The 144,179-nt window shown below is 37.7% G+C and overlaps 1 protein-coding gene across 3 annotated transcripts; it reads left to right on the top strand.

Moving 5' to 3' along the window:
• The first annotated feature begins 29,587 nt into the window (after positions 1-29,587).
• Positions 29,588-97,051, top strand: Pot1 (protection of telomeres 1). 3 transcript variants are annotated; one of them, XM_006988403.4, is made up of 17 exons: positions 29,588-29,699; positions 34,289-34,358; positions 38,870-38,914; positions 42,527-42,641; positions 64,811-64,941; positions 67,292-67,582; positions 71,807-71,962; positions 78,251-78,420; positions 80,703-80,788; positions 81,950-82,012; positions 85,874-86,030; positions 88,009-88,214; positions 88,754-88,889; positions 90,716-90,804; positions 93,123-93,214; positions 94,874-94,979; positions 96,341-97,051. In XM_006988403.4, the coding sequence occupies exons 3-17, from the start codon at positions 38,906-38,908 to the stop codon at positions 96,451-96,453; spliced, it is 1,920 nt and encodes a 639-aa protein (XP_006988465.1). In that variant the 5' UTR covers positions 29,588-29,699; positions 34,289-34,358; positions 38,870-38,905; the 3' UTR covers positions 96,454-97,051. The 3 variants fall into 3 exon arrangements, with proteins under 3 accessions (XP_006988465.1, XP_076422247.1, XP_015862365.1); XM_016006879.2 differs by having other exon boundaries at positions 29,691-29,907; XM_076566132.1 differs by lacking the exon at positions 64,811-64,941.
• The last annotated feature ends 47,128 nt before the right edge of the window (positions 97,052-144,179 follow it).

A 144,179-nucleotide genomic window follows, 5' to 3' on the forward strand; every position in this document is an offset into this window, starting at 1 on the left:
AAAAAAAGTGAACATCTTGTTTGTAAATAGGTATCTAGTAACTAGTGGTAAACTTGAAATGGTAGAATTCTTTAAAACCTAATTCTAGGTAGCCTTAAGAAAATGTATCTTAATTATTTTTGAACCTGTATTCACCTTGTTTTTTTCAAATATCTTAAGTTATATTTTCTTTTTCAGAGCTGCTTCTTATTTGGGGCTACTTTTTTTTTAATTGAGGCGTAATTCATAAAAGGGTATATTGTTTTGATGAGATTTTTTACAACTGTGGCTGGATGTCTTTCTTTAGTCTTCCAAGAAGGGCCATTTTACTTTTTTAGAGTTGCTTTTTAAAGTCATGAGGTCAACAACTTGGACTACTATGCATGTAAGTGCTAATGCAAATTAAAACCCAAGTTGACCTCCAGCAGCAGTTCATTCTATGTTGACAGTGAGAGAACACTTTGCCTGTTAGGATACTGTTACTCGTGGACTGAAATGCTGAAGAAACCCCTCCCCCTATTTTGTTTTTTGCAAAAATCAAAGTATATTCTAGGGTTTCCTGGTTGACCTCAACAGATAAACTGAGATGATAGTCTTAGTTCAGAAATGATCTGAATGTAGATTTACAGTCTACGTGTACAGCTGGCTAAGTGAGATCGCTTTCACAGTTCTTCATGTATCCCATCGGCTCCCCATTAGTCACTGAACTCTTAAAACTGGTATTGTAACATTATCACAATGTTTTGCGCCAATTTTATAAACTTTACAGTGCAATATGTGTTCCTTTTCTGAGGCAAACCAAAGGTATATTTCTCAAGGTTCTGCTGCTAACAGCAGAGTTGATGGAGGATTTTTTATACATTTGTAATAGATAGAAATAAACCAGAAAAAAAGAAGAAAAAAAAAGTGGTGGAGGAAAAGGTGAACACTGCAAGAATACTCAAAAGGGCTGAGAGTTGCAAACGCCAAGAATGGCTTTGCATAGTAAATGGAATAGAACAGCTCTGAACTATAGCTTACTTTTCCTGGTTTGGTCTGACAGAATGATTGAATGCTTTTGTACAAAAATCAGAGCCTTAAAAACAAGGATTTGGTGAGATTGTAAAATGGTGTGCCACTTTGGCAAAACAGTTTGGTGGTTGGTCAAAATGCAAAACATTGTTACTCTGTTACTCAACAATTCTACCCTTAGGAATATATCCTCAAACTACTGAAAATGTGCACCTATGAAACATGTACATGAAGGTTTACAGCAGTGTGTTGCTAATAGTAAAAAAGTTAAAACAACTCAAATAGCTATCAAATACTGGAGAGAAATAAAATGTGGCTTATTCATACAATAGAATATTATTAAGACATAAAAATGAATGAGAAACTGACAGATTAAATGACTTTGGTGAACCTTCATAATTTCATTTGTAGATCTTTCCATTTCTAATTTGTAAATACATTTGGGGTTATAAATTATAAATGTACTGCCTCCTGTCAACATTGTATACTTCTATTTGATGATTTCTGTGTCAAACATTATATGGAAATGTTTCCAAGTATTTTCTGTATTAACTGTGAATGAATAGAACAAAATAAATTGCCTGTAAAAAAAAAAAAAAAAAAAAAAAAAAAAAAAAAAAAGAATATTAATTATTTTTATGACTTTTCTTATTAATTGAGTTCATTTTTTCTTTTTTTGCAAAAAATCATTCTTTTGCCTCTCGATATTCCATTTTTTCAAGGCCCACAGGGGGGAAAGATGCTTAAGTTTATATGTTAACTCATCTCTGTCACAATTCTCATTTAATCCACTATTATGCTCTATGCTGCTGTCACAGTGCTTTTTGGATGAGACTAATGCTTAAAGGTTTGGACTTTGAAAAGGCAGAACATGCTCTCCAGTGTGGGTAAACCTCATCTGACCAGCCAAATAGAACAAAGATTGACTTTAAAACCACAACCCTTCCCTGGGTCTATAGCCTGCCAACCTATCTTCTCCCTGGGTCTATAGCCTGCCAACCTATCTTCTCCCTGGGTCTATAGCCTGCCACCCTATCTCCTCCCTGGGTCTATAGCCTGCCAACCTATCTTCTCCCTGGGTCTATAGCCTGCCACCCTATCTCCACCCTGGGTCTACAGCCTGCCAATCTATCTCCGCTCTAGGTCTACAGCCTGCCACCCTATCTCCTCCCTGGGTCTACAGCCTGCCAACCTATCTCCTCCCTGGGTCTATAGCCTGCCACCCTATCTCCTCCCTGGGTCTATAGCCTGCCACCCTATCTCCTCCCTGGGTCTATAGCCTGCCACCCTATCTCCTCCCTGGGTCTACAGCCTGCTGACCTATCCTGCAGGATCTGGACTTAGTAAACCTCCACAGTTATGAGTGACTCCCTTAAAATGAACTTCTCCTCTCCTCACTTACTATATCCTCTCCTGTTTTAGCCCTTCCCCTCTTCTTCTCTCTGTGTTGTCCCCCTAATCCTCTCTCCTCCCTCTTCCATCTCCCTTCCTCCTTCCCTTCCTCTCATCTCCTGTCCCATCCTACTCTCTTTTTTCCTACCTCTTCCTCTTCTTCTATTCCTCTCCTCATCACCTATAGTATGCAGTGTACAGCACATTGCATATAGTCAGGTCCATCTCATGAGGATTTCTGAGTGATAAATTGTCACAATTAAACTGGAAGAGTTTATTCCTGGACTTCCATTTCTTTTCTGCGTATTTGTATGCCTATACATACAACTACGGGAATCATTTCAATGTTTACATTTTTTTCTTAATGCTCTCATGTAAACAACTCACACATACAAATAGTTTAAGATTGGACCTAAAACTCATACATGACAAACATAGTTTTAAACTCTCTTGAGAATTTCTGTTTCTGATCAGAGATGTGATTAGGCCCTGTGTTATGTCACTGCAAGCCTTTTGCAATCCCTTTATCATCAAAGGTGAGAATAACTGTCTTTATTATAAGTCTATGTTTCAACTACTCCAGGATGTGAAAAGCTTTTGTCTCTACCTAGAATTAAAACTCAGCATTGTAGATAAACAGCACCAACCTGTGTTCTTAGTTGCCATTTCTCTACTTGAAATACTAAAATATTATTGATTTGTCATAATGTTTGTGTGTGTGTGTGTGTGTGTGTGTGTGTGTGTGTGTGTGTGAGAGAGAGAGAGAGAGAGAGAGAGAGAGAGAGAGAGAGAGAGAGAGAGAGAGAGAGAGATTTTAGTTACAATTTATTCATTGTATCTAAGTATTTAGAAGAATAGATATTTGGGCCTGATTTTACTTTTATCATGTCTGTTTTAGTAGTTTATTTGCTTTCTAAATCATCCATTTTTTAAGAACTCTCTTTGAATTGTTTGATACCAAATAACATACCAAATAACAACACTATAAAATAAGCATAAGAATTTTTATTAAAGTTACAAAAGATCCAGTCTTTCAGTTAGATATTGGTAAATAAAAAATACCATTTTCTCCGAAATAACAGGATACAGGGGACCCCACTGCATTTATGTTAAAACTCTTCTGTTGAGGAAGCTAACCTGTGTTTCCATAGTTAAGAGTTGAAAAATTGCAGTGAAAAGTTCTTTTTTTGTGTGCCATTTTATATAGATTTTGAGAATGATGATTTAGTTTTCTCAGTATCAAGAATTAAAAGTTAGTTCCCAAGTAATTATTAAGTATTGTTAAGGAAAATAGTAACTACAATCACAACATCAAATCTAAGTAGGATGTATTGTGGTGGTAATCTAATTATACTGAAATGTGATTTTGATTGTATGTTAATAAATAAAGTTGCCCGGGGGTCAGAGCTATTAGAGCCATAGCAAAAGTGTGGCGGTGGTGGCACACGCCTTTAATCCCAGAAAGCCAGCCTTTAATCCCAGGGAGTGGTGGTAGAAAGCAAAAAGATATATAAGGCGTGAGGACCAGAAACTAGAAGCATTTGGCTGGTTAAGCTTTCAGGCTTTGGAGCAACACAGTTCAGCTGAGAGCTATTGGGATGAGGACACAGAAGCTTCCAGTCTGAGGAAACAGGACCAGCTGAGGAACTGGTGAGGTGAGATAGCTGTGGCTTGTTCTGTCTCTTTAAATAGACTAACAGACAGGAAATAGGCCCGCATTCGGGAAGCTGGGACACCGCAGGCGGAAGGGTGAGATTTTGGCTCTGAGCTCTGACCTCTCGGCTTTCTCTTTTGCATTATTTCTGTGTTTCTTATTTAATAAAATGGTTGGTTACATCTATAATGTATGGTCCTTGTTGTATTTTTACAGGGATTCATTGGTGCTGTAATTTACCTGGCAGATATTTTCATATGTGCAGGTCTGTTTACAAAAACACTTTGGAGATCAGACTGAGGTAGTAGATGCAAATAGAAAATGAGAATTCTTGAGATTCCATTTTCATTTAAATATAACTTCATTTTTTAAGACTATTAATTTTTACATTCACTGAGATTTTGCTCTTCTTACCATTGATTTTTCTGTCTTCCCAATTTGAGACCCTGGTTTCCAATAGCAAAGAGGCAGCCTCTCTGCTTTCAGTGATGGCCCTCTTGCTATCTACATCACACTTTAGCTTCTTGTGAATGTCTCTGAAGGCAGAAAGCTTGAAGCAGCATGATATACAGAGCAGAGTGTGCTTCCTCTATTTATTTCATAAAGTGTTGACTTCAATGTATTGAAGTGCTTTCAACTTTATTCCAGAGGAAAAAAATATGCTAATCCATTACAGACATTTAATTAAATCACTTTTCATTTCTTGGTGATTCTATGCCCTATTTAACAACTAGTACAAAGACATCAAATTATCCAACAAATTAAAATGAATAAAAAACCAAATTTCTGAACATAAGCACCAAAAGTGTTAGATGACACTGTGAAAGAGTTTATCAAAACTAATAATATTGGATTTTTCCATTAGCTAAGAAAACTATTGTAATTTTAATCAAAGTGTATTCTTGTACAGTTATACACTGAAAGACAATGACTACACTTGGTTGTAAAGAGCTCTCCAGACTTACATTTTGTGAATTCAGATCTCAGCTCTGCTATTTGTCATCTGAGTCTAATTTGTTGCAAAACTCATGAATACACTGCATCTCAGTTTAGTCTTCTACAAATGAGAATAGGAAAAGTACCATCTTTAGTGGTTGTGATGAATGTTAACTGGATTAGTATTTCTATTTATAGCAATGCCTGGAATATACAAGATGTCTTTGATGTAATATTATACCATGTCTAGATTAATACAAATTTTTAATTTTGTGATTTCTGACACATTTTCAGATGTTGGATTTCTCTAAACAACAACAAATGGAAGTTGATATCTCACCCACAGAACAAATAAAAGACATACATATCAAATTTATTAAGAACTCAGAATTAACTGGTTGTTGGTGGCACACACCTTTGATTCCAGTACTCAGGAAGCAGAGACAGGTAGATCTCTGTGAGTTTGAGGCCAGCCTGGTCTGCAGAATGAGTTCTAGGACAGCCAGGGCTGTTACACAGAGAAAGCCTGTCTCAAAAAATAAAACAACAATAAATTTAAAAAAAAAAAAAACCCTTAGCTGTAGCTGAAGTTTTCCTGGTCCTGACTGGCCCACTGTCAGGACAAATCTCTCCCACTCACGTCCCCCAAGTAAACACACAGAGATTTATATTACTTATTAACTGTATGGCCGTGGCAGGCTGCTTGCTATTTGTTCTTATATCTTAAATTAATCCATTTCTGTAAATCTATACCTTGCCTCGTGGCTTACCCATATCTTACATCATGCTTCTCTTCATGGTGGCTGGCAGTGTCTCCCTGCCTCAGCCTTCCACTTCCCAGAATTCTCCTCCTCCTTGTCCCACCTGCACTATCCTTCCTTCCTGGCTACTGGCCAATCAGCGTTTTATTTATCAATCAATCATAGCAACATATATTTACAGCATACAGGACATCCCACAGTACTCAGCATTAAAAGCATAGCTAATCATTCATATAACACATTAACATTCAAAATGGCCTTAAAAATGCACTAAAATTAACTAGATAAAACCAAAGAAGGGAAAATAAAGCTACATATTTATATTCACTAAACTGTCAAATCTATAATAAACACAAATAATTATTTAATTTTAAGGTCAGGATATTTACATGAAATGTCTTATTATAAACAAGCCTGTGTCAAATTAACTTTGCATATCATTTCCAGTAAAACAAAAGAATTATATTTATTTCAAAAATTTTCTTCTTGATTTATGTCTGTAAATGTAATTTTTTGTTTCATCTCTTCCATTCTTTACATGGCCCCCAGATAAGTGTATCATGAACATACTTTGACAAATTTCCACATCTACCACTTACACTCTTAGGTTAGACAGCTTTGCTTTTTGTAGTGTGGATGCCTAAGTTACTGCACCTTCCAAGTAGTTTCAACTTCATCCAGACTCTTCTTATAATATTTCTCCCAGAAATCCCTGGGTATCTCTGTCATGAGCACTAATATGTAGAGGCTATACTTGACCCTAGAAAAGTCTTCCAAGTGAACATGTAGAAAAAGCTCAACCACCAGGTTGTCGTTAATAGGAGGCAGTAGAAATCTGAAATGTGTGGCCCAATGGGATATCCTAAGTCCATTAGAAATGCATTCCCCAGGGAATAGCAGCACTACAGTTTCTTTCTCATTCTTTTTTTTAATCCTTAGTCATAAATTTAGAGATGATTTTGCCATACTCTACCTACTATACCATATCAACAGAGTCAACAGTTATGAACTGACCTCCAAAAGCAGGAACCAAAATAGAACTTTTCTTATTATAAGTCAGTTGTCTCAGCGATGTGTTATAGTAACAGAGAGATGACTCACATAAAAAGAATATTTTTATTTCAAGCACACTACTTTGATACCATAGGAAAATCCATAACCAAAATGTTCATGTACTCCACAATCCAATAATTTGATGGTCATCTTTATTTTAAGCATTTCATAAATTGTGTTACTTTTTTGCATCATGTTTTTTCCCCCACCATCCATGCTTTTCAATGGGAGAAGTTCCCTCCTGCCCCAGTTTTGTTTGTTCCTTTTATTTTGTGTTTTTTTGGTTTGCTTACTCTGTTGAATTTTTTTTAGAGTTTGGTGTGGAAAAGATGAATAACGTGCTTTTGGTTGACATAAAGAAGACAATGATTAGCTGCCTTGCTGCAAAAATAGAATACATACAATTTTGTTGTCTTCATTCCCCATGCCTTTGCAACCCCATATAGACAAAGAAAAACCAGGAAGGCTGCCTGCACAGCTTACACTCTTGGTAATGAATGAGGTCAAACACACCAGTTATTACAACTTCTATGCATGGCATCAACCCTATGCAGGTAGATAGTAGATCTACCCCTCTAGCAAATCTCAAGGTTTTCAGTGACTGAACCATCTTAGTCTTTAGTCTCAAAGTGGTTCAGTGTTTATAGTCATTAGCATTTTTCTTTTTTGTATCAAGTGAATCAACTGGTTTATTGAGGTTACTTACAGACACATGGATGATCAAAGGCAGACACTTCACTGCCAAGTCCACCCTTGAATGCAAAAAGCTTAGCAGAGGCTGTATCCAAAGAAAGGATCCCTTCTGATCCTCTGCAAAATCTTACTGCTTTTTCATGTCTTTCATAAATGTTGTTTAAAGTCTAGGATCATTAATCTTAATTAAGATAGCATAAACTTCCTTTTCTTTTCAATTTAAAAACTGATCTTTCTATGAAAGAATGGAAATATGAAGAATTTTGTTGTTGTTGTTGTTTTTGAGACAGGGTTTCTCTGTGTAGCTTTGGAGCCTGTCCTGGAACTCACTCTGTAGACCAGGCTGGCCTCAAACTCACAGAGATCCACCTGCCACTGCCTCCCAAGTGCTGGGATTAAAGGCATGGACCACCACCACCTGGGGTTCTATGAAGAATTTTTAAAGAATCTTTTGATGTAACTGGAAGTTTTCCTGTGTCCTGTAGCTGCTCAGTCCCAAATAAATACACAAAGGCTTATATTAATTACAAACTGTTTGGTCTATGACTCAAGCTTATTGATAACTAGCTCTTTTATTTTAAATTAACCCATTTCTATTGATCTATGTATGGCCACGTGTCTCGTGGGTTTCCCCGTGTTCCATTACATCTTGCTACCCTACCCCCAAGTGACTGCAGAGTCTTTCTTGACTCTGCCTTTCTTCTCCCTGTATCTTTGCTTGGATTTCCCACCTGGCTATAATCTGTCTTGCCATAGGCCAAAGCAGCTTCTTTATTAACCAATGGTCCAACATATATTCACAGCATACAGAAAGACCATCCCACAGCATAATGTCCTCCACATTATCTACAGTTACTCATATTTTATGCTGAATTCTATTTATCAATTTATAATCAAACTATTACATTTCCATAAAAATTTCCATTTAATTTACACTTTAGATTTATTGGTGTGAATTTTTGTTATTTTTTTTTTATTTTACAATATTATTCAGTTCTACATAAGAGCCACAGATTCCCTTGTTCTCCCCCTTCCTGCCCCTCTCGCCTTCCCCCCAGCCCACCTCCTATTCCCACCTCCTCCAGAGCAAGGCCTCCCCTGAGGACTGAGATCGACTTGATAGACTTAGTCCAGGCAGGTCCAGTCCCCTCCACCCAGATTGAGCCAAGCGTCCCTGCATAAGTCCCAGGTTTCAAACAGCCAACTTATGCAATGAGCCCAGGACCTGGTACCACTGCCTAGATGCCTCCCAAACAGATCAAGCCAATCAACTGTCTCAACTATTCAAAGGGCCTGATCCATTTGGGGGCCCCTTAGCCTTTGGTTCATAGTTCATGTGTTTCCATTCGTTTGGCTATTTGTCCCTGTGCTTTATCCAACCTTGGTTTCAACAATTCTCGCTCATATAAACCCACCTCTTTCTCACTAATTAGACTCCTGGAGCTCCACCCGGGGCCTAGCCATGGATCTCTGCATCCAGATTCCTCAGTCCTTGGATGGAGTTTCTGGCACAACTACTAGGGTGTTTGGCCATCCCATCACCAGAGTAGGTCAGTCCCGGCTGTCTCTCGACCATTGCCAGCAGTCTTTTGTGGGGGTATCTTTGTGGATTTCTGTGGGCCTCTTTAGCACTTTGTTTCTTCCTTTTCTCATGTGGTCTTCAATTACCATGGTCTCCTATTCCTTGTTCTCCCTCTCTGTTCTTAATCCAGCTGGAATCTCCCGCTCTCTTTCCCTTGACCCTCGCCCTTCATTGCTTCCACTCATGTCCAGGTTGTTCATGTAGATCTCAGCCATTTCTCCATCATTGGGCGATCTTCGTGTCTTTCTTGGGGTCCTGTTTTCCAGGTAGCCTCACTGGTAATGTGAGTAGCACTCCAGTCATCCTTGTTCCACATCTAGTATCCTATGAGTGAGTACATACCATATTTGTCTTTCTGAGGCTGGGTTACCTCACTCAGGATGATTTTTTCTAGATCCATCCATTTGCCTGCAAACCTCATGATGTCATTGTTTTTCTCTGCTGTGTATATGTGGCACAATTTATTTATCCATTCTTCAGTTGAAGGGCATCTAGGTTGTTTCCAGGTTTTGTCTATTGCAAACATTGCTGATATGAACATAGCTGAGCAAGTGCTCTTGTGGTATGATTGAGCATTTTTTGGGTATATGTCCAAGAGTGGTATAGCTGGATCTTGGGGGAGATTGATTCCCAATTTTCTAAGAGAGTGCCATATTAATTTCCAAAGTGGTTGTACAAGCTTGCATTCCCACCAGCAGTGGAGGAGAGTTCCCCTAGTTCCACATCCTCTCCAGCATAAAGTGTCTTCAGGGTTTTTGATCTTAGCCATTCTGACAGGCATACGTGGTATCTTACAGTTGTTTTGATTTGCATTTCCCTGATGATTAGGGATGTTGAGCAATTCCTTAAATGTCTTTCTGCCATTTGAGTTTCCTCTGTTGAGAATTCTCTGTTTAGTTCTATAGCCCATTTCTTAATTGGACTGTTGGTTGTTTTGATGTCTAATTTCTTGAGTTCCTTATATATTCTGGATATCAGTCCTCTGTCAGATGTGGGGTTGGTGAAGATCTTTTCCCATTCTGTAGGCTGTCGCTTTGCCTTGTTGACCGTATCCTTTGCTCTACAAAAGCTTCTCAGTTTCAAGAGGTCCCATTGATTGATTGTTTCTCTTAGTGTCTGTGCTACTGGTGTTATATTTAGGAAGTGATCTCCTATGCCAATGCGTTCAAGACTACTTCCTACTTTCTCTTCTAGCAGGTTCAGAGTAGCTGGATTCATGTTGAGGTCCTTGATCCACTTGGACTTAAGTTTTGTGCACGGTGACAGATATGGATCTATTTGCAGCCTTCTACACATTGATATCCAGTTATGCCAGCACGATTTGTTGAAGATGCTTTCTTTTTTCCATGGTACACTTTTGGCTTCTTTGTCAAAAATTATATGTTCATAGGTGTGTGGGTTAATGTCAGGGTCTTCAATTCGATTCCATTGGTCCACATGTCGGTTTTTATGCCAATACCAAGCTGTTTTTATTACTGTAGCTCTATAGTAGAGCTTGAAGTCAGGGATTGGGATGCCTCCAGAGGTTGTTTTCTTGTACAGGATTCTTTTGGCTATCCTGGGTTTTTTGTTTTTCCATATGAAGTTGAATATTATTCTTTCTAGGTCTGTGAAGAATTGTTTTGGTATTTTGATGGGGATTTCATTGAATCTGTAGATTGCTTTTGGTAAAATTGCCATATTTACTATGTTGGTCCTGCCTATCCATGAGCATGGGAGATCTTCCCATTTTCTGACATCTTCTTCAATTTCTTTTTTCAGGGCCTTAAAGTTCTTGTCATATAGGTCCTTCACTTACTTGGTTAGTGTTACCCCAAGGTATTTTATGTCATCTGTGGCTATTGTAAAGGGTGATGTATCTCTGATTTCCTTCTCAGCTTCTTTGTCCATTGTATATAGGAGGGCTACTGATTTTTTTGAGTTGATCTTGTATCCTGCTATGTTGCTGAAGGTATTTATAAACTTTATCAGTTCCTGGATGGAATCTTTGGGGTCACTCAAGTATACTATCATGTCATCTGCAAATAGGGAAAGCTTGACTTCTTCCTTTCCAATTTGTATCCCCTTAATCTCCTTATGTTGTCTTATTGCTCTGGCTAGAACTTCAAGTACTATATTGAATAAATATGGGGAGAGTGGACAGCCTTGCCTCGTTCCTGATTTTAGTGGAATTGCTTTGAGTTTCTATCCATTTAATTTGATGTTGGCTGTTGGCTTGCTGTAAATTGCCTTTATTATGTTTAGGTATGTTCCCTGTATTCCTGATCGCTCCAAGACTTTTATCACGAAGGGGTGTTGGATTTTGTCAAATGCCTTTTCTGCATCTAGTGAGATGATCATGTGTTTTTTTTCTTTGAGTTTGTTTATATGGTGTATTGCATTGATGGACTTTTATTTGTTGAAACACCCTTTCATCCCTGGGATGAAGCCTACGTGATTATGGTGGATAATTGTTCTGATGTGTTCTTGGAGTCTGTTTGCCAGTATTTTATTGAGTATTTTTGCATCAATGTTCATGAAGGAGATTGGTCTGTAGTTCCCTTTCTTTGTTGTATTCTTGTTTGGTTTAGGAATCAGGGTAATTGTAGCCTCATAGAAGGAGTTTGGTAATGTCCCTTCTGTTTCTATTATGTGGAACAATTTAGAGAGTATTGGTATTAACTCTTCTTTGAAGATCTGGTAGAATTCTGCGCTGAAACCATCTGGTCCTGGGCTTTTTTTGGTTGGGAGACTTTTAATGACTGTTTCTATTTCCTTGGGAGTTATCGGACTATTTAAATAGTTTATCTGGTCTTGATTTAACTTAGGTATGTGGTACCTATCCAGAAAATTGTTCACTTCCTTTAGGTTTTCCAGTTTTGTGGAGTAGAGGTTTTTGAAATATGACCTGATAATTCTCTGGATTTCCTCAATGTCTGTTGTTATGTCCCCCTTTTCATTTCTGATTTTGTTCATTTGGATTCTCTCTCTCTGTCTTTTGTTTAGTTTGGATAAGGGCTTGTCTATCTTGTTGATTTTTCTCAAAGAACCAACTCTTTGTTTCATTAATTTTTTTGTATTATTCTCTTAGTTTCTATTTTATTAATTTCACTTCTCATGTTGATAATATCCTGGCATCTATTCTTCCTGGGAGACATTGCTTCTTCTTGTTCTAGAGCTTTTAGGTGTGCTTTAAAGTCACTAGTGTGAGATTTCTCCAACTTCTTTATGTGTACATTTAGTGCTACGAATTTCCCTCTTAGCACTGCTTTCATAGTGTCCCATAAGTTTGTGTATGTGGTGTCTTCATTTTCGTTGATTTCTAGGAAGTCTTATACTTAATACTCTAATTCTCTAATAGGGCATTGCTTTCTTCTTCCTCCTCATCTTCCTCCTCTTCCTTCCTCTTGGTGTGGTGTTTGTGATTCATTCCTAAGATGTTTATTATATTCCTTTGAAATCTATTTCTCTCTAAAATATCAAAATTGGTTTCTTTTCAAATTGATGACTTCTGTTAGTAAAGCAAAGTCAAAATTTTGTGAGGTTGCTCTTCTAGTATTTTTGTTTGATGATTTTTACTTACTGGGATGTGGATACAGGTTTTGACATCAGAGTTGGCCTCAGGAGAATGTGGAAGAAAAATGATGGACAACTTTGCCAATTGTTTTTGCTTGATTATTCCTGGCTTCAATGATCTAAGCACATGCCCTTACTACTTTGCTCTGAGGGAAATGCTGCTGATGCTCAGGGAAGGAAACGACTCTGCCCAACTCTTCTCTATGTATTCACACAAGTAATCTTTCTCTGAGAGCTCTCCAACAGTTTGTATGTGTTGGCTCCAAGTTGAAAGCATCCATTGGTACGAATCTACATCTGTCACACAATCCTCTTCAGTGTGTCTTTTGCACTGTAGTTCATATATTAATAGTTACTATATTTTTTAAGTGAATTTCTCAAATTATACAATTAATTGATAGAAATTTAATAGCTTCCTAGTTCCCCTTTTGATTTATTATTTGTAAATGTGTATGTCCATTTCATAGGTAATTTGTGTAGGAGAGGGTTCAGGATAGTCTATAACTTTGATTTAAAACTTGTCTTTATTCTATGACATGTATTAACCATTTTCTAATTAAGTAACATAGTGTCTACATGGATTTATCTATTTCAATAATTGAAAGGCTTATTTGTCTTAGTGATTTATTTGTGAGGGATTTTTTTACTGGAAGAATGTCTTATCTAGTTTGTTTGTTTGTTTTTTTTAAATGAATAAAGCAGATCTCAAGGCCATGATGGGAGAGATGTTTTGCTTATAACATTTGTGGGAGCCCATTCTCAGGTCCGCATAGAGGATGATTAGGACCATGGGCCTGAGTGCAGGTGTCTGAGATGGTCTGCACTTGGCTGTGCTGGGGGAGGAGGTCTTTTGCTCCACCCCTTGGCGTCTCTATAAAAACCCTGGGGCAGAGACAGTTGGAGCCCATTGGAATAGGTTCCAGGCCCTCTTGAGGCTATCCTTTATTTTCTATCTGTTTATCTCCACAATATTCTCCGCAATAAATCCTTCTATCTAATATTTCCTGCTGCTCACACTCAAGAAAACTCATGGAAACTGGGGGGGTGGGGTGGTAAATGCCCCACAAACATTAAAATGCAATATCTGTGGTTAAAAATAAAAGACAAAGTACAACCTTACATGTTTTGTTATATTATGAACTTAGATAAAATCCTTTTTTTAACTGCTGACTTGATCCAACTTTCAATGCATACCTAATGCCAATACTTCTCATTTTTATTCCATAATATAGAAAGTGATGGAATACTACCAAATTCATTATATAAAGCTGGAATTAGCCTGCTACCTAAAATGGATAAAGATACAACAAAAAAGAAAACTATAGAACAACTTTCCTGACTAACACAGATGCAGAATTTTGCAACAGTGTACTTGCAAATCAAATTCAGGAACAGAGTCAAAGGATCAAAATCATGATCAAGTGGGCTTCATTCCAGAGATGCAAAGTTTGAGATGTACAAGTCAGTAAGTGTAATACATTATATAAATAAATGTAGGACAAACTCTCATGATCACCTAGCTAGATGCAGCAAAACAATTTAATAATGTTCAACAAGCCTTCATGATTAAAGCCCTAGAGTCGTTAGAGTTTATGAATCAATGAGCGAGCATACCTCACAATAATAAAGGCTATAGCTAACATTATACTAAACTGAGACAAACTGAGAACATTTACTTTAAAATCAGAAATGAGATAAGGATGCCCAGTTTTACCTCTCTTATTCAACATTACTAACTCTTTCTTCTTGCTACTTTTTATCTTGATCATTACTTGGGTAGAAATTTATTTTAACCAAGGACCACAGATAGACAGAACTGAACTTCTATTTGAGCTTACAATATCTTTGTGTCCATCAAGTCCAAGGTCACAAGATCTTCCATCTGTTCATTTTTTACATACATGTCTATTTACATTAACTGGAAAAGCTTGGATCATGTGATTGGTTTTCAACATCAGAGTTACTGAGTGTTAATCATCCAGGCTAGTGGCAAACAAGTTCCTGCAACCTTAACCCTGGGTAGTGGGATTGTGTAGATGAATTTCTAAACAGTCTTATTAAATAAGAAACACTGAGCCAAATACAGGGGTGAAAGCCATAAAGATCAGAGAAATAAAAATAGCCACCAGCTAACCTTAGCTCAACACACTGCTGTAGCTTCCCAAGAGAACCAGCTTCTTCCTGTCTAACCTGTACCTTTATTGCCTTGCTGTTCTGCCTTCTCATTGGCTCTTAGCCCAACCACCTCACTTTCTTGTCACTGCCTGTCTGTACCGACCTCCGGGACTCTATGGTTGGTACTGGGATTAAAGGTGTATGTCACCATGCTTGACTGGGTCCTTGAACTCACAGAGACTTTGCCTGCCATGTGATCAGAATATGGGCTTATGCTATCACTGCCTGACTTTTGTTTATGGCTGGCTATCTATGTCTTCTGATCTCCAGGCAAACTTTATTTAATAACATACAAATAAAATATCAACACAGGATTGCCCACCAAAATATTTATTAAATAACTAATATTTACTAAGTACCAATATGGTAGAAATCTTTCTAGGTGATAAGTATAAATAAAATCTCTGCCATAATAGAGCTTATTTCTAGTACAAATAAATAGAACATCAGCAATATTCTCTAGTTAATACTATGCAGAGATTACATAATTTTTGTCTATACACAGCCTTTGGTGTTGTATGCAAATGAAAATGAAAAAAATTACTTTTTTTTACCAAGGAGATTTTATTTTGCAATATTATGTAGTTACCTACTTGCTCTGAAACAAATTCAAAATACTAAGTGGAAAAGAGTAATTTATATGCAAATACACTCTGATCAGGTGACTGTAGCAATGACTTTAAGTAGTAGGAAGTGAGCTAAGGCAGAGGAGAGAATTTCATGTGAGGAGAGAATTTCAGGTAATGTGTCTATAATATTTCAAAAATAAAATTATAGTGAGTACTATTTAGCAAAGAAATTGAAAAATTTTAGGTAATGTGTCTATAATATTTCAAAAATAAAAGCATAGTGGGTATTAATTATCAAGGAATTGAGACTTCAATATAAGTATGAGAACTAGTAAGATGCCATGTTATTTTTTTCTTAGTGTAACTGAAAAATATTTTTAAACATTGCAAGGGAAAGTGACATCTGATGATTATATTTTAAAGAATCACTCTACTCCTAAGTGGAGAATTAAATGAAAATGGTTAAGTATGGCCGCAGGGAAGGCATTGTAGGATACTGTTGCTTTAGTCCCCATGAAGGACAAATGGGTTAGTGATTGTGGTAATTTCTCATTCCAAGATAGGAAGATGGATTCTAGAGATCAATATAACATTACTTATGGATATGTTAAATGAGGAAAAAAGAGTTAAAAGACTCTAAGGTACTTCAGCCTCCATTCCCATATATACAAATAGCAAAGATAGAACCACTTATAATTCTTCATAATTCTGGGAGCTAGGGAGTCTGAGACCCAGGCATTGGCATATCTGGTGTTTGATGAGGGTTTCTTTTCTGATACACAGATAACTGTCTTTTTCTTGTATTCTCATATGACACAGAGAGGAATCATTCTTTTGTTTGTAACCAGAACTCCATCATCACTATGAAGGCCGCACCTCATGGCCAGTTGCTTCCCGCCTCCCCCAAGCTTCCCTTTCAATTCCACCACACCAGGGCTTCATCATGTGACTAGGGGATACCATTCAGTCCATGGTAGCCTAAGTCATGGCCTGGGCCTGGAGATGGTGCCACTGATTGAGATAGTGAACATTTAAATAGAGAAATATTAGAGTTTATTAAATCATTATTTGTATTTTGGATCATTATGGTTGGAGAGATGGAACACTATTCTAGACATGCAATTAGAAATATCTAATTTGCAGCTGAAATTGGAGGGCTGACTTTATGAAAAATACAAGTTGAGAATGCATACATCTACATCTGGAGATACAACCATAGGAAGGAAACTAGAGAAGGTAGGATTCACCAAAGGAACAGCAAGGCATTGCTAGAGGGTAGAGGCAGGTGTGCAGGATGGCTTCACTAGCCACATTGTATTTTATTGTGTTCTCCTACATTCTATCAACTAAATGTGCAGATTAATGTGGTTAAATATCGTGTATTTTTTTAGTTCCTTGGCATTTGCTCCAAATAAGACTGTATTTTGCTCCTATCAATAGAGAATAAAAAAACTAAAAATAAGAAAATATGGTAGTGCGCATCAGTAGAAATTTTGAGGTAAATATGGTTTGGTGAAAGTTGACTTAAGGGCTGACCACTGTCTTCAAATTGCAAGGGGTTGGATTTCACTTTTAATTTTTATCTTGTTTATCATCCAGTCAGACATGGAACTGACTTCTTCTTAAATGTTGTTCCCTTTGATGACATGATAGCAGCCAGAGTAAATGGTGCGTACATTTTCTTATTTGGTGCCAGTAAGAGAGGATACTGACTTCACATTATATCTGTATATAGATGGAAAATTTTGACATATTTTCCATAACAATGACAGAAAATAATGCTTTGCATCAGTGAACGATTTGGATCACAGGCTCATGCTTAAATCTAAGTGAAGCAAAGAGGAAGAACAGATGGTTTGATATGAAGGCTAGCTGGCAGAAATGAAAAGGAAAGGATCACTTCTAATATAAGAAAACTTCCTATTATTAGATGACTGTTGCTAGTATTAGGAAGTATAATATGGGTGGCAACAGTGTAGATGGCCAGACACAAGTGACAAGCCAAAGAAATACATTTTGCTTTTAAAATCTCCCCTTACTATAAAATACCCACCTCTAAACTTGTCATATTGACATCATTTTAATGGAAATAAACAGTAATATAAAATTATCAATTATTTGGTTTTTCTCCACATACTGTATTCTATTCCTTTGTGTCAAATTCTGACATATTTTATGTGGAATGAAGTTTCTTTAATGTGATTACATTGCAGTCACCTCTATTGTTCTCTAATGATGGAGGAAGACATTTTGAACTGATTTTTTTTCAGTTGATATAAACATAGAGGATCAATAAAGTTTCATTATCTAATTAATACAATGCACACAATTCCATTATTTTTGTCAGTGCACAGCCTTTAATGAACAGGTTGAGAGAGAGAAAGATTAACATTTGCTGTTTGACATTGTTATTGTTGCATGCAAGTGAAAAAAATGAACAAGATTCTTTCATTTTCATCAAGGGAATTTCAGTATTTTCCCAACTTCCTATGAAAATGTATGAGCATAATGAAAAGATGTATATTCAAATTAAACTAATAGGGAAAAGTTTTGACAATGGTACAAAATGCTATTCTGTGTTAAAAATGCATTTTGAACCTGACACAAGTGGTTCCCAATTATTCAAAACAATCATGACAAACTTTTAAAGCATACAAACTCTTAATCAGCTTTCCATTATTCAAAATTATTCATTACAAAGTTTCTAAAATTATGCAAATTTTTGATCACTCAAAAATGCAGGGAAGAAAGTGAAAATTTTTAGGCTAGCAAATTGCTGCCTGCTACTATGTGCTTTGACTTTTAGAACAGGATCATTATTTCAACACTACTTTTTTAGTCTAAAATTAAATAGCAAAGTGACTATCTATGCAGCATTTTCAAGGCACCTTTTAGTGACAAAAGATTTAAGACATACCATTGAAAGAGATTCATAGATCATGGCATAAATTTTAGCCCCACAATATTAAGAAGTTGAAAGAGTCCTCTGAATACCCTGCCATCTATGTCTGTTCTTTGCTCTCCGGGGGCCGCCACCTAGCTCCCAAATAATCACACGGAGACTTATTCATACTTATAAATGCCCAGCCTTAGCTTGGTTTATTTCTAGCCAGCTCTTCTTAGATTATGCTTTTTACCTTTTGCTTCTGGGCTTTTATTTTTCTCTATTTCTGTACATCTTATCTTTCTTTCTTATTCTGTGTCTGGCTGTGTGGCTGGGCGATTGGCCCCCTACATCTTTTGTCCTTCTCCTTTTCTCACTCTTCCCTCTTCTCTATTTATCCTCGGTGCCTTGTACCTCACCTATTTCTCTCTCCTGCCCAGCTATTGGACATTCAGCTCTTTATTAGACCAACTGGGTGTTTTAGGCAGGCAAAGTAACACAGGTTTACAGAGCTAAACAAATGCAAAATAAAAGAATGCAATACATCTTCGCATCATTAAACAAATCTTCCACGGCATAAACAAATGTAACATATCTTTAATATTCCACAACATCTCAGTATACAATTTTCCTGTAATTTAACCAAAGTTACCCTCATTGATATGGATTTCCCCAGTTCTGTGCCCTTTGAAGACATAGTCAGGTAAGTGCCAAGTAGCATGTTCTAAGAACAGAAAAATTCCTATTCCTCCATTAGACAATGAACAATTTGGTCCTTTTTGCTAAATTCATGCCCTGATCCACTCATTTTGATCCTCTAGAGTGCTCACGTGGAATTTTTTATTTTCTAGTTCTAGTTCTACATGTTCCCCTTACTGAATGTCAATTTCTTAGCATTCCTCTAGGAAAGGCTTTTTACTCAATTTGTTTTCATCTTTCTATTCACAGTCACAACCCTATCATAGGCAGTGAGGTGGCTGCTGGGTAGTGAGGCACATTGCCTGAAGAAAAGGAAGTCCCAGACCAGCTAATGGCTTATCAGTTAAAGATAGCTGCTACACAAGACTGGCATGGTAACCTGAATCAGATGCCCAGAACACAAGGAAAGGTGGATGGAGATGACTAATTCCTGAGAGCCCCACACCCATGCTCAGACTTCATGGACACAAACACAAAAATAAGTAATTAAGTAATTCATTTAGGCTAGGAGAAATGATGGAGTAAGGGAAAACCCTCAACTCCAAAGATTCTTGAACTTACTTGATTAAGGAGGGGACCAGTACACACATGTAGTTTGGCTACTGGGGAGTCAGGAGCACTGCTTGAGTTCAGCAGTCCAAGGTTAATTTACCCTGGATAAGACAGTAATATCATGTGAAAAGAAATGACATAAATACAGGAATAGAAAAGAGACATACTAATTTAAAATTTAACAAGTCTCATTCATATTAACTTAAGTTTTAAACTCTTAAATCATTGCTAATATATAACCCTAACAATTTAATCAAAGGACTTTCTCATTTTTCCACACTTTACAAAATATGACCTTCACACATTTATGGGTCATATTAGTTTTTCATGTAATTCATGAGAAATACATGTAAACACACACACACACACACACACACACACACACACACACACACACACACGCACGCACACACCATAAAATGTAATGTTAGTATTTATAAAGTTAGGTTTTCTATTTCTTTTTTTCTTTGGATATGTAGGCAATTTGTCTGTTTCTTGAAGACATATATAAATACTCCTCCGTTTATGCAAAGTCAGTGTCTTCTCATCAATTCTACTGATGGTTTAAAAGATTGGTAAATAGGAAGTGATAAGATGCATGGTCTGCCAGACTTGTGCTAATTGTAAATAAAATGATTGCTATATTAGGTATAGTTAACCATCAAGTATTTGTTGCCTACCAAACGAACAAAGCACCCTGCCATATCTGCCCCATTGGAACTTACATTGTATTGTAAAATAGAATGAATTTGGTCAATTTTACTCTATGCTGAAGCTTATTAGAGTGTTGGAGATAAAGAATACAGTAGCAAAAATATGTGTGTTTAATTTTAAATAGTCAGTTTGACTCCTAAAATTATATTTTTGGAAATACTTAAACTAAATTAGGCAGGAAAATGTATGCATGTACTTTTAAGCACCACATAATCAAAACTGCAAATTTATCTGAAGTGAGTGAATGTGACGTCAAACCAGAAGTGTTATAAGATGTATACCTTTTAAACTATTCAAGGCTTGGGCTTTTACTCTGAGTCTTTGTAATATATAGAACAGACATGAATGATGTAACTCACCTTGTGTTCAGAAGGAAACTGGTTGTGTGCAAGCAGGATGTGGCAAATAAGGAGCAAGGGTAATCTTCTAGAATGTTTTTGTAGAAAAATCCAACCCAGAAAGCATGCTAGCTTGGATCAAAGAGGTTGTGGTGGAGATTTGCAGCCATCTGATTTTGTACACTTTGTAGGGGCATGGCAGGAAAATAGGAATAGGATTCCAAAACATTAAGATCGACATAGAAGAGAAGCCCATTGGCTGGAAAGATGAAATGGAACTCTTATCACATAGGTTTCCTCTAAGGAAAAGGGCAGGAAGGAGAAAAGCCTACTGTTATGTAAACTTGGAAAAACCATGATATCTTCAAGTGACCCATGAAAGGTCAGGCAGCTCCCTACCCCTCTTGGATTTTTCTTTCTCTATTAGAGCCAGGCCAAAGGCCAGGTCTGGTGCACTTCCAAGAGCACCTATGTTTTCTTTAAATAACCTATCTCTTTGTATGTAACTATTCACACATTTCTGCATAATTTCTTGTAAAGAGGCACAAGACCCTGGAAACTTAAGAATTTTCCCTCCAAGCAAAATTTGTGTTTAAACATGGTGGGAGGTCAATAGAAGTTTGATTATTCATCACATCCCTTTTGTGTTCTTAATATTAAGCCACACAGATAAGTGTGGCTCTCATCCCTATTCAAAGGAGCTTCATTTTACATCACATGGTTACTATTACAGAGATGCACATTTGGTCTAAATAGAGAAAAAATTTACCTGGTAGTACAACCCCAAGTAGTACATCTGCAAGTAACACCCTAATTTAAGGCTTAGGAAACATCATGGGTAGGGGGTAGGAGAGATCATAAGAGGCAGAAGCCCAGCAGGCCTGCTGTGAGACAGGGTCTTGTAATCTTCTAGACATGACAGAGAAGCCACACCCATGAAATCTCAACAAAATTGTTGCCTCAATCACTGAACAGTGATAATACCAGTTGACATGCCAACTTGGATGAGGAAAATTTCCCTACATTAATAGTAATTAAAACATAATAGATGTTCAAGAAGGGTCATACATTTGAGTGGTGGTTCGTAGGGAAATGGGAAAAGTCAGACTTGCAGAGGAAAGGATAGGATGATGTAAATAGAGTACTCATGCATGAAGTTTATATATATATATATTTATATATATATGTATATATATACACATATATACATATATATAATTAAATTTAATGAAAAAAGAACAGTGAGTATTCATCACATTCTTTCTATAAGAAAATGAATAAAGATGGACCAGAATAACAACAAAAACAAATAAACAAACAAAAGACCAATGGGTTCTTATGAATTTCATATACTTCTAATGTGACCAAATAGAATAGTTACCTCTTTATGAAGAACAAAATCAAAGACCATAAAAGCTCAGTAAACATTTTTTGTGTGTGTACATATGATTCATGTTTTCATTGTAGTTTAATTTTCTTTGATGTGTAAAAGCTCCTTTAGATGATGAGATGATGACAATAGTATCCTCCTACATGTCATTGAGATTTATATGTAAATGGTACTCATATTTCATTAAAAAAAAAAACCTAATCAACAGGGCTTCACATGTTCATGTTTAGCTCAGGAAATAGAATGGCTGCCTTGTCAGACAAGGTGTTAGGAATCAGTCAGCTTGGGGTCACACACCGTACTCAAAAAACTCAAGTAGATGGTGATAGTTCTGGGCCTTAATGCTTCAGTGGTCTCTGGATCAGCCTGATAGACTCAGAGACTCCTATCTCTGGGTGTCGAAAAATAGAGCCTTTTTGTTTTTTGGGAAAAAAAATTCATTGTTGAAAATAGATTATTTTCTCATATAATATATCTTGATTACAGTTTCTCCTTCCCAAGTACCCCCCAGTTCCTGCCCACCTCACTTCTGCTCTGGATCCACTCCTTTTCTGTCTCTCATTAGAAAAGAACAGGCTTCTAGGGAATAAGAACCAAACATGACAAAATAAAATAAGATTTTAAAAAACCCATGACATTGAGGCTGGACAAGGCAACCCAGCTCAAGAAAAAGAGCCCCAAGAGCAGGCACAAGAAACAGAGATCCATTCACACTCTCAAGAGTCCCATAAAAACACTAAATGAAAGCTATAGTATATATGTAGAAGACCTAGTGCAGCCCTGTGTAGACTGTTCTTGGTGCTCCAGTGTCTGTGAGTCTAAATGAATTTTGCTCTCTTGATTTATAGGGCTTTGTTCTCCTGGTATCTGCTACCCCCTCTGGCTTTTACACTCTTTCTGCAACCTCCTCCACTGTTGAATATTTATCTGGCCCTGAGCTTTGAGGGGAGGGATTTGATGGAGACATTCCATTTAGAGCTGTGTGTTCCAAGGTCTTTTTGTCTCTGAATAATGTCTGGATGTGGGTCTCTTAAGTTCTCAGGTTGAAAGCCTTTTGCCTTGAGCTTTGATTACCAAGGCCAGGGATTGGCCAGATTGTGTGTCAGCTCTTAGAAGCAGATAGCAGGGTAGCAGTACCAGCTGGTGTTACCATTTCAATATTAACCTTATTTTCCACTTGACTGAATTTGGAAACACCTCTGGGTATGTCTGTGTGATAGTTAATAATGATTTTTAACTTGACATGATGTAGAATCATATAGGAGACAAATTCCTGGTCATGTCTGTTTGGGAATTTCTAGAATGAGTTGAAGAGGGAAGATCCACCATGAATGTGGGGGGCACCATTCCATGGACTGGGGGTTGAATAAATACAAAGGATGAAATCAACTGATCACTGGCATTCATCACTCACTGCTTCCTAACTACAGATGCAATTGTGACCAGCTTGCTGCATACTCCTGCCAGGATGCCTAGCCCACTATCCTATGATGAATATATCTTCACACTATGAGTTGCTTTTGTAAGGTGTTCTGTCATAGCAACAAGAAAAGTAACTAATGTAATCTGTAAGGATATTTCTAGAGATGTTAGCTTAGGAAGAAGTCCCACCCTCAATGTGTGCGGTACCATGTCCTATGCTGGAGAATAAAAAGAAAATGTGTTGTGGTGGAATACTAGCATTTGCTTCTCTTTGCTTCTGTGGACTTTGGAGGACATGAGACCAGCAGTCTCATGTTCCTACATGGCACCTCAACTACTATGGGTTTTAGTGATTAAACTATGAGTCAAAACAGGCTTTCTGAAGTTGCTTTTGCCATGTGTTCTGTTACAGCAATGAGGAAAACAACCATAACCTATCTTTAACAGTAGCAGTTGCTAGGCCTTTGGGTGTCGGGACTCTTGACCCTTAGGGAAATCTTCCAGTGACTACAGTCTCTTTCTCTCTTAGCTCTTTATATTCTCATCCCTTCTCTATGCTTCCACTTTCCTTCATCTATGCTACCTCTCTTTCTCATATTTCTGCTCCTGGCTGATCTATGGAGCTCTTCAGCCATGTTCTTGTCACTATTACTAATACCACTGCTGTTGTTGTCTCCATATCCTATTTGTTCCACTGGTAACACTAACCATGACACACATGACAAATAGAGAAGACGATTTGGAAGGAACCTTTTGTTTCAGCAGAGGATGTCTCTTAGCTGACTTGAAAACCAAGCCTGCAAATGCAGCATTGTATTCCCAGGAAACACAGTCCAGCTTCCAGTTCCACTAATCAAGGTCTTACACATGGACCAATCTAGGCCTTGAGTGAACACTACCAAGTTTTCTGCTGAGCTACATAGTGAAGTGCTCTCTCCTTGGCCTGAATTATCGGGATCATTTGGGATTCTCTGAGGCTTGTCTTAGAGTGATGGCTTCCAAATCCAGTTCAATTGGCACAGAGAAGTCATGACTGGAGCAGGTATTCCTGTGGGCGCAACTGCATGGTTTTGGTGGTCTCCTGGAGCTGCTGTCAATTGCCAGAGTAATTTTAGTGTCCAAAAATGCCAGGCAGCCATGTGGGCAGCACAATTTTTGGCAAAGGAACTGATTCTCCATTTGAGGTCATCAGGTATAACATGGTAGATCTGATTACTGCTGCTCATTGGTTGAGTGAATTGGCCCAACATTTGAATTAATTATTAAAAGTCAAGGAGTATGTACAGCAGAGAAATAAAATGAAATTAGCATTCTTAATAATGTTCAACATAATTTTCTTTGTTCAAGACATCAATCTGGCCCACCTTATAGCCAGTATGGAATATAATAAAGCTGTGACATTAGCATGACTGTATGATTAGAGCTCTATATTATGGTGATAATTGTACTGAAATGTGATTTTATTTGTATGCTAATAAATAAAGTTGCCTGGGGGTCAGAGCTAATAGCAAGCCATAGCAGAGCTGGGCGTTCGTGGTGCACGCCTTTAATCCCAGCACTTGGTAGGCAGAGCTAGGTAGATCTCTCTCTGGTCAAGGATACAGCCAGCATTGGAGACAAACACCTTTAATCTCAATACCATAGAAGACCTGGAGGGCTGTACATACAGGCAGTGACGAGGCAGTCATGTGGTTGGGTTTACAACCACTGAGAAGGCAGAACAGAACGTCTATATAAAGACAAACAGACAGAAGTAGGTCTCTTTCGGAGAGGTCTCTTGGCTGAAGAGGCTAGCTGCAGCAGGCGGGTAAGGTTCTTAGCTCTGATCTCTTGGCTGTCTTCTTTGCATTGGTTCTGTGTTTCTTATTTAATATGACAGTTGGTTACATCTACACTATATATGGGGTGAATGACTGTTATAAATGTAGAATATGAGCTTTATAAATATATAAAATGTATATATGGCTATCAGATAATCTTAACCCAAAAGTGAGCTTAAATAAGATGTGAAAGCTTCAAAAATATTTTGGCTCAATTAGCATTAGTTGTGGCTAGATAATAAAAATAGTAATTTTAATTAACTAAAACAAATACTCAACAAATTGCCCACTCAACAATAACAAGTTACTATTATTATTTCATGAACATAATTTTGGAATTCCTGGACAAATAAATAGAATAAAGCAATCTGATGTGATAGAACTAATTTAAAACTAATTTTTGATACAAAAGTTATTTTTAATTAAAAAGTATTAACTAAAATTTTATTTGAATTAATAAAAAGAAAAACAATTGAAGTAAAAGCAGAAAACTGAGGGGGACAGTTAAACTTCAGATTAGTGATTTTTATCACAAAAAATATGCAGGTAAATGATGATAAAAATGAACTGAGCCAAGGGAGGTGTAACTAGAAGAGAATGCATCCGTGTTTGCTCTACTGTTAAGATAAGGCTTGGCCTTCCTCACATCTCAGGGAAAGAGTCAGCTCCAAGTCTTGAGAGAACTATACAGTTTTTAGCAGCAGGCCGTTAAATTCCCTGACAGGCCTTGACAACATTCTCACACTCTGAAAGAGGTAGGCAAATACCTAGAATAATTAGATTACATGTTCCAGTGAGATGATTTTGAAAAAAAAAAGAAAAAGAACATTTCTGCAGTTTTAGAACTAGGCATAATGATTAAACAATTGTGATTTTACAAATTCTCAGCAAAGCGAAGATGACATGTCACAACCAAACACTTCTAAGTATTAAAGAGATCATAACTGTATTTCTATTCACATCAGGTCACAAAAAAATGAGAAGGAAAATTGGCAGAATTCACAGAAACCTGATTAAGTACCTAAAATATAACATCTGTGAAGCAAAAATTCAGGAGAGATGATGTCCTGAATCAGACATAGACAGTTATGTATGTGCACATGGGGAATTATAACAAGTTCATGTGTCTCAGCATGGCATAGCCTTACAGACCAGAATTCTCAGCATTCTGGAAGCTGAAGCAGGAGGATCACAAGTTTTAGTATAGCCTCATTTAAAGAGTAAATTCCAGGTTTAGGCAACATTTCAATACTCAGTCTCAAAAACTATTGCTAGAAAAATACCAGTTTAAGTACAAGATGATATATATATACATCATATGATATATAAATACAGTTTAAATACAAGATGATGATATATATATGTATATATATGGGATATACATGATGAGGGTAGATTGCAGAATAAGTATGATGCAAATAGAGCACATAAAAATATCAAAATGTAAGAAAATGGATGTATTCATTATTCAATATTCAAATTCAATATTGAGATATTCAAAAGTATTGATACTCAAAAGTATTGAAAATCAATTTGAAAATACTAAGACGTAAGAAATGTCAATTTCAAATTAATATATTTATTTTTAATTTATTATTCATAACAACTCTATTGATTCCTTATAATCATGTCTTATCTAATAAAATTCCCATTCCACTTCTGATGCCCATTACTTATTAGTGGGAATATTGTTTTAAATATTTCTGGAAAAAAGGAACATCTGTACACTACAGATTTTATATTAAAACATTTTAATACATTCAATAATTATAGCATGTAACAATTAATACATTAATTATTAAAATCAGAATATTTGTTTTAAGTTATTTCAATTGGCCCAGGAAACCAGAAACTGATTGTTTTGTTATTAATATATAATTAAAGCATTTTTCAGTTAATTCAATCTGTCCTTTTATCTTATTATTTTAAAATGTTCCATACATTCATGTTCAATTTTCTGCACTTATGCAAACTAATTGTTGATGTGAGAGTATACAGTATAGCTTTTGGAAACAGATGCACTCCAAACATAGCTATAAAATGGGAGTTTGTGAAATAAACAGGACTACAAGTTATCTGGTTTGTAGAAAATATTGGCATTCTAGAGACGTTGGGAATAGATATTATAACTAGTATACACTGTTATAATACTTCTGGTTGACATCTTCATTAGATCCTGTAGTATGTGGATATACATGTGCAAAAGAGAGGAACAGGAAAAATGATTGATGTGATAAGGAGTGAAAAGAAAACTAGGGCTATGCAGTAGCAAACTGAAATTGCTTCTAAGCCACCTATGGTCAAAATTCAGAAAGCAGATCATGGGCTGCCCATCCCCAGTGGATACTCCACAGTACAAGTCCCACATCTAAGGCTCAGATAATATCTGAGAAGAGGGTGGGATGATTGTAAGGGCCAATGGACCAGGAAGTCTGCTGTGAGACTGTGTCTCCTAGAAATTGGAAGCTACATCCATAATACATCAACAACATGGCTTCCTAAATAGGACAGGAAGAATGGCAACACCAGTAGAGAGGTGGGAATTGAAAGGTCCCCGAATAGAGACAAATAATACAAGTAACTAATGACTGCTGAGAAGGGAGAAATTATCTTCCCCAGGAAGACCCTCCTAATCAGTTTTCTCATAGCAGTTGTTCAATCCTGAAACCATATCCATACAATACTAAACATTCTTTCATCTTTGTTACTTACAATAACTACATTGACTCCTTATATTCATGTATTAGCTGATAAATAAAATTCCCATTCCAATTCTGATGTTCATTATTAATCAGTGGGAATCTCATTTTAACTATTTCTTGAAGAAAAAAATGAATTTAAAAAAGATTCTAAGTTCACACAACTTAAGCTAATCCTTGGCAAACAGGATGAGTTTAGTAACTTTGAAAACAAAACCATGGTGTTCTCAGACTCATTAACAAACTTCTTGGGCAAAACATATCCATTTGTCTTAGCAACAAGGAATCTTCGGTGCTTTTGTCAAAGGAAGTTTCCATGTAGTCTTCTGAGGGCTGGGAAGCATGGAAGAGCTGATGTTAAAGGTAAGGAAAGAAATAAAAAAAAAAAGTCTCTAAATCAAAACAGTTCTCCCTGCTCTTAGTAAATAAACTTTAACCAAAGAAGAATGTATTTAAATATTGAGGGAAAGTGATTAATGAGGAAAACATGGATATATGCTGGAAGAATAGATGCCATTTTACTATGGCGGAAGTGAGTGTCACTACCTGGGTAGAGGATTTGTCCGATATCCGATACAAATCAGATGGGGAATTAATTCTGAAACAAACTCAAGGCTTCATAAGGAAAAGAAGTACAGCAGTTGATTTCAAAGACTAGGAATTGGTGAACAAAAATGGCATTTCACTTATGGAGAAGGGTTTGTTTTTTTTTTTTTTTGGGAAAGGGGGACTTTGAATGCACCCAAGCCACTTAACACAAGCTTTGAAGTATGCTTGTGTCACAATTCCCCCATTGCTGCAGAATGTTAACCTGTTATAGTGAAGTGATAGCAAGAACTGTAGTCTGGGCCAGTATGTCACCACTGTGGTTGCTGGTGTTTGCTGGTTGTTAACTCCCGGCTTGGCTTGCTTATTGCTCAAGAGGCTACCTCCTGCCCCTCACGTGGAGTTGGGAGCATTTCTTCTGGTTTCCCTCATTAGAATCCAAAAGCCATATAGTGAGCTAAACTTAGAGGACAAATGAGGATAAATAGTATTTTGCAAGTGGGTAAGGAGAATGACAGTATGGACCTGTGCCTTATTTATTATGTTCCTCTAATGGATAGTCCTTGAACTTGAGTTGTTGTTTTTAGTTCATCTATGTTTTATGAACAAGGAGGAGGGAAGGCAAAAGGTAGCTTTATAAAATAATGTCGAGGTTCCTCAATTTACTTGAAAAAATATGTCCCCAATCTGCTGTAAAACAAATAACATTGTTATTCTCGTGTACTTCCATCCTTATAAAAGCTGCATTTGAATGCTTAACATAGAAGGGTGAATAAATACATCCTTCCAAGAGTTGCATTTGAACGCTAAACATAGAAGGATGAATAACATAGAAGCCTGAAGGGCTTCTAGTGAACAGAATGGAATCTGGAACCAATGCCTGGTTTGGAATAGGGTTCCCATTGGCTACAGGATTTAGGAATTTTATTTAGGCTTGTGAGCCTAGCCTTTAACAGCTGAGCCATCTCTGCAGTCCCGGATTTAGGAATCTTAAAAGCAGGTCCCGCTCCCCGTGAGAGCTGCAGTTTGCACCTTAGAGTGCTCCGGAAATCCGCGAGAGGAGTGGAAAGGGGAGCGGCGAGAAGCCTGGGTGGTTGCGACGGACGGGGCGCGGCCACCGCGCTCCGCCTTCTCGCCGTGTTTACCCGGGGAGACCTCGCTAAGCAGCAGGGCCGTCCTAGTGGAGTACGCATGCGTGGACCCAGCTGCGGGCGCGGGCATGACGTCACGTGCGCGGCGGTCCTGAGACCTTGCAGTTTCCCGCGCGCCTTGCTGGTGAGTGAGCTTGGGAAGCTTTGGAGTTGGTGGTGGGTGCGAGGCGGGTCCAGCCCTGGATGAATATAACGAGGACTGTGTAGTTCAACATTTGGTGCAGTTTTGCAGAAACTCCATTCCGTATCGCTAGTGTGCACCGAACACGACCGGGAGGAGACGTGGATAGATCTGAGAAGCAGCCCTCATGCATCTCAGTGGTTAGGGGACGGTGAGTCCATACACATCCAAGTTAACTAGTGATGCAAGTGAGTGGCCCAGCCAAGGAGCCTGAGGAGAAAGAGTCAAGCCAGACTGCACAGATTAACATCAGTTCTTTCTCATTAGGATATTTATGAGTTCGAGGGAGGAGGCAACCAGTACCTCTTGAAATTAAGCTTTCCGTGCAGTGTGCATACACAATATTTTAATTGCCAAAGGAATTAAAAAACAAAACCCATACTTAATTCCCCCCCCCCCCCCCCGTGTCTGGAAATTTTAAAGTATGGTGATGAAGTAGTGCAACTAAAATCTTAAAACTGGGTCTTAGAAATACTTTAAATACAAAAGCTAAGTGGAAAATAATTACAGTTCAGCTCCTTAGAAGCATGCTCTGTGTTGGTAATTGCAATAATGTTATAAAGTATGTTCTCTTAATGCCTGCATCCCAACACTGAAAACTAGCTTATTAAAAAAAAAAATAAAGAGAAACTCAAAGCACATTATCAGCTATACTTTTGATAAAACCGTGTTTTGCATCCTCAGCAAGTTGTCAGCTTCCCTAGTTGAATTTTCATTGGACGTCATTGTGAAACACAATGTGAATGTCACTTGAATTAAAGTCAAAGGGGTACCAGGAGGAAGTTTAGCCACTGAATAAGTTACAAAAAGTAGAGCTCTATAGTCAGATTGTGATCATAGCAATGTGTATATCCAACTAAGAAGGTTGTTAACTCAGAACATATTTCCCTCCTAAAAGGAATGCTCATATTTTATATTCAGCATCTTTGTGAGAGATTGGCTTTTATTTTTACAATTATATTTGAGATGAGATATTTCACTGTTATTCATAATTTTCCAGCATTCACTTAACAAACATTTATTGTTTTGTGAGACACTAGATAGGGTTCTGAGGTACAAAGATAAATATATCTAGTCACCATACTAAAGGTGATCTCTAATTCTAATTAATAATAAATGTAGCATATGGTATGTAAACATGAGATAACTTTTTGGTTTGCTATATTAGATTGGGAAAGTTGAACTGGAACTTTCCAAGTGACAGTGTATTTTACTTAACCTTCCTTTTGAGTAAGAGTAGTCATGTGTATGCTGAGGAATTTGGATGCTAACAGTAAAAATGTGTTAGTTTCATACTTAGTTGTTAACAGGAGAAAGACATGGCCACTCTGCTTCCTGCACAAAGAATATATTGTATATAGAAAGCTTGGAGGGAGAAAATCCAACTAGGCAATGACAGGAATGTAGTAAGAATTGCTAATGAGGCTGGGCAGTGGTGGCGTACGCCTTTAATCCCAGCACATGGGAGGCAGAGGCAGGTGGATCTCTGTGAGTTCAAGGCCAGCCTGGACCACAGAGGGAGGTCCAGGAAACGTGCAAAGCTACACAGAAACTCTGTCTGAGAAACCAACCAACCAACCAACCAAACAAACAAACAAAAAAGAGTTGCTAATGATTTGAATGGATGGTAGAAAGGATAGGAAAAAAACAGTAACCTAAAGCTAATAAACCGAAAAACTTAGTGTTTTTTTTCCTGTTGTGTGGCATTTTATGTGTTAATTCATTTAATCATGACGAAGACTTGTGGCACTGACACTTTTATACCTACCTTACCTGTATAGATGAAGACACTGCATTTCAGAAAGGTTAAGTAATTTTCCTGAGATCAGATAGCTAATAAATGGTAGACATGACATTTAAACCTAGATAGTTTGTGTCAGGCTTGGTGAGATAAATTTCAGAGCAATTAGGCTAGAGGGACAATGAGTTCAGGAAGCTTAACTGTCCCATTCATGCTGGACAAGAGGAGAGGAGACACACATTTAAGCCCTGAATTTAAGTTTGGATATTGGAGAAGTGTCTGGTGCTAGGCCATCTTGGCCTTCCTTGAACTGTAGGGTTAGATCTTACTCCTGTGTTCTTTTTCCAAATAGGAGTGGAAGGTGTTTTTGATTTGTTTTTTGTTTTCCAGCCACAGTGGGTTTTCCCCAAATTCAGAGGCTTGTTATTCAAGCCCTTAAATTGCTAGGCCTTTTTTTTTTTTTTTTTTTTTTTTTTTATCTGAATTAAAGGTAAGGGGGAAAGAGTCACAAGGTTTCTGCCTTTCCTCCAGTAACTGCTGCTGCTCTTGGTCTTACCTTTCAAGAATGTGAAGAAAAGCTTGTAAGTGACTAAATCACCTTGGTTAGCAGCTCCTAAGTGCACTGTACATTTGTAAAGCCCATTCCTGACTTTAACCGTCCATTAAAAATGTCTGGTAAATTTTCTCACAGGTGTTAGACAATATCTGACTTTTGCTTTGGATAAGCAAGTGCATGCCTCTCTTCTGTCACTGAAGATTCTCTTTCCTTAGCTCTCTGGTGGGTTATTGCCCTATACCTCCTCTTTGGTGGGTCATAAATGGGTTTGAAATTTGCAGGTTGTCCAGTTATTTGTTGTTAATTATTCTTTCTAGCATTTTACCTCTGAGTAAAGCTTTGCATCTTTACTTCTGAATCATTACACATTATCTATACTCTTAGTTTATGCCTGTAGTATTACAATGATATTTACGAGTAAAGTTGGTGTGGTTTCTGTCTCATCAATCAAGTTGGAATTTTGCTAGTTACATGTAAACCTAAAATATTAATTTGAGAGGTAGGTATTATAGGATCTACTTCAGACATTTTTCAACAAATAAAATAGATATTCATGTTGATGTTTAAAAGAGTCCATGGTATGTATGTCATTAAAAATAAGAGCCAAGGGGGCTGGAGAGATGGCTCAGAGGTTAAGAGCACCGACTGCTCTTCCAGAGGTCCTGAGTTCAATTCCCAGCACCACATGGTGGCTCACAACCATCTATAAAGAGATCTGGCACCCTCTTCTGTATACATAATAAATAAATTAGTCTTAAAAAAAAAATGAGAGCCAAAAGAAATTTTGAAAACTCTGGTGAGTAAACACTTGCTTTTATCTGTATTTTTGAGTAAATAACTTTTTCAAAGTTGGCAGAATGGTTAGTTACTGAACTGGAACAAAAACTAAATTACACTTGTGTCTCAGTGTATTGATTTGACCAGACTGTCCTAGTTTATGAGTTTATCATTCATATTTGGAATTTTTTCATTAAATTGTTACTGCCTTCTAAAAACAAGCTTTTTTTTTTTTTTTGTTAAGAGATAATATTAGAGGATAAAACAAAGCTTGGAAAAATTGATTTACTTCATCATTCTTTGTATCTAAGCAAAAAGGACTGTTTAACAACTTGATTATGAATGATATTTATTTTAGGTCCTTTGATTTTTCTCAGGTAACTATAATAGTCATGTGACCACAATACATTGACTTCCTGAAAGGATGGTCTAAATGAGCATCAGAGAAAGACTTTCTAAGGAGTAATTAAGCTTATTTAGGAATGGAATCGCATTACAACTTGAAAAGCATATCATAGTGAACTGAGTATATAGTGAGGACTGTGCCAGTTCGAAGTTTTCAAGGCAAATGAATGTGTTGCTGAAGATATTTTGGGACATATCCCTGGCGGTAGACATTAGGAGCAAAGGTTATATCAGTCTAGGCTTGCACATTGTGTGTGTGTGTGTGTGTGTGTGTGTGTGTCTGTCTGTCTAAGTGCGTGTGTGCGTGTGCGTGTGTGTGTGTGTGTGTGTGTGTGTGTGTGTGTGTGTGTGTGTAGATGTTATTCTAAACGGTCTTATTAAATAAGAAACACAGAGCCAAATACAGAGTTAAAAGCCCAAGAGGTCAGAGCACTAGCGAATAGCCTTTAGTTTACCAGTTGCTGCCATGAGAGACCTTCTCCTGTGTGACTGTCTTTTTATTGCCTTTCTGTTCTGCCTTCTCATTGGTTCTAAACCCAACCACATGACTTCCTCATCACTGCCTGTCTATACAGACCTCCAGGTCTCTATGGTTGATACTTGGATTAAAGGTATGTGTCACCATGCTTGCTGGCTATGTCCTTGAACACACAGACTGTGCCTGCCATGTGATCAGATTAAGGGCCTGTGCTACCACTGCCAGACTTCTGCTAAATGGCTTGCTATTAGATCTGACCCCTGGCAATTTTATTTATTAACATACAAATAAAATCACATTTCAGCACAAATAAAATATCTCTGTGTGTGTGTGTGTGTGTGTGTGTGTGTGTGTGTGTGTGTGTATGTGTGTGTGTGTGTGTGTGTGTGTGTTAGCAGAGACCTTTGTGATTAGTAGCTCTAAGGTAGTCATAAGAGGGAACCTTCTTCAAAATCTACAAGTGTCTTTGTGTGTTTGCTAATGTTACAACTCCTTAAATTTAAACGGTTTAAATCTATTCTGATTGCTTATATATTGTTAAAAACTGTCTTTTTTGCTAACTGCTTTTCTTTCAGGGAAAGTTCAGTCGTTTTTTCTTAATGTCTTGTGGAAGTAAAGCAGCTGTTTTGAAGATTAGACTTTAAGGTATGTAGTGCTTCGTTTCTCCTTACCATTTGACTTACACTCTAGAAATAGGTAACTTTATGTATTTACGGTTCACACGGACACACACACAAACACACACACACACATATACACACACGAGTGATTTTTAGTAGGTAATACACTTACAGTAATGTACACAGGCAGTATCTATATAAGGAAATCCTACTTTTCCCTTTGCAAAGGGTTGTTGTAGTATCCTCCTCCTACCTCTTGTTTCTTTACTTTTACATGAGGTCTGTTTTCTCTCACAACCAGACTATCACAATAGCCAACTGTTCTGTCTGGACTTTTTAGGATGACCTAATTTAATAACTTTCTTTAAGTTTGCCTTCAACATACTACTTTACAAAGAATACACACACTTGTAATTAGTGTCTAATCCAGAAAAGATATTTGGGTGACTTCCACACCATTATCTGTTTATTATATTTTTCATATTTTAAATATGTCGTTTAAAGGTATATAGTTTCACAGCTTATGACAGACAACTAGGATTATGAGGAACCTCTTGATGGGATCATGACTGCCTTCAAAAGGCCCAGCAAATGTCATAATTAATGATGTGATACTTTAACCTTCCCCTGAGATCAGGAATATAATCTGGGTACTCATCCTACTCCTTGTCCAGGTAGCCTGTGTTGTCTGCTAAAGACAGAAAGAAAAAGTGTGTAGACCTGAAAAAGAAGCACTCTAACTGCTATTAGGGACAGATAACACTCCGTATGTAAAAGCGGTCTATAGAAAAGTAGAAATTTGAGTAAGATTTTCCCAGAGTGTCAGTAGTAAGTCATCTATCATTTCAAGTGACAGTTTATCAGTAATTATATCTGCTTTTTGTCAGACTGAGCAAATGTCTTCACAACTTGGTTTACTGATAGTTCCTTCTCAATTGGAATTAGAGTTTTTGTTCACCTTGAGTGCCGATCACTAGTTCTCTTATTTTAGTCTGTTAATATGATTTTGGTTTTTTACTGTTAAAACTATCTGCATTTTTAGAAACAACTGTTTGTTTTTGATACTCTGCTGGGTTTGGTTCTCTAACGGTTGCTACAGGTTTTTGCTTCTATGTTACCAAGGCTATCAGTGTGAAGGTTTGTTATGACAACACATAACAAAGGCTTATTCTTAATTATGAGTGCCCAGCCTTAGCTTGGCTTGTTTCTTTCCAGCTTTTCTTAACCTAAATTATCCCATCTACCTTTTGCCTCTGGGCTTTTACCTTTCTCTATTTTTTATGCCTTATTTCTTACTCTGTTGCTGGTTGTGTAGCTGAGTGGCTGGCCCCTGATGTCCTCCTTTTCCTCTTGCTCTTATATCTCTCCTCGCCCAGATTTCTCCTATTTATTCTCTCTGGCTGCCAGCTCTGCCTATCCTTTCTCCTGCCTCGCTATTGGCCTCCTGCCTCAGCTCTTTATTAGACCATCAGGTATTTTAGACAAGCACAGTATCACAGTTTCACAAAGTTAAACAAATGCAACATAAACAAAAGTAACACACCTTAAAATAATATTTCCCAACATTGTAATATACTACCTCAATTGAATGAAGAGAAAACATATTAAATGATTATGTCAGTTGATGCAAAAAATGTATTTGACAAATCTCATGATAGTAGAATCCAGAAAGTTAGAAGAGTACTTTCTTGTTATGATGAAGAACATTTTTATATATATATATATATATATGGCCAACTACATGTTCAGGAATATAGAGGTCAAAGGACCACATGTCGAGTTGGTCCTCTCCTTCCTCCATGTGAGTTTTGCAATCAAACTTAGCTTGTAGGCTTGTCATCAGCTTCTTTAACTGATTGAGCCACTTCGCCAGCCTTTATTATGATAAATTTTAGACATAGACCCAGTGAGTTATTTAACGAATATTCATACATTGGTCACCTAACTTGAGCAGTATAGAGTTTCTAGAGGAAGAGAAGTGATAGAAAGACTGTATATTATTTGTGTAGACTTTAGAGGCTGGATAGCCTTAAAAATGGCCATCTGAATTCTGGAAAGGCTGAGAACCCAGTTCAGCCAATCAGTCTGTTGCCTCATCAGTCTCCGTCTGGTGCTGAAAAGCTGCAGTATTTCTGGAAAGCCTTTGGAACATTCAAGAATCTGGGGTCTGATGTCAGTAAAGGACAGCAGCAGCAGTGGGATTGTTACACTCACCAACAGGAAGGAAAGGAGGCAGAAAAGCTGCTTGCTTTTCCCTTAGACCTCTGGGGATTCATTATATGACTCTTAGCTGGAATGTACCACCCATCTGATGGAAGGACTTCTCCCTACTTCTTCCTGGAAATGCCCTCAAAGACTTCCCCAGGGGCATGTTACTTAGCAGATTCCAGATCTATCAAGGTCAACAATCACATTTATTGGCTACTTTATTTTGTCTTTTGATATTCAACTCATTTGACTGTTGTATATTTATTTTGAGACACAATTATGAACTATGTAACTTAAGCCATATTTCAGGATGTAGAAGAACAGTCTCCAAAAATTATACATGTATGTGTACATGTTTATGCCAAAAGATAATTAGGCTATCGAAATATTCACTCAATTTTTAAAAGATATACTTATTTTTATCTGTGACTGCATTAGCATCACATGCCTGATGATACCAAGTGAAGAGGCCAGTAGAGGACATTGGGTTCCATGAGAATTGGAGTTTTAGGTGGTTGTGATGTCTGATGTGGGTGCTGAGAACTGAACTGAACTGGTGTCCTTATAGGCCAGTAGAGGACATTGAGTCCCATGAGAACTGGAGTTTTAGGTGGTTGTGATGTCTGATGTGGGTACTGAGAACTGAACTGAACTGGTGTCCTTATAAGAGCAGCAAGCTGCACTCTCTGTCCTGCTCTTTCTCATCTATATTTTAACAGTAATAGCGAAACTAATGTCTGCATTGGTATATGGCTCTTCCTAATTTTTGGGGTATATATACAGACACAATTCCATTATTACAATATAAATAATTTAACAGTAGCTTTTGTGTATGATCACATTTCAAGTGAGACCTTCCCTGTGGTTATTTAGTGAATTCTTTTTCAATTTGTTTTCTTCTACCAGAGTGGCATCTCAAATAGGAAACTCACTGTGAAGGTTTGTAGTAATTGAAGGACTATCTATCCTGCATGATAGAAACTAAAGCTAGCGTTAGTGGCACTGGCAGAGGATGGATGGTTAACCTGCCGTTTGTGTGTCTCCTAGGTTCTGAACTTTCTAAAATGCTGAATATCTTCTTTCCCTGCCTTTTTCTAGGTTAAGAAAATATTTGAGTCAAAATCAGCTGTACTTTGGTATTATGTATTCCCTATAAATTTTGTTATTTTTGTTTCTTTGTGTATAATATTTATATTTGAAAATGTTTTTAGTGAAATAGTAAATGTGAATTACTGGGGATTTGTATGTATATGTGTGAGAAAGGGTGCTGTGTGTGTGTGTGTACATTAGAATTTAGAACTGACATTTGTTAGATTAGACAATAATCTAGTTAATCTTTGACTAAAATCTTACTTCCATTTACTTTAGACTAAAATCCTATTTTCATTTAAATTATCATGTATTGCTCCAAGGTCAGTTGAAAACAAAGTATTTTTCACTTTTTGTGAAAATTGCTTATTTGAGATTGTTTATTTTGTTCCTTAAGTGCCCAGCATGTGCTAGAAAGGTAATAGCTTTGGTGAGAAGGAAACTTTTTTATGGATTTAACTGTAAAGAACTGTGGCTCCTTGGCCTTGTCTAGTCATGCTGTGGTTTTAATGGAACAAAGTCAGCGAATAAAATAATGTTTCTGTAAGTCTGGGGGTGAAATGCTTAGTCTGAACTGCTTTAGTTGTTTGCTGTGGAGGCTGAAACATTCTCATTGAATTGAATTTGCCAAAACAAAATGACAATGGATGGATTAAGGGAAATAAAAGTGATAATAGTGCTCATGAGCCATAAAAATGCCACACGTAAAAACCTGAGTTTGAGGCTTGGATTCCCTCTTCACACTTTTCCCCCTCTTCACAATCACTAAGTTACTGATCCTACCCCACTAAAACTGTCCGTAGTACAGTGGTGTCTGTTCTGAGATAGAGAACATGAAGCTGCCCTTGAGTGCTGTGTTGGATTGTCAGTCTCTACCTTTGTGGTGAGTTAATATTGGCTGATGAAGTTGCTTTTGGGAGATTGTAGAGGGTTGATTCCCTCTTTTAGTACATTTTCATTTGATCTTGCATCTTTAACATTTTTTTAAGATTTTTAATTATGGGAATTTATGTGTGAGTAGGGTTGTGTACACTTGAGTGCAGGTGCCTGTGGAGGCCAGAGCAGTGTGCTGGGTCCCCTGGAACTGGAGGTATAGGTGGTTGTGAGTGCTTGACATGGGTCATGGGAACCAAATAGAGAGAATTGGAGTATTGTTAAGTGCATAGTTAACTGTATTTAAAAACCTGTGGTCACATTGGAAGTCACATACGTACAAATAAGTCTCTGTTTTGTTTTCAGGTTTTTGGTAAATCTCTAAGATTTTCCACAGAAGCAATGTCTTTGGTAAGCTGATGTTTAATATACAGTGATACATACACATTTACACAGCTGCTTCATATTTTGAACTACTTTATAATTTGATTTTAAATTAGCCTATTTTGTAGTCAGATTTTACATTAGTGCCAATACAATGGAAAACCAGTATCTTCACTTTTTTTATATGATGATGTTATATTATAGTTTTGTATTTATCTAACAATATTTGATTGTTTTTGCCTATATTATCTACTAATATCTCTGCATAAGCTGTGCACATGTAAGAAAACTGGAAGGAAATCAGCTCTTACTTAATGAACACATGCAATTTTTATTAGTTTAAACCACATGCAAATTAATTTCTTTTGTCAGCTTGTATTAAAACAGTTTCTTGTGTGCTGAATTGTGATTTAACAAATTGTATAAATAAAAATTTTTTATATTTACATTTTTTAACCATTTTTTATTTTATAAAATTTTGGTGTCTAAAGGAAGGTTCCATTTTTATAGATTGGATACTTAAAGCTGAATGAAACTGGAAGGAAGGCGATACATTGATAAAGTTTAATATAATATGTATATTCTACCTATATTTATTTATTATTTATTTCTGTTTCTGTGTATGGAGTTTATGTACACCACTTGTAAGCAGGTACCCACAGATGCCAGAAGGCATTTGGTCTCCTGGAACTGGAGTTACAGATGTTTGAGAGCCACTCATTGTGGGTGCTAGAAACCAAACCTCAGTCCTCTGCAAGAGCAGTAAGCAGTCTTTAACTACTGTGTGTGCACCCAGAAAGTACTTGTATATGCCAGCAGGTGATGGTCAGATGTCTTCTATCATTATTTACCATATATTCTGAAGCAGAATATCTCACTGAAACGCAGGTTTGCTAACTCTAGTCTAGCTAGCCAGCTTGTTCCTGGGTCCTCTGTCTCTGCCTTCAGAGTGTTGTGATGACAGGTGGACTGCCAAACCCACCCAGTGTTTACCTGCGTGTTCCAGTCTTCACATACGTATGGCCAGTGTAGTATCATCTACTGAACCATCTCCCCAGCCCTACTAGATACATTTTCATCTTTCTGGCATAATTGTCTTGATTTTTATCCACAGCTGTAAATTATATTTCATTTAACCCATTTTTAGGGATGGGTTTCTTTTGTTTGAGGAGAGGTTGTTGTGTTGCTGTTTGTTGCTTTGGAGTTTTTGATTGGTTCTAGGGATTAAAACCAAACAGTTGTCAATGACAGTCAACACTGTCTCTGAGGTACATCCTCAGTCCCTAGTACTCACATTCTCTTGCCAAACTGTGTGATAAGCTTTGTCTTAAACTATCAAGACATAGTAGAGGCCTTTTATGTCTTTATGAAACCTAGAGAGGTGACCTGTGTGCTGAAGGGTTTTTGTAGATGTCATCAAATTATCTTTAGTGTATTGTATTCAGTAGCTTTTTAGTGAATATGTTTTAGTATCTTAGGGTAAGTGACTTTCTAGATCTATGTTTAATGTCGCAGCAGCTGGACATGAGAGGCTATCAAATGGAAAATAAAAAATGTGTGGCTAGGTGTTGGCACATGCTGTAGTCCCAGCATGACAGAACTCCATGAAGCAGGATCTCACAAGGATACTGTCTCAGGTCAAAAAAGGAAAACTCAGTTCATAGCCACAGTGGTTACATTTCAGTCTTCTATTTGCCATTGTGTTGACTACAGCAGTCCCCTTATCACACAAGGTCCTATTGCACAGAAATATTCTAGTCCTTTTAGGAATATTCATGGAACAATAAAGTGCCCCAGTAACCACTATCATAAAAAGAAATACCAGATTGTGTTACTAGCTTAGGGCATGGTGGGATGCTTTAAGTACTATATTCTTATTGGTGTAGATATTAGACACTTTTGCACCACCTTTCAGACTATTTTTGGATCCCTGAGATAATGTTATATCCAAGTGCTTGTAATGCTGTTAACTTTGTAGATTTAGTGTTTCCATGTTACCACTTATCAGTGATACACATTTATTTATCACTCCTCTTATCTAGCCCTATTAGCGTCCCCTAACAACATTTGTCTCAAGTTAAAAATGATTGTATGCCCACTGTCCCTGTAGTCTTGATTTAGGGCATTATCCTTTACTGTCAGCAAGGGAAACAAATTGCTACTCAGGTTAGGTTTATTTGTAGTATTACATAAATTTATTTATGATGTTCACAGATAATTCTCGCTCAATAGTACATTAATCTGACTTATAAGAGAATGGGTATAGAGAAAAATCAGTTAACTTATTTATATTGAAAAGAATAGCTATATTAATTTATAGTAACTACTTTTCATGGGAAGGCAAATTAATAATTAAAAGGTTTTTTTGTTTTGTTTTTTTCTCATTTTCTGTTTTGAATCAGTAGGCAGTTACTGTTTAGTCTTCCCAAGCTGTGCTGGTTTTCCCATTCTTCTCAGTATGGAGCATACTTGTTAAGATAGGATGCTGAGCCCAGTTATATTGATGGCTTGATTTGACAGCCCAAATCTCCCTTTTATTCCTTTTGCTGAGCATTATTCTATCATAATTAATGAGCTACACTCTTCTTGTATTTTAAAGACTGATTAAATTGCAAAGCCCCTTCTCTGTCTGTGCCGAAGAATCAGCCTTCTTAAAAAGAAAAAGGAATTTATTTCTGTTTGACATTTTAAATAGTTATTTTCAGAGTGGCATGTTAATTTTATTTTTCAATGGGGCAGGAGTAAATGGGCTACTGAAATTTTACATGTTAATTTAGTGATGCTGTTAGCATGAGATACAGCTTTACACAAGATTTTCTCTTTTCCCTTATTATTGTTCTGAATTGCATTATTCAATTGATTTCTGAATCAAAGCCCATTTTTTTAGCTTAAGTAATAAAGTCTTTAAATTCTATAGATGTGTGTGGAGGGGAGGTGATTTTGATTGTCTGAGGAATTTTGAAGTGATAATTTTAAAACGAGTTCTAAAATTTCGGTTTTTGGAATTTCCTCTGCCAAGCTGTAGTATAAATTTCATTTTCCAGTTTTATTTCTTTGTCATATAGGGAAGAAGTAACTGGATGGTTTAATGCTAAAGAACCCTTAGAGCTAGATGCACTTGGGAATATTCGAGACAGAAACATTGTCCCCATCTCCCAAGGTCAGAGTCCTTTATTGACAGCACAGTACTCTAGTGGCTGGATGCCTCAGTGCACTTATTCATCTCCCTCAGTAAGAGTGTCTTAGAGCTCTGACACTGGTGGTGCACACACCTCACATTTTCTCTATTACTTCAGTTGTACAGCAGCTTTTGATATTCTAATGGAGTTTTGCACTTTTCTTGTTGAAGTAGTATAATTAAAATTTAAGCTGGTTATACTTTCATAGGTTTATGCATTAATTTATCTACTTATGAATAAAATTATTTCAAGAACACTAGTTGGTTTCTATAGTAACATTTGGAAGTAGTGCTTTTCTTTCTTTCTTTTTTTTTTTTAACTTTCCCCTTTGCATTTTGAAGTCCTTCTCTTTAGGATAAATCTTTTAAAATGAAATAATATATACTTGGCAGTTTACAGATATCACCATAATAGTCTAAAATGTAGATAGTGATATAATTGCTGTCTTTTCTTTCTTTAGGTTCCGGTAGCTCCCTATATATATACACCCTTGAATCTACTTAAAGAAGGTACAATTGTCCATGTCTATGGTGTTGTGAAATTCTTTAAGCCTCCATATCTCAGCAAAGGAACAGGTAGGTATCAATGTATATGGTGTTTTATGGACAAGAACTGCATTATTGCTCTCAGGGACACAACTCAGAACATGCACAATCCTGATTTTTAATTGTCAAACAATAATGAATAATATTCTTTGACTATTTAATTTTTGAAGTGAATTAATTCAGTGTGGTCTTTAGATTCCAGGGTTTTATTTACTACAACATAAATACAGTTTTAAAGGATGCTAAATGATATGAAAATATGAATTTGTTTGTAGCTGGAGTTTTCTCTGGTCCTGCCCCAGCCTGCAGCCACTTAGACACAAAGAGGCTTATGTGATTTTCAAACTATATGGGCTAATGGCTCAGACTTCTTGCTAACTAGTTCTTACATCTTAAATTAACCCATTTCTATAAATCTATACTTTGCCGTGTGTCTTGTGGCAAGTACTTTACATCTTGCTTCTCCTAGTGGGGGCTAGCAGCATCTCCTCTGCTCTGTCTTTCTCCTTCCTCTCTCTAGTTAGAATGTTCCACCAAACCTTTTTCTGCCTTACCATTGGCCAAACAGCTTTATTTATCAACGAATCAGAGCAACACATATTCATAGGGTACAGAACGACATCCCTATCATTTGTTGATGAAGGTGAACATGTTAGCAGATACTGAACATCACAGTCCTGTAACAGCAGATCAGTTACCCTCAAGTCTGGCATGGAAATGAAAGACAAACAGAAGAGAAAAACTAGCCATAGTTATGTTAATGGATACACACTATAGATTATGCCAAGTGTGATCTGGTAAAAGTATGCTGGGAGAATTAAAAGAATTTTTAAATAATTGAAGTTAAATACTTGTAAGCATAGAGTGTATTGCTGTATTTTAAAGTATATTACATGAGCCCCATCTTAACCACAAAGAAAATACCTGTGAGAAAGATACTAACAATGTAGTAGTAGTAGTAGTAGTAGTAGTAGTAGTAGTAGTAGTAGTAGTAGTAATAATAATAATAATAACTTATCATTATAAAAGCTCAGTGTAGAATGTATAGAAGAAATTATCACAACTTTAAAAAGAACATATTCGTGACTCTCACTGATAACTTTATACTAGTCAGTGAAAAGGATAAAAATTTGCCCTCAGAAATTAGAAAATTGCAGTGTGGCCCGTTAACACACTGCTGTGTTGGAGGTCGTAGCCAAAACAGTTGCAGGAAGGAAGTAAAAGAAATGGCCAATTGGGAAAGATGAAATAAAGCTATGTTTGTAGAGAACATCCTGTAAGTAATAAATACTACACAAAATTTTCCTTTGAGAAATAATAAATGAGTTTAGTAAAATTACAAGATCAAACTTAACATTATATAAGCATATCAGTGATGAGCAATTCCAAAGGTTAACAAAAAGAGAACTTGATTTAGAATAGCATTAATTGTGTAAAGTACTAAGGAATAAGCTTAAGCAGGGAAGGTACTTCTTGTATACTAAGCAGTACAGAATATTGCTGGAATCAAAGATGACACAGAGAGATATGATGATATTCTATGTCCATGGATAGCAAGGCATAATAGTCTCCAAAAGTTTACAATCTTCAAAGCAATGAAAAATTATTGCAATAATAAAAAATTTGTTTTGTTTTGTTTTTTTAAATAGGAAAAGAAAAATCAATGTTAAAAAAAAAATATGTAGAGGGCCCTGAATGGTGAGAAACAGTCCTCAGGAAGGAAAATCTGAAAGTTTATGATGCTCTCATTTCCTAAGCATATTACAAATCTACAGTCATTAAAACAGTATAGTCCTAGCAGGAATACATCTATATTTCAGTGGGATTAAATTGAAATATTAGAAGTAAAAATTCATATGTATGTTCACCTAGCCATTGGCAGACATGCCAAGAATTCACAGTGCAAAAAGGTTGGTCTCTTCCAGTAGTGCTGGGAAAACTGGATGTCCATGTTCAAGGAAAATAAAAAGCAAAGTATTTAAATACATGACATGATGACATGAAATTGAAACTGTCAGAGTAAATTCATTAAAAGCTTCTTTACCTGTTTTTAGACAGGATATCTTTTATGTGACATCAAAGAAATCCACCACCAAAAAAAAAAAAAAAGAAGTCACATGGCAAAGGACCAAGTTGTAGACTTCTCAGCCAACGAACTGGCCAGTACAGCGAAAGACAGCCTATAGAATGGGAGAGACTACTTGTCTAAAGACAACCTATAGAATTGGAGAGACTACTTATCTGTCTCTTAAGGTACTTATCTCAGATATTTAGGGAACTCTTACATCTCAACAGGAAGAAATAAAATAAAAATAAGCTTACTTAGAAATTAGATCAATGAGTTGGATAGACAGTTCTTCAAAGAAGAGAGAGAGAGCAATTAGAACATGAAAAAACATGGTGATAGGCATGAGGCAAAGAAGTCTACCATCCATAGCCACCACTCTATACCTGTTAAGGAGACCATTATTACCAAAAAGCCAAAACAAATGTTGATGTGGCTATGAAGAAAGTGGACTGTTATACCCTGTTGTACTATTGTGCTGCACTCAAGGAATAAATTTTCTCAAAAGTGGAAATTACTTTTTGTAGCTGGAGGGCTTCTCTCCAGGTCCCGAAAGCCCCGCAGTCCCACAATCCACGTATAAAATAATCACTCAGATGCTTATATCACTTATAAACTGTATGGCCGTGGCAGGCTTCTTGCTAACTGTTCTTTTATCTTAAATTAACCCATTTTTATAAATCTATACCTTGCCACGTGGCTGGTGGCTTCCCAGCGTCTTCACATGTTGCTTGTCCTGGCCGTGGCTGCAGTGTCTCTCCTCCTCCTTCCTGTTTCCCCAATTCTCCTCTATCTTTGTCCCGCCTATACTTCCTGCCTGGTCACTGGCCATCAGTGTTTTATTTACATAGAGTAATATCCACAGCACTTCCCCTTTTCTTCTTTTTTTAAAAAGGAAGGTTTTAACTTTAACATGGTAAAATTACATATAACAAAACAATTACCGAGCAGGAATTATAGTTACAATATTAAAGAAGATGTCTTATCTATCTTATATTTGTGAGTTTAAGGTTTTATAGCTAACTTATCTTTTATCATAACTGAGGAAATTACGACTATCTATTCTTCAACCACATCAAAGACCTGAGAAGGAACATAATGGTACCTGAGAAATGGTAGACGGATGCAAGCAACTTTCAGGAATCTTGTAAGAGTAGACCAAGACAGCTGGCAGCCTGGACAGTCACCTAATAATGTTTCTCAGCATTGTTGGTGCATTCAAATTGGCTACAGGCTAGAGTATCTGACAGACCATTTTCAGAAGCAGGATTTTTGAAAGACCATCTTACCCTGTCTTGGCAGAGTACAGTGGTCGCTTTCCTTGTGTCCCGCTTGTCCAGAAAGGACAGCATTGCATTTGTACTGTCAGCCATCAAGGCAAGGGCAGTTCTTTGCCCCGTAGGCCATTTTGTGCCAAAAAGACAAACTTCCAAATGGAAATGTCTTAGAAGCCCAACATTCTCTCGGGATCAATTGGTGCAGCCAGGAGCAATTGTGCCTCACGTCAACAGAATTTTAAGTTATTTAAATGCCATATTCTCTAGGTCTATGAAGTATTTGAAGATTACCTGTCCATCTGACCTATGTATCTGTAAATCTGGATAACCTAACTAACGTAACTATAGAGATGACAGGCATAGGCGACTATAAATCTATAAATCTTATCTACCGAAATAACCTAAGGACTAAGGCTTCACGTAATTAAGGTGAACAGTCTATAAGCAAATGTATGGTGAAGAACGATGACTTCAAAATTGTGACAATACACAAGATATTCATAACAGAGGTAGGAATATATAGTGCGATATGCAATATGACAATAATCTTAAATATATATCAATATACCAAATATCCTAACAGAAGTAGAACATATATAAAGTATGACAGATATAAATTTACATTTGTATCAATATAAAAATGTTTCAAATAAGAGTAGAAATATATGTACATTATAACAAATATAGTTCTGTATTTGTATCAATATACAAATTATCTTAACTTTTGATCCAACAGTCACTTGTAGATACTTAGCTAAATAAATTGAAGTCAGGATCACAAAGAAATACTCTTATTTTCATGGTTCACTGCAGTATTACTCACAAGTTGTAGAATCAGTCAAAATGCCCATCAAGGGGTGAATAGATGAAGAAAACCACATATCCTTCCAGTAGAGTATTGTTGAATTTATGAAGAAGGAAATCCTATTATCCACAGCAATGTGAGAAACCCTTAAACCCAGTATATCAACTGAAGTATGTCAGTAAGAGGCCAGATGCCATGTACCACTTTGGGTAGCTGTGTGTATATCTAGTCATGCACAGGAATGAAAAGCAAAGTGGCTGTTTTTGGCTGGGGGATAAAGTGAGTAGGAAATGGATATTTGCTGTTTAGTGACTGTAAATTTTCAGGTATGCAAGGTTAAAGAAAAGAAAAGGTTGTAGGGATCTATTTTGCTGAATTGTGCTTGTATATTACATTGTGCAGTACACTAAAATTTTGTTCAATTGGTAGACCTTATGTTATATCCTTTTATCCCATTACCCAAAAAAGAATATTTGGTGAAATTAAAAGATTGAAATTTAAAACTACATCAGTTTTCATAGTTTTCTATGTTTATAGTTTTCAAAGAAAATTAAGAAAGTATGATCCATAAATTGTATAATAATGTAATTCTTTAAACAAATTTGTAAAAATGTGTATCAAAAACCATTAATTTGCCGGGCGGTGGTGGTGCACACATTTAATCCCAGCACTTGGGAGGCAGAGGCAGGCGGATCTTTGTGAGTTTGAGGCCATTCTGGTCTACAGAGCGAGATCCAGGAAAGGCTCAAAGCTTCACAGAGAAACCCTGTCTCAAAAAACCAAAAAAAAAAAAAAAAAAAAAAAAAAATTAATTTAGTTTTTTTTACAAGACAATAAAAACAGAGACTACACTTTACCTTAGATTAATTCAACTCAAGTAAATTGAACACTTGTTAGTTTATTTTATTAAGATTACTGTATTAAGTATTATTAAGTACAAAGAATACTACAAAAGTATCCTTTTTATTTTTAATGGGAACTCATACTTTAGACATGTTAAAAATATGAAACAGTGTATAGATAAATAAAAAATATTGTTTGCATTCTGCATCCTAGAAATTGGTCATGTTGGGAACACAGAAATGTCCTCATTGGGTTGATGATGCAAAATGCATTAAAAAACATAAATATTTGCATTTTTACAAGTTTTACATTTGTATTATAGAGCAATTAGTTGAGAGTAAGCTCATGAGTGAGCTGAATCTCATTTTCATTTTTTTTTTTTGTTTTGTTTTTTGTTTTTTGAGACAGGTTTTCCCTGTGTAGCTTTGCGCCTTTCCTGGAGCTCACTTGGTAGCCCAGGCTGGCCTTGAACTCACAGAGATCCGCCTGGCTCTGCCTCCCGAGTGCTGGGATTAAAGGCGTGTGCCACCACCGCCTGGCCTTCATTTTCATATTTTACTAATGTACAATATGATAGTTTACTCTGTAAACCACAATGAAGCCTGTTGGATCTGGAGATAATTCTGAAGTTGACCAGGCTAAAAGTGTATCATAAAGGAATAATTTTTTAAAAGAGTCCTTATGACATTGTTTGTTTTAAAGATCAATGAAACATTAGGCTGATGAACAGATGAAGTTTGATCTAGATATAAATTTCCTAAGCATTTTCATTTCAACTTGGCCTTCCCTGAGCCCGTATCTTTCCTCCGTCATCATGCCCTTCGGTGCTTCACATTTGTGGTAATGACCTCTCTCCATCCTTTGCCCAAATATCGTGTCATAGTGAACCTCTTGCTCGCTTCTTTTCCTTAAGTCTGGCCTGCCATGCCTATCCATCTAACCTGTTAGAAGATCAGATTAAAAACTTTACATTTGATGTGTTAATTTTTGTCATGGAAAGTTTTTAAATAAAGTGATCAGAAATACATAATTTTCAGAAGCAATTAAAAATGGCAATGTAAAATTAAAATGTTACTTAAAAACACTGATGACATTATATAATTAGTTGCTAGGTAGTATAATCATGCTTTCTTCTGATCATAGTATTAAATCATGAATAAAAAGGAATGCCATGGGGAAATACAATTATTTAGTATGTATGCATATGCCTCATATTTTTATCAGATATGTGTAGCTGAATCCAGAGCCTTAGTAAAAAATTCATAGCTAGTAATGAACCATCTGTTATTATGGAGATAATATGTTTCTGTGTTTCTTCTGAGATAACCAAATTAAAATGAATGCCATCAATTTTATCTGAACAGTCATTGAAACTTTAAAATCTATCTTTCAGACATAGCATGATGTCTTCAGTAAGACAGGCAGTGAAGTTTTAAAACTATCCATCCTGTAGGTTTAGTTACAGTTACATTTATATTCCTGTTGACAGAAGTCATACTTCAGTAGAATTAAGTGCAGCAATGGAAGTCAGGCAAATCTCACTGATGTTTATGTTCAAAAGAGGGTCAATTTAGGAACTATTACTGCAGAAAAGTACTAGAATAAGTGTGTATGTACAGTCCATGGCTGTGTCTGTCACACACAGCAGTGATGGCACAGGACAGAGCTATAATGTCACTAACATTTAGATCAGTGGTTCTCAGCCTCTGAGTCACCACCCTTTAGGGGTCAGAAAACCCTTTCACAGGGGTCGAATATCAGATATCCTGCATATCAGATATTAAATTATGATTCATAACAGTACCAAAATTAGCTATGAAGTAGCAAGGAAATCACTTAATGGTTGGGGTTCACTACAACATGAGAATTGTATTAAAAGGTTGCCGCATTAGGGAGGTTTAGAACCACTGATCTAGATGCATATATAATGAGGTAGGGGGAAATTACTTTATGTGGCTCAGATTTTAAATTTATATAATGTTATATATCACTAACCAAACATCGTGTTAGATTTACTTTTAAAATGTTAAATTTGCCGGGTGGTGGTGGCGCACGCCTTTAATCCCGGCACTTGGGAGGCAGAGGCAGGAGGATCTCTGTGAGTTCGAGGCCAGCCTGGGCTACCAAGTGAGTTCCAGGAAAGGCACAAAGCTACACAGAGAAACCCTGTCTCGAAAAAACAAAAAAAAAAAAAAAATGTTAAATTTGTTATAGAGGTGACGGGTGTGATTTGGCATCTTCACTACTTGATTAAAAAATAATTTTCTTACATCCTTAATATTGAAAATTACATATGACCTATAGTATGGTATTATTTCTGATCACAGTCTTTATCTGGTTGCAGATGCATTGTTTCTCAAGCTTTATATTAAGACATGGAAGAGGTATAGTTTTTATTCCTTCAGAAGCCCATCAGTTCTGTTAGTAAAAGGACATACAGTATTCATAATTGTAATCTGATTCCTTTAGAACCCTTGTACATGCGAATGTGCGTTGTTCAAATGTGTCCCTTCATCTGTGTGTGAGCTCATGAATGTGGAGACCAGTGCACAACTTGTGGTGGCGGTCTTCAGGAGCTGTCCGCCCAGGCTGTTTCGCTTTGTTTTCATTTGAGACACTGTCTCTCATGGACCCGGAACTTATTAAATGAGGGCATCTGACCCCTGCGCCCCAGGCATCTTTGTGTCTCAGTCCCCTCAGCACAGGGATTATAAATGCCACCACACCTGGTTTTTGCTTGTTTTTGTTCTGAATGTGCATTCTGGAAATCAAACTTGAATTCTCATGCTTACTTACCAGACACTTTGCTGACTGAGCTTTCTTTTTTGTTTTGTTTTGTTGGATTTTTATTTGTTTTTGTCAGAGTCTTATTGTGTTACCCTGGCTGACCTGGAACTAGCTAAATAGACCACTGGTATAAAAATCACAAACGTTCACCCGCTTCTACCTCCTTAGCCCTCACCTCCACTACATCTCCCTCAGCAATGCTGGCATTAAAGGTGGGTGGTACCAAGCCCAGCCTTTAAATTCTTTCTAAAAGCCTGTGCCACATTCTTTTGCTCATTCATATTCAAGGAAAGATGTATGTGTGCGTGTGTGTGCGTGCGTGCTCGCATGCGTGCGTGTTCCATAATCATAGTCTCTCAGTTTTCAAGATAGACCTAGCTGTCATGAAGTAGCTGATCAGGGCATAGCTGTGTGCTGTAACTAAAGAAACAAACTCAGGGCTCTGGAGGCAGGAAGAAAAGATGAATATTAATGGAGAAAAGGTTTTTAAAATCTATTTGGATTGAACTTTCAGGAATAAGTAAGAACTTGATACATGAGGAAGAACAGGCCAACATTTTAGATTTGGAAATAGCAAAAATTATCAGACTTCTGTAATAAAAAGTGAAATTTTTAATTTCAGAAGTCAACCACTGAAGAAATTGACCTGAATATAATTTTAAACCATGAAATATCAACAATATATCAAAACAGTGTTGTAACAGTATAGTAATTTTTCTTTGAGGATCATTATAAAGACCTAAGGTACTTTTGTGGAATATGTATTTTGAACATGGTAAACTGACCTTTTAGATTGTTTGGGTTGCCTATGTTATGAGCTGCTATACATGATTGAGGCATCATAGTTGACAGTCTTTCTTTAATGACAGTTTGGTAGTTTTCTATGATACCAGTGAATGCTTTCCTATTACTTCTGAGATTGAAGTGCTTTCACAAGAACTATTGTCAGGTAACAGTTGCCTTGTGTCCATCTTTATTCTGCTACCTCAGCACAATCCTCCTTTGCCGACCCTGTCACTACTTAAAAAGATAAGGCAGTTTTTCCTCCTTATTTTTTTGTTTAGCACATCATTATTTCTGGTGGGATCTTATATATTAGTGGATTATCTCTTCAATTACATATGTTAAAGATGCTTTTCTTAGCTATTGTGTACATTATAGTTTTTTTCTGCTGATAGTGCCCGAGATGATATAGTTAATAGATCTGATCAGCAGTTTTTTGTTGTTTTATTGATGTTGTTTGGTTTTGAAAATTTAATCATTCAAGTTTAAAAAAAATATAGACTTTCCATTAGATACACACACACACACACACACACACACACACACACACACACACACACTGCTTTTATTGTAGTGAATTATATGAGATAAATTAACATTTTGTTGATAATTGACTTGTTTCAAAATCATTTGTTAGATAATACAATGTTTAGAAGATTTATAAATGGAGATTTGATTAAGAAGAATGATTTATTTTTAGTAGGTGAAGGAATACAGTACAGTCTCATTCCTGTGCCTGGCCCTAGCAATCCAGTGAGGCATATTGTCTTTCTGCAGGTTCTGGACTCTGCATATAGATTCAGTGATAATCTGTGTGACCTTTAGCTCCTATCTTTGACTTAGGAGAATAACAATTCTGAGGTCAATCCGTATTATAGAATGTATCAGTGTTGTGTGTGTGTATGTAGCAGGATGCATATGCCACAGTACATGTGCAGAAGACAAAGGACAGCTTACTGGAGTTGGTTTCTTCCTACCTTGTGGGTTCTGTGAAACAAACTTATGTCATCAAGCCTGGCAGCATAAGCCATCTCACTGCCAGCTCTCTTTTTTTTATTTTTTATTTTTCCTGAATATCCACTGTCTGGTTAATTTAAAAATTATTATTGTTTGCTGCATTCAAGGATACTGGTCTTAGTGTAGTTGTCTACGGGTTTGATAGGCGTGTCATCTGTGCTCTTTGGTTGTCTGTTGAATAGTATAAAAGATAATGATATAACTACTCCATTCATATCCTTTATCTTGAGACAAATTTGTTACTATGTTATAATGCCTAGGACAGTGAGGTATTTATACATCTCTTCTACTTTCCATATCCTCTTGCAGTATAATTAAAACATGAAAGGAGATTATATGACTGCATACCAGAATAATTAAAGAAAATGTTCTTCTTTATACATTGTATAGTAAGTTTCCTGGTAAAGGAGGAAGATTTCCACATATAATGGGTTCTTTAGCCTGTGATTTTCCTTCAAAACTTTTACTTGAATTTTTCCATAATAAGCTTGTATGTTGATGGCTGAATACTGCTGAAATACTTATGGCATTTAAAAAAAAACAGTATTATAGATAAAAATGAAATGAAAGTGCATTTGCAGAGGACTATTTCATGGATTATATAATTTATGTATGCATGCTTCTCTGATTAAAGACTTTCTTAGGTAAGCTACCATCTTTCCCTTACAATAAAACTCCAAGGCAATTTACACTTAGTCATGCTGAGGAAATTGGATGAATTGCTCAAGATTGCAGAATAAAGAGCTTAATTCATCATTTATTATCTTTTCAGATTTATGTCGTTATGTAAGATATTACCAAAGTGTAAAACTGGTTAAATACCTTCTCATCATTTTGAATCTGAAGTATTCCTGAAGTATTTAAGCATATCCATATGTGTAGTATATCCATGCATACTTGTGCTGTGTACTGCTTAAGTAAAGGAAACTAATGTGAAGTTCTTTCTGCTCTCTTCATCTTTCCCTCTGATGCCAGGTGCCAAGGCAGCAGACTATTAAATTACCTTTAATTCCATGTTTACATTTGAAAAAGATTAAAAAATAACAATAGGACCAATAAATATGTTTATTATTCTAGTTCATTTGTTTTGTTGTTTGGTAAGTCATTTCCTTAGAGCAATTATCAAAGCCTGTGAAGGCAGGCTCCTTGCTGGTCTTATCTAGTACACTTTGTGTTGAGTTGCAAGTGAGATATTAGATCTTTCCGGCCCTTGATTAACTTTTTGCTCCACCAGGGTTGCCTTATTTTGTGCCGTTGACATTTTAATTTATTTTTTGAATAAGGTTAAATGGTTATTTTCTACCCTCAGTTCTTCTAGAAACTTCCTTTATATTCATAGTGAATTTTCTTTTCAGTGAGGTTAGCAGCTAACCAAAAGCAGCTAATTGAGATACCAATGAAAACTGAATGACATTCCTTTGTCATCTTTTAGTCTGTGCTTTCACAGTTCTGTGCCAGTTCTCTATGTCTTGGTAGAATATTTTTAGTAGTAGATTTATCTTCATAAGATAGTGTCTTAGTTTGAGTTTCTGTTGCTGGAACAAAACACCATGACCAAGCAACCTGGGGAGGAAAGGGTTAATTTAACTTATAGTTCCATAGCACTGTTCATCATCAAAGGCAGTCAGGACAGGAACTCAAACAGGGCAGGAAACTGGAGGCAGGAGCTGATGTAGCAGGGCCATGGAGGAGTGCTGCTTACTGGCTTGCTCAGCCTGCTTTCTTATAGAACCCAGGGCTACCAACCCAGGGATGCAACCACCCACAATGGGCTAATTAAGAAATGCCTTGCAGACTTTCATAGAGCCTAATCTTATGGAGGCATTTTCCTTTTGTCACATGATTTTCTTTTTATCTTTTATTGATTCTTCGTGGATTTCACATCATGCATGCCCATCACACTTATCTCCCTACCTCCTTGCATCTGCCCTCTGCCCTTGCAATCTCCCCCTGAAAACAAAATTTAAAAGAAATACCACACCAAAAAAGAGAGAAGAACCACATTGTAAATGCTGTAGTGTGGCCCATTGAGTCATACGGTTTAACCTTTAGTCCATTAATCTTGACTTGCAAGTGTTCATTGCCATAAGTCATTGGTTTGGCTGGAAGTATCTTGCTTCTGCCACACTATCACTAATGGGCTCTCTGGGGCTTCTCTTGGATGTCCTGTGTCATGATGATCCTGCAGCTTTAGATCTGTGGATTCTTCTCCTTCACATGCTCCAACAGTTCATAATTCATAGATGAGGTGGATGTTGGGGTGGGCTAACTCATAGCCCTGGTTCTGAGCCTGGGTGTAGGTCGAGTTTCTCTGTCCCAGTCAGCTCTATACTGCCAGCCAGCTTCCAAATAGCCATATAGAGTCTTACTGTTAATTATAAATGCTTGGCCAGTAGCTTAGGCTTATTATTAACTAGCTCTTACAACTTAAATTAACCCATATTTCTCATCTATGCTCTACCACATGGCAGTACCTTTTTTTCAGCATGATATGTTCATCTCCTGCTTCCTTTGTGTCTGGCTGGCAACTCTCATAACCTGCCTTTCCCAGCCTCTTCTCAGTTTGGCTTTTCATGTCAAACCTATTCCTGCCTAGCTATTGGCCACTCAGCTCTTCTATTAAGCCAATCAGAAGGCATCTTGGCAAAGACACATCTTCATAGTATACAAAAAGATTATTCCTGCATATATATTTGTGTACTAATTGTCTGCCTGGTGGCCACTGAGGCCAAAAGAGGCTGTCAGGTCCCCTGGAGTTGGAGTTACCGATGATTATTAGCCTTTATGTGTGGGTGCTGGGAACCAAACCCAAAGCAGTGAGCCATCTCTTCAGCTCCCTTTTAAATGTTTTATTATTACTTTCTATCACGTATATATTGTGGATATGTTCATGTGGGTGCCATTGTCCCCAAAGGCCACAGGTGTCAGATCTGGAGTTATAGGCCACTGTGAGTCATATGACTTGGGTGCCAGGAATTGAACTGTGGTACTCTGGAGGAAGAGTATGCCCTCTTACTACTGAGCCATCTCTCCATCACCAGTAATATAGCACTTTAGCATGTCAGCTACATGTAGTACTTATTTACTTGTCACAACAATCCTTTGATTTGAATACCTTTTTTTCTGTTTGTTTTTCTTCAAGACAGGGTCTCACTATGCGGCTCTGGCCATCTTAGTATGTAGATCAGGCTGGCCCTGAACTCACAGAGTTCTTTTTGCCCCTGCCTCCTGAGGGTTGAAGTTAAAGATGTGCACCATTATGCCTGCCTCTTTGGATACCTTTATTACCCTATTTTTCAATATAAGAAAATTGAGGCAAAGCAACAATAAGTGTTTTTCAATGTCTTCCCTAGGCATCAGAGAGGGAGAAATTTTACAATTGCCTTATGCTTGTTGTAGGTAAAAAACATGAGTTAATTTTATAAATTTTATGAACTGTGAAGACTTAATGTTAAATCTAGTAGCCTATCTGTGTTTTCTCACCAAAATGTATCTGCTTCCTGAACTTTTTTATATTTCTCAGGGATCTTCTGTATGCAGTCACCACCCTGAAAAATATTCACTGCATTCTCTTAGACCATAAGTACATCATGTATGCATGTGTAGCTTATTTTAGTAGCACATCAGGCATCTTCACACAACTAAGGTATTCAAATCAGAAACTTCTTTACCATCCTCTCATCTGTAAAAACCTGGTAATGAGTACTTTGTCATCCTTAACTCTCAAATCTAGGAATTGATCAGTTGATGAGTATTCCTGTTCTTCTGTGTAGAAGAATTGGACTTGTAAGCTTCATCTTTTCATAAGTCACATAGCTTAATTAACATTGTGTAAGCTGCTGAGTGTGAAAGCAGTCTTTTTAACAACTAAGTTGAATGCTTTGCAGAGGTAATAAGCAAGCAACAGGCCATGTCTTTCCCACAGACCACCGTGCTACCTCCTTCTTCCTCTTGACACTCATCGATTCTGTCAAGTTCTGGAGAACTAGCCTTGTGCTTAATAACCTACATCTTCTTTGTATTTCCTGTAGAATTTTACTTTCAGATGCCTCGTGAGACACCCCTTTGTTGATTCTTACCCTTTTTTTTTATATTAGCTTTTGAATCATTGCTGTTGCAGTGTTTAGTAACAGTTTCAGAAGAATAAATTGAGTTTGTGATGATATTCTTTATTCTAAATTTATAGGTGAAACTTCATATTCTTCTGCAGTGAATTTACTGTATTCCCTATTTCCTGTCAGATTCATGAAATAGTAAATACTATAACACCATTGAGATACAGCATAATTTATCTAGCTGAAAAAGGTTTGAAGCCTCCCTCACAGTTTTAAATTTTCTTTCTGTAGGAGTATTACGTTCTTAAAAGCATGCTCCATGGATACATGAGCTGAATAGGCTAAGTGCCTCTCAGCTTTATCACCTACAGGGTACTATGGCTTGGACACCTTACCTAGCCTGCATGAGTTTTCCTTGTTTCAAAATTAGAAGCAATACTCTCTGCTGCATGCAGTTATATAGGAATTCAAGAGATTCTATGATTATATATGTATCTGTATATTGTTTAGCCTGCTGTCTTGTACATAATGAGCCCTTGATAATGTTAACCACTAAGTAATATTGGTTTTGCTCAGGTGGAGCCCTAGTTGTAAGATGAATTGCTTAACATAAATAATGTTTTCCTACCTGAGAAGTAGCAAATACTCAATTTCTGTACTTTGGAATATTATCAACTGTATATTTTATATTTTACTAGTTTTTATTTTTTTCTCTAAATCTATTTACTAGTGTCTAGTTTGCCCTGATAATTATTTTGCTCTGAACAAACTAGATTCAGTGGTCAAAATCTAACCCAGTGGCTTTCTGCTCTCTGATTCTCGAACCTCGACTGGTCTCAAGTTTGTAAACAAGCAACCTTGTTTTTGTCACTTCTCTATAACTAGGAGTGCTTAATTAATTCCTGTTTTAGGTTCTGTCCATGTGTGCCAAACTCAAATATCAGCTCCCATTATTTAGGAAAATGTCACACACATCATTAGTTTTGTCTTTCACCGTGATGAGTCATTGCCTGTGCACAGAGTATAAATGCTGCCCAGGGTTGAGTACTGATGTAAAGTAGCCCTGCAGTGAGCACTGGAACCCACATGGTTATTCCACAAAAAGAAACCAGCATGGGAAAAGTTTAAACTTTGGGGATAAGGCACCATTCAGTCCTTATTTAGTATTCTCATTAAATGATGAGTGAAAAGTACTAGTTAGGTTCACTTAAATACTATTTTTAGAAAGTTGACTGGAAGCAAAGCTATGCAATTATCACTGTTAAAATATTAAATACTGACCACCATAATGGAATTTTACACAGTGAAGAAGAATGGAGAACATTCCTAGAGAAATTTAAATTTCAGATAGACTTACATAAACTATGTAAGGAAAAATGTTCTGTAAATGTTTAAGGCTGCATAGAGTGCATTTTACTCCTATCATGATTTCAAAATGAAGAAAATTTTTCTTGGCCTGTGAGTTATTAGTTATGAATATGTATGTACAGAGATAGAGGTAGGTTTTTATGTTTTCCTTTCAAGGGAGCTCTTATTTCATGCAAAGAATTTTTTCTTCCTTCCTATGTATAATAGTAACAACAAAATCATGTCTGTATAGTATGCACATGGAATGCCTTTTTCTTTACACTGTGACTAGAAGTCATAGGTAGTTGTAGTTATAAAAGAGAAACTACACACCATGTGAAAGTTGGGAATAAGGGCTTAGCATGCTGGTGGAGAAGATATACAGCACATGCTGTACTCTACGCAGATATTGTCATTTAGGTGAAGCACACACATGGAGAGATTTCAGGCCTCTGGCCAAGTCTGTTGCTGCTAGAGAGTTTCTCTCTGACGTAAACCTGTCCCAGCTTATGTAGCCATCTGTTTATAGGACTCGGGGCATACAGATAAAGTTTCCCTGTCACTTAGACAATCCCCAATACTCAGTCCTGTACCAGACCTCCTAAAGCAGCCTGTCTTCCCTGTCTTCCTCCATTCCCTGTGGACTCCACAGATTCCTTTGCAGACCCAGATATCCTCCCTCCTGTGGACCCCCTCAGGGCCCCTCTTCTATCCCATCTCCACCCCTAGGTGTCAGCTTCCAATACCTAGAAAGAAGTTTGGCTAGGACCCCCCAGTGGCCACACTTTTTAAGGACTCAGCACTCCATACCATTCAATCCACTGAAATCTTTCTTCTAAGATGTAGAGAGGACAACAAAAACCAAGGAATGGAAAATCCACTCAACAAAGACCAGATCAGAGAATCAGTACGTAGAATTAGAATTATCTCAGATGATTCTAACCATACCGTATACTTAGACACCAGTATAAAATACAGGACAGTATGTCTCCCCTAAAATTCAGCAGCCCTCCTACAGTATACCCTAAGTTTTGTAACATAGCTGAAACAAAAGATGAGTGCTTCAAAATAGCATTTAAGTTTATGTTCAAGAACCTTAAAGAGGATATGAATAAATTCATTAATTCAGTAATGTAATCTTTGAATCTTTGAAGACACAAACCAACATTGGAATGAAATGAAGAAAACAGTTCAAGACATGAAAATGGAAATTGAATTATTAACAAAAACCTGGAAATGAATAATTTAGGGTGCCAAATAAAACCTTAGAGGCAAGCTTCATCAACAGAATACAAAAGATGAAAGAGAGAATCTTAGGCATTGAAGTTAAAAGAAATGGATCCCTTGGTCAAAGAAAAATGTTAAATCTAAAAATATATTAGAAGTTGTAAGGGAGTAACATATAAAGACAGACCTATTAGATTAACACTTAGCTTTTCAATGGAGACTCTAAAAGCCATAAGGGCCTGGATAGATGTTCCACAAACTAAGAGACTATAGATGCCAGCCCAGACTTCTATTCCCAGCAAACACTAAATGGAGAAAGACATTACACAGTTAACACAAAAAATAAGCATTAATTTGGATCTACAAATCCAGCTATACAGAAGACACTAGAAGGAAAACTTCAACCTGATGAAGTTAACCACATCCAAGAAAACAAGAAATAAGTAATCTCAGACCAGTGAATGGAGGTAAAGGGAGGTTGAATTATATCACAACAGCAAAATAACAGGAATCAACAAATACTGCTCATTGATAACTCTCAACATCAATGGTCTCACTTCTACAATAAAAAGGCATGGAATAGCAGATAAGATTAGAAAACAGGATCCATCTTGCTGCTACATGCAAGAAATACCTTAACATCAAGGATATACATCATTCTAGAGTAAATGGATAGGAAAAAAATGTTCCAAGCTAAAGAACCCAAGAAGCAAACCAGTGTAGCTGTTTTAATATCTACAAAGCATAACTAATCAGAAGAAATAGGAAAAGACACTGTATATTCATCAAAGGGGAAATCCACCAAGAGGATATTGCAGTTCTAAACATTTGTGGACCAAACACAAGGGCATCGAAGTTCATAAAAGAAACACTACCTACAACTAAAATCACATACTAACCCTCACAAGTGATAGTGGATGACTTCAATACCTCATTCTTGCCAATAGACAGATCACCCAGACAAAATCTAAACAGAGAAATGCTGGAGCTAAATGACATCATAAACCAATTGGAGTTGACAGATATTTATAGAACTTTTGTCATAGATGCAAAAGATCAAAGCTTTCCATTAGCTCATAGAACTTTCTCCAAAACTAACATGATATTTGAACACAAATTATGCCTAAATAGATACAAGAAAATTCAAAGAATATTCTGTATCCTATCAGGCCAGCACAGATAAAGCTAGGTATCAATAACAGAAAACGTAGAAACACATGGAAACTGAACAACTCACTACTGAGTGAAAAATAGGTCACAATACAAAAATAAATTTAAAATGTTTTAAAATTGAATGAAAGTGAATACAAAGCATATCCAAACTTATGGGACACAATGAAGGCATGCTCACAGTCAGTAGTTCTTAACCTTCCTAATACTGTGACACTTTAATACAGTCTCTCATGTGTTGGTGATACCCCAAACAAAAAATTATTTCATTGCTACTTCATAACTGTAATTTTGCTATGGTTATGAATCATAATGTAAGTATCTGATATGCAGAATACCTGATATTTGACCCCAGTGAAAGGATCATTTGACCTGCAGGGGGGTCATAACCTGTAGGTTGAGAACCACTGGGTTAAGCGCTTACATAATAAGGTTGCTGAGATCTTATATTAGAGAGTGAACTTCACACTGTGAAGCTCTATAGAATAGAAACAAGAAACAAAACAAAGAAATGGAAGAACATCCAAGAGTAGTGGACAGCAAGAAATAATTAAACTCAGAGCTGAAATCAACAAAATAGAAACCAGGAAACAAAAAACATCACAAAGAATCCAGGAAACAGAAAGTTGGTTCTTATAGAAAAATCAATAGAAACAGTTAACCAAATTAACTAAAATGTAGAGAAGATCCAAATACACAAAATTGGAGATGAAAGGGGGTGGTATTAATAACAGACACTAAGGAAATTGAGAGACATACTTTAAATACCTATACTCCACAAAATGGAGAAATCTAAAAGAAATTGATAATTTTCATGATATATGCCATGCACTAAAGTTAAATCAAGATCAGATAAGTCATTTTAACAGACCTATAACTTCTAATGAAATAGAAGCAATCATTAATATTTCCTATACCAAAAAAGTCCAGGACCAGATGGTTTTCGGGCAAAATTCTACCAGGCATTCAAAGAAGAATTAATGCTGATGCTCCTCAAATTATTCTACAGCATAGAAACAGAAGGAGCATCTTCTAATTCATTTTACAAGGCCACAGTTAACCTGTTACCTAAACCACACAAAGTCCCAAAGAATCATAAAGCAGCTTCCCTTATAGATGTCAACATAGAAAAGATGTAAAAATTCTCAGTAAAATATTTAAAATCCGAATCCAAGAACACATCAAAAAAAGTCATCCAGCAAGATCAAGTAGGCTTCAGTCCAGAGATTTAAAGATGGTTCAATATACATAAATCAATAAATGTAATCCACCTTGTAAACAGACTGATAAACAAAAAACACATCTCATTAGATGCAGAAAAGTCCTTTGACAAAACCCAACACCCCTTCCTCATAAAAGTTCTAGAGAGATTAGGGATACAAGGGACCTGACCTAAACTTAAGAAAGGCAATTTACCAAAAGCCCACAGACATCATTAGATGGGAAGAAGTTCAAAGCATTTCCACTAAAATCAGGAACAAGACTATTCATTCTATCCATATCTATTCAATATTATACTTGAAACCTAAGGTAGAGCAATAAGAAATCTGTAGGAGACCAAGAGGATACATGTCTTAGTCAATATTTTATTGCTCTGAAGAGATACCATGACAACTCTTATAAAGGAAACATTTTATTAGGGCTTACTTACAGTTTTAGAGCTTTAGTCCATTATAGCCATAGCAAGATGTATGACTGTATCCAGACAGACATGGTGCTGGAGAGGTAGCTGAGGTTCTACATCCAGATTGGCAGGCAGCCGGAAGAGAGAGCTACTTAGCAAAGCCCAACTCTGTGACACTCTTCCTTCACAAGCACACACCTCCTAATCTCTCAAGTACTGCCAGTCCCTAATGACCAAGCATTCAAATATCTGAGCATATGGAGGCCATTCCTGTTCAAACCACCATAGTACATATAGGAATGGACACAGTCAAAATGTCTCTATTTGGACATGGTATGATTATAAAGGTAAGTAACCCTAAAAATTCCACCAGGAAACTGTTAGAGCTAATAAACACATTCAGCAAAATGGCATAAAAGTCAGGAGCCTTCTTATAAGCTAATAAACACATTCAGCAAAATGGCATAAAAGTCAGGAGCCTTCTTATACGCAGTTGACAAATTGAGAAGGAAGGAAAAAATCAGGGCAACAATACATTTCATTTTACCCTTAATAAGCAAAAATAAAAGAAATCTTTATGTAATTAATCAAGCAAGTCAAAGACAATGAAGAAAGAAATTGAAGATGTCAGAAGATAGAAAGATCTCTTGATGCTTATGGATTGGTAGGATTATAATAGTAAATATGGCTATCCCACCAAGAAATCTACAGATTTAATGCAATTCCCATCAAAGTTCCAGCACAATTCACATCATTTGAAAGGTAAATTTTCCCCTTCATAATGGAAACACAAAAGACCTAGGATAACTAAAACAATTCTGGACAATAAAAAATTACTAGAGGTATCACCATCCCCGATTTCAAGTTGTGCTATGGAGTTACAGTAATAAAAATCAGAGAAACAACAACAACAAAACCCGGCATTATATGAAAACAAAGTGTTGATGGATGGACTCAGATGAAGACCCAGAGATAAACCCAAACACATGTGGACACCTGATTTTTGATAAGCTAGACATACACACTGGATAAAAAGATAAGATCTTCAACAAATGATACTGGTCAAATTGGATACCTGCATGTAGAAGAATGGAAACAGATCCATATTCTTCACCCTGTAAAAACCTCAAGTCCCAGTAAACCAAAGTCCTAAACCTAAATCCAGGTACACTGAATTTGATAGAAGGGAAAGAAGGAAATAATCTTGTACTGATTGGCACAGGAAAAGACTCTGAATAGAACGCTGATAGCACATGTACTAAGAACAACAGGTAATAAATGGGACGTCATGAAACTGAAAAGCTATCAGTGTCAAAGAACACTCATTTAGACAAATCAACAGGTTACAGTATAAGAAAAAATGTTTACTAATTATACATCTAATGGAGGACTATCTTATATCTAAAATATATAAAGAATTGTAAAACCTTAACATCAAGAAAACAACCAAATTTAAAAATAGAGTACAGACCTCAACAGAAATTCCAAAAGAATACAAACGGCTAAGAAACACTTAACGAAACGTTTAACATCCATAGTCATCAGAAAAATGCAAATCAAAACCACCTTGCGATTTTATCTTACACCAGTCAGAATGGTCAAGGTAAAACAATTAAACAAAATCATCAGCTCATGCTGATGAGGATATGGAGTAAGGGGAATACTCATCCAATACTTGTGAGAGTGCAAGCATGATACAACCACTGTGGGGATCAATATGGTGATTCATCATGAAACTGGATATAGATCTGCTGGAAGATCCAGATATACCACTCTTTGGTGTATACCCAGAGGACTCTACATTCTGTTACAGAGAAACTTGGTCATCCATGTTTATTGCTGCTCTGTTCATAATAGCTAGAAATTGGAGATAGGCTACATGCCTATAAATGGATAATAAAAATATGGTACATTTACACAGTGGTACATTGCTCAGCTGTTAAATAAAATGAAACGATGAAATTCACAGGAAAATGGATGGAGTGAGAAAAAATCATCTCAGTGACTTAACCCAGACTCCCAAAGACAAATATGTCATATTTTCCCTTAAAGTGGCTATTAGTCATTAAGCCTTTGACAAACAAGCTACAATCCAAATAACCACAGAGGTTAGATATAGAGCAAGGTACTAGAGGTGAGGATTTGATCTCCCTAGGAAGTAAACTAGAATAGATAGTTATGGATAAACAAGGTGGGATAAAACTGGCTGGGTTGATGTGAATAGGGCTGAGGGCCTGAATACTGGAAGAGACAACTAAAACTAAGGGCTATTTGAGGGGGTGTATTGAAACTTCATACAATAGAAGCATGTATAAATATATGAAGGTGATCTAAATGGAGTTACCAAATGTCTTAGTTATGGTTCTGTTGCTATGAAGAGACAAAAGACCACAACTCTTATAAAGGAAAACCTTTCATTGGGGCTGGCTTACAAATGAGAGGTTTAGTCCATTATCATCATGATGAGAAGCAAGGCAGAATGCAGGCAGACAATGGGCTGGAGAAATAGTGGAGAGTTTTTAGTGTGACAGTTTCTTGTCTACAGTTTTAAATATCAACAATATTAAAGTTGTGTTTTTCTGTAAGCACTAATATTATTAATATTTCCAAATTAAAATGCCATTATTCATCTTGACCCATTTATTGGTATATAATTTTATATATAATTTTATACAAATTGTGTATTTGTATTATATGTTTACTTTGACAGGCTGGGTTTGTAAACTGTCTGATCATGCATTTGTACAGTACAGATCTGACTTTTCATATTTTCTGCATTTATATTTTTGGTTTCTCTCTGTCTCATAACACTGAGGATTAAACCCAGGGCCTTGCTCATGTTAGGCAAACCTTGTTATTTCCAACTATATTTGTTTTACAAATCTCACATTTTCTGAGTATATTCATCTCTTTCATGAACTTTGAAACACAAAAGTTATTTCTTCTCCAAAAATAATGTAGAATCTTCTATTTTGTTTCCCTGTATGTCTTTAAGGTTAATTTTTGTGGAACACGTCTTTAGATTAATTTGGCAGTGGTATAGAAAGCCAAAAACATGCCTGTATCTATTTTTTTTCCTTAGAAAACTTAATAATATAGAAGAGTAAAATTTGTTTGGTATTTTTAAATAAGCATATTCTTATTTTAGCAAATGGTTTAAAATACTTTAATTTTTTGTTAAATATTTTTTGTTTCCCAGATTATTGCTCAGTAGTAACAATTGTGGACCAGACAAATGTGAAGTTAACATGCATGCTCTTTAGTGGAAACTATGAAGCCCTTCCAATCATTTATAAAGTTGGAGACATTGTTCGCTTTCACAGGCTAAAGGTATAATTCATACTTTCTACAATCTGCATTTATTAGACAAGAAGTCTGTATTGTTCACTAATCGTAGTTAGTATTAATTATATGGCTGCCTTGTCAAAAAAGTGACATTAAACATTTTAAGAGATAAGAAATATAAATAGTATCAGGCTTCAATTAGTAACTAGACCCCTCTTCATTTAAATAAATTTCCTTTCCTCTTTTTCCTAGATGAACATTGGAAGCCTTGATTCCAACTGGTTTCAGTTTGTCCTGTCTCTTCCAAATATTGTTGATATTGTCAAGTTTGCATATAGCATTTGGAAGGGATAGGATACATCCTTGTAACTTCTTTTTAATTAATTTTATTTAAGACTGGGTTCTTACTGTGTTGTGTAGCTGAAGTTTTTCTGTGTCCCGCCTGGTCCACGGTCATGACAAGTCTTTCCCACTCGCTCCCCCAAGTAAACACACAGAGGCTTATATTAATTAAAACTGCTCAGTCATTAGCTCAGGCCTACCACTGAATAGCTCTTACACTTAAACTCAGCCCTTTTCTGTTAATCTATATGTCACTGCATTTTCCGTGGCTTTACCTGTGTGCCTTTACATGCTGCTCCCTGGACGGCAGGCTGGCATCTCCTGACTCAGCCTTCTTTTCTCCAGAATTCTCCTCAGCCTTCTTTTCTCCAGAATTCTCCTTGTCTGTTTATCCTGCCTATACTTCCTGCCTGGCTACTGTTCAGTCAGCATTTTATTTATCAACTAATCAGAGCAGCACATTCACAGCATACAGAGCAATATCACCCATCATTGTTGCTCTGACTAGCTTCAGACTACTAAAGAAATGAGTTATTAGTCCTGGTAAAGGGAAGACTGAAACTTATCTCAGCTAAAATAACTTCACCAATATCTGAACGTTTAAAGCCCACTCCATGAAATGGACCCCATCCCTGAGACTGGATAGACTAGGCTCCGAAGAGAAAGTCAAATATTAATGTTCTGCTATACTCATAGATTTTGCTCAGCCATCATCAGAGTGTCTTTCTCAGTCATCATCAGAGAAGCTTTCTCTTGCAGTAGATGGAAACAAATACAGAGACCCACAGCTGGACAGTGTGTGAAGAGTGAGAGACCTTGTAACACTAAGTCCTAAATGGGATGTCTCCATCAAATCCCTCACTCAGGGCTCAGGGAACTCTGGAAGAGTAAGGTGGAAGGACATACACAGCCATAACAATAATGATGTATAGAGAGTGAATGTGTACTCTGACTACCAGAAAAATACACGCTAAATAAATATCAAGAATCAAGTATGTGCAACCTACAAAATGTACTTTAAATGTGAAAACAAAAGCAAATTGGAAAACTATAAGACAGAAATTTTATAAGGCAACCAGAAAATGAGACAATTATTTTACTATCAGACTTAAAGTATTACTAGAGATTTTAAAGGGGAGGAGCATTTCATATGAACAAATCAGTTCATGAAGACAATATTAAGACTAGATATTTGATAGGTGTACATTTGTAGATGAGCCCACAGACTTACACAGTAAAAGTCCTCATAGCGTGGTTCAACACACTCAGTCATAAAGATGCCTTAACCTCCAGTGTATTCATTACTTTACATATTCATGTGTTCGGGATTTGACTAAATCACATAGATAAATGTCACATAATTTTTCCCCTTGTGAAAATGATGAGTAATGAAAACTCATAAATATAGAAATGCAAGTTTGATAGAAGTTGGATACTATTACTTTTTCAAAGTATAAATTTCTTTTAGTGTTTTAAAATTTATATAATATGTATCTTACCATAGCATCAGTTGAATTGATTGCATTGTTTATAAGCTACTTTGATAATAAATACTAAAGGATTACTCTGTTATTTATACCAGAAAAATTTTGTCATTTCCAGTTCCTTTGGTTCCTCAATTTTTTATCCTTAAGTGTCTCCGTCACAGTTCTATTCTTGTGAAGAGACACAATGATCAAGGCAACTTTTATAAGAAAAAGCATTTGATTCGGGGCTGGCTTTCAGTTTCTGAGGTTTAGTCTATTTTCATGATGGTAGGAGCTTAACAGCAAGCATAGCAAGCATGGTGCTGGAGAAGTAACTGAGAGTTCTACATTCTGATCCACAGGCAGAGAGAGAGAAAGAGAGACACTGGGCCTGGCATGGCATTTTGAAACCTCAGAGCCCACCCCCAGTGACATACTTCCTCCAACAAGGCCACACCTCCTAGTCCTTATAATCCTATCAGAGTTCTACTCCCTGGTTACCAAGCATTCAAATATGTGAGCCTATGGGGCCGTTCTTACTCAGACCACCACAGTAAGCTGTTTTCTTCTTTACCTCACTTTCTTAGATCCAAGTCTATAAAAATGAGCTTCAGGGAATCAACAGCTCTGGTTTTGCATCTCTGACATTTGAAGGAACTTTAGGGACTCCTGTCACAGCACGTACTTCAAGCAAACAGTTCAACTTCACTGCTGAGGACCAAAAAATGGTAGAAGCCTTGCGGGTTTGGGCATCCACACACATGTCTGCTTCTTCAGCTCTGGTGCAGCTGTGTGATGTTCAACCCATGCAGTATTATGACCTGACTTGTCAGCTCCTGGGCAAAGCAGAAGTGGATGGAACAGCCTTTCTTCTAAAGGTATAATGTAAATATTTGAAATCATGATTTAGTGCCATATAACTGTCAATAAGGAGCCTGCAGCAGTCTGCTGCAGTGTTTGTAGAGTCCATTTTGTAGAGTTAAATTTTACATACTGTTCTTGAAACACCCCACCGCCCTTTACTTACTCCCACTCCTGCATATGTCTGTGCTTTGCCTCCAGAGAAAAACAGTATTTACCAGGTATGAATTTCAGAAACTGTAACATTCATTTATTTTAATAACATTCAGAATTCTGTCTTTAGTGACACTTCTGTGTGAATATTTGTGCTGCTTTGTGAAAGTCAGTTACGTTGTCACCCTTTCACTTTCTGGGTCTATTGCTATGAAGTTCTGTCCCCATGTCTTTCACTGTCTGGCTCATGAGAGTAGGCGTAAGTAACTTTGAAATGTTTGTTATTTTTGTTTTGTTTTTAAGTCACCTAGAAAAAAATATAGTCACATAAACACTATGCAATCGTCATTTACTCCTACCCCACGAATAACCAGGGGAAGGTAGTTATTTAATCATTTTCCTTGCTTTACCATGTTATAGAGGATTTTTTAGCAGTACTGCTTTAGCAAAGATCCTGTGCTTAAGTCTCTCTTGTCTATTTGGAATAATCAGACAAGAAATGGAATGCCATGGTACTTAGATAAGACAGGGCTTAGCATTACTCTTACTGCTGGCACATTTTAAAGGAACCCTGAAAAATAGAAATCACTGGATAAAATACCAAGGTTTTGGAGTTGAAAGTAGCAACTTTATGTCAACATAGAGCTTAGAAAGTAAATATTTATTTTAAGGAAAGTTAAGTAAGTCAAGTAAAGCCAAGCTAAACCAAAGAAATATAAAATCATTGAGGGTTAGACAAAATCTTAGATAAGTAACTTATGTTCCCTGGCCAATGTGACATCCTTAACACATGACTACTTGTTAACTTTTGAACGTCACCAGGAACAAAGATGCTGGCTCTTTGCAGATAGCGTCTGCTAACTGTTACGATGCTAGAAAAAACTGCAGTTCTGAGATAAAGCCTGCTGCCCTGTAGCTGATAGAGTCGAACTACTTTCTCTCTCTGAAGAACCCATGAAGGCCTGTAGCCTAGTTTACTAGATACCCTGTTTCCAGATAAGTCAGCCTTGGAGACTTGGTTTATTTATTGTCTTTTAAAATTTGTTCTTTGAGAATTTCATAAATGTGTACTGTGAAATGTGATCATATCCACTTCCTGTTCCCCCTTCATCTTCCCCTCACTTATCCCCACAAAGCACCCCACTCCCACCCTCCTGTCCTTCCTTTCCTCACTAAGCCCGTTTAGTGCTGCCCATGTGTGCTTGATCAGGAGTCCATTTACTGGGCATGGCCACCCTCTCCGTGACCACACTCCCAAAGAAACATGATTCTCCCGCTTCTAGAAGCTATTCACTGCCAGTAGATCCTCAGTTAGGTGTGAAGCCTGGTAGCACCTCCCACTTCAGGCCTGGACTTTAGCAGGGCTGAATAAGGTCAAGGAACTTATTTGAAAATTCAGCACTGAGAAATAAAAATAAGAAAACTAATAAGGCTTTTTGAGGACAGCTTGATAGATAGATTAAAAGCTTTTGAAAATCACTTAACAATTTATTTTTATGAATTTCCTTTATTAAAATAATTTTAAATGTATGAAAAAGTATACTTGAAATAATACTTTATTTCCAGGTCAAAACCTGGAAGAAAAAAAAGTGATTATTTGATTGCAGGAACTCTTTGTTTGTGATAGAATGTATTATGACTATATAATGAAATTGTAGACCTTAACTTGTTGAAATAAACTCTAATTATAGTCTGCTTATTAATATGTCCTCATTTATATACTAAAAATGCTCCTACAGTGGCAAAGATATTTCAGGAAATATATATGGCAATGTTTTACTCTTAAGTACTTCAAAGGAATAAAATTATGATTGATTTTTTTTTCTGATCTTGATTTTCTCATGTATCAGAAGTAACTTTTAATTAAACATTAAAAACAGGAAAATAGACATTAGTCTTTCTAAGTGATACCTATTAGTATGCAAAGTATTTTTTCCTTTTTCAACCTGAGCACAATGTAATGTTGGCCCCTTTTTCATATTCATGATATATCCATCTCAGTAGCAATTTGTTCTAGTATCATTTCTGTGGCTTTGAGAAGACACTTTGACCGAAATCAACTTAGGAAAGAGAAGGGTTATTTGACTTATACCTCCAGATCACAGTCCAGATGGAAGTCAGTATAGGCACTCAAGCAAGAACTTGTAAGTGTCCCATTACAGCCACGTTATTTCTAAATGTAGAACTCATACACAGTCAAGGAAGTATGGCAGAAGTCAGAAAGGACACTACTTGTTTGCTAGCTTATAGACCACCTTATACACAGTTAACTTTCTTACTTGGTTCAAGACCACCTGCCTGAGAAAGATGTTGCTCTCAGTAGGACTGGGCTCTCCTGCATCAATCAACAGTCAAAAACAAATCCCCCACATGTTGCAGACCACAAGAATATGAAACAGAGACTCAGTTGTATATGATAAAGCTATACCTTGAAGGATCAAGGAATATCAAGAAATATTTGATGTATTCGGCTTTTAATATATTAGCTATTTTCTGCTATCAATTTCTTGTGCGCTCATATTCCTAGGCCATAATGGCAAACAGTATAAGCTTCTCAGAACTACTGCTGATCTGAACTAGGTAACACCCCTACAGAGACAGCACCTATTTCCTTAGCCTAGGAGACAGGTAGATATGTAAATGCATAGCTTTGTTTCTTGTGCAAATGAAGCTCAGACCCTCCTTCCCCTCACAAGTCAAAAGGCATTCCAGAGCAATTGACTCTGGGGAAAAAAGGGCTTTTTTGCATTCCAGGTGAAGGAGGGTTGAGGGAGAATTCCTAGTCCTGGCAGAGTCTGATGGCCAGAGAAGAAAGGACAAGACAGAGCTTTTGCAGATGATAGGGGTTGGGTTAGGTGAGGAGAGTAGGAAAGGAAGGAATGAACATGGATGGAGGAACTGAGGGCGAAGATGAGATTGATAACAGAAGAGCTTAGTTAGGGCCGTGAGAGGACAGGAAGTGAAGGGACAGAGAAGAGCTATGTAGAGAGAGAACTGACTCAGAAGAATAGTGAATGGACTAAAGAGTTTCTCGTGTCTTAGTTTCATTTATTATTGTCAAAGATTAGATATTCAGCTGGTTGTAGACTCTTCCCACACCCTGGGTACTATACCCACAGACCATTCTGAACTAGGCAGCTCCTCGGTTGACACCTTCCTCTCAGATGACTCTAGGCTATGCCAACACCATTTACCATTTAAACCGTAATTACATAAATCTTTTCTTAAGAATGCATTTATTTTTTAATTACATATGTATGAATATGTAAGTGCCTGGGAGGTCCAGAAAAGTGTCTTAGTTCCCCTAAAGGTGGAATTACAGGAAGCTGGAAGCTGTAAGACATGGGTGCTGGAAACCAAACTCGTTTTTTCTTCAAAAGGGTATACATTATCAATTGCTGAGCCATCTCTCCAGACCTCCACTTTTCCCTGTTACTCTATTCATACAGTGTAGATGCTGAGAAATACCTTTAAGTTTAACTTTCCTTAAGCTTATTCTAGTTTCTTGATACTCAGTTTGAAGCAGGCATAATCTCATTGTTTTAATGTTTTGATTTTGTCTCATATCTTTGTTTTTTGTAGTAACCAGAAGTTATATATACCCAGAGATGAGGAGTGTAGATAGGGAGATAAAGAGACGGAAAGGTGGGTGGGGGAAAAACAGGTGGTATTTGAACACAATCAAAAAAAGGCACGCCTTTAATCCCAGCACTCAGGAGGCAGAGCCAGGCGGATCTCTGGGAGTTTGAGGCCAGCCTGGTCTCCAAAGTGAGTTCCAGGAAAGGCACAAAGCTACAAAGAGAAACCCTGTCTCGAAAAATCCAAAAAAAAAGAAAGAAAAAAGGCAGTCTACAGCTTCTTAATATTTTGTTTGGTATCATATAGTGACGTTTTATTTTTATATCTTTCTCCATTTTTTTCTGCATATCACCAGTAGTTCACATTTAGCCTTTTTGTGTTCCCAGAATGGTACACATCACATTTAAAAGTATTAAAGATACTCAGCAGCATACATCAATTCATTTTTAGGCTTGCTTCGGTGTTATTGTATCAAGCTCATTAAGCCTGTCTTTACTGTCCCACGGCAGGTATGGGACGGGACAAGGACGGTGTTTCCCTCTTGGAGAGTCTCCATTCAAGATCTTCCTTTTGAAGGTGATTTAAATCACATTCTGCAGCTACAGAGTCTGGTGATAGATGTTCTGGTCTATGATAACCATGTTCAAGTGGCAAAATCCCTGAAGGTGATGGTGAATAAAAGATGTTATTTGTTTTTATATTCTTTTTAGTTTTGTAATTTTTGCACATATATTGTTTGTAGGTGGTATTTTGGGTCTAGAAATTAACCAGATTTGTCTTCAAGTTTTAAGTTATAAAATGTGTGTCTAAATTACATTTAAACCTCTGGATGTATTTTGTATATACTATATACATACATTTAAAATTACTTTTTATTTAAGAATATAATTACATCACCAGCCTCTTTCCCTTTCTTCCCTCCCTGCACAGCCTCCCATGTACTCCCCATCCCTTGGTTTCTTTCACATTGCATTGTCTCTCTCTCCCTCTCCCTCTCCCTCTCCCTCTCCCTCTCCCTCTCCCTCTCCCTCTCCCTCTCCCTCTCCCTCTCCCTCTCCCTCTCCCTCTCTTCCCCCTCCCCCAAATACGTAAACGGTATCTATTCAATTCTCATGTTACTTGTACATGGTATTAGATAACCAGTTGGTGTGTTCTTCCCTGGGGAAGACTATTTCTCCTGCTCTCAGCATGGTACCTTCTGCCTGTGGGGGACAACAGCAGTAGCCAGGGTTTTAGATGTCTCTCAAACAACCCTGACCAACAACTCAAAAGAGGACTTCTCATGTGTTGGGAGTGTTTTAATCAATGGCTTCATGCATATTTTTCCTAGAAATAGTAAAGAAAATTTGTGATGTGAGAAATGTTATTCTTAAACAAACAAAGATGCAAAAAATTATTAGCCACTTTTTAAAAAGAAATTTCAACTTTAATGAGGGATAAAAATAATATCGTTTTAACCACCAGAAAGCCATCAGTAAAGCAATATTTATCTTCACCACAGTAATAATGACAAATTATTTTATTTAAATGGGTGGCATTTGGACAACATGCATATGTAAAACTACTGCTGGTTTTTATTTGCAAAATCCACTTATAAATAACTTAGAAGGCTAGAAACAGTGGAAATGTGTGACAACATGTATGATGCAAAATATTTGCCTTTGATAAAGTTTTGAAGTCATACAAAACAAAATTTCACGTTCAATAAAGGAAAATCTTTAGGTAGTATATGTTCTTTAGAATCTCCGTGTATTCTTTTTTTGTTTTTTCAAAAAACAGATCTTGAGTTATTGGTTTATGCTGGAGCAGAATCTGAGAATCCGGAAGCAGATTCTGGAGCAGCTGCTCCGGCTCCCACTCGTGCTATTCTGCAGCTTCTATTCCACTAGCCACCATGCCAAGTTTCAGAGGGCCTCAAAGAAGTCCCTATTCCTCATAGTTGTGGGAAAGCACAGGCTGAGGTCCAGAATCACCACAGGTCACGGTTGTCTGTCCAAGGAGCATTAGGCACCTGCCTCACAGCTGTTCCAGGTGAAGTCGTTCTCTGGATGGACACGTGACTGAGGTTCTAGCCTGGTTCCAGCACTCTGACTTCTTATCTTGAAACTCTGAATTGTTTTGATAGAGTGTAGACTTAACTTTCTGCATATTACTTTGAGGAAGTATTGTACCACCTCTAGTGTGCATAGTTATTTGGGTATGTTTGTGTGTATTGTATTGACCTTACTTTTTAGGGAAATTTGGTAGTTCTTATGAAATTTAGACTTAAAAATGGTAGAAAATAGTTTTTCTTCAATTTTATCCACATTTTTTTTTTAAAGTTTCCTATAGCTGATACTGTTGTCATGAATAGCAGTACCCAGAGTAACATTTGTGAGGCACTGGAGGTATTTTGGATATTATCCCAAGAGAGAAGCGCTGGCCTCATTCCATTTTATATGAGAAAGAGAGACATTCAGAAGTTAAATCTGTAATGTTTCTGGGTCTAATAAATGTTGAAATGAAATGATCTTTGCTGTAGATCATTTCAGTCTATTTATAAGAAGAGAAAACACAGAAATAAAAGTGCATATGTGCAGTTTAGTGCTGCTCCCTTCTATTACACAAATATCCTAGAGCAGAAAACACTTCCACTCTCATATTGTGTTACAAGTTGTCTTAGCTGACTTATGACTTATGACAATAAACTGTATGAAGGAGAGGGCCGGGGGTAGTGACAATACTTTCTTATCCTCTGTAAATGTGTGTGTACATTTAGGCACCTGTACTTGACAAAAAAAAAAAAAAAACTTTTAAAGATAGACTTTTGGAATTTTCTCTGGTGATGCTGTCTACACTAATTGATTTGCTTTGGAAACAAAAATAATGATAAGTCCAAATTTGAAAGAACTTTCATAATGCACAGGAAGGACTCTTTAATGAAGAGAAAGGATGTACACTTTTACTCAGCAACGTAATCTACTTTGACCGTTTGTATATTTGAGTTCTCTTCTCTTTCCCTGTGCTAATGTCCTAACTAGGAATGGTCTCTCCACCTATTCTGCTTCTGTTCCCTGAATCCTAAACAGCACATTCCAAAGGAGCTCAGGGCAATGAGGATCAAAGAATATCGGCTGGTTAGGGAGTCCAATGTTGCCAGATCCTCTGCATTGTCCACTAGAGGGTGACGTTAGCACACATAATTAAGAAAACATGCCATGTCATTTCTCTCAGACATCATAGCATTATATATTATTTGCAGAGCAATATAAAGATGCAAAGAATTCTCTTTGAGTGTGATACAACTTTACATTACTTACTATTCCTTAATACCACTTTTATTTTCTGACAACCTCTGAAACATTGACAATAGGAAACCTTCAGTCACATGTCATTGATGCAAATACCTTCTTCTCAGCACTTCAAGACAGATGTTCAGATTTGCATTTTAATATTAGCATGCATGAGATAATTGCATAATTTGTTATGTAGAATCAGAAAAAATGTTTTTTAATAATGACAATAGTTAATGAAATTGTAAGGCATATTATCAACTTCCATAAATAATATACTCTTATCCTGCTGTAATTCTAAAAGAGTATAAAACATACATAATCATAATCTCATTTTGGCATTTAGTGACCCAATAACTGTAGTTAGCTATAGGGGAAAATAAAAACACTGTAGCTATTTTTGTTGTTGTTATTGTTAATTGGAGAATAATTTTTCTAGAGGCATAGTGCTTCTTTCTAGGCATGTATTTTTAATGGTTATCTATTGATTAAACCTTCATAACAGATTAAAATACACCTACCTTTTTATTGTAATGTCTTATCTTGTAGCTTTGGAATCTTATTGCATTACAAACAAGACTAAACAATTTTGTGTATATATTAGAGCATCGGGCACATTTCATATTTACTCAAGCTTTACAAAATACAATGCTGCCTCCAGAAGGCATTTTTGATAATAACAATTTGTCATCTTTCCTCTGTGATCTGCTCAGAGAGAGAAGTAAGCTTTATGCTGGCCTGTACATTTTATTTACTAGTGCAGTGTAGTGAAGGGGACACGTAGTAAGTACCATACATTCATCATGTACACTTTCTCCTGAAGATTGTACCACATTCATTTCAGATTCCTCTGCAGTAAAGCTATGAATGGGACTTTCCCAAGTCCCTCTGTTCTCGGTCTCTTGCATTTCAAGTTCTCTTACTCTGGCACATAGCTGTGCTCACTACTCCTTAGGGTGTTTGTTATACTTTTGTCTTGCCCCACATCCTGCTTTTCAGAACAAGCTTGACCTTTTTCTTCCATACATATTTTCGGAATAAGTTTTCAGATGTCATAAATGACAGACACTGAAGTTTCTAGCTGAAATTAAAATGCAATGTAAAAGAAATTAAGCTTCATATAGCTAAGCTTTTGTCTACTAATGGAGGTCTCTTTCCTGTTTCTGCTTTCTTTCTAATCCGTTGACAGTTATAGACCTCTGCTATACAGATGTATAATCAAAAAGTAATAAACATTACAACAAGCATACAAAAATAGACATTTTAGTACTTAATACTTCTAGCATCTCACTTTGGAATCCTCTTGGAAAGTGTGTATTTCCCTTGTGTTTTTACATGTTTTCCCTGAACCTCTGCATTCCCTTCTCCCCCTCTGATGTAAAAGCAGGTAAAGGCAGCTGGAAGAGAATAGGCTGGGTACCTCCATCTGCTTGTCCTCCTCAGAAAACCCACAAGGACCAGAAAGAAATACCCTTGGAAGTAAAGTAGTAGTGCTGGGAATGTGGCTATTTCTCCCTGACTTCCTTCCCACTCTTCCTGCTCCCCAGAGCTAAAGATTAACAAGGAGCTTCCAGAGTAGAAGCTTGGTTTGCTTGTCTCTCTCTCTCCCTCTTTCCCTCTCTCTCTCCCCCATTGCCTCCATCTCTTCACCATTCCTACCCAGTCTCCCTCCCTGCTTCCCTCCCTACCCCCATTTCTACTCCCTCCTAGCCTCTCTCCCTCCCTACCCCCATTCTACACCATTTTCACCCCCTCACACCCCCACCCCCACCCCCACCCTGTCGTCTCCCTCCCTGCCTACACCTTCACCTCCCTTTCTCTCCCTCCCTGCCTCATCCCTACCCCCATCTCTACACTCTCCCCACCCTGTCTCCCTCCCTGCCTCTCTCCCTACCCCCTTCTCTCCCTCCCTGCCTCCATCCCTACCTGTCGTAATATTGTGTTCCTCAATATATTATGCACCCTAATAAACTTATCTGGGGTCAGAGTACAGAACAGCCACTAGATAGACATAGAGGCCAGAAAATGGTGGCACACACACCTTTAATCCTAGCATTCCAGAGATTCCAGAGGCAGAGATCCATCTGGATCTCTGTGAGTTCAAAGCCACACTGGAAAAGCCAGGCATGGCAACACAGGCCTTTAATCCCAGGAAGTGATGGCAGGAAGCAGAAAGGTATTAAGGCATAAGGACCAGGAACTAGAGCCTGGTTAAGCTTTTAGGCTTTTAGCAGCAGTTCAGCTGAGATTCATTCCAGATGAGGGTTCAGAGGCTTCCAGTTTGAGGAAACTGGATTGGTTGAGTAGTTGGAAAGGTGAGGTCAGCAGTGGCCTGTTTTGTCTCTCTAATCTTGTCAGCATTCACCCCAGTACCTGGCTCCGGGCTTGTTTTTATTAATAAGAGCTTTTAAGATTCATGCTACACCTACCCCCATCTCTACACCCTCCCTACCCTCTCTCTCCCTCACTGCCTCCCTCTGTACCCCCATCTCTATACCATTGCTACCCCCTGTCTCCCTCCCTGCCTCCCTCCCTACCCCCAGCTCTACCTACCCCTCTCCCTCCCTTTGGTGCTTTTCTAATATATTATGTTACCACAATTACATTGAATTTGTAGGGAAAAGGGGAAAGGTAGCTTCTCACTCATCCAACACTCAGGGATGTTCTTTATATGCAGTTAAATTAAACTGCCTTGTTTATTTTGTTTCATTCCATTTTGCTTATAAGTCTACGTAAAAATACATGCAGTTCATATTATATAGCGTGTTCCTTGGAGTAGATGACAGTGTCTTTATTTTATTAAAATGGAGTTGCTTGGGCTGGGTTTGAATGTGTGGGCACAAACTGTCTTCCCTCATAGCTGGTACTAGAGGCTCATACAACAGCACTTGGCACTAAATATTAGTGTCTTTGAATACCCTACTATGCTTTCTCATTTGTAATCTTCATCGAAAAAAACTTAAATTCTCTAATTAAAGATGTTTTAGGCTAATTTCAGAAAAATAGCTGAGATTGACTGTAGAATGGTTTGTTCAAAATTCTAGTTCAATTCTATATTTGAATTTACAGAATGTCACCAGATTGTGATAAAAGTACAAATGCTATATTAAAACTTTTTTCCCATGGAATTTGTGGGATAAGGGAAAACAGATGGTGGCACATATGTATAACACCAGCAGTCAGAGGGCAAAGGCAGGAGCATTTCTGTGGCTAGCAAGAAAATTAACCTGTGAAATAAATCTGGCCATTGTGATATTTTGATTAAACTAAATGATTAATTTTTTTCTAATGTCTCATAGGGGATTCTTTGCCTCATTTTTAATATTTTAGACTAGTTCAAAACAAGTTCTTTTCAGAATATTATCAAATAGAATTTCATTAGGTCTTGGATTCCTTCACTATTATTTTATTGATGGACCTTTGAAATGGGCCTGCTTATGTTACATACTATGCCCATGGGTATGTGCATACACATCATCCTGTACATGTGTGTCAAATGTGATATGGAATCCATGCTGCTGATATCAGGCACAGTGCTGTCCTGTTTCCAATATCTTCTGTGGTTGAACAGTATCCTTGGTTGTGTCTTTGGTTACTGCCTCGTATTGATTGTGAAACTTTTAAATATCAGAAATTGTTTTAATCCCTTTTTTCTGAATAATATTCTTACTATTCTTTTAGGTTGGAAGCTTTCTTAGAATATATAGCCTCCATACCAAACTTCAGTCTGTTAATTCAGAGACCAACAGCTCATCTTTAAGGTTGGAGTTTCATCTCCATGGAGGGACCAGTTATGGTCGGGGAATAATGGTTTTCCCAGAAACTAGCTCTTGTGTGGATCAGCTGAAAAAGTGAGTATATTTTAATCATATATAATATATATAAATATATATATATATATAATCACATATATATTAATCATATATATTTTAATCATATTTTTCCCTTTCCTTACCCCCAGATCCTCCCCCACATCCCTACCCATTTACCTTCATGTCCTCTCTGTTTCTCAAGAAAAAAGGAAAACAAATCAAAACAAACTAAAAAAGAAAATCAGTAAGACAAAAAACAATAACAACAGAACAAACAGAAACAAAACATAGAGTCCATTTTGTATTGGTCTGTTATGAGTATGGGGCCTGTCCTGGGGTCGGTGATATACTCAGTGTCACTCTTGAAAAAACAGATTTTCCCTTTCTCAGAGGTTATTAGTTGCAATAACTTTTTGGTTAGGGGTGGAACTTCCTTCTCAGTGCTGGGATTTTGTCTGGTTGAACCTGTGTAGGTGTTGTGCATGTTGCGACAGTGTCTGTGAGTCCATGTGTGTGTCAGTCCTTTTGTGTCTGGAAGATTCCGTTTCTTTGGAATCATCACCTCCTCTGGCTTTTGCATGCTATATGCCTCCTCCTCTCTTGCATTGATCCCTGAGCCTTGAGAGAAACAGTTTGATAAAGACATCCCATTTAGTGTTGAGTATTTTAAAGACTCTATACTTTGTCTGGCTGTGGATCACTTTGCTCACTACCATCTACTGTAAGAAGATGATGCTGAGTGATGCTCAGCCTTAAATCTAGTTTCTAATAATGGTTGGTTACTCCTTTAACGTATGTGCCGCTGCTGCACCAGTGTATATTGTAGGAAGGTTTCTGTTGTAGGCGGCACCATTTGTAGTTGGGTGAAATTAACTATAATTCTGAGCTTGATTTTTTTTCTCATCTCTTCTTTTTGAGTATTATTTCTTCTAGTTTTTCTAGTGCTTTCAAGTGTGTCCTTTCCTTATTTATGCAAGATTTCTCCAGTTTTCTGATGTAGGCACTTAGTGCTATGAACTTGCCACTTAGGACTGCCCTTATTGTGTTTGCAAGGCCTGAAATTCTTCTTTCAATTTTTTTAATCTGTTGCTGACATTTATCTATGAAGTTTTTTCATTTCCAGTTTTATTCAATTTGGGTTTTCTCTCTTTCTCTCTCTCTCTCTCTCTCTCTCTCTTTAGTGATTCTATTTCTTTGTTAAACTTCACTTTCATGTCTTGAAATGTTTTCATTACTTCATTCAGCTGTTTGTATTTTCATGATCTTCATTAGGGATTTATTCATATTCCCTTTAAGGTCTTTGAGCACATTCCTAACTGCTATTTTTAAGTCCTTGATTTGTGCTTTGACTTAATTGCTATTCCCAGGGCCTATTATAATAGACTTACTGGGTTCTGAAGGAGGTATGTTATCTTGTTTTTCCTTCATGTGGTTTTGCTCTGTGATTTAGTAATCTGTAGTTATGACATTTGAAGTGTTTCTTGGTATAGATATCTGCTCTTATCTTTGTTGGGGGAGTTTCTGTTCTTTGGTTGCTTTTGCTCAGTCTGGTTCCTAGCCAAATATGGTGGCTGTGGTTTTGCTACTAAAGAGCTGTTCTGGGTCACAGCAAAGTGGTGGGTCTGGATCTGTGATAGAGGGCTGTTCTGCTGGTTGGTCACAAAGGAATGGAGATGCATAGAAGGAAAGGCTGAGAGAAGTGACTGAGAAGAATTAGAGAGACCCTAAATCTGCACCAAGATGTTGAGTCTCAAAGGGGTGGTTGTGACCTGGGAGGAGGGAATCAGACAAGCAGGCTGCAGCAGGACTAAGGGTAAGTGTGAAGAGACTAGAATGGAACACAGGAAGAAGAATGAAGGCCCCCTACCTGAGTCCCAGGCTAATGTGGCAGCAGTGGGTCCCCGTAGGGAAGAGGTGTTTTGGATCACAAAGTAGAATCACAAAGCAGTGAACATGGATGGGCTTCAATGTCAGGTAGAACTAGGGAGACCCTGTGTCCACATCTAGAGTCTTAGTTCCAGGAGACTGAGCTTATTGTTCCAGTCTTGAGTGACATTGTAACTGATAACATAAACCATTACATTCCCAGGTTTTTTGTTTGTTTTAGTAGTATTTCATTGACTGTTCTATTCATATCTTTCTGACCTCCTCAGCTATGTGAGGGCTTTGGAGCTCTCAGATAATCTGATAAAAGCTTCAGATCATTGACTGGAATCATATCAAATTTTATAATTTAATGAACTCCTGGATTTTGTGAGTAAAGGTAAAACTAACTCTGTTGACTTTGTTACACAGTTTGGTTTTCTATTCTTTAATTTTAGAGATTTAAAATGTGCAGAACTGGCAATCAATCAGCCCTCAAATGGTATCAGTCAATCAGAGAATGAGGACAGCTTTTCACTTTCAAGTAAGGATAATTTATAACATTGACATTTTACTGTCTTAAAATTTTAGAAGCACGATTGTCTTTTTCAGTGTTCTCTTCCCTGTGTCTTTTTTCCATTCGTATACTTAAATGGTATGTATATGTATTAAAGTAACACCTTAACATTTATCTGTCCTGTGTACAACAAGCGTGGTTCACACTTAAATTTATAATCAGATTTTCAAATTAGAGTGACAGTGTTTATTTGATTTACGATGTATGTGTACTGTTTTGTATGCATTTAAAAAAAAATCTATATGAATTTCCTAAGCAACCATTTTGCTTGTCAGTTTCTAGAAGGAACAAAAGGTATTGATGCTCCTTTATGTTAACCAAGTTGTTTTGTTTTTATGTGTATTGGGTGTCTGATGTATAAACGTGAGTCATCCAAATCTCTCAAAGATATTCTTATTGTTGAACTGAATGGAACTGCTTTTGTACATACTATGTTCTGAGAGTCCTCTGTGCTGGAACGTATGTCAGTAGCTCATTTCTTAATGCAGAGTGAAGTGGTGATAAGGAGACCTGCAGTAGAAGCACTATTTGTTTTCTCTTCATGTAGAGACCTTGGTATCTACCAAAACATCAAGTAACTATGTTTTTATTGAAGGTTTCCTGTGTATCATTTATTAGTGTATGTCTAATGTACTCTCTTATTAATAATTTCTAGTGGTTGCAAAGCCATTTCTTGAAAAGAAAAAAATACTGTAGTCTCTGTGAATGACTTTCTTTTCTTTGTCAACAGTCAAATCAAAATGTGGGTTAATTTCCAAGCTTTCCTTGTTTTCTTGGTTTGTTAGTCTTTCTTTCAATACCGAGGTTTCTTGATTGCTATTGAAGTCAAGTAGTATAAATTCACTAAAGTTCCTCCCTGTCAAGATCTTATTCAGTATTCTAAATTTTTTGTATTTCTCCTCAAAGAAATGAGAAAAATTGCCTTTCAGTTTTTGTAATTAAGCCTGTTATTTTTGTTAAGAGTATCTGAATCTGCAAATAAATTTGAGGAAAATAGACATTTCAACATTTTTTTAGGCTTTCCTCAGTTTCTCTGGACAGTGTTCTAGATTTTAAATTTTACATTAAGTTTCTAATGGACATTTTAACGAGCTAGGTTATTGTGTGATTTCTCTTCTCTTCCTATAGACTCCGGCTCAGGATCAGTATCACTGTATGAGGTAGAGCGATGTCAACAAGTCTCTGCTACAAGTAAGACCACTCTCAGTACAGTAACCAGCATGCAGATGCCTTTGGTTACACTCCCCAACCAATGCCTTTGTACCATGGTTGACAGTAGATCTTCATTGTAGATGAAATTCTACACAGTCTTATTGAAAAAGAAACGCAAAGCCAAATACAGAGTTAAAAGTGATTTCCTTATCACTGCCTGTCTATACAGACCTCTAGGTCTCTATGGTTCATATTGGGATTAAAAATTAGGGTCACTGCTTAGCTGTGTTTGACTATGCAGAGACTGCCTGCCATGTGAGTAGGATTAAGGGCATGTGCCACCACTGTTGGACTTCTGCTAAATGGCTTGCTTTTAGCGCTGATCCCCAGGCAACTTTATTATTAACATACAAATAAAGTCACATTTCAGCACATACTTCATGGGGCAGTCTGTATTTGTGTTTAACATTGGTTCCTCAGCTTCATCCTATAGTGCTATAAAATAGACCAATGCAATAGCCCTATATGGAATATGCATTTTAAGTTATATATCAATACAATTTATAAATTTTATTACATTGTGTTTAGTTTAATGATATAAATTATACTCTGACATTAATTCATTAAGATTGTACGATGTATTTAACTCTACACACTTAAACTCTACACTATGCTCCCAAATTTTAATATCAACAGTGATAGTGTACATTTACCACATACACTCCTGTTATTTTAACTAACTGGAAAAAAAAACTTTACTTCAGAAAAAGAAATCTGTAAGCAGAAGTAAGTTGTTATGTTTTTGGTCATTTCTCTTTGGGGGGCCCACCACCCAGTTCCCAAATAAATCACACACAGAGGTTTGGTCTTAATTATAAATGCCTGTGGCCTTAGCTTATTTGTTTTTTTGCCAGCTTTTCTTAACTTAAATTATCCTGTCTATCGTTTTGCCTCAGGGCTTTTCCCCTTCTCTTACTTCTATAAATCTTACTTTTGCTCCATGGCGTGCTGTGTAGCTGGGTGGCTGGCCCCTGTAGTCTTCCTCCTTCTCTGACTCCTTCTTCCTTCACTCCTCCATTAGCTTTTGTTCTTCTTCCTCCCAGATTTCTCCTTCTATATATTCTCTCTGCCTGCCAGCCCTGCCTATTTCCCTCTCCTGCCTTGCTGTTGGTCATTCAGTTCTTCATTAGACAGACTAGCAGGTGTTTTAGACAGGCACAATAACACAGCTTCACAGAGTTAAACAAATGCAACAAGCAAAAGTAACACACCTTAAAATAATATTCTACTACAGAAGTACATTAAATAATTCATTAAGTAGTTCATTAAATGTATAATGCTGTAAAATAGGAGTTTCTCTTCTTGGAAGAAGGAGTGTAAGTATGGGATGGGAGACTAAAGACATGTTTTAGTGGAACTGAAGATGCCCTGTACTCAGACTTTAGATGCCTGTATGGATACCATTACAGGTATTGCCATGCAGAGGCAATGACCTCTGGAAGCAATAAGCATATGTAACGCACAGACAGATGTTGACCTATAAAAATATTCCTAGTATCTTTGGAGAAAAGGCACATTCCAAAATTAAGATGGGGAAATGAGGGATAAATCAAGAACATCTTGAATTGCTAGAAAATAAAGAAATTCTCAGCGAATAAAAAGTATCAAATCTGGGACAATGTGATCATCAAAATAAAGGTTAATGATGGGTTAGAATTCATTGAGTAAAACTGGAATGTATGAACTTGGGTTGCTAATAAAAGTGATTAAATAGAAAACTCTTCAAAGGTAGAATGGCACCTAATAAATGAAAAGGAATGATGTTTTTAAAAGTGACCATTTTGCACACATGATGCTAATTATTGGTTTAATTGTGAATCAGTCCGTTTTAAACTATTGGATTCTAAGTTACCCCCTTACTAATTACAATAGTGGGAAATTGGTTCAGAGTAGAGAGATGATGAACATTCTTTACCCAGCTGCACAATTTCCCTCCTCTGGAGGGCCAGGTCCTCTCTCAGACCACTTCATAGGATGCATTGAGAACCAATGTCACAGGTGCAGTCTCTGTGCCAGAAGTGCACAATCTGAACCTGAGTGTGAGGAAATACCACCCATACCTAAGATGATGCTTGCTCAGCAGAGTTTCTCCTTCTCAAGTCAGTGTCATGAAGCAAACACAGATAGGCTGGGGATCATTTGCATTTGCAGTGTGAATGCTTGAAAGACAAATTTTCTGCATTGTTAGGGTTTGAGCAGAAAGGTAAAGACAGGTAAAGAGACTTGAGTATCTGATAATCCCATAATAGTGTTAAAACCATGTCAATTGTCTTCGAAACAGACACTAGTTATGTCAGTGAGACAAATTGTTCCCATGAAATAATTGTTAGGAGAAAATAGGACATATGTCTGGAAGCTGTTGCCAATAATTCAGTAAAAAAAATTAAAAGGAGAGAGAGAGATAATGGTAGATCAGAAAAACAGTATTTTACAATCGATACATCTTTTTAAAGCATATCTAGGATGTCTTTATGTTGTTCTCACAATTTTTCTTTAGGTTTGAAAGTAACAAAGTTGAAATATTTTCAAACATTCCCTCAGAGTGTGAAGTGAGGCAAGTGTTTTCCTTTAAAGTGATCAGGTCTACACACAGCACACGTGTTTCATTACAAAGCTTAGCCACTTACCACGTGAAGAAAATGTATTCCTTGAGAGTATGGGGTTTGTAGGGCTTGTGCCTCAGTTCTGTTTTCTAAATAGATCATAGACTATCTAAGGAGCTGAGGAAGGGCTGTTTAATGTGAACTCATTCCAGCTATCCCAAACCTTCCATTTTTCTCTTTCCCAGGCATTTCCTCCTACTGTTCTTTTCTTCTTTTGTAACTTAATTGCTTCCTTTCTTCTACCCCCTCCTCTTCCTTCTCTCTCATCTCCCTTTTCTACTTAGAAAATGAATTCCTTTTCTTTCACACACTGTGCATGACTATGATATTGGAGAAATTATTTTGGCCACTCCACGTAGTTAAAAGGATATTTATTTAATGGCGTAACTCACAAATTAAGTAATAGGTAGGTCGCAGGGTCTGGGGAAGGTGTATTGCAGTCCAGTGGTGTTGTCTGGAGCTCTGCTCAGTCAACCTCCACAATTCAGCGTCCCAGCACAGAGAGAGTGCTGGCCCATCCAGCTCTCAGGTCTCCCGGCGCCTCCCCTGGCCCCGCCTCGTACGCGTGACAGTTGCCAGAGTCTCAATGAGGGTTGGAACTTCCAGATCCAAGCTGGAATGTCTACCCACTACACTATGATAATTGGGTTCCCCTAATAACCATTTCCATTCTCACATTCTGGCTCTTAAATGAAGGAGAGTGCAATGAAGTCTTAAATTTGAGATACCCAGGATAAGAACCTAGGTGGCAGATCATTTTTAGCGAATATGGTTTGTTGGTATCTGCTTGGTGAAATCTAGTTAGAATGTAAGCTGTTGCCTAGTGAGTTGTCTCCAAGGTTGGCATTGAACTGTTTCACATTTTATACAGGTAACATTTGTTTTCTAGTTGAAATAAACCTTCCCGTTTTCCATAAATTAGAAGTTCCCTGGAAATGTCTATTAGTTCCATATAAAAATGCATAAGATATAGTGTTTAACGGTATAAAGGTGTGTGATCACATAGTATATAGTTAAGTCACATCTTGCCCCAGTTACTCAGCATTTGTTTTGTAAGTTTGCTGAGTACCTGCTCTGTACCTAGCACAGAGTCCATGGACCTTAGGTGCATATCTAGAAATACTAACTGTAGCTGAGATTGATTTTATAGTATATTCTTTGTTTCAGGGAGACTCATACCAAACAGCTAAGACACCATACATTATTTACTCTGATTTAATGTAAACATTGTTTACAGTACTTACAGATCACCAATATTTAAAGAAAACACCAGTGTGTGCCATTTTGAAGCAAAAGGCTCCTCAACAGTATCGAATCCGTGCAAAACTAAGATCGTACATGCCCAGAAGACTTTTCCAGGCTGTTAAACTTCTTTGTCCTCAATGTCACTCGTTGTAAGTATTTCCCAAGATTAAAAAAAAAAAGTTATCATGCCATATTGTTTATGGTTCATATATATGTACGCCTGTGTGTGTGTGTGTGTGTGTGTGTGTGTGTGTGTGTGTGTGTGTGTAAAACGAGTTAATTATGATTTAATTGGTAGTGTTTTAAAGAATGCTGATGACTTAAAGGGAAAGTACTGAATTCCTACAAAGAAAATCCTTTTGAGTCATTCTTAGTAATAACAACTAAAAATAGGTGCTATTTTCAGACTTGAAATTCAGCTTTTAGTAGGTGTGATACACACAACTGAAAGTTTTCTGTCATGCTTAACAATGGTAATGTAGTAAGTGCAGTGTCTTCATTGCAAACACCAGTTGTTATGTGAATATATAAATACATAGGACTTTGTAATCTTATTAATATGTATTTGAATAAAAAAAGAAAGAAAAGGGGAAAAAAAGGACATGACTGCTCCTAGGTATGGTGGAGGAGAAAGTTTATTATAGATATGTGGGAGAGCATAGCCAGAAGCAGGGACATCTGGGAGAGTCCAGAGTGGACATGACCACATTGGGCTGGGCCATGGGAGAGAGAGAGGAGAAGGGAACCGGTGCAGCAGCCAGTAGGCGGAAGGTCCACAAAGGGCAAGTGACCCAAGTATCTGAATTAAATAGGGAAGAACCACTCGGGGAAGGGCAGCCCTGGCCTGGAGAATTCTGCATAGAGGGCTAGAAGGTAGGGTATGTGAGTCACACCCTGTGGCAGGGAGGCACTGAGGGATGCTAGGAGAACCTGGCTGCCAGGTCTAGCCTTGATATTAAATGGACACCTCAACCATTTGTCCCAGGTTAGAAATATGTTTAGATAATGAGTTTTATCTCCTATTAGCCTTTTCAATATAATGTACCATCTTCCCTCAAAATAGAGAAAATGATACTTTGGAAAGTATAGGGAGTGCATGAACATGTACATTGGGATAGCATTCATGAGCCTGAAACTCTAGGGCACTGTCGTGTATAAGACACACGTACATGTCCACATAATTTGATTTGCTAATATCTCTGTAGAACTATATATGTATGTTTTTCTTTACAAAAGCTGAGATTACTATAGTGTTTGTGAAGAAATTTGATCCTTTAATCTTTTTTCATAAAACTCAAGGAAGCTGTTTTCCCCCTACATGATCTTGAACTAAAGCATCTTAGAGAACACAGGATGGCCTGACCTCACACACAGCTGAGGACAGAGTCAGGACAAGGACTTGACCTCTTGATTCTGAGCCATGTCATGTCTACTCTGAGAACTTATGTGACTTGTATGACTTACTATTAAAGAGGTACCCTGTGGCAGTGGGATTTCCTGGGGTGAAGACAGAGCTAATGGTAGAGGACAACAGATTGGCACTGGGAATAACTGTAACCTCAGATTCTAAACCAAGTATGGGCCAAGGAAATAGGTCAGTAGGTAAAGATGCCTGCTACCCAGCCTCATGACCTGAGTGCCCATGTGGTAGGAAATTGTCCTCTAACTTCTACACATGGCATGTGTTTGTCAACACAGATACAGTTCATCTCTATTTAAAATAAGGATTTACCTAGCCATACAATGTTAAATATCTATTAAATAAAATGCATTAAATCTGTGACCTGTCTTCTGAATTTAAGAAAGCTTAGCTGATGTAATCTTCATATAAAATTATTTTTTAAATTTGTTCTTATTTTATGTGTAGGAGTGTTGTACCTGCATGTGTGTATGTGCACCATGTGTATGCCTGGTGCCCACAGAATTCAGGACTGGAGTTATGGGTGGCTGTGGGACTACATGTGGGTGCTGGGAAATAAACCTGGGTATATGCGACAGTAGCAAGTGCTTTTAACCACTGAACAGCCCCTAAGGTATTTTTTTTTTAACTTGGAAAAATTTATTAACTTGGAATTTTGAGGAATATCCATATATTATTTTCTGATGCTTCATTATCAATGATCTTAGGCAAGAAGTTCCATATGAGGACAACTTGGATAAAATTTTGCAAGATGCTACAACTAAAGCTCCAAATAGCAAGCTGCAAGATACATCACTGTATGACTCAAAAGTCTGGTCCACTGAAGGCCAAGGAGGACGGCAGGTCGCTGTTCACTTTGTGAAAAATGGTGACATTCTCCCTATTTCAAGTGAATGTCTAATTTTGGTAGAAGGTGAGAAACTTGTTAGGTTTTTAGAACATTGTTTTGCACATTAATCACTGTTGACAGTATCCGGGCACCTAGTGAAATACTGTTTATTTAAATTTGCCAAACCAGTACATCAACTAGATTCAAATATGTATGAACAAACACATTCACCTGAATTGCATTTTCAGATGCTGAATAACATTTGTGTTTATCCACCTTGTTGGATTCTTGTCTCTAATTGTGTTGGCTCTGAGCAGAATAGAAAGGCAGATTGCTCATGTGCAGCTGATACAGTTTTGGCCTCTGGATGTCACTGTTGTTTCATGAAAGTGGGATGAAAGTCCTCTGCTAATACCTAAATCAATGAAAAGAGCCCTGATAATGACAACTTTAAAGAATGGAACTGTACTATTTTTATTTCCTGTTTTTTATCTAATTTTTATGTAATAATTTTTTTATCCTGCCAAGTTTGTTTTCTTCTAAATTTATAACTCATGTGTTACGTGTATGCCACGCCTTTCTCTGATTATATTTGTGTTACTGAAGAATTTATTTTTTTAAAGGAGGAAGGCTCTGTGAAGTCTCTAAACTATCAAGCAAGTTTCACAGTGTTATTCCTGTGAGGTCCGGCCCTGAGGACCTGGAGCTGCTAGACCTTTCGGCACCATTCCTCATACAAGGAAAAGTGTATCACTACGGGTGTGTGTTCAGCTCAAGATCTGGGGATTACAACTGTGTCTTTATGGGCTATCCCCTGGGCTACTGTATTTCCAGTAGGTACTTAATATAGTTAGAACAGTTCCTGAGCTACGATTGTGTTAGAATTGTACAGATGAAGCACAAGTTCAGTAAACTGTTCTTTGAATTTTGAGTTTTGATCTTTCCTGAGAGTAGGTTGTGGTACAATACTCATGCGCTAGAGAGAGATCGTAAATTCAAGCTTTCAGTGGACAGCAGGATCATTAGGGTTAGCAACAGTGTGCTGAGCACTGTATTCAGTAGGTTAGATGTATTGAGGCAACCCCATTGTGGGTTCAAGAGTATCTATACTAAATTTTTCTTGTATGTTTCTATTTTAGAATACACAGGTATTCACAGTGTGTGTGCATGGTAATGCACAGTGGGCGTAAAAATTTTAATATTTTCTTCCTGGGTCATAGGCTAAGCTTGTTTCTTTCATAGAATTTAGATGCTAACTAAAGGGACAGTTTAGAGTTGCAAATCCAGTGAATTCTACAACTGCTGAGCTGGTACCTTGTAGAGTTCCTGCCACTGAAAACTGGCGGAGAGTTGGGGGTCTGTAGATTCTGACCTGAAAGAAGGATGAAGAAAATACCTGTACTTCTGCAGAAACCTGCAGTCACCCTGAAAATGCTCCACCTTGAGAAGCCTTGTTCTGCAGCCATGATAGATCTTGTTTCATCTTCCCTGACCTTCTCCCAGTGTGTAGCATTTGCTACTTGTAATTACTAATGAAACTAAACTTTGACTTTCGTTATAAAATTACTTCCTGCATTACCATACCTACCTGATTGTGGTCCTTAAAGTGACCAGTGGGCTTTGCCCTTGGTTTTGTTTAAGACACAATGGATGAAAACCTTCAGCAATGAAGTAAAATGAATTAGTAGCTGTTTTTGCTTTGAAGCCCCCAGCGTCTTCATATCTTTAAATCTTATGCAATATTTATATACCACTTAATTGAACTATCCAAGCCCATCATATTCTGTGCTCATGTGAATCCAGCCATAGTTCAGACTTTATTTCTGACATGATCATCCTTTGCTCTTTTTCCTTCCTGCTTTCCATCTTGTCTTCCTAGTACAGTGTTCATTGTCAGTCTGAGTCAGGAAAGCAACAAGTAGCCATCAGATATTGCTAATGGAGCCATAAATTCAAAGAGTTCCTGCAACTTCTCTCCTGTGTCTTTTCATTTTGCCAAGAAAATTCACAACCAAATTAATTTTGTCTAGAGTCTAATTCCTGATTTTCAACTTATTCTGAAGCCCGTTGTCTTAGTTATTGTTTTGTTACTGTAAAGAGACACCGTGATCAAGCCACTTTAAAAGAAAGCATTGAGCTTGGGGCTTGCTTTTAGTTTACAGGGTGAGTCCATGACCATCACAGTGGGAGCATGGCAGCAGGCATGGCATTGAAGCAGCAGCTGAGGGCTTGCTTGCGTCTTACCTGCAAGGTGGTGCTAGAAATAGCAAAATTGGACCTCTTTCAACAAGGCCACACCTCCTAATCCTTCCTAAATAGTCCACCAACTAGGATTCAAACATTCCTATATATAAGGCTATTGGGCCTTTCTCATTCAGGCCACTGTACCCATCATATCTTTTATTGCTTTTGTGTAGCAACTTAATCATAATTCTCTTGAAACAAGCACATTACAGTATAGGCAATGTTATGCCCTTCTGTTTAATAACTGACCTTCAAAAACTGTCCCTACTTGAATAGTATGTAATAATTAAGTGGTTTGATTATATTTAAGTATTTACTGTTTTTTCATTTACTCATTTCAGATGTAAACAGTGTTCAAGATTGAAATCTATACAAAACCTAAATTCCATTGTTAATAAAGGACTATGGATTCCTTCTACTGTGGCAAAAGGTTAGCTAAATTTCAGTTGTCTCTGTCATTTCACCAATTTCTTCTTTAATATTTATGGATATTTTGACAGAACTAGCCTAACTTTTCTAAATGAAATCTGTTTACAATAATTATATTGGAAAATGAGGACTAAATATTTAAAATGTGTCTTAGTTAGGGTTTCTATTGCTGTGAAGAGACAACATGACCATGGCAGCTCTTATAAAGTAAAACCTTCAATTGAGGTGGCTTACAAATTAGAGGTTAAGTCCATTATCATCATAGCAGGGAGGGTGGCAGGAGGTAAGCATGGTGCTGACTACATTTTGATCAGAAGGCAACGGGAGATGCACTGTCTCACTGGGAGTAGCTTGAGCATAAGAGACCTTAAAGCCCACCCCCACAGTGATACACTTCCTCCAACAAAGCCACACCTCCTAATAGTGCCGTTCCTTTAGGGGGGGCATAACTCTTACCTTAGCATTGAAAAAGGTATTGAAATGCCTGTTACTTTCCTCCCAGGTCTTTAGTCGGGACAAAGGAGTCTTTATCTTTTACACATATAACTATCACCTAGCCTTTGTTTACAGCTTCCAGGAGCAGGGCACAGCTTGCATTATAAGGCATGCACTTAAAACTGTTCCATTAATTTTGAGATAGTTCTTAATATTGAAGCCAAGTCTGCGATATACAACTCTCATGGACCACATTCTGTCTGCTGGAGTTATTAAGTGTGCATGTCTGTTTCTGCTTCTGTAAAAGGAACTTGGTAGTTGGACAGTGTCCACTGTGCCTGCACTGCATCTGTAGTTTGAAGCTGGCACTCTCCCTTCTTCTTACTTGGTCTCTCTCAGTAAACATTCCACTTTGCCAGTCTTTTCTCAGAGTTTATCCTTCACAGGCAACCAGAATAGGGTAAAAAAAAAAAAAATACTATTTTATGAAACTAATCACCCAGCTTTTTTCTACTAGATGGAAATTTTGTTATGTAAACATGTTTGTGTATGTGTGCACATGTGTATGTACCTGTGTGTGTCTTTTTTTTTTCTTCTTAAAGCTAGCTTTGTGATTTCACTATGTAATACCTTGAAGTTCAGTGAGATCCTGTGTTATTTTGGGATGAATAGTGCCATTTTTGTGTTCCATGGCATAGTTTTTAAGTTCACCCTTCTTGGTCTTAGTTCTTGTTACCCCTTGAGATCTTTTGAAGCCCCAAACTCAAACTCTGTCCCTTTCTTTCTTTCTTTCTCTCTCTCTCTCTCTCTCTCTCTCTCTCTCTCTCTTTCTTTCTTTCTTTCTTTCTTTCTTTCTTTCTCTCTCTCTCTCTCTCTTTCTCTCTTTCTCTCTCTCTCTCTCTCTCTCTCTTCTCTCTCTCTCTCTCTCTCTCTCTCTCTCTCTCTCTCTCTCTCTCCCTCCCTCCCTCCCTCCCTCCCTCCCTCCCTCCCTCTCTTTCTCTTTCTTTCATTAGTTGTTTATTTATTTTTGGGGCAGGTGGTCAGGTGGTCGAGACTGGGTTTCTCTTTGTAACAGTTCTTGCTGTCCTGGAACTCATTCTGTAGACCAGGCTGGCCTTGAACTCACAGAGAACCACCTGGCTCTGTCTCCCGAGTGCTGGGATTAAAGGTGTGCGCCACCACTGTCCAGCTTCTGTTCTTGTCTTATTGCTCTTGAATACTAAAATTTTGTCTGTGCCCAATTTGTTCTTCTGACTTTGCCTGCTTAATTAATTCTCCTACTGGAATAAGGACTGCATGGATAGAAGGTAATATAACATTCTATACATCTATGCAGTATCTTCAACTTCTGAAAAAAGGATGTTCACCTTAATGGTGAATTATCAGTGATTTGATATTATCCAATTTATTCAGTCTTCTTCATCTTAGCCAATTATAAAATCTGAGTTTTATTCTTTGAACCAAATAACATCTCTTAAAAAAAAAATAAGGGACACTCCATACTCATAATACAAAGAGGAATAAACTTTTAAAAATATTGAACTGCATCTTGCTTTTTAGAACATTCTGTAATTTTGGTTTTACTTTTCCTATGATTAGCATGTAACTTGTTAACATTTTATTAATCACTTTTTGTACTGTCTATCAAGTATTAGGATTAAGTTACTTACATCATGAGTCTAACCCTGTATAAATATAGTGACCTGCTGTATGACTTTAATAAATTGATACTGGAGAAGGAAGTTCCTGTGTACACGTTTTCTTTCTGCTGTAAATAGTCCTAGTAAATGTCATTTGCAGCTAGCTACATGCTAGAATAAAACACTTTCAACATTTCCTTATAAAAATATCTGTCTCGTATAATGTGCTCTTTTCCCTCACTAGTTCTGGGCATTGTACCTCTACAGTATGTGTTTGTTATGACTTTCACTCTGGATGATGGAACAGGAGTACTGGACACTTACCTCAAGGATTCTGTAAGTAACAGAACTGGTAAACATATTTAATTAAAAATTTATATTTAAATTTTTTAATATAGTCATACTTCCTAGTTTTACTTCAGTGTAACTTATTGAGAACTTTTGAAGCCTAAAACTCAGTTCCTCTGTATTTTGCTCTTTAAAGGATTTAAAATAACTTAAAGTATATAAAAAGAATATAGCCATATAAATCTAATATTATATGTCTTTAAATTTTTTATTATAAATCATTTTTTAAAAATGTAAAGTTGAGGAATCAAAATCAGAGGACTCATTCTCCCTGTCATGCAGAAATCCCATAGCTAGATGAAGAAGCAGATATCCAGCCACACTGTTGCCATCTTCCTGCACTTTGTAAGCTATATGCTTTCATCTTAAAAGAAATGGAGTTACTTGATAAACAAATATTGTTGTGTAAGCTGTAGAGAAGCCCAGAAGAATGCTGTCATGTCTGACACTCACAGTTGTCCATTGACTAGTCGTTGGGGCCACCTTAGCTTTGGTCATTTGCAGTCTTCCTCCCCCTATAAGCAGAGACTGTCACTTTCCCTGCACTGTGCGTTATAGAGTGCATGGAGGCCCTGATGTGACTTCTTCACGTATGCCGTCTTTCCTAACTGACTGCCCATTTGGCTGATGGCCCTCTTTCTGAGGTCAGGCTAATGCTGCATGTCCCAAACTCTTCAACCTCAGATGACCTTGTTAGATGTTCCAGATTAACCCAGTTCCAGTAGGCAAATTCAAGTCACTGGCTCTCATAGACATGAAATAGTAAAAACTAAGAGGAAGGCCAGCCATTTATTGGGGTAAGAGGTTTGTTTTGGGGGGAGGGGTTGTTTTTATTTTGACTTACATAAATTGGAAGACAGTCCAAGTTGAGGTTAAGAGATTTTTTTTTTCTTCTGGTTTCCACAGTTCACCCAACCACTTACTAAATGAATATTTACTGGGAAGCTGCTGTGTGCCTTGTGTGTTGAAGACAGAATAGCTAGCAAAGCAAGAAAAATCTCTGCTGGAACTTAAAGCAGAACGGGAAGAAATCCAATGGTTTCTTAATGTTACATCCTTTCATACCTAGTAGATTTACTTTCCCGGGTACAAAAGTATCATCAGCCTTGCTGCCTGATCATACTGTGTATGTGTGTACATCTCAAAGCTGTTTTACAGTTCCAGCAGTGAATTGGGTTTTAGCTTAGATCAGTATTCCAGTTTGTGGATTCCACAGCCTTAATAGACTGATGTATATAATATGTCATTTTAGATATATGTCAGATAATATGTCAAAGTAGATATTGAAATTGTGTGCTTGAAGCTTTGTCTTTTTTAAAAATTTTGTACCTTTATTTTTGTTGTATGAATGCTTTGCCTACATGTATGTCTGTTCACCGTGTGTGTGTGTGTCTGTGTGTGTGTGTGTGTGTGTGTGTGTGTGTGTGTGTGTATGTGTATGTATGTGTATGTGTGTTCCCTATGGAAATCAGAAGAGGACAGATCCCCTGGAACAGGAGTACTGCTGTGATCTCTTTTGTGTGTGCTGTGACTCTGACCTGGGTCATCTGCAAGAGCAGCTAGTGTCTTTAATCCCTGAGCCATCTCTCCAGCCCTACGTTCAAGTTTTTTCAAATGAATATTTCCTCTATTTATCATCATTTTTAGGAGAACTTTTTCAAGATCCCAGCATCGGAAGTCCTCACTGATGATGACCTTCAAAGAAGTCTAGAAACAATCATGAATATGATGTGTCCTCCAGGAATAAAAATTGGTAGGCAATATTCAATAGATGCCTCTCTTTTCTTTCTTTTGGAAAAACACCTAGACTGTTTCTAATCTGTAGATTGTAAAAGTAAGCAAATCATGAGTCCATGTGAATTACTAGGTTGTGAATGGTAACTGTACCCATCTTTTGATGAGCAAACTGAGTTTACATGAATTACTAGGTTGTGAATGGTAACTGTTTCCATCTTTTGATGAGCTAGTGGCTAAGACAAATATAAATCAAGGAATTTTAAAATGTTTACAAATATACTTTTAAAGCACAAGAGTTTTGGTCACAGCACATTTGACTCTGAGTTTACACATACAGCATACAGACATTGAGTCTGCAATTAAACCAAAAAGATGCAATTTCCACAAGAAACTGCATTGTCTTGTTGGACTCAGTGATGGGTTTTCTTTTCAGTGTTAATGGACTTCAGAATTTTCAGTTTTTACTTTTCAGAGTTTATGAACTCTGGTTGTTTCTGCACCAACACTGGCTTGTCAGCGTGCCCCTGCCCAGAAGAAGTTGTACCAGTTATAGCTGGCACCATGTTCTTCTGTGGCCAGTGATTCTTTTTCTCTTGGAACCTGCAGATTAAGAAAGCTTATTCTTCCAGTAATTGTTTTCAGTGACAAACCTTCTCTTTGCTGCTTATCTGTTGCTGATCTGACTGTTAGAGATGCTCCTGGTGAGTGTGTGTTCTGCCAGCCAGTCTGTGCTGTAGCATCAGTTCCCAAGAGACAGGAATGCTTGTTCATCTGGAGAAAAGTTTAATTTGGATACGTTTGCTTTCAGTTTTAATTTGTGTTGGCTATTGGAATGACCATGGGTAGATTTCCCAAACGAAAAGTCTATGGGCCTGGTGACTTGTGATATACACAGCCAAGTTATTTTTTAAAATACTTTACAATGTACAGTTCCACCAGCAACGCTCAGAAGTGCCTTGTTTTATGCTGGCTGGCTTGAGGGCTGTAGCAGATGCCATTCAAACCATCCTGAGCCTTCTGTTGCTGTTACAAATAGGTCTGACCTGCTCTCAAAGTGTACAGATGTCATCAGTGCTGCCAGTATGGCAGGGTTCTGTAGGTGCTTCCTGCAGAGCAGATTCCATGTGATGCTTAGCTTAGGCTGATCTCAAGTTCAGGTTCCATCTCTTTCCAACTCATTAAGCAAAAGTAGGGAGGCCCATAAACAGTCAGCATGGGAAGAGGGGTAAATGTGCCAAAGTGATCGACTAGCTGTCTTGTCAGATGTTCTGTAAACCCAATCACTTTCATTTGTAGTTGGGAAAAAATTCAGATAGGTCAGCATTACCAGTGATGTGCTTACTTTAATGGTTAAATGATGTTTCCTGTGGTCTGTAGATGCATACCCATGGCTGGAGTGCCTCATCAAGTCCTACAGTGTCACTGTCGGAGCAGAGCAACGAATTTGTTACCAGATTTTTGATACCACAGTTGGAGAAGACATCGTCTAATGCTGCCATTCAGTGCAGTGTGTTTGGGATTTTATAATTTTAGAAAAAATTACAACTCTGAGATTGTCAGAAGATACTATTGTCAAATTCACTAAATGACTAGTGTCATTTTCATTATAGCTTAGTACTTTTGTACAGAGAAACACTTTATTGTTATTTATGCCTTCTTGTGAACATGTTAAAAATGCCTTGTTGCTCAACATGTCCCGGGAAGTACAGTATGAGGCTATAGCACTTGAGGACCAGGCTTTTGTGGCTCCTGTTTATAAAACACTGGTGGCTACATTTCATTTGTCTACAGAAGAATCCCCTTATCGACCCGACCCTGCTGAAAGAAGTCTTGGGCTTCTATGTACGAGTATATGGTTAGATGGCTCCAACTGAAGAAATGCTTATCTGAGTGAGTCTCACTATGCTAAAAGGAGTGTTTCTTCAAGTAGACATGGCAGAATTTTGTTTTGTTTTGTTTAGGTGCTGATGTTGCTTATAGGATAAATGTTTCTCTTTAAAACAAATAGTATATCTGACTTCCTACTTCTCTTTGTAAACTAGAAGTTATCCCATTCAATACCAGCTAATAAATTATTGAAATTTATAATTTTTGTGGGTCATATGTATTTTATCTTTTCAGTAGTCTTGTATAAAATATTTCTATATTGCAAATATTGAGTTCTTAACTCAATTAAATGGTCTTTTTATTCAACAGTATTTATCAATTTATGGGATGTTTTTCTGAAAAGAAAATTGTACAATATATTCTGATTACATTTTCCCTCCTTAACTTCTCCCTGATATTCCCTACATACCCAACTCTATGAACTTTCTTTTTCTCTCTTTGGAAAACAGATAAACAAAACAAAGAAGCCATAATTTAAAAAAAGAAAAGAAAAAGAAAAACACAAGAAACATACATACACACCCACAGACACACACACAAAATCCTTAAAATACAAAATCCGAAACCATAATATATAATCAAAAGGCCAATATGACCAAAAGGAGGGGGCTCCAAATATTGGAATATGAAACAAAAAGTCTATAAAATACCATTGAGTTAGTTTTGTATTGCCCATTTACTTCTGGGCATAGGGCCTGTCCTTAAGTGTGGTTAATATACCTTATGAGTGTATTGGAGAAAACTAATTTTTCCTTGGCAGATTGAAGATAGCTTAATGGTTACTGATGGGGGCCTGTGTCCAGCTCCTCTGAACACTGGGACTCTTTCTGACTTCCATGTATATAGGCCTTGTACATGCTGTCACAGTCTCTGAGTTCATGCGTGTGTCAGTCTACCTCCTCTTCAGCATAGTTTCCTGAGCCTTGAGGGGAGAAGTTTGATGAAAAATATCCCATTTAGGGAACCCGTGCCCGACACTGCCTTATATTTAGATCTTACATTGGGTCTATTTGCATTCTTCTACATGTATCCATCCAGTTTGACCAGCACCATTTGTTGAAGATACCGTCCTTTTCTAAGTGTATTGTTTGGTTTCTTTATCAAAAATCAATTGTCTATACGTTTCTGGACTCAAGTCTGGGTCTTCAGTTTACATTGATCAACATTTCAGTTTTATGCCAATACCTTACTGTTTTTATTACTGTAGTTCTGTAGTACAACTTAAAATCTGGGATGGTGATACCTTCGGCAGTTCTTTTATCATTCAGACTGTTTTAGTTCTGTGGTGTGTGTGTGTGTGTGTGTGTGTGTGTGTGTGTGTGTGTGTGTGTGTGTATTTTTCTATATGAAGGTAAAAGTTGTCCTTTCACGTTCTGTGAAGACTTTCATTGGAATTTTGAGGGGATTGCATTAAATATGTAGATTGCTTTTGGTAGGGTAGCTATTTTTACTATCCTGCCAGTCAATGGGCATAGGAGATCTTTGAGCCCTCAGATTCTCAAGGGTTTGTCTCACCCTCAGCAGAAGATGTACTCCCATCCTCACCCCTGGATTATTGCCTTTTCTGCCTTTAACTGGGGAAACGAATCCTTTATTGTCTGCTAAACCAACTGTGACTTTCCCTGAAGGATAATCAAGGCAAGGCACTGCTGATGTCCCTCCATGCCCACCAACCATTGCTTCTACACCTGTAACCAGATTTAAGGCTAAGCAGGCTCCTAGAAGGGAAGTACAAAGTGTATTCCACCAGGAAGTGCACTGCACTGCTAAAGGGCTTAATGAGTTTGCTAATTCGTTCTAGCAGAAGTCTGGGGAATATATGTGAGAATGAATTTTAATGCTGTGAGATAATAGTGGAAGGAACATAAGACTGGATCAAGCTGAATGTATAGATATGGGCCCATTGAGTGGAGATTCTATATTTAATATGGAAGATTGCACCGTTTTAAAAAGTGTCAAAGGTTTGTTTGAATGGTTGACTGAAGCATTTATCAAAAGATGGCCTACGGAAAAGGAGTTTGAGATCCTTTGGCTTAGTTTTAATGAAGGGATTTTAGGGTTGCAGGAAATTGCAATGCTAGAGTATATACTATTTGTAAAACCTGACTCTCCACAATAGGAAGGCCCCTTCACCAATCCTATAAGATGCAAAATGGGGAGGCAGTACCACCACATTTGAAGAGTTTTATTATTCTTTGTGCCAGACCTCAGAGTTGAAGACACTGATACTCACTCAGTTAGATGAATTGAAAAATTGGTTTATTGAGCCCCAAAATAGCAGGGGTCAGGTGGCAGCATTGAATCACCAAAGGCAATGTGATCATAGTTATCGGAATTGGCAACATAGACAAAACATTGTCCATGATGAAACAGCACAGGCAAAGTGATTTTTATGGGGAGAAGACTTGCATGGACCTTTGGTACTGGTAAGTCATTGTGTTTCCAAGCATGAAATAGATAAGAAGAAGCCCACTGCATTTTTGTCTGATCTGTATATACAGAAAAATTCTCAAATGAGAGAAAGTCTACCTTGGATCATGGCAAAAGAAAATCTTGGGCCCATGAACCAATGTCCAGACTTGAATCAGTTTCAGAAATCCTTGAATGAAGGGAAAGACAGGTTTCACTGAGGAAGGGCCTTAATAAAAATACCTAAGAGTTCTACTGTTGTTAGCCTTTCTTCAGTCCTTCTCTAGAGGGACTTATGACCTTTTACAAAGGTAACTGTACATTGGGAAAATGGAAACAGTCAGACTTTCCAGGGTCTGTTAGATACTGCTTCTGAATTGATGGTCATTCTGGGAGACTCCAAGAAACAGTGTAGCCCTCCAATTATAGTAGGGGCTTATGCATCAGGTGATTAATGGAGTTTTGGATGAAGTCTGACTCACAGTAGGTCCAGTGAATCCCCAGACATCCTGCAGTTATTTCCCCACTCCTAGAATGTATAATTGGGATAGGTATACTTAGAAGTTGGCTTAGAAGTTGTGTCTTTTTATTAGGAAATTGAGACCATGAATATCAAAAGTTATCAATGAGTAATATTTATTGTTTCCTGTTATATTGTCATGGTGTGGGTCTCTGCTTTGGATTTACTGGTCTGGGGATTATTTATCCCTTTTGGAGTCTTGAATGTGGTTAACCTCTTGAGACTGAAGTTTTCCTTCTTGTACTTTCTGTAGGCCTGGATTTGTAGATAGATATTGCTTAAATTTGGTGTTATCTTGGAATGTTTTTCTTTTTCCATTTATTGTGATGAAAAAATTTGCTGGATAATGTAGTCTGGGCTGGCATCTGTGGCCTCTTAGCATCTGTGGCCTCTTAGAGTTTATAGAGCCTCTGCCCAGGGCCTTTTGGCTTCCAGCATTTCCACTGAGAAATCAGGTATTGTTCTAATGGGTCTTCCCTTATATGTTATTTGGTCTTTTTTTTTTCTTGCAGATTTGAATATTCTTCCTTTGTTCTGTAAGTTTAGTGTTTGAATTATTAAGTGTCAGGGGGAGTTTCTTTTCTGGTCCAGTTTACCGAGCATCTGTATGCTTCCTGTACCCTGAAAGGCATGTCCTAAACTAGGGTGTCAGAAACTTTACAGTGCAGGAAAAACATTAATTTCCTTTAGAATTTACTTCAGCTGTTTACTTGAGCTAAGTCTGTGAAAACACAGTTGAATAAAATAATGAAAACAATTTATGACATGAAAGACGAATTTGATAAAGAATTAGAATTACTAAAGAAAGTCCAAACCGAAATAAAACTGTAATAATACATCTAAGAACTCAAACAAAAATCTCAGAAGTAAGCTTAACCAAAAGATGAAAGGACATGGAAGATAGTCTCAGGTGTTGAAAACAAGGTAGCAGAAATGGACAACTGAGTCAAAGAAAATGCTTAATCTAAAAAAAATCCAGGCACAAAGAAAGATCCAGGAAATCTAGGACACTATGGAAAGACCAAATCGAAGCATAATAGGAATACAGGAAGGAGAAGAAACCCAGATCAAAGGCACAGGAAATATTTTCAACAAAATCATGGAGGAAAATTTCACCAATCTAAATTTCACTGGGCATTCAGGATCCCAGTATATCCCCCATCCTTCTTCAGGGTAACCTTTTAAGCACAAACCACATCCTGCATTGAGGAAAAACATCCAGAAGCAGAAGTACAGAAGCCAAAACGCAAGATTAGTACATTTAGAGACTTTCCTAGATCTATAGACTTTGATGCATTAGGTCTTTGTTTTTATTTTGGTAAGTGGTGCTGCCATATTCTGAGTGTTATGGCCTGGATGATTATTTCCATCATGGCATCAGTTGTGCTAATGTCTGCGTGCCTATTACTCTTGCCCAGTGAATGTTGTGTATGCACACATATATAAATATAACCTGCTGAGTCTGTTTTTGTTGTTCATATGTATGTGGTTTCATGCATAAGCATTTTGTATTAGATAACCAATTAGGGGACTTATCCCTGGGAGAGGCTAATTCTGCTCTTTAAGCAGTCATTGGTTGCCTATAATTCCTTGTCTAGAGGTAGGAGTCCATGAGATTTTCCTTCTTCTGCATTAACATAGATACTGATATTGCCATTATTCTGGTCTTATTTATGCAGCCATTTCTAGGAGAGACTGCCACACCAGACTTACCAGTATGCTGGCTTTTCTAATCGCTCTGCTTTTCAGTGATATGTCTGAGCCATAGATGCAGGAGCTGTGATGTAGATTTGTTAATGGGGCTGGGCTCCCCACAATCTTTTGATCTCTGTATCGTGTCTAGCTGTGGCTTTCTGTGATAGTCTACATTTGCTGTAAGAGAAGCATTTTTGATAAAGGGTAATAGCTATACTTACCTGTGAGTGTAGTTTATATTTACCTAAAATTACATACAATGAATATAAGCCAATATTTATCCATATGATATATATATATAAATAACATGTTAATCTTAAAGGAAATTGTGCCTCTTAGTATGACAGTGCTTTCCACATAACTATAGACCAACAATACTAAGCACAAGAAAATTGCTTTGGAATGTGTGGTCAGGGTAGTCCAGTTGACTCTCAATACAATATAGACTAGTGTTGTTGCCTTTGGCTGCTTCTCAGAAACTGAAGATAAGCTCCTATTGCCAAAGACACCACATAGTAAAAACAAAGGGCTTTTCTGCATTCTAGTTTCCATGGTACCATGAAATACTGTGTAGGCTGCCATGGGAAGGAAGCAGTTGATAGTCGTACCCAGCTGTGACATTTGTGAACCACCATATAGCATGGTAAGATACCTGAAAATTGCACTAGTGGTACTCACGTGTCGTTGGTAACCAACAGCTCCTCTAATTGGACTTAGGGCCTCCTCAATAGAAGGGAAATCATGCCTTCCTAACCAAATTCATGTTGCTGATAAAATCATGTATCTTACACAAAATAATCTATTTCTGCCACTTTGCTAGACCAATGTATATAGTGATATTTTATTTGTACTAATATGTGATTTGTATGTTAATAAATAAAGTTGCCCGGGGGTCAGAGCTATTAGAACCATAGCAAAAACTGGGCAGTGGTGGTGCACGCCTTTAATCCCAGCACTTGGTAGGCAGAGCTAGGTAGATCTCTGTGTGTTCAAGGATACGGCCAGCATTGGAGACACACGCCTTTAATCTCAATACCAACCATAGAAGACCTGGAGGTCTGTACAGACAGGCAGTGACGAGGCAGTCATGTGGTTGGGTTTACAACCAATGAGAAGGCAGAACAGAAAGTCTATGTAAAGACAAAAACACAGGAAGTAGGTCTCTTGGCTGAAGAGGCTAGCTGCAGCAGACGGGTAAGGCTCTTAGCTCTAATCTCTTGGCTTTCTTCTTTGCATTGGTTCCGTGTTTCTTATTTAATAAGACAGTTGGTTACATCTACAAATGTATTTCCTAACTACATTTTAAATTTTATCCTCATAGCCATAGTTAATAGAATTAAGATATACCATTGAGAGTTTTAAGCAACAGAGTATATGTGAAATTAATACCGAATTAGCTATTATCCCAGAGGAGATCACTTTAGTTTGCTAAATGGTTTTCCAAATTCTTTCCCTGAGAGCATGTGTGTCATCTTTTGAAATAGAATTATGTTGCAAATACAGTACTCTAATTTTTCTTTAGTCACCTTCTATAGTAGACTTATTTCTCATGTCCATATTCAGAGAGGAAGAAGACCATTGCTTATAATTTCCCAACAAAATCCCTTTAGTTGGTAATTTTGTGATTATTTTGAATTGATGCCTGTTGTGTTTTTTCCCAAATGTCTTATTTCTTGTTACTTAATTTTGAATTTTTTGTTGTTGTTGTTGTTTTTTATTTTTTTCCATCACAGGCAATTTATTTTGTTCTATTCATTCACAGTTAATACAGAAAATACTTGGAAACATTTCCATATAATGTTTGACACAGAAATCATCAAATAGAAGTATACAATGTTGACAGGAGGCAGTACATTTATAATTTATAACCCCAAGTGTATTTATAAATTAGAAATGGAAAGATCTACAAATGAAATTATGAAGGTTCACCAAAGTCATTTAATCTGTCAGTTTCTCATTCATTTTTATGTCTTAATAATATTCTATTGTATGAATAAGCCACATTTTATTTCTCTCCAGTATTTGATAGCTATTTGAGTTGTTTTAACTTTTTTACTATTAGCAACACACTGCTGTAAACCTTCATGTACATGTTTCATAGGTGCACATTTTCAGTAGTTTGAGGATATATTCCTAAGGGTAAAATTATTAAGTAACAGAGTAATAATGTTTTGCATTTTGACCAACCACCAAACTGTTTTGCCAAAGTGGCACACCATTTTACAATCTCACCAAATCCTTGTTTTTAAGGCTCTGATTTTTGTACAAAAGCATTCAATCATTCTGTCAGACCAAACCAGGAAAAGTAAGCTATAGTTCAGAGCTGTTCTATTCCATTTACTATGCAAAGCCATTCTTGGCGTTTGCAACTCTCAGCCCTTTTGAGTATTCTTGCAGTGTTCACCTTTTCCTCCACCACTTTTTTTTTCTTCTTTTTTTCTGGTTTATTTCTATCTATTACAAATGGATAAAAAATCCTCCATCAACGCTGCTGTTAGCAGCAGAACCTTGAGAAATATACCTTTGGTTTGCCTCAGAAAAGGAACACATATTGCACTGTAAAGTTTATAAAATTGGTGCAAAACATTGTGATAATGTTACAATACCAGTTTTAAGAGTTCAGTGACTAATGGGGAGCCGATGGGATACATGCAGAACTGTGAAAGCGATCTCATTTAGCCAGCTGTACACGTAGACTGTAAATCTACATTCAGATAATTTCTGAACTAAGACTATCATCTCAGTTTATCTGTTGAGGTCAACCAGGAAACCCTAGAATATACCTTGATTTTTGCAAAAAACAAAATAGGGGGAGGGGTTTCTTCAGCATTTCAGTCCATGAGTAACAGTATCCTAACAGGGAAAGTGTTCTCTCACTGTCAACATAGAATGAACTGCTGCTGGAGGTCAACTTGGGTTTTAATTTGCATTAGCACTTACATGCATAGTAGTCCAAGTTGTTGACCTCATGACTTTAAAAAGTAACTCTAAAAAAGTAAAATGGCCCTTCTTGGAAGACTAAAGAAAGACATCCAGCCACAGTTGTAAAAAATCTCATCAAAACAATATACCCTTTTATGAATTACGCCTCAATTAAAAAAAAAAAAGTAGCCCCAAATAAGAAGCAGCTCTGAAAAAGAAAATATAACTTAAGATATTTGAAAAAAACAAGGTGAATACAGGTTCAAAAATAATTAAGATACATTTTCTTAAGCCTACCTAGAATTAGGTTTTAAAGAATTCTACCATTTCAAGTTTACCACTAGTTACTAAATACCTATTTATAAACAAGATGTTCACTTTTTTTGTTCCTTTATCAAGAGAAAAATCTACCTTCAGACTATGAGGGTGGTGATGGGGAGGGACCAGAAAACAAGATTCAAACAATCCCATGCAAATATCACATTTTTCAAATGGAAGAACTCCAAACTGCACTAGTAGTTCCAATCACCAAGACACTTTCCATTGAAATGATTCAAGTACAACTACATGGCACCAAGGCCTAGGCCTAACATAGGCCTGACAACCAAGTCCTTGCTTTCTGGAAGAAAGGCCTCAAAAGTCCCACTCAATTCCACATAACAATACTTCAAAGATCAATTAGGTTTTCCTTTCCTTAATATTTTTGTTTTTGACTTCTAATCTTAAAGACTAGATTAAAACTCAGCTCATTTCCCAGAAGGCATTGCTTCCCTTTGCTCCACGAAAGAGTCCACCAAGACCTCTTCCTCAAAACCATCCAGCCCCCAGCCTCCAGTCTGTGCCCGTGATGCATCTTTCTCAACATCCTGAAAAGGCAATGTAGGTAAAATATGCTCACAAACACCAAAACTAGCTGTCAGAAAGACGTAACTAGCTTTATAATTTAAGTTCCAAAACACAAATACTTGCAGCTTGATCTGCACTGACACTGATTGTCGAAGCCCAGAATTCAACATTCACAAATTCTCATTCACACACACAAAACACCATTATCACACAACCTGTGTCCTGTTATTTTTTGTGGTTGTGTTGTGTTGTCCTTCTGTGGTGTATGTTGGTGTGGGATTATCTATTGCTTGATTTTTCATGGATGTGTTTAGCTTCTTTGGGTTGAATTTTCCCTTCTAGTGCTTTCTGTAGGGCTGGGTTTGTAGACAGGTATTGATTAAATCTGGTTTTATCCTGGAATATTTTGTTTACTCCGCCTATGGTGATTAAGAGTTTTGCTGGGTATAATAGTCTGGGTTGGCATCCGTGGTCTCTTAGTGTCTGCATGAGATTTGTCCATGATCTTCTAGCTTTCATAGTCTCTATTGAATAGTCTGGTGTTATTCTGATGGGTTTACCTTTATATGTTACTTGGTCTTTTTCCTTTGCGGCTCTTAATATTTTCTCTTTGTTCTGTGTGTTTAGTGTTTTGATTATTATGTGGCGAGGGGACTTTTTTTTGGGATCCAGCCTATTCGGTGTTCTGTAAGCTTGTATCTTCATAGGTATTTCTTTCTTTAGGTTAGGAAAGTTTTCTTCTATGATTTTGTTGAATATATTTTCTGTGCCTTTGAGTTGGTATTCTTCTCCTTCTTCTATCCCTATTATTCTTAGGTTTGGTCTTTTCATGGTGTCCCATATTTCCTGGACGTTTTGTGTTATGACTTTTTTGTCTTTAGTGTTTTCTTTGACTGACAAATCTATTTTCTCTATTGTGTCTTCAGTGTCAGAGATTCTCTGTTCCATCTCCTGCAATCGGTTTGTTATGCTTGTTTCTGTAGTTCCTGTTCGTTTTGTCAGGATTTCTATTTCCAGCATTCCCTCAGCATGTGCTTTCTTTATTGTCTCAAATTCATTTTTCAGATCTTGGAATGTTTCTTTCATCTGTTTAATTGCTTTTTCTTGGCTTGATTTGATTTCTTTCCATTTTTTGTTCGTTTTTTCTTCCATTTCTTTAAGGGAGTTTTTTATTTCCTCTTTAATGGAGTTTTTCATTTCCTCTTTAAGGGAAGTTTTTATTTCCTCTTTAAGAGAGTTTTGCATTTCCTCTTTAAGGAAAGTTTTTATTTCCTCATTGAGAGAATGTTTTATTTCTTCTTTAAGGGCCTCTATCATCTTCTTAAAGTCATTTTTAGGGTTGATTTCTTCTATTTCTTCTGTCATGGTATGTTTAGGTCTTGCAGGTGTAGAATCACTAGGTTCTGATGTTGCCATATAGGTCTTTATGTTGTTGCCTGTATTTTTGCGCTGGCGTCTACTCATCTTTTCCTCTGTGCGGTGCAGGTGGTGTCTGTGTCTGAGAGTGCCTCTCTTGTTCTAATTTTTAGTCTTGGTTTAGTAGGGGTTCTTGGTTAAATTGGTGCTATTGGGCTGTTTCTTCAGGGACAGCTGATTTCAGTTGGTGAATTATATACTTATGATTCTGGTGATCTGGTTTAGTGGCTGGGTAGCGCCTTCTTCTGTGTTCCCAGGTCACGTTTTGTTCATTTGTCAACTCCTCAGCTGATCTTGTTTCTTCAGACTTCAAACTGTAGGCATCTGAATCCTCTCCCAGATGGGTTTCAGCTGAGCAGGGTAGTCTCATCAACACCTCCAAGTTGTTGGGTTTCACAGGATCAGCAGTTGGGCCCTGGGTTGTCCCCAGACAGAGTGCCCAGACTCGCCCTGGTTCCGACCCACGGAGATAGTCTCTTCCCCAGGTGTTGGGGCTAGGGGTGTCCCCGTTCCAAGCTGTGTCCACCCTTCTCCGTCCCCGGGCCTGTCCACCCCTGTGGTCCGCCGCCACAGGCCCACTTGCGTCCACTTGTCTCCGCCGTCAGGCCTGTATGTCCCTGTCAGCTGCCGCTGGGTCTGTCTGCCTCTGCGGGCTGCCAAGGGGCCTGTATGTCTCTGCCGGCTGCTGCCGCAGGCCTACCTACCTCAGCTTGTCACTGCCGCCGGGCCCATCCACCTCTGCAGGCCGCCACAGGGTCTGTATGTCTCTGCCGGCTGCCGCCGGGCCTGTATGTCCCTGTCGGCCGCTGCCACCTGGCCCGTCCACCTCCGCGGGTCACCGACCTGTGTCTGCCTGTCTCCGCCGTGTGGCCTGTCTACTTCTGTGGGCCACCACCGGGCCTGAATGTCTCTGTTGGCTGCCGCCGCCGGGCCCGTCCACCTCCGTCTGCTTATCTCTACTGCAGGGCCTGTCCACCTCTGTGGGCTGCCGCTGGGCCTGAATTTCTCCACCGGCTGCCGCTGGGCCTGAATGTCCCTGTCGGCCGCTGCCGCTGGGCCCATCCACCTCCGCGGGCCGCTGCCACAGGCCTACCTGCGTCTGCTTGTCTCCGCCATCTTGAATCGAAAGCAATTTTGAATTTTTATAAGAACATGACTGTGGTGATATTGTGTTCTCCAAAACATTGTGCACCCTAATAAACTTATCTGGGGTCAGAGAACAGAACAGCCACTAGATATAGAGGCCAGAAAATGCCTTTAATCCTAGCATTCCAGAGGCAGAGATCCTGGATCTCTGTGAGTTCAAGGCCACACTGGAAACAGCCAGGCATGGTAACAAAAGCCTTTAATCCCAGGAAGTGATGACAGAAAGCAGAAAGGTATTTAAGTGTTGCTGGAGGGCTTCTCTCCAGGTTCCACCAAGCCCCGCAGTCCCACAATCCACATATAAAATAATCACTCAGACGCTTATATTACTTATAAACTGTATGGCCGTGACAGGCTTCTTGCTAACTGTTCTTTTATCTTAAATTAACCCATTTTTATAAATCTATACCTTGCCACGTGGCTGGTGGCTTACCGGCGTCTTTACATGTTGTTTGTCCTGGCAGTGGCTGCAGTGTCTCTCCTCCTTCTTCCTGTTTCCCCAATTCTCCTCTCTCTTTGTCCCGCCTATACTTCCTGTCTGGTCACTGGCCATCAGTGTTTTATTTATATAGAGCAATATCCACAGCATTTAAGGTATGAGGACAAGTAACTAGAGCTGGTTAAGCTTTTAGGTTTTTGAGCAGCAGTTCAGCTGATATCCATTTGGATGAGGACTCAGAAGCTTCCAGTCTGAGGAAACAGAATTAGCTGAGGAATTGATGAGGTGAGGTACCTGTGGCTTGTTCTGTTTGTCTGATCTTCCAGCATTCACCCCAATACCTTGCTCCAGGTTTATTTTCATTAATAAGACCTTTTAGGATTCATGCTACACATGTCCTTGTTTCTGTGTTGTTAACCCCATAACTTTGTAGCTAATCATGTTCTTTAATTATTATTTTTTTAATGTCTTTTTCCCTTACAAATACATCCAGAGATCCTGACCTGATTTCACCATATCCTCTACACTATAGAGTCTACATGGTTTTAGGTAATGAGTACTTTGGAGAGTCGCCGAAAACAGAATAGAAGTGCTGTGGCATTGTTCTGTGGAGATACTTTTCATGCTTTGACAGATTCACAGGGACAGAGAACTCATGGAGGGAAGGACACCTTCTGTGTGCTATTAACTAGGAATTTCAAGCTTGATTAAGACTATGAGGACTCACTCTAAAGTCCTAGAATATCATTTTGTGGAAAATAAAGGATATGTTCCCCTGCTGTGCCTTAGGATCTCTAAATGGTTTATAATCTGTCCTCATCCATCAGGAAAATATGGATTTCAACAACTAGTCAAATCTAGTTGGAAAAATCTGTCTTTTGCCTCTGTGTCCTGGGAACTTAGGAGCACTCGTATATAACATTATGTCTACACTGAGGTCAGGAAGTTGTTCAGGAATGCTGTGTATTATTTTTCCCTGTAGTATTGTGATTAGAACTCTTAGGAAATTTGAGATGAGTTAAAGTTTCCAAGTGGAGCTCTTCTTACAAAGAGATAAATGTCCCTTCCAGTTAAATGTGCATTTGATGGTTGCAAAGTCTCCAGCCTCCATTACCATTATAGAGGTAAGGATAAAGTATCTCAAACTGTCAGCTCTTTAGACAGTCAGAGACTGTACTGCTTTTAGACTGTGGAAGCATTTTAATGAAAGGCTGCTTGTGTTTTGTGCTTGAAATGTGGATCACAAAGTCACACATGGGGGAAAAAGAAGAGACAGAATGTGTGTAGAAGTATTTGTATAGAGAACCTTATTCTGTCTTGATTTGTTACACATGCTGTATTGTTGTTTACCTGACAATCACCAGAGAAAGCTGTTTGTATCTTGTGTGGGTTGCTTATATTTCATCTGCTTGTTAACAGTATTTTCAAAATTTTGGCTCATGTATCTGTTAAAAACCTTAACCTCCCTATCATCTAGTGGCAAAAATATTTTGTTTAAATATTGTTGCAGTTTCTACAGGCATCTAAATTTGTAATTTTTTGTTTTATAAAAGCTTGTCTTTTCTATGAAATCAAATGAATTCCCAGAGGAAAATCAATAGGTTTTACATAGACTCTATTTTCAGCTGATTTTTAACTTCCATTTAGAAGGCAATTTTAAAACGTAGTATTTTGCTAATGTTAGCTGCTTCATAAGTCATTTTCTATCCCAAGCTTCTGTGACAATAAAAGTATGCATGTGTAGCTAATAACAGTTTCATGTAGCACTGTAGGGAAGATAAAACTTCGGTTTCTTTTTTGTGAGGATCTCACAACCCAAGCTTTTCTCACAAGTGCTAGGATTATGGGCATTTACCACCCTCAAGCTCCAAGGTAAGATCTTTTAAAATCAAAATTATTAACCTTTGGAGTCAGGTGAAAACAGTTCACGGTAGATAGACATTATTTTTTTTTTTTAAAGGAAGTCTTAATGTGCTTAACCCTTATTAGATAAGTTTCTCAAAGGTAAATGTTTCCTCTAATGTTGAAATCACTGGTACATATTTCTACACAATGACCAAAGCATAAAGGAGGTTAAGATAAAGAATACAATGTGCAAAATAGGTATTTGAAGGTCAGCTTATAAATTTATATTCAGTTATTACTCACACAGGATGTACCTGAAAATGACTTGACACAGTTTGGGGGAAAAAACAAGTGGAAGCATGCCTTTAGAAAGGAACAAGAATGAGGCCAGGCACGGTGCCACAGTCCTGGAATCCCAGAACCTGGGAAGTGGGGGCAGGACCAGCCACTCAAGGGCAGTGTTGGGTACATAACAAGCTCAAGGTGTCTCTGCTACTGGGTCTGAACATTTCAAAAGTAAAGAAAATATGGGCAAGAAAATATGTACCGTATAAAGAGGACTAGGCAAACTACACAACCAATTCTAAGGAATGCTAATAGGGTTAAACAAAATAACAAAATTTATACATGAAGAGTGCACACGAGGAGGTTATGTTGCTCTTAGTGAATAAAATGTATATATATACTTGTGTGTGTGTAAATATATATATATATATACATATATATATATATCGTATGTATTATTAGGTAATGCAAACTTAATTTTAGTCTAACTAGTGACAATGTAGTTTATGCAAATCTACAAGCAGCAGAATGTTTTGTTTTAACAAGGGTAGTTGAAGTGCAGAAACTTAATTAAGAATAGTAGAAAGTACTTTTGAAGATGGAACAAGGTCTACATATTTTAAAACCATTACAAGCAGTAATAAGTTACTATGTCAAAATCACGGGAGTTTTTAAAACTGGAAGAGTTATTCCTATTGATAGGAATGACCTTGAGGAGACACGCTCTTTTTTCTCCCTGAGTCTAGATGCTGGCATGCTTTGCATGCCATGCTTCATGTCAGGAAGAACATGAGTTTAAATAAATTATTGTCATTTGGACTATGCATTAGAGTTTTTTTACCTCCATGAAGATGTTTCTTTGGTTAGAAATTTAACAGGCTTCACATAGATGACAACTGGGAGTTTGCTGGGAGAGGAATTAATCTACAGCAAACTTACTAAGTTCCAAATTCACAAATATTTGGTCTAGCGACCCTCTTTTTTTCTTTGTATTTGATGTTGAATCCATTAAAAAAAATATTGATGCAGTATTCTTTAATTTTGCACTGACCCTTCCCTTACTACTGTACTGCTCATGCTAGACTAATGTCTTCTCTTGCCTAGGCTGTAAACATAGCCTTTTTCTGGTCTTCCTGCTGCCACAGTTTCTTCACAGGACTCCCTCTGCAGCCAAGATGATTTGTTAAAATGCAAAGCAGATGTCCATGTTTTCTAGTCTCAAATAGTGACACTGTAATGGCCTTTACCAACCAATGTGCTCCTCTTCCCTTTCTGGGCCTCTGGTGTCTTCTATTGTCATGATTCTCTTCTCTTATCCAAACACTGCTCTTTGGTTATTCAGCACACGGGCAAACAAAATCCCCACCAAGGACTTGGTAATTAATGTTCTTGGGTTTACTTCCCTGTAGGTGGGAATTTTCCTGTGTCCCTCCCAGTCCTGCATCTGCTCAGTCCCAAGTAAACACACAGAGGCTTATATTAATTAGAAACTGTATGGCCTATGGCTCAGGCTTCTTGCTAGCTAGATCTTATTATTTAACCATTCCTATCTATGCGTTGCCATGTGGCCTCAGTGTTACCAGTCTGCTGGTGTCTTGTTGCCCCTTGGCAGGCTGGCATCTCTCCTGACTCCACCCTTCTCCATCTCAGTCTTCAGTTTGAATGTACTGCCTAACCTTATTCTGCCTCACCATTGGCCAAACCACTTTATTTATCAACCAATGAGAGCAACACACATTCACAGCATACAGAAAGCCATCCCACAGCACTCCCCAACATCTTTGGTACTGAAGCAATTGTCAGACAATCCTGATATAACATTCACCCTGTCTTTTCACATTTACTCACCTGGCACCTTATTTTTCTCCTTTGCACTTATCCATTGATGTAGATGTAACCAACCGTCTTATTAAATAAGAAACACAGAAACAATGTAAAAGAGAAAGCCAAGAGGTCAGAGCTCAGAGCTAAAATCTCACCCTTCCTCCTGCGGTGGTCCTAGCTTCCTGAAAGAGAGCTATTTCCCTGTGTGTAGTCGTTTCATAGTCATTCTGCCTTCTCATTGGTTATAAACCCAAACACGTGACTGCCTCGTCACTGTCTGTATGTACAGCCCCCCAGGTCTTAAAGGCATATGTCTCCAATGTTGGCTGTATCCCTGAACACACAGAGATCTATGGGGTTAAAGGTGTGTGCCACCACCGCCACGCTCTGTCTATGGCTCCAATAGCTCTGACCCCCGGGCAACTTTATTTATTAACATACAATCAAAATCACATTTCAGTACAATTAGAATACCACCACACATTGACTTATTTATCTGTTTATTTTGTTGTCTTTTCCCAACAGAAAATGGGCACTTTAGAAGCCAGGACTGAGCTCTGTTTATTATTCAGGACCCAGAGTCTAGAAATTGTTGCCATGTAATGGGTGGTCTCTGATGTCCCTAATATGAAAAGATCCTATCACATTAGAGAGCCCTGTCCTCAAATCAGAGCACTAGCATGTATTAGCACTGCCAGTGATTTTAAACCAGTAGTTACCTGAAAGCCAGAGATTTGCATTCAAATCTGAACTGTATGCCATTGTGATATAGAGTGAACAAGTAGTCTTTGCAGCTGAAGCCCAGTAATTTGTGTTGTTAGCCGTGTTCTCTGGTAAAATATTCAGACTCAATTTTACAAGTTATGTGACTATAGTGCCTACGTCTATTCAGGCTTTTACTGCTTGACTCAGAAAACATTTGAGTAGAAGCAGCTCTCCCTAGAATTTGCAACATAGTGCTACTTAACTCTGGCTTCCTGATACACTTAGCTTTAAGTGGCAGATTCTGAGGTGCTGCCATAAATTTTGGCTCAGGGCTGAGTGGATTCAACATGTGGCCGCATGGCTGAAGCAAGCTGGGAGTCTTTTGAAACCTGGAAATTGAAATAGTGCTCACATCAAAACCTTAGGGAGAGTGGAGGACTAAATGAAACAATGCACTGAAATGCTCAGAACTGAGGACAGAGAACTCCCACAAAGGCTTCAGCGGTGTTACACTTAGTGCTGCTCTCTTAGAAAGACTTCATTTCATTCAACTCTTTATTTTTCTGATGTCTCAACAGCCTTCTAAGCCCTTCTACAGTGGTGACATATAGAAAAAGCTGTACACTCACTTAGGTTGAGGACGATTAGAGCCAGAATGTTGTAAACAACGAAATGGAGGAATCACTGAACTAACTGACATTTCTTGGATAATTTCCTTTTTATTTCAAACCCTATTTTCTTAATACCTCATTCCTATCATGAAAAAGATAAATGCAACAGAAAGACAAACCTCAAATAGCAGAAATCACTATGTGTTTGTTGGGCTGATATTTAACAGAGGGGCTAATTTGAATGAAGTCGCCACTGACGAGGGATCTGAGAATGGAGCAGAAGCATTGAGAATGAACACTTTTTCTTTTTGTAATTAAAGGTCAACTGTGGGGAATAAGTGGAATATGAACTGTCTCCCATCCCCACAAAAAGCTGCTGTTAGTGACATGATTGCCAGTTGAAGGACTTTTAGAAAGGTATAGATAAGGAGTCTGGTCAAGCCAATAGATTAATTTATTGCTGAATTTATCACTGAATGGATTATTAGGAGGTGGCAGAAACTGAGTAGTGTGGACAGATTGGACAAACCTGTTCTCTGGAATCATGCACTTGAAAGGTATTCCTTTTCCCCCATTTCTTGGCTTCTTGAACAACAGGACCTAACGTGAGCACATTCCCTCTACCATAACCTTGTGGCATAATTCCATCTTGCCATGCATCTGATCGTTATGTGGACCCATGAGCTGAAAACAAGACCCTAAGCTAGAATAAATCCTGCCTCCCTGATGTTTGCTTAGGAATCCCATGAGGCTGACCAAAAGCTAGTTAACATGGTGCCTTTCCATTCAAAGAGCAGATTTCATTGAGTTCTTACCTGTGTTCAGAGCTGGGAGAACTCAGGAGATAGCAGTCAGTAAGCCATCAGTGCCTGCAAAAAATAATAGCAGAATGAATCAGGCTGCTGCTGGTACTGCTGAACTTGTTTATACGATTTTGGTGTCTTTCATTGTTTGGTACCATCTCTAGTTTTTTGGATTTGTAAGTGTCTTAGCTAGGGTTTCTATTGCTGTGACAAAACACCATGATCAAAAAGCAAGTTGGGGAAAGTGCTTATTGGCTTGCACTTCAACTTTGCTGTTCATCATTGAAGGACATCAGGACAGGAACTCAAATAGGGCAGGGTCCTGGAGGCAGAAGTTGATGCAGAGGCTCTGGAGGGGTGCTGCTTACTGGCTTGCTCATTATGGCTTGCTCAGCTTGCTTTCTTATAGAACCCAGGACCACCAGCCCAGAGATGGCACCACCTACAAGGGGCTGGGCCCTCCCCCATTGATCACTAATTGAAAAAATGCCTTACAGCTGGATCTCATGGAGGCCATTCCTCAATTGGACCTCCTTCCTCTGTGATGACTCTAGCTTGTGTCAAGTTGACAAATGAAACTAGCCAGTACAGTAAGCTAGTGTAATTTTGTAATAATATGTTTCTCATTTTAGTGACTGAAAGAATGAGAAATCATCCCACCAGAATTTATTTGTTTTCCTGTTTTGTTTTGTTATTTTAGTTTAGTTTTGAGACAGAATCTCAAAAACTCATAGCCCAAGCTGCCCTGGAACTGTGTAGCCCAGGCTGCCCTGGAACTATGTAGCCTAGGCTGTCCTGAAACGATGCAACCCAGGCTGCCATGGAACTGTGTAGCCCAGGGTTTCTTGACACTGACAGTAGCCTTGCCTTAGCCTTCCAGTGCTAAGACTATAAGCATGAGCTACCACACCTAGTTAAGTGTTTTCTTTTTCAAGCAAGGCTATATAAATCAGTGTCATTACAGTAGCACTTTTGATCATCTTCACATGTCACTGGGCTCAAGAACACGTGGGAGACAATAAAGAGTGCACTAATTTATTGTATCCCCCTTTTTCAGTTAAGAAAGGCATCAGTCAGTGTTCCCAAGGAGCATCCAAAACACAAATGCAGAACTCTACTTTGTCTGTTGTGGTACTAGAGCTGCAGTTACTCAGAATTTGTGCAAAAGTATCTGATGTAACACATAGTCAAGACAGCAGAATGCCATGTCTGAGTCATCGTTTTACCCATATAGAGATTCTGTTAGAATATTTCACTATACCATGGGAAATGTCCATTTGTAATTGTCATTGGCAAAAACACTGGGTTCCACTGAATGTTTGGGTAAATATACCATCAGAAAAGGCCATTGATTATTTTAAGATACCATATGAACGAGCTTTCTACGTTTCTTATCAGCTTCTCATGAGGCAGAACTCATTATTTCTCATTTTCATTATGATAAGTTTAGCTTTTAAGACTATAAGCAAATAGAAGTTCAGGCTAACACTAAGAAACTTGACAGAAGATTCATGCTGCCTTTTCCTAGCTATGAAACGGGCAATGATTTTAATGGTCAAATTTGGCTGTATCTTTCATAGACACAAATGATATACAGAGAAATTTTCACACATGAAATAACCAAAGGAATTCTAACTTCTGCTGGCAATAGGCCATTGAAGACTCATAATTAATTGATGTGTGTCATTGACTTCCCTTCAGTGATTTTGGATTGGATGGGAAATAACCTAAATGATACATATTTTCTGTGATCCTCAGTATTTTTCTGTTTCATTCACTTTGAGGAAATGTGATTTGTTTGGACCTGTTTATTCTTCTGTCAAATTCATTTGAAATTTTTCCAAAGAAAAAGGAGAAGAGCTTACGAATGCTAAAGAAATGGCCCATGTGTATTGACAAGGATGTGCTATAGACTTCCCCAGGATTCAGGGAGACTCAGAATGTTGGATTTGTTGTGCAACCACCATCCCTATCTTTTATAACGAGCAACAACTTTTGATCTGAAATAAATATGGATAGTAAGGCCATCAAAGTGAAGCTCTATAAGATGAATATCATAATGCTAAAAAAATCAAATGTCCCCACATACTTTTCTTTTCTTATAGACAAAAAAAGTTAAGCTAAAAACCAAAGAGGGCTTGTCATCACACACCTGTACTCCTAGCACTATGAGGCAGAGACAGAAGCATCAAGGGTTCAAAGCCAGTCCTGGCTCTGTAGCTTAGTTGAAGTCAATCTAAGCTAAGTGAGTCCCTATCAAGAAAAAGAAACTAAAAACCAGAGAATTTGGGTGAATTTAGAACCCTTTGATCCCACAGTTTGTACTTTCAGAAAAGTTGTATAAAACAGTCAATTTTAACTGTCAGCCACATGGTTTAGGACAGGCCTGCTGAACCAGGCAAGGGTCTGATACATCCATCGCTCCACACCTGCTGCTTCCAATGTAGTCACTTCCAACTTCATTGTAAAAAGCATGCTCCCAGGCCTGTTGACCAACATCACCACAGAGATTGAAGGACAACTCTAATCTATTCTCCAAGTGAAGCGGGCAGCTCTCTTCAGTGTAGTCCAGACTGAATTTTCCTCATTCAGTTTCAGAGTTGTCTGACCATAGTCACAGTCCAGATGCTTGACAGGTTCCCAGTGACCTGGCCACAGAGGCTCCTGGAGCCTACCACCTGCTATTTCCTCTGCTGGCATGCTCTTCCTTTTGTTCCAGTAACCTGATAACAAATACCTTCCTTGAGGCTTCTGATTTGTTTTCCTTAAGCCAAAAGCCCTCTTCCAATAACTCCCCCAATGGCTTCCTCACTGCTGAGTGTGTGTTTCCATGGCTCTCCCACTGAGCTAAGTCCCTACCCTTATTTCTCTCATGCTCTATATTCTTAATCTGTTTGATCTTTTCCACAGAACTGTTCACTAACAACATTGACTTATGTATTTATATTTTCTGTGTCCTGTTTTCACTAGAATTTCAGTGAACTAAAGACAAGGAATTTTGTCTGTCTTCACTGTTGCCCTAAGGAGGAGTTTTGTCAGCACATGGAAATTGCTCAGCAATGGCATGTTTTGTAAAAACAGGCCTCAGCCCACCAGGAGGACAATTCTGCTACCATTGATATGGGGTAAATTCCGTTAACCTCCCTCCACCCTCAAAGAAGTTATGAAATCTGAACAACGTAGTGAAGGTATTGAAGAATACTTCAAAATAGAACTCGAGCCCGGGTATTGAGATGCGGCGCTCTTCTTCCCTTTTCACCCTAGTTTGAATAGTCACAAGGTGGCAAGACTAAAGCACAAAGCTGCGGTAGTTTTTTATTTGAAAAGCCAAGGGGCAGAAGTAAGGGATGTCTACATGGCTCAGAATTTACCCTCAGTAGGAAAGAATTACAGAGATGGAAGATCACAGAGTAAATACCAGCTTTCTGCAAAACCCTGGAGAATCCAAGGCTTTCAGTTGAATGCAAGAGCTTATATATTTGAGGGACTGAGTGGAGATTTTGGCTACTGCCTATGTTAGAGAAGACTTGTGTTTGGAGTAGGAACTGTAACAAGTCAGGATGCTTGATGAATATCTTCTTTTTCTGTGGGAAATGTGTAAAGTCTTGAGTGAATATTCATTAATGATGTAACATGAGCCATGTCAAGGATGCCAATGCCTCAGACCCTTGGAAAGGGCAAAGCCTTCCCCAGGTCAGGCTCAGAGGAATAGCAAGGCCTTTAACTGATCCAAATACTAATGTTGACAAACTGTTGACCTTTATCTAAAACCAGTGTGTACAGAAACTATTGACCACAGATTCCTCCTCCCAGATTACTGTGACCTGATGTGGTTCCTGTACAAAGACCTCCTACCAAGATTCCCTACCCCACTGCTTTCTTCTCCTGGTTCCTGCTATGTATAATAAATGTACTGAGTTTATGGGTTGTTGTTGGTGTATCTCCATCAGAACACACCGTCTGCTGATCCCGGCTTTTCTATATGTGTGTCTGTTGAGTTTTTCACTCCCTTTAACTCAGTTAAATCAGTCCTCAAGCCATTTCCATCGTAATTTTCCACTTAAATATTATTACCTTATATTAAAGACTATATCACAATGTTTAATTTCTGGGATTTGTCTTAATTAATAAACAATCTAAAAATACTCATGCTTTAACAATGTATAAAAAACAAAACCACGAATTAAAAAAGAGCAATCAATAATTTGATAATCATCTAGGGAAATGTCAATAATACTAAGAGAACAATAACAGAATCCAACATTTCCCCAAAAGTGTGTTCTACCATTTGTAAACAATAATAATTTTTAAATATACAGAATAAAGCTATGACCCTTAGGTCAAGAAAAGAAGCAGTGCAGTTGAAACAAATCAACAAATTCAAAGATGAATAGATTTTTAAACCAGTATTATAATTCTGTTTAAGGACCAAAAATGGGCATATTGAAAAACATGTAGAGAATATTAGCATAAAATGTAAGGTTTAAATTAGAAAATAGTGTAAATTCTTATTTATTTATTTTTTATTTTTTTATTTACTTTTGGTTTTTCAAGACAGGGTTTCTCTGTGTAGCTTTGCGCCTTTCCTGGAACTCACTTGGTAGCCCAGGCTGGCCTCGAACTCACAGAGATCCGCCTGGCTCTGCCTCCTGAGTGCTGGGATTAAAGGCGTACGCTACCACCACCCAGCCTTAAATTCTTTTTTAAATTTATATATTTTATATCCCAACTGCAGTTTCCCTTACCCCCTCTCTTTCCAGTCCCTCCCCCACTTCTGCTCTGCCCCCCACCCAGTCCTCTCCTCCTTTCTATTCAGAAAAGGGCAGATCAACAAAACATGGCATAACAAATTGCACTAAGACTAAGCACCTCCCGTTATATTAGAGGTTGGACAAGGCAAGCCAATAAGAGGAATGGGGTCTTAAAAGCCAGCAAAAGAGTCAGAGACAGCCTCTGCTCCCACTGTTAGGATTCCCACAAGAAGGCCAAGCTATACAATTGTCAAATATATGCAGAGGGCTGGTCAGTCCCATGCAGATTCACTGGTTGTTGGTTTAGTCTCTGAGCTCCTATGAACCCAGATTGGTTGATTCTGTGGGTTTTCTTGTGATGTTCTTGACCCCTCTGGCTCCTACAATTCTTCCTTCTTCTCTTCAGCAGGATTCCCTGAACTCAGCCCAATGTTTGGCTCTGGATCTCTGCATCTGTTTCTATCAGTTGCTGGATGAAGCTTCTCTAATGACAGTTGAGCTAGGTACTAGTCTATAAATAAAACAATATCATTAAGAATGATTACACTGACTTTATTTTATTTTTGCCAGCAGTGTTTGTTTCTATCCTAGGACTCAGGGCCATTCAGCCTCTAAGTCCTGGTGATCCAGGCAGTGTCAGGGATGGGCTTACTCATGTGGAATGGCTCTGACACTGGACCAGTCATTGATTGGCTACTCCTACAATCTCTGTGCCACCCTTACCCCAGCACATCCCATAGGGAGGACAGACTGTAGGTCGAAGATTATGTGGCTGAGTTGTTAATCCTGATCCCTTTACTGGAAGTCTTCTGTGGTCACAGATAATGGTCAGTTCAGGTTATATATCCACTGTTGTTAGGAGTCTTAGCTGGGAGCATCCTTATAGATGCCTGGGAGTTTTCCTTGCACCAGGGTTCTGCCTGACCCCCAAATGCCTCCCATTTTCTAGTCATTTTCAGTATTCTCCCCTTTCATCCACTGCCTAACATGCTTCTCCATGTTCTCATTCCCATCTTACCCAAGTCTACCCACAAAATCTCTTCTATTTCCAGAGTATCCCCTCCTTGAGCCTCTCTGGGTCTGTGGATTATAGAATGGTTATCCTTTACTTTACTGCTAATATCCACTTATAATTGAGTACATACCATGTTTGTCTTTCTGGATCTCACTCACTCAGCATGATTTTTTTTTCAGTTCCATCCATCCATTTGCCTTCAAATTTCATGACATCATTGTTTTTAAAAGCTGAGTAATACTCCATTGTGTAAATGTACCACATTTCCTTTATTATACATTCTTTGTTTGAGGAAATGTAGGTTGCCTCCAGGTTCTGGCTATTATGAATAAAGCTACTATGAATATAGTTGAGCAAATATCCTTGTGAAGTGATTGGGCATCTTTGGGTATATGCCCAAGAGTGGTATAGCTGGGTCTTGGGGTAGATTGATTCCCAATTTTCTAAGAAACTACCATACTGATTTCCAAAGTGCCGGTACAAGTTTGCACTCCCACCAGCAATGAAGGAGTGTTCCCTTTGCTCCATATCCTCTCCAGCATGAGCTGTCACTTGTGTTTTTGATCTTAACCATTTTGACAGGTGTAAGATGAAATCTTAGAGTCATTTTGATTTGCATTTCCCTGATGGCTAAGGATGTTGACATTTCTTTAGGTGTTTCTCAGCCATTTGAGATTCTTCTACTGAGAATTCTCCGTTTAGATCTGAGCCCCATTTTTTAATTGGATTATATGGTTTTTTGTGTCTAGTTTCTTGAGTTCTTTATATATTTTAGAGATCAGCTCTCTGTCAGATGTGGGGTTGGTGAAAATCTTTTCCTACTCTATAGGCTGCTGTTTTGTCCTATTGGCAATGTCCTTTGCCTTACAGAAGTTTTCGGTTTAATAAGGTCTCATTTGTTGTCAATCTTAGTGCCTGTGCTATTGGTGTTCCACTCAGGAAGTTGTCTCCTGTGTCATTACATTCAAGGATATTCCCCACTTTCTCTTCTATCAGGTTCAGTGTATCTGGATTTATGTTGAAGTCTCTGATCCACTTGGACTTAAGTTTTGTGCATGGTAATAGATAAGAATCTATCATTTGCATTCCTCTACATGGGGACATCCAGTTATATCAACACCACTTGTTGAAGATGCTTTCTTTTTTTCCATTGTAAAATTTGGCTTCTTTGTCAAAAATACAGTGTCCACAGGTGTGTGGATTTACGTCTGGGTCATCAGTTCCATTCCATTGATCCACCTGTTTGTTTTTATGCCAATACCATGTGATTTTTATTACTATAGCTCTGTAGTAGAGCTTGAAATCAGGAATTGTGATACCAGAAGTTCTTTTATTGTACAGGATTATTTTAGCAATCCTGGGGTTTTGTTTTTCCATATGAAGTTGAGTGTTGCTCTTTTAAGTCTGTAAGGAATTGTGTTGGTATTTTCATAGTGATTGCATTGAATTTGTAGATTGCTTTCAGTAAGATGGCCATTTTTACTGTGTTAATCCTACAAGTCCATGAGCATGAGAGATATTTCCATTTTCTGATATCTTCTCTAATTTCTTTCTTCAAAGACTTGAAGTTCTTGTCATGTAGGTCTTTCACTTGCTTGGTTAGAGTTACATTAAGATGTTTCATATTACTTGTGAGTATTGCGAAGGATGTTGTTTCCCTGATTTCTTTCTCTACCTGCTTATTGTTTGTATATAGGAAGGCTACTGATTTTTTTGGGGGGGTTAACCTTGTATCCATCCACTTCACTAAAGGTGTTTATCAGCTGTAGGAGTGAGATCCCTGGTAGAATTTTGGGGGTTGCTTATATATACTAGCATATCTCCTGCAAATAATGATACTTTGATTTCCTCCTTTCCAATTTGTATCCCTTTGATTTCCTTTAGTTGTCTTATTGCTTTAGCTAGAACTTCAAGTACTATATTGAATAGATATGGAAAGAGTAGACAACCCTGTCTTGTTCCTGATTTTAGTGGAATTCATTTGTGTTTCTCTCCATTTAACTTGATGTTGGCAGTTAGCTTGCTGTATATTCAGTCTTTTGTATCCCTGATCTCTCCAAGACTTTTATCATGAAGTGGTGTTGTTGGATTTTTGTCAAAGACTTTTACAGCATCTAATGAGATGATCATGTGTTTTTCTTTAGTTTGTTTATATGAAAATTTTTTGTATGTCAAATCATCCCTGCATCTCTGAGATAAGGCCTACTTGATCATAGTGGATGATCTTTTTTATTTGTTCTTAGATTTGGTTTATCAGTATTTTATTGAGTATTTTTGCATCAATGTTCATGAGGAAAATTAATCTGTAACTCTCTTTGTTGAGTCTTTGTGTGGTTTGGGTATCAGGTTGACTGTAGCCTCATAAAAAGAATTTTGCAATGTTCCTTCTATTTCTATTTTGTGAAATAATTAGAGTATTGGTATTATCTCTTTTAAAAAGTCTGGTAGAATTTTGTGCTAAAACTGTCCCTGTGCTTTTGTTGTTGATGATGGGAGACTTTTAATGACTGCTTCTATTTCCTTAGGGGTTGGTTATAGGTCTACTTAGATTGTTTATCTGATCTTGCTTTAACTTTAGTAAGTGATATTTATCAAAACATTTGTCTATTTCTTTTAGATTTTCCTATTTTGTGGAGTATGGGTTTTTGAAGTATGATCTAATAATTCTCTGGATTTTCTCAGTGTCTATTGTTATGTCTCCCTTTTCATTTCTGATTTTATTAATTTGGATATTCTTTCTGTGTTCTTTGGTTAACTTGGATAAGGGTTTGACTATCTTGTTGTTTTTACCAAACAACCAACTTTTTGTTTCATTGATTCTTTGTATTGTTCTGTGTTTCTGTTTTATTGATTTCAGCTCTCAGTTTGATTATTTCCTGAAATCTACTCTTCTTGGGTTTGTTTGCTTCATTTTATTCTAGAGTTTTGGTGTGCTGATAACTTGCTAGTATACAATCTCTCCAAGTTGCTATGAACTTTCCTCTTAGCACATTTTTCATTTGGTCCCATGAGTTTGGGTTTGTTGTACATTTATTTTTATTGAATTCTAGGAAGTCTTAAATTTCGTTTTTTTATTTCTTCCTTGACTCATTGGTAGTTCAGTAAAACGTTGTTTAGTTTCCATGAGTTGGTAGGCTTTCTGTTTCTGTTATTGTTGAAATCCAGATTTAATCAGTGGTGGTCTAATAGGATGTAGGGAATTATTTCAATTTTCTTGCATCTGTTGAGACTTGCTTTGTGATGGAGTATGTGGTCAATTTTGGAGAAATTTCCATGAGTTGCTGAGAAGAAGGTGTATTCTTTTGTATTTGGGTGAAATGTCCTGTAGATATCTGTGAGATCCATGTGTTTCATAAGTCAGCCCCAGTATTTCTCTTTTTAGTTTTTGTCTGGATGACATGTCCATTGGGGAGAGTGGGATGTTGAAGTCCCTGACAACAATGTATGAGAGTCAGTGTGTGATTTAAGCTTTAGTGGTGTTTCCTTTACAAAAAAAGAGGGGGGGATGCCCTTGTGTTTAGGGCATAGATGTTGAGATTTAAGATGTCATTTTCAGTGGATTTTTCCTTTGATGAGTATTAAGTGTCCTTCCCCATCTTTTTTGATTAATTATGGTTTGAAGTCTATTTTGTTAGATATTATAATGGAGCCATTTGCTTAGAAAATCTTTTTCCAATGCTTTATTCTGAGGTCTATCTTGGATGTTGAGGTGTATTTCTTGTATGCAGAAGAAGGATAGATCTTGTTTTTGCATCTATTCTGTTAATCTTTTATTGAGGAATTGAATGCATTGATTTGAGAGATATCAATGACAAATGATTTTTATTTCCTGTCATTTTGTTGTAGTTGTTTGCAGTTGAAAGGTTTCTCTGGTTCTGACCAGCCTTGCGGTCAGGACGAATCTCTCCACCCGTGTCCCTCAGCTGATAAAATAATCACTTAGAGGCTTAATATTATTTACAAATTGTGTGGTTTATGGCAGGCTTCTTGCTAGCTAGCTCATATAACTAAACTCAGCCTATTTCTATTAATCTGTATGTTGCCACATGTTCCGTGGCTTTATCTGTGTGCCATTGCATGCTGCTCCCTGGACAGCAGGATGGCATCTCTCCCCTCTGCCTTTCTTCCTGTCTCTCTCTTTAGTTTCCTGCCTAGCTATAACCTGACTTGCCATAGGCCAAATGGCTTTATTTATCAACTAATAAGAGCAACACATATTCATAGCATAGAAAGACATCCCACAGCAGTTGGTGGTGGTGGTATTATGTGCATGTGTGTTTTCCTTCTTTGGATTATGGTGGTGTGCAATTATTGCCTATGATTTTTGTGGGTATAGTTAACCTTGGGTTGGAGTTCTCCTTCTGATACCTTCTGTAGGGCTGAATTTGTGGGTAGATATTATTTAAATTTAACTGCATCATGGAATATTTAATTTTCTCCACCTATGGTGATTGAAAGTTTTGCTGGTTATAGCAGTCTGGGCTCACAATTGTGGTCTCTTAGAGTCTGCAAAACATCTGTCCTGACCCTTCTGACTTTTAGTAGAGTCTCCAGTAGGTGTAATTCTAATAGGTCTGTCTTTATATGTTGTTTGGCCCTTTTCTCTTGTAGCTTTTAATATTCTTTTATTGTTCTGTGTGTTTAGTATTTTATTATGCAACAAGAGGTCTTTCTAATCTGGTCCAATCTATTTGGTGTTCTGTAGGCTTTTGTACCTTTATAGGCATCTCCTTTTTTAGGTTATGAAAAATTGTTTTCTGTGATTTTGCTGAACATATTTTCTATGCCTTTGAGTTGAAATTTTTTCCTTCTTCTTTTCTTATTATTCTTTATGTTTGGTCTTTTTATAGTGTCCCAGATTTCCTGGATATTTTGTGTTAGGAATTTTTTAGATTTTACATTTTTTTGATCCATGTATCTGTTTCTTCTATCATGTCTTCAGCACCTGAGATTCCCTCTTCCATTTTTTATATTCTGTTGGTGATGCTTGCATCTGCACTTCCTGTCACTTTACCTAGATTTTCCATTGTCAGAATCCCTCAGTTTGTGTTTTCTTTATTGCTTCTCTTTTTATTTTCAGGTCTTGAACTTTTTTTTTTTTTTTTCATTTCCTTCAACTGTTTATTTGCTTTTTTTTCTTGGTGTTATTAGCATTGTTTAGGAGATTTATTGATTTCCTCCAGTTGTTTTGATTGTCTTTTCCTTGATTTCTTTAAGGGATTTATTCATTTCCTTTTTAAGAACCTCTATCATCATAATAAAATTGGTTTTATGGTTGTTTTCTTATGCTTCTTCTGTGTCGGAATATCCATAGCTTGCTCCAGTGGGATGGCCGGCCTCTGGTGGTGACATATTGCCCTGGCTGTTGTTGTTTGTGTTCTTACACAGTTTGGATTTGGAGTGATGATATGTCTTGGTGCCACTTTCTGGGTTTGCCCTTGTTGGATGGTGTTTTCTTCCTTGATTTCCGTTTCTTCTCTGGTCTCCTGGCTGTCATTGCCTGTGGTTGAGTAGAGGGTCTCTATCCACATTTGGGGCTGGATTTCTGATGGCGTGGATGGCCTCTGGTCCAGCAGGGGTTTGCTGCTCAAATTTGGGACTGTGTGTGTGGTTTCTGATATGGGTGGGGATCCTCTGGGGTTCAGGATCCTGGCTTGGCCTTTGGTGAGGTAGGAGGTTTCTGCCTTGTTTCCAGGGAGTTGGCCTAGTCTTTGGGGTTCAGTATGCTGGCCTGGCCTCTGATGGGGTGGAACGCTCCCACAGAGGTGTGAGCCACGATGAGATGACAGGGAGAGGAGGGGCACTTGGGGTTAAGCTGCATGGATGTAGGCAGGTCAGGGAGAGGATGTGGCTTACCAGGTTTTCTGGGAACTGGCCTGGCTTCTGGTGGTATAGAAGGATTCCGCCAGATATATGAGCCAAGATGTGGTGATCTAATGTAAATTCTTGAGCTGGAAATTAAACAGTGTCATGTGATGCATTTATGAGTATATTGGAAATGATGAAGACATAGTTGAACCAGGGTTAGGGGTATAGATCAGTGGTAGAATACTTGCCAACCATTTGCAAGGCCCATGGTTTGTTGCCCAGAACCACCAAAGTAGAGAAGAGAAAAGGAATGGAGAGGAGACAAGGGGAAGAAGGGGAAAAAAGGAAAGAGTGCAAGAGGTGGGCATGGGGAAGGAAAGGGAGAAAATATTGAACATGAGATACAGCAGTGCAATTTGAGGAAGAAAATGATTAAAGATAAGGTATGAGTATTCATTGATTTGAGGACTGATACCAGGCTGTCTGATACAGATATTATGTGGTCTCTCAGCTGACAAAGAGTGAGAAAATAGAAAAAAGAATATGCTGAAAATATATGGAATTTCTCAAATTTCTTGAAAAGCAAGCTCATGTTTAAAAATGTGAGAGGAAATTCAGCTAAATGAATACACAGGAAGCCATAAGTGTATACATTATAAAACATTATGACTAAGAAAACAAAATCTTGAAAGCCAGAGAGTTTTGTGTGTGAGTTGGGGATGAAGGAGATAGAATATTATGTGCAGGGAAATGGTATTTCAAAGATGATTGATTTCTCACTAAATACACTAAAGGCAAGGAGAGCCAACAAAGTAAATTCCTAATAATGCTGAAAGAAAATCCTTCCCACTGGAATTTTGTCTCCAGAAAGAATACATTTTTACAAAGAAAGACAAGACAGACTTCTCAGATAATAACACCTGATGGCCTGCTGCTAGCAGACCAGAGTCATAAAGGAATCCAAAGGGATTTTCTATGTGTTGAGAATCCTCCAAACTTGAAAACTCAGATCTACAGGGAGGCATCAAGACCAAAACAAAAAGTAAATACACAGGTGCATGTAAAAGAATGTCTTCTTGTGTATGTGTGTATATGTGTATGTGCTGTGTGCATCGTGTGAGTAAAATGTGTGCCTTGTATATACACGTGTGTACAGGTGTGGGCTTCCACATGTGTGCATAGAAGTCACTGAAAGTGCTGGGTGTTCTCTTCTATCACACTCCACTTTAATCCCTGTGAGAAAGGCTTTGATTGAATCTAGCTAATCTGGTGGCTATCAAGCCCAGTCATCCTCCTGTCTCCAACTCAGACCATGCTGGAGTTAAAGGTGAGCACAATTACATACAGGTTTTTATGTGAGTTCTAGAGATTTGAACTTATTTCTCAAGCTTTTGTGAGTTGCCACTGTACCTGGGTGGGCTTTTGGTAATGTAGCTGTCTTCTTTGAATCACTCATGCTTCAGTAAGGGAGCCCAATGAACCATTGATTCACTGTATTAGACCTGGGTGAATCAAGTCTGTCCTTGGTGCTCTACCGGAGTAAATAGACATGTGTTTACATTTTCCCTGGAAAAGTCTAACAGCAGTGTATAATCCCAAGTCCTGGGATGCTGAGATGGTTCCAATGAGTTCAAGGTCAGCCTGAGCTATGCTGTAAGCCCTTATCTCAAAGCAATAGCAACAAGAATACAAAGAAAAATGAACAAAAAAATTGCCTAGTGGATCAGAATATTGGGAGTTAGACTCAGCAACTTATATTTTGTGTCACATATTCCTCTAATTGTTATTCTTCCCAGGGTTGAAGCTACCAGCATAGATATGCCTTGCCAACTCTCCTGCGTTGTGAAAGTGCAAGGCCTTCATGAGTATACTTTCTTCAAATAGCCACATCTGTCTGCCAGGGCAGCAGGACCTCTTTCCCATCAGCGGCAAGGAGCTGGATTTAGTGTAATGGTCTTCAAGGATGGTGTTATCAAAGTGTCATAAGTTATGAAAGCCTAGTCGTTTTCTTTTATTCTTACATGTCTCTTGCTAACTTTTATGTTCCCCTAATTTGCCTGCAATTTTTAGGCATTGGATGGAGACAGAATTATCATCTAACACTTTCCTCTTTTATGAAGAGACCTGCAGAGGGATAAATAATAGCACTGCTCTCAGTCAACTCACATTTGTGGCATGAGAAATTTGGTAGTGAGGTTTTATGAAGAACAAGTCTGTGGCACACACTATGTTTTATAAAGCCAATGCTGTGTTGAAGGCAGGGAGTCTGTCCGAAAATGTTAGAAGACTAACAGAAGCTATAGTGCATTGTCGGGCCAAATCATGGGGATTTGAGAGAAGCCAGTTTCCTCTCTCTGAAAGTCGAGACAAAAGAAGGACGCTCTTCAAAGAGAAGCTGATGTGAAATCAGGAAATTAACTTTCAATACAGAAAGTAGAGATTACATGTGCATAACTTTTTAAAAGTATATAATTTGTACCTTTCAAATATTTAATTAAAGTAATATACATAGAAATTCTATATGAATTTTATAAATACTTTTCTAATAACTTTCTAGGATGGCGAATAAGGCTCCATCATGAATAAATACTCTGGTTTTATAATGAGTATCCTAATTTGAAACTATGGATATTTAATTTATCCACATCTAACTCTTTTTCATTAATTTTAAACATTGAGTTATTTATTGAATAGTGGCTATGGTTCAGGCTCTGAACAGATACTACCCCAGTCTATGCATATCTTAGTCTAATGAGGTGCCCAGGACTACAGTGACATTTGTGAGATACTATAAAGCACAGTGATGTGCAAGCCCAAGCATCTTGGGAGTAACCCAGACCTGGAGGTTAGGGAAAGCTTTCTGAGAGATGTGATTGCAAAATCAGTACAAAGGATGCTAAGGATTGGGGAATTGATGGGGGAAGGTGGAGAACAAGACTCTTCTGAGAGGAGGAGCTGACAGGTGCAGAAGTCAGAGATGAGATAGAAGATGTGCCACGCTGAATAAACCCAGAGTGACCCAGTCAACCTGAAATGTGGGAGTAATGTAGGGTGCAAAGGTTAAGAAAGAAGTCTGTGAGGGAAGCAGATACATTTATTTCATGGGAAATCTTTTAAGGTTAGAAGTCAGTTGTTTTCAAAGTAGGAATGGTTTGGCCAGGTACTACATTACTGGATGATCATTCTCATTGCTGTGCAGAGAATGAATTGAAAAGTAAGTTTGAAACCATAGGGTCGGAAAAAGCAGAATATTGATATTGTTGAAGTATTCTGTGTAATGGAAACATTGGTTAAACTGGGGTGGTATCAATGGAGATGGAGAGAAGGGTGTGCACTGATGTAATTAAGAGGTAGAATCCAAGATTCTCACAGCAAGGTAGGATCTAAACTCAGTTGTGAATGTATGAGCATCAAAAAGAGATCATAGATGGGGACTCTAGAGAACTCAGATGCCTGTGACGAGTAATTGTATGGTAGTCACAGTGTTAAAAAGCTGGAAGAGTGCGGCTTTGCTCAAAGATCAGGACTTCGGAGCTGGGGTTTCAGAGGTGAACTGTCAGAGTGCACACAGCCCAGAATGTGACCTGGGGAGTAGATGAGTGACCCTGAGTGAACCGTAGGGAGGAATGATGGAAAGCCAAGCTATCAAGGGAGAGAGCTATGCCGGACTCCCACCGGTTTCTGTTTTATGAGTCAGACACTGAAGGCTTCAGTCAGTGCCAGGGACACCAGGAAGACAGTTGATGACAGAGGTAAAGATAAGAAGTTAGGATAGACTAAATTGTATCATTAAGTGGCCTTGCTCACAAGCAGGGAGAAGAGGAGTTTCTTTCATGAATGTTTTCTTGTAGCTTTTCAAACCTGCTGAGTGGAAATGGATAAGCTTGATGGCCATTCTTACTTCCTAGTCCCATCTTTGACCTTTGCTGATTCATCAGGATATTATCCCTTAGAACTCCAGTTAGATGATCTCTTTGCCTTCTAGTCTTTCTGGGGACCTTCCCTAATGGTTTCTTTGATTCTAATATTCATAATTACTTGAACATATGTGTTAACATGTATACACATATAAATATGTGTATTTGTCTGTGTGTGCCTATGGGTGTGCACAGTAGTATACGGTATTGGTTATTCTACTTATTTAATATTTAAGTACCAATTTTGGCTCATAAAATGATGATCGCTTGAATCTGCAGAAATATAAGGCAGTTTATGCTAAGAGATCACCTATCCAAGCCCAGGGGTATTTATGGTATTACAATAGACGTACACAAACACTTGAAGATTGAGAACTTGAGAAATCATAAGGTCACAAAGAGAAGCAGCATAGGGATGATTACTTGCTACTCTGTTTTGGTGTCTGCTGTGTGTTACGTCCTGGATTTATTATTTTCTATTTTTCTTTTATTGAAAATAGATTTTTTCATATATTATATTCTGATTACAGTTTCCCCTCCTTCAACTCCTCCAAGATCCTCCCAACCAAGTATACCCCCTTCCTGTTTCTCATTGTAAAATAAACAGGAGGCATGTAAATAATAATAATAATGATAATGATAATAGTAATAATAATAAAAATAAGATAAGCAAAAACAAACAAATCAGAATAGGACAAAACAAACAGAAGAAAAGGAGACAAAGAAAAACCACAAGAAACACATGTTGACATAGAGACACACACATTCCCAAGTCCTGGATTTTTAAGATGTCCCTGAAGCCAGCATAAAATCTTATGTCTGCAGGCATCACTATTTCCAGTAACAACAACGTAAGGGACTTACACGAACAATGTTCATGAAGACCTCCTATTCCAAAGAAAACGGTACAAAGAGAAGCAAGAAGTGTCTATCTGAGAATCGTGGAAACTATGGCTAATCTACTCATTGCCTTCAATCACCTGTGAACAGTTTTATTATACTCTTATTTATTTTTGTGTGCATGAAGAGAGGTAGGGATGGGGTCAGGAGTGTGGATGTGCCATGGCATGCCTGTGGATGTCAGAGGACAGCTTTCAGAACTCTGTTCTCACCTTCCAACATGGGTGTCTGTATTAGTTGTTTTTCTACTGCTGTGATAAAACACCATGACCAAGGTGACTTACAGAAGAGAGTTTACATTGTGTCTGTGGTTTCAGAGGGTTAGGGATCGTGATGGTGGAGACAGCCCACCGCAGACATGTAACCTGGAACTGGAAGCTGAGAGCTAACAACCCAAACCAACAGAAAACGGAAAGCTTTAACTGGGAATGGTGAGTGGTTTTTGAAACCTGAAAGCTGGGCCCTATTAACATACTTCCTCCAGCAAGATCACAGCCCCTAAGACTCCTCAGACAGCACCAACAACTGGGACCAAGTGTTCAAATGCTCCAAAGATGTGGGGACATCTCATTCAAACCATCTTAGGGTCTCTGTAATCAAACTTAGGTCACCAGCTTTGGTGGGCCTTTAACCACTTAAATGTCTCACTGCCCCTTTATCCGTAAAATTTCTATTGTGTTTTGAGAAACTATCATTTATGGTTTTGGGCAGACAGTGGGAACCCTGGGACTAGATAGGATGTGCCTTACCAGGTCTGAAAAGCCTTTAGCTCTCATCTCTTCAATGTCTCTGCTGTTCTTTCCAGAACTCTGAAGAGCCGGGTCCTCATTTCGTTCTTCCAAGGTCTTATCTATGCTTCCACACTATTAATAGCTTCTTTTCCTCTGGACCTAATAAATTTCTTTCAGATATGTATATGTCTTTATAACCTTGTCATTACACACTGGATTTTGCTTTTTTGAAAATAATTTTTGAGAATTTCATTTATGAGTACTGTTTTTGAATAATTCCCACATCTTCTTCTCCCTGCTGCAACTCTCTTCCCATGTTCTCCCTGCGACCTCTCAAATTCATGACCTCCTCTTTAATTATTGTTCTCTCTCTCCCTCTCTCCCTTTCTCCCTCCCTCCCTCCCTCTCTCTCTCTCTCTCTCTCTCTCTCTCTCTCTCTCTCTCTCTCTCTCTCTCACACACACACACACACACACACACACACACACACACACACACACACACAAATCACACTTCACACACAAATAAAGCTCCCATTTAGTGTTGATCATTTTGAATATTTGCTTAAGACTGACCACTTGGAATTATATAAATGATCAGGGATTTAATATCCCTGGAAGAGACTAATTCTCCCTCTCTCAGCAGCCCTCAGTTGCCTATAGCTCTTCGTCTAGAGGTGAGTCCCTGGGAACTTTCCCCAATCCTTGTTGGCATGTCAATCTGGTTTTATTAACTTTAATATTTTGCTTTTTTAAAAAACTAAAGCCAAGACTACTTAAACTTCAAATCACCACCCACATTTTTTCACACAACGATAGTGATAATTTGAATGAAAGATCCATGGAAAAACTTGCTAATGGTCAGAAGCATACAGGGGAACACCAACTTCCAGACAGACAAATTTCTTTGAAATCCTCACTTAACTCTAGTGAGAAGATTTCTTTCTCACCTTGTCTTTGAAGATTTGATACTCTGGGTTCCATGCTGCAATCAGGCATTAGCTATTTTAGTCATTATTTTAATCAAAGCTAATTTAGTCACTTACCTACTTGGATTCTTAATTTTAATTCAGTTTTAAATTCCATATTCCTGTCTTTCATGCTAGATAGGCTAGGCATTTCAGAATAGTTTTGGTAGTAAACAGGCCTTGTTGTTGTTTCAAGAGGAGAACCATTCAGTATTTCTATCTTGAAAAACTTTGTTTTCATCATGGAATTCAACTTTGAGTTAGAAAACGTATTATGACTCCCTGTGAGAGCTGGTTTAAAAGTTTCTGGGAGCAGTAGGAGTGAGGAGTGTCACCTAGAATACTGAAGTCATACAGGATGAGGCAAAACCTAGTCTTAGATAATCTTGGAGGTATGACCAGGGACTATGGCAACAGTGATAAAAGAGAAGACTGCCCTGCTGTCTTAGGGTTTTTATTGCTTTTATAAATACCATAACAATAAACAGTTTGGGGAGGATAGGGACTATTTTGCTTACACTTTCATATCATAGTTCAGTATCTAAGGAGGTTAGGGCAGGAGCTCATGGCAGAAACTTGGAGGCAGAAATAGATGCAGAGGCCATAGAAGAGTGCTGCCTACAAGCTTGCTTACTCATGGCTTGCTCAACATGCTTTGCTATTACCCAGGGTTAATTAAACAAGGGTGGTACCACCCACAGTAAGTTGGTCCATCCCACATCAATCTTTAATCAAGAAAATGCCCCAGAGACTGGCCTACAGGCCACTCTTGTGAAATAATTTTCTCAATTTAAAACTCCCTTCTTCCCAGGTAACCCTATTGGCATAAATCTAGCAAATACAACCTGTGCTAAAGAAGCATGATGTGTGCCTCTAAGTGAGACTACATTTTATAGCACAATGAAGAAAAAGTTGCTATCCTTGGCAATAGATTGGTTGCTCTGCTCCAAAAGGCAAAACTAAAGAGAATGGGTACAGAGGGAAGTCCGAAGGTGCTGTCAGGGGAAGTGTGCCACAGGACAGTGTGGTGAGAATACCTTATGACAACTCATCTTTTTTAATGCAGAAGTAGATGAATGCAAAGGCTCCAATGAAATTATAAATGTCTACAACTGCTAATTATCTTGATTTGATCATTACATTTTGCAGAAGTGAACTAAGTTTTCATGGTTTATACTATAGACATGTACAATTATGCGTTGTTCAAAAAGAGAAAATGAAATTGGAAGTGGGATGGCAGATAATATTGGGGACAAAAAAATGGTAAATGTCAGATAATATAGTTAGAAAGAGACACTCAGAGGACAACAAACAATGAAGATGCTTAAAACACCGAGAGATTACCTGCAGGGAGAAAAAAACCAACAAATCAAAAAACGATATAGAAACAAGGAACAGAAAATTAGGAAGGAAGCAAGCTCACAGGAGAGATGAGCTAGAAACCTGAGAAAGGAAGGAAGCACACACAGTACAATCAGGTATGTCTTTGTCTCTTGTTTAGCTGGGAGGCTGGAGATGCAGGACTCTGAGGAAATGATTTCCAGCCCTTGGGCACATGTTAATTACCGCCCACAGGGAGCCTCTATGTTTCTTTCTTACTAACTTAGAACAAGGTGCAAAGATAGCAAGAGCAATGTTCCCGTGATCGAGGAAATCAACCTTCATTGCTAATGTTTGCTTGTAATAGTTTAGTTTTTTTTAAATGGTATTTGACTTTCTCCTGAAAAATTTTAAGAAGATTGTAAAACAAGTTATCTTGAATGGAATGTAATTTTAATAAATAGCCAAAGACTAGTTTTCCTACTCTTCTTTAGCCTCAGTCGGAGGTACCCACTACACTGAGATCCTTGACCAAGAAGTTCAGACCATTTTCACTTAAATTTACAATGCAAGAAGTCAGAAATCTCAGAGTGCTTGTGCAACAGCAGTGAAGTCCCCAGTGTACAGTCTGATTCTTACGTTGACGAAGTGCACACTCAGGAGCATTTGATACGTATTTCTTCTGTGTTTGCGAATGTGTAAACGGTAATTGAGATGATTTCTCACAAGTAGTTCTTAGTTTTGAAAGAATTAGATTTTGATTCTTGGAGATACATGAAGATGGACCTCCGAAAGTCCCTTAGATTTATGTTGATAACATCAACATCAGTCTGATTTCTTTCATGTAGATTTCCAGTGAATTATTCAACATCTTTCCTGCCAAAATCACATGAAAAGGAAGAGCCCCTTCACCAATACAGTTGTGTAAGGACTAGTGACAGTATTTTCCAGAAGCACTGACATTCCTACGGCATCTCGAGCAAACAGAAGAAAAATGAAGGCAGGGCAGACCTGATCTGGCACCTCATCCCAAGCATATCTGGGGAGGAGTGCTGTTGCTGTCCTTGGCATCCTCAGCGTTTCCCAGATGCCAGTGTGTTAAAGCCATGATCCCATGATGATGCTGTTGAGAGACTGTGTTGGTCTGGGCGTTACACAAATCTTGAGGACAAGGCCACCAAAGTTAGATGAGTAGAAGCAACTTTATTCCATCATCGCAGGATACAAGATCTTCTAACTAGTTGGAGCCATAGGCAGGTATCTGGCTCCATGACCCCAAGAAGGGTCCATAAGCATCTTTTTATAGCAAAAGACTGTGGGACCTTGGTCGCCTTCTTCTGTTCCCTAGATCATGATGTAAGCAATTTCACTCTGCCAAGCATACCTGCCAGGATGTGACTCAACACCACAGACTCAAATCAACAGAACAAGTTGGTTACAGATTGGAACCCCAACCACTGGGAGCCCAAATTCACTTTTTGTGTTCATTATCCTAGGTATTTTCTTATATCAATGAAACACTATTCTTAAAGAAATCTTTGGTGATGTGTGCATGGATAATCTAGGATCTTATCTGGGACCAAAGCCATAGTAAATATTTTCATATGCCATATTTAATTATGTGGGACATAACTGTAAATCAGACAGAAACATTAAGATCATTTATCTGAAGGAACATGAAGATCTTGGTTTACAATTAAGTGCTTACATTAGTACAGTACTACAAATGTAACAATAAATAAGATATACTTATATGTGATTGTATGTACACATATATGCACGTGTGTGTGTGTGTGTGTGTGTGTGTGTGTGTGTGTGTGTGTGTGTATGTGCGCACAACTTCATCCTAATTAATTTCTGGATACAATAAAAGAAAATGCACTTTCAAAGAAAACATGTTCACTCCCTCACTTTCTCTAGCCGTCTTCTCTTTAGGCAGGTTAAATAAATGTACAAAGTAATTTATCTCCTTCCTCTTCTTTTGGATCACAAACCTTCAGACAGGGATTTTGAATGTCTAGTAGGCCCTACTAATAAGGCTTCTTTATATGGTGAAATGAACAGAAACAGAAGAGGTCATTATCAAATACACAAAAGTATCTTCTAATTTGCAAGTAAAACACAAATATTAGCCTATTAAAATGAGTGCACTGAACAGCGGGGAAATTTAGAAAATATTTTCTATTTAATTCAACAAATATGTGAGATAGTGTAACCAGAAGCATCATAAAGAGTATTTCTAGTTTAGCAAACAAATGACATCTCTTCAGAGTAATCTAAATATCTATCTCTATTTTCTCCTTTCCCATCTAAGCTTAAATATGTGGCAGCCAGCAATCACAAGATGTTGCTTCTAGTTTGGGCTCTTCTGTCAGCTAAATGTTATCTGAAATGTGCTTGCCATTCTAATTTATAAAAATGAGAGAAAGTATTCTATGAAACGTTTGGATCAGTTAATGCAAAGCTTACACTGAGTGTCCTGTATAAAAATGTCTACTTTGTGGAAGAGTCTAACCACATTTTAGTGTCGTTTCTTTCATTTCCCTCTGATTTTTTTCTCTGTACATTCTTTTCTCTTTGTCTGTTTTCATTTTTCCCTACTTCATAGCTACATTTCTGTAGCATGCATGCTGTATTTTCTCATTGCAATTCCATCCTCTACTTTACACTGCAGTAGCGCACTGAAGCCCTATCGCTTGTTAAATTATTCTCTACCCAGATCATTTTTCTTTCCTCCTTCTTTTTCTTCTTTTGTCTTATGAGACAGGAGCTCACGTATAGCTATGGTTAGCCTTGATGTGGTAGAGCTGGTTCCACCTCAGAGACCTTGTTTTGGCACACCCAGTTTCAGGTTACCCCTCCTCCCTTTTGAGTTTTCATTATTTGTAATATCAAGATAGTCTTTGTCCTTAAGGAAGTCGTTATTGTGGAGAGGGAGTGCTTGTGCATGCTACCTGTAAAGTACAACATCACACTCATAAACCATTAATCTACCAAGAAAATGGCCGCGAAGTGTGAAGAAAGCAAGTGTGAAAAGAAAGTGAATGATTCCCTCTGAAACAGGTTTCACATAGTGTTTCTTCCCATGGGGTCTGGAGCCCCACCTGGTTTACAAACAGGGCTGTCTACTTTTAGGCACTCTGAGGTTGACCAGGTTCATTCTCTTAACCTCAGTTTGTCACATTTTCTAGAAATACTGAGATTTAAATAGGATAATGGATGTGAGACAATTAGCATAATGCCTAATTGGGCTTCTGAGGCGATGCTAATTCACATTGCTTTCAGGATCTCCCAAAGGAGTGATGGGAATTAAAAAGCCCGACTGATGGATACAACTGAAAATTCCTTCCATTACCTACATGCTTACCTTTTATCTCAGGCTTCTTCACAACTCTTTCCCTTCTTTAGGAACCTTGTGAAGTTCCTCACAAAGGTGATACGAACTTCCCTTTTGGCATTCAGAGACTGTAGTACATTTTAACATTTATGAAGAGAAAATTCAGGATGGTCATTTAAGCAGTCTCATTTTAATTCTGAATACATGTCTAAAATCTTTAGTTACTGAAATGAATAACATACCAGCATCTTGCGAATAGAGGTGACAGCTGAGGTTTGGATTACAAGAGTGAGGACTGAGTTCATGTTGCACTGTTATCAACAAGGAAAATGTATTAATCTGGCAACTGTTAATTAAATTTTTATTTCAGTGTTTCTGCGAGTAAGGCGGCTTTTCTCTGTAGTATGTATTTTTTTCATTGCAAGACTAATGCCTTAAATTTTGATATTTAGTATTCTTACATATGTCAAAATGCATTCTAAATGATATAGAAACATATCATTTACATGCTGATTAACTGTCACAATTTTCTCTTAATGAGCTCATAACTGAAAGTGCACATAAATTACAACTGCACAGATTTCTACTCATACCCAAAGTTAATGTAAAATAATATTTTTTTTCTGAAGAAAATCTTAGCCAGTATGCAAGTTACACATTTTGTTTAAACATGCAGTTTATAATAGATGTTCATTTGTGAGTTTATTTATACACAGATCTCGGATTGTAGATGAAGACTGGAAATACAGAAAGTCCCAGGCAATCTGAAGTGCCAACTCAGTGTCATCAAATCAAACACTTTGGAAGCCTGAAGCTAGAAACCACACTGTGGCATTACTGACACTGAGGCAGGTGAGGGAGCTCTTTCTCAGAGGATTCTGAACTGATCTAGAAATAAATTGAAAGTGAGATAGCGGGCATCAGCTCATAAACTCTATTGGCAACTCTGCAAACGTGTGTTCAGAGACCTCCAGAAACTTAACTGGCTCTGTCACAGCTGCTGGTGTCCAAGCCCATTCCAATCCCCTGCAAAGTTTCAGAGGCTCCCAAAAGTTCTGGAGGAATGCTATAATTACGGTGTCCTCTCAGAACTATGTGAGAGTGGATTTCAGCTCTGAAAACCATCCAAGGAAATGCTTAGTCTGTATGTGCAAGTGTGCCTAAGGGTACCCATGCTGATCTGGTAATTCAACACCCTCTCATTAGAATCCCAGGGCAACCAAAGCTCCAGAATTGCAGCCTTCATCCTCCAAGAAGCAGCTCCTAATGTACAAGGGAGTTTAACTTTGGAGTCTGGACTCTTTCATTCACATACTTAAAAAAATAAAAGTTCTTAATACAGCTGGCAAGATGGCTCAGCAGATAATAACACTTTCTGCCAAGGCTGATGACCTGAGTTTAATCCTCAGAGTACACATGATAGAAGGACAGAATGAACACCAGCAAGTTGTCCTCTGACAGCCATACAGATGGCACAAGTGCACTTACCCCTCCCCCAACACATAAAGTAAATAAATGCTTCATAAAGTTCATAGTCATTGGAAGTTTGAAACTGAAATATCTCATTAAAGAGTAATGTTGCAAGGGACTTAGAGAATCTTCCTACCTTCTTTTATTCTGTTTTAATTTGTACTAATTGCCCCTAGTCTCACCTCTTTATCAAAGACATTGTTGATATCATAGACACACTTACTCATTTTGGTTAACAGTGAGAGTCAACACTGCCCACTCACCAGCATTATCTAGCTGCAATGTGACTGTTTTAGCAACATGAGTACCTTTGTCAAAGAATTGTCTTTCTTAACTGTGTTCTGATGAGTTAGTATTGTGTGTCATACTCTAGAGCCTTTGAGGTGGTCATTGTTGAAGTCACTGTCCCTAATCCCCAAGTAAAGGTGAAGTGAGAATCCACAGAAGTCTAGTCAATGATTTATTAAGAGATAAAACGGGAATAACACTCACAAATAACACTCAGAATACAGAATGAAGCTGCACCGCTGCCTCCTCATCCCCCAGGGAAGGATGGGGAGCTCCGTACCAGCTCACTGAACTGTGGCATCAGGAAACCTTCCACATTCCAGAGAGAGAGAGAGAGCAGGACCCTCAGTCTTTATTTGGTCACAGATAGACCAGACAAGACCACGCCCTAGGGCTAGTCAGCCCAATACCATTGGCTGAATGGATCGAATTCCCACAACATAGAAGCATTGTTATTCTGTTTAGTAAATCTATGGCATTTCTTAGTTTCTGCAATGAGCTGAAAATTTTTTAAAAAGTCAATAGTGGCTTATAATAGAATGAACTACATAGTTCATATTGAATTTGGCTTCAGACATAAGTAAGAACATCTGTAATAGATTATCACATTGAAATGATGACATCACTCTATAGGTTTCTAGCATTTGTGAAATAACCAGGAAAGAATTTATGTTTTTAAGAAAAAGAAAAATGGAATCCAAATGACATTTTACTGACACATTGCTGTTTTTCTGTCCTTCAACTAAAATCTTCAGTTAGGGAAGCAGTTTTCAAGTTAGAGAAAAGAGAATGAAGAGACCTGGACTCTGCATCCATTACTCCTGGCTATAGAAATGCACTGTTCCTTTCCTATGTGACTCTCGGGCTAGAGTTGTCAAAGGCACAGGATCAGGCATAGCAGATGTGTGCAAAGACCATTGGAGAACTCAGTAGTATTCAAACTTACATAATGTTCAATAGAAAAAAAAGTGAAAGTGTATGTATCTGCTGATAGTGATTATATACATATGCTGATAGTGATTATATACATATGCAGGGTCATATAAGACAATATAGGAAACAGGGAATGAATGTTACAGAAGATAAAAACAATTTATGAGTGATGGATAGTAATAATTCTCTTTTCATTTTCTTCATGGTAAAATTGCTTCTAAGTTTTTGCATTAAAATTAAATTAAATGCAATACACACATGTATATCTGTTCCATGGAACATACTTTTGTTTGTTTATTAATTAAATGAAGAACATTTGTAACAAGTCATAGAGTCAGATAATTTTCCCAGATGAAATATATATTTTATTGAGAATTTTACCCAGTATTTAAAAAAAAATTACACCATGCAGCTTTTTCTACAGCTTGAGCAGCTCCCAATGACTAATGCACTTTCAGTCAGATTCCAGGGACACAGCTTTGCTGCCTCCTTCCCCTCTGCCTCCTCTTCTGCCTCCCTTTCCTCCATCTTCTCCCATTTTTCTGCAGGCCACCCTGCTTTTTAATACCTGGATATTTCTTGATCCATTGTATATGTTGATATCATATGTATATGCTTTTTTATTTTTCTCTCAGCCTTCCATATTTCATTTTTTCTTTCCTGATTTCTCTTTCTCCTTCACTGGAAGGAGTGTGTGTGTGTGTGTGTGTGTGTGTGTGTGTGTGTGTGTGTGTGTGTTTCTAGTCTCACTCTAAAAGTGGATATTTTTAATTGCTTGTATGACTAAAAAAAAAAAAAAAGAAAAGAAACCAAAGTGGGTATAAGTGATGTGTAGATGGATGTGCTGGTGTATGTGACTATATGTCACACCTATATTTTGTCTCTCTGATAGCTGGCTAGGTCAGTGCCAGACCCTAAGACAATGCCAGCTATCTCCTGTTTGCCCATCCAGATCCACTTTCCATTCTTCTGTAGTGTATACACTCTACCAATGGACAGGTGACGGACACATCTGTTACCGTCTTTGTGATGAGGCCTCATTAGCATGCTCTCGTGTGTTTAAATCCATTGAATTGTTCCCACAAAACAGCATCCTTTAAATATGTGAGGTTTGTATATCAGATAAATCTTCATCATGCTATTGAGGAAAAGCAAACAGCAGAATAGAGAGCTTGTGTCTTTAGGTTTAGGCTTTAGCAGGTGGGGCCAAGGAAAGGTATAGGAGGAAGACTGTTCCTCTCTGAAAATGGCTCTCCTTTCCCTTCCAGAATCCCGAAAACCTCTATTTCCTTCATCTGTGTCATGGGTTCCCATTTGGTCACTTGACTTTTCCAGACACCTTACTTTCTTCTTATATCTGTGATTAACTTTCCTCCAATCATCATAGTTTGAGTATATGTTTTCCATTAGAGTCTTGGTGTACACAGCAATATTAATTTCACTCATTCATTCATTTGTTTGACAAACAGCCCTCCATTATAAGCAGCAAGAATGAAAACAGAATGGAGCATATGTAGAGTGGTCATAAACTATCATACCCTTTGATCGCAAAGAGATTAAAATTTAGAGTATAACAGTCTACCTTGGTGGGTGAGCAATTGGAATGATATGTTCATTTTTAAAAATGATATATTTGATCTAATCTAGCTCAAGCTTAATATAAATGTCACCCCAAGCAGTGTGCATGATTGCCTTTTCTTCTTAATATACTTTATAACAGACATTTTGCTGAAGAACACATGGGAGTAACAGGTGCAGATATTTTCAGATAAGAACGTAGTAATTAGCTCCTAATAAGTTCCACCTGGCTAGAGGCACCAGCCAGTTCTCTAGCAACTTTTTCCAAGCAGATTAGTCCACAAGTGTGCACACATCATAGTGTGGGCCTTCTCATTGGAGGTGTCTATTTTTGTCATCATTTTTTGCAAGGATTTCATGTTTCAATGTGTGCACGCCTAACAAATTGCCATCATCAGAGAAAATAAGTCCACACAAATTTTCTTAAAACTTAAGGAACATTACAAAATTTATACACATCAAATATTTAACTGATCCTAGCTACAACCATCATAGGTTGCTCATCACCCTCAGGATAGTTGCTGAGTGGAAAAATGTGATGAAACTAGATTGTTGGTAAGAAAAGATAGTGACTCTCCTCCAGTTGGGGAAAAAAAAAAACATAAAATTACCATATGGCCCAGCCATTCTACTTCTGGTTACACATCCCAAAATACTGAAAGCAACACAACAAGGCAATATTTACAATGCCACATCCATAGGACCACTATTAACAACAGCCAAGAGGTAGAAGTAGCCCATATGTCTATGGATGGATGAAAAGCTAAAACATAATATGGCATACAAACACAATGGAGTATTATCATCCTGAAAAAGAAACATGCATATTGCATGTTAAAACATGGCTGAGCTTTGAGGACATGCTAAGTGAATAAAGACGGTTGCAAAAACACAAATACTGCCGGGCGGTGGTGGCACACGCCTTTAATCCCAGCACTCGGGAGGCAGAGCCAGGAGGATCTCTGTGAGTTCGAGGCCAGCCTGGGCTACCAAGTGAGTTCCAGGAAAGGCGCAAAGCTACACAGAGAAACCCTGTCTTGAAAAACCAAAAAAAAAAAAAGAAAAAAAAAAACCACAAATACTGTATGACTCAATGCAGATGGATCACCCATGATAGTCTAATTCATAGAAAAAGTAAGTAGAATGGCAGTTACTAGAAATAAAGGGGTAATGAGGGTTGTTTTTAATATGTATATACAATTGTGCAAGAAGAAAAAGTACTGAGGTAGATTGCAGAATAATGGGAATGTACTTAAACATTTGACTTAAACTTGTACTTTAATAGGGTAAAACAATAAATTTTGCTATATATATTTTAAAACAATTAAAATGTGCTGTGTATGTTATGAATAGTTACGTACATACATTTCCAGTTTTATATATTAAAACTTGCAACCTTAACTAGGAGTTCCTAATTTTGAAATGCTTAATAACTAATGTCATGATTGGAAAAGAAGTATATGACAGAAATTGTATCCGACCTTGGCGCCTTTTTTTCTCACTGATAGTCAGAAGGAAAATTTTCATAAGAGACAAGAAACTGTAATTTCAAAGTTTCCCTAGGTAGAATGGAAAGTTTGTGCATCTTTTATAACTGGTTGAGTGTAACTCATTTTAAGTTTAAAGTCATTCGAGAAGTTTAGCTTCTTTAAAAAAACAAACAAACAAACAAAAAAACAAGAAAGCATGCTTAAGGCAGAAAGAGTAAAAGAACCAAAGGGGACACCAAGGACACCAGGCCTTCTAAGCACAGCAGGACTGATGCACGCATGAACTCATAGGCTGGCAGCATGTACAGGGTCTCCATGGTGTGCTGCACAAGAGGCCCCGGTGCTGAGAGGAGAAGTGTATCCACTTCCACGTCACTATCCCAGACACCATCTTCAACTGATAATCACTTGCAAATTAAAAATTAGTTTTCTTCGAGGGAGTCGAACTGGGAAAGAAACCACTCTTGAGGGTAGGCCGTATGCCCGCCGCTAGATGACCAGCACAAACAAACTCAAAGGCATCTTTGGAGGTTCCTTTTCTCATAATGTTGTGTCAGGACATTCTTTTTTTTTAAACCTTATAGGTTCTTTATATAAATATTTCATTGTATATATAATAATATAATGTAATATAATATAATATAATATATATTATATGTATGTTTCCTGTGTATTCAAATGTGTGTCTCTATATCTATATGTGTTTCTTGTGTTTTTTCTCTGACTGGTTTTCTTGTTTGTTTTTTCCTATCCTGATTTTTTGTTTTTGCTTTATTTTCCTTCATTATTATTCTTTAGATGCCTGTTTGATTGCAAAGGAGAAACAGGAAAGGTAATGGATCCAGATGAGAGAGGAGGTGGGGAAGAACTGGCAATGGAGGGGTTGGGGAAACCATAATCAGAATGTATTGTGTGAAAAAATATATATTCAATAAAAGAAAAAACATACTTAGCTTATAGAGAATTTTTTATAATTCTTAACCGTCATCAAAATAGTACAGTTTCTTTTTTTCTTTTTTTATTAAATTTTTTATTCATTTTACATACCAACCACAGATCCCTCTCTCATCCCTCCTCTTGTTCCCCCTCGCCCCCCTATGCCTACTCCCACCCCCGACCCACCCCTCATCTCCTCCTCCAAAAGGATGAGTTCTCCCATGGCGGGGATAGGAAAGCCTGGTACATTCAGTTGAGGCAGGACCCAGCCCCTCCCCCCTGCATCAAGGGTGAGCAAGGTGTCCAACCATAGGTAATAGGATCCAAGAAGCCAGCTCATGAACCAGGGATGGATCTTGATCACACTGCTAGGGGCCCCTCAAACAGACCCAGCTACACAACTGTTTCCCCTATGCAGAGGG

Source organism: Peromyscus maniculatus, chromosome 3 (assembly GCF_049852395.1).
Source record: "Peromyscus maniculatus bairdii isolate BWxNUB_F1_BW_parent chromosome 3, HU_Pman_BW_mat_3.1, whole genome shotgun sequence".
NCBI lineage: Eukaryota > Metazoa > Chordata > Mammalia > Rodentia > Cricetidae > Peromyscus > Peromyscus maniculatus.

Coding starts and splice junctions, on each gene's coding strand:
- Pot1 (XM_006988403.4), top strand. Junction 71,963..78,250: donor AAGTGGCAAAATCCCTGAAG/GTGATGGTGAAT, acceptor CTATTCTTTTAG/GTTGGAAGCTTTCTTAGAAT. Junction 93,215..94,873: donor ACACTTACCTCAAGGATTCT/GTAAGTAACAGA, acceptor CATCATTTTTAG/GAGAACTTTTTCAAGATCCC.